General features: G+C 39.9%; 2 protein-coding genes across 11 annotated transcripts; one reads left to right on the top strand and one right to left on the bottom strand.

The window, feature by feature from the left end:
• Nucleotides 1-13,216: 13,216 nt before the first annotated feature.
• On the bottom strand, nucleotides 13,217-34,543 carry LINS1 (lines homolog 1). Of its 10 annotated transcripts, none has more exons than XM_072737122.1 (9): nucleotides 34,427-34,505; nucleotides 33,663-33,698; nucleotides 24,928-25,133; nucleotides 20,532-21,041; nucleotides 20,332-20,421; nucleotides 19,349-19,490; nucleotides 17,518-18,108; nucleotides 16,021-16,192; nucleotides 13,217-14,195 (listed from the first exon to the last, which is right to left on the bottom strand). In XM_072737122.1, exons 4-9 carry the CDS (start codon nucleotides 20,961-20,963, stop codon nucleotides 13,322-13,324), a joined length of 2,301 nt encoding a protein of 766 aa, XP_072593223.1. In that variant the 5' UTR covers nucleotides 20,964-21,041; nucleotides 24,928-25,133; nucleotides 33,663-33,698; nucleotides 34,427-34,505; the 3' UTR covers nucleotides 13,217-13,321. The 10 variants fall into 10 exon arrangements, with proteins under 10 accessions (XP_072593223.1, XP_072593227.1, XP_072593225.1 ...); XM_072737126.1 differs by having other exon boundaries at nucleotides 20,532-20,905; XM_072737124.1 differs by having other exon boundaries at nucleotides 24,928-25,037; nucleotides 34,427-34,502.
• On the top strand, nucleotides 34,470-84,339 carry ASB7 (ankyrin repeat and SOCS box containing 7). The gene is made up of 6 exons (XM_026001836.2): nucleotides 34,470-35,347; nucleotides 35,499-35,593; nucleotides 42,272-42,393; nucleotides 44,268-44,529; nucleotides 64,953-65,558; nucleotides 80,931-84,339. Exons 4-6 carry the CDS (start codon nucleotides 44,319-44,321, stop codon nucleotides 81,068-81,070), a joined length of 957 nt encoding a protein of 318 aa, XP_025857621.1. The 5' UTR covers nucleotides 34,470-35,347; nucleotides 35,499-35,593; nucleotides 42,272-42,393; nucleotides 44,268-44,318; the 3' UTR covers nucleotides 81,071-84,339.
• Nucleotides 84,340-132,093: the final 47,754 nt, after the last annotated feature.

Below are 132,093 nucleotides of genomic sequence, written 5' to 3'. Positions count from 1 at the left end.
CACCGAATGTTTACATGAAAAATTTATAATGTTCATCCATTCGCATGTTTATGGAGCTCCTATCATAGCAGTTATGACACCAGTAAGCAGGGTCACAACAAAAATAGTTTCCTTGACCATATTAAACTGTCTGCAGGGCCCATTTGCAAAACAGAATACTAGCAATTTATAATTAAATATATGGCATGAACTTTAGAGGATAAATTGTACACAGGGAAATTATCCGCAACAACTCTAGTCCAAACTTTTCATTACTTAAATCCTTAAAATCAAAATCAACCAACCAACCAACCATTCAACAAACAAATGCAAATACAAAATATGAAAATAATTATCCTAATAAGCATGAAGGGCTTCAGATTTCAGTTAAAATACTATGTTTTCAAAGTTGAAAAGAAAACCATCTAACTGTCAGTAGCAATCAATACCCCGGTAGCCTCAGATATGCATCAGGTAGGACCTTTCTGTATCAAGGTCCTAAGTTTTCAGAGACAGTAGCAGAGTAAGTAGAACAGACCAGAAAACTCTTGGACTGTTGAACTTCATTACTGCGTTTCAGCAGGGACAATGTAAAGCAAAGATCCTCATATGGTCACATGTGTAATAGAAGAATGTATAAATCATGCATAATTTCATAGTAACAATGATGGCTTGTGGCTGCCATAATCGGTGACCACCAGAGGGACTGATCCCATATACTGAAGCAATTTAGCTGTTCCATTCCTTACATATCAGCAATGATCTATACTAATGATCAGATACCCAGGTACATGCCATGCTAATACCATGTAAAGTAAACATAAAACACAGAGCTAATTAGGACAGAAATACCATATGACTCTTCTACAATTCCAATCATTGTTATTAAGATAGGTTATGACTACTGCAGGGGTACTTTCTGTATATGTAACATATTTATCCTGATCTAAACCAGTAACTCAATTTTTAAAATATAATCCACAATACATACCTTTTATATTATGACCTAATATATATATATACATACAAATATATATAACTGAAACCAAAGTTTCACAAAACAATACTTATCCATATCATTTGTGATGTACTCTATTGTCTATTCTAGTCTAATCTTGACTCTTCAAAAAATTCCAGTCTGGACCTATTCAACTGGTTTACTGACCCATTAATGGATGATGGAGCACAATTTATAGGGTTCAAATAAACTAATTGGATTGCTTTACCCTTCCTATAATTCAATATACGACTTTTTTTCTCATTCCAGTTAAAGACACTTTCTGATGAGATAAAAGAAAAACTGGCATGTGCATCAAATTTCAGAGGTGATTTCAGACTCCAAACTATGAGTACACAGAAGAGGGTTCTTTTACAGAGTCTAAGCAAATGCTGGGAATCTTGATAAATTTTCTTGAATTTTAGAGTAAGTAAAAGCATATTTTCAGTATTTTTTTAAAGTAGGGATAATAACTTTTACCCGACAAAAAGAGAGTCTACTCAAAGAGGTTTCCTGGCCAGTGGTACAAAGGCCATAGCAGCTTGTGAATCGAGTCTAGGCTCTCAAATCCATTTCTGGACAGTCTCTGGGACTCCCTGCTGAGCCCCCTACCACAGAGAACTACAGTAATCTGGGCTAGATCTCTCTTCACCTGGGTGGGGTTAATATCCAGAAAAGATGGGGCCTACCCAGCGATTCACAAAGACCCACAAAGGCAAAGATGGGAAACAGCTTGATACTCTAGCTCTGGGATGTGCCTGACTTTGCAAGGCCCAGTACCTGTGGGTTATGGCAAAGGGGAGGCAGCTCAGCCCAGGATACCGCCTCAGTCTGTGCGGGGACAGGAACAGGGCCTCACCCTGTGAGGGGACAGGCACCCAAGTCACGGCTTTGCTGCAGGGTGACAGGGTCAGACCTTCGCCTGATGGGAATAGAGACAAGGCCTTGGTCTAGGTGGGCACCGGGACACAGCTTCAGTCTGCATGGGGATATGGACCTGGGACAAAGCCTGGGTGGACTCAGGGACCCAGGGAACCACCTCAGCCTGCAGGGGTTGGGGGGTGGGACAGGGACAGGGGCAGGGCTTCAGGCTGCACGGGACAGAGACATGGGCCTTAGCCTGCAGGGGGACAGGGACAGAGTCTCTGCCTGCGGGAGTACAGGGACCCAGGGCACAACCTTGGCCTGTGGGGGGATGGGAACAGGGGCAGGGCCTTAGCCTTCATGGGGACAGGGACAGGGCCTCAGCCTGTGGGGGCACGGGGACCCAGGGCATGGCCTCGGCCTGCGTGGGGACAGGGGCCGGGCTAGGCCTGAGCGGAGACAGGGACCGAGATACCCCCTCGGCCTGCGGGGGCACAGGGACCGGGGACGAGGCCGAGGCGGGCCAGGGACGCCGGCACCGGGGGTCTGCGGGTCCCGCGCACACCCCCACCCGCACGGCCTGGCAGCCTCATCCTTCCCCCGCACCTTTCTCCTCTGCTCAGAGGCCGAGACTTGAGTGCGCCCAGCCGGGCCGGGGCAGCGCAGCGGTGCATCCTGGGACGAGGACCCCTGCAGGCCTGGGGGCGGGGCGGGGCGGGGAGCCCCAGCGCAGGCCACCCAAAGAGTGCACGGGAATGACAGCAGCTTCCTTTTTTAGTGTGTATATATATATATATTTTTATTGGAGTTGGATTTGCGAACATACAGTATAACACCCAGGGCTCATCCCGTCAAGCTTCCTGTGCAGGTGCAGTTGCAGGTGCAGGTGCTGGGGTCACGGCAGGCACTATCCCTGACCTTGTAACACAGACTGTAACACGGGCTGAGGAACTGGCCCGAGCTGCCGCGCTAGTACATAGCAGGGCTGGGATTCCAACCTGGCTTTTTTATAATTCCAAACACTACAACCTCCCCAGAGGGTAAGTAACATTGTAATTGGTCTATAGACTCCTCACAACTTCCCAGCGCGGGGAGAGGCAGCTGGAAGCAGTTCTAGAATAATTCTTAAGTCTAGGTAGGCAGTGATCTCATTACAAGGATGATTGAACAGAGATAGATCAATACAAAGACTATAGCTAAAAAGGAGCAATGAAAAACTCCAACAAAAGAAGAAGAATATTATTTCTTTGAATATTTCATTAAAATATAAATGTGTGAAATCATTTATAGAGGAGATAGTATAGTGTAGTAGTTAGGAAAACAAGCTTTGGAACCAGACAGCCCGGATTCAAATTCTTGACTCTTCAATTTAATGACTTTGGGGTATATGACCTCAGGCTTTTTAATGCTTCTTATAGCTTTTTAAAATGCTAATTTCCTCATAAGTAAAATGAGGATAATAATTCCTCCTTGCAGGTGTCCTAAGGATTGTGTGATATAAAGTCTACAAAATGTTTAGTATAATATCTGGTAAAAATAAGTATTCAGAAAATGATAGCTATTTTTGCTATTTCTCTGCACAAAAAAATTAAGTGATGTATGTTCTTAGCAATAAGCAACTTTATTATTAGGTTTTATTAAGTTTTAAGTCTTAATATGTTTTCCATGACATAAAAGTGAAAAAGGCATCAAAGAGAGCTCAGGAAGAGATAAAATTGCAAGCAAGGAGTTGAGATATGAGCAGAGATGGGATGAAAGATTTCAAGGAAATAGAAAAATAATCACAGATTTAACACCTGCTTTGGAGGTGATAATGGGTTGAACTGACGTTGGAGAAAAGCAAATCAGATATAAAGAAGTAAAGAGTTCAGACATTCTCCCAGAGTACACAGAAGAACAAAGATCAAAGTGCTAAGAGAGGAAGATAAGCATGAGGGAAAAAGCAGAAACTCCATCTACAAATGATTACTTAAAGAACATCTGAGATGGTATAAACGACTCATGTTCTAGGTAAGAGTACTCAAAAGAGAACCACATCTAGATATAATTTCACGACATTTTTGCATTTCAAGGACAAGAAATTATTTGGGATGCACCATTTGAAAATCACAGTTAACCTAAAAATAACCCGTTGAGGATGGTCTCACCTGTCTCCTCCAGAACAACAGGAATAGGAAATAATGGATCATTAAATTCTGTCCCTGAAACTAATAATACAGTATGCTAACTAAATTGAATTTAAATAAAAAATTAAAATAAACTCTTTGAAACTAAAATATAAAAAAATAAACAGTGGAGCAAAATGGCAACCATTTAAGAAAAAATTGCAACACAAAAACTGTTCCCAAACAAGTTGTCATTTAGTCAACAAAGGAATGGCGACTGAAAGACACATTTTGATATATAAGCTTTCAGAAAATATACCCCTCATCCTAGGAAGGTTGCTGAGAGGCACACTCCCAGTCATGCTTTCTGGAAACTTTACCAGAGAGGAATCAAAATTAAGATTAGCTCATTGGATACACTGTGAATCAAGAGGAAAGAAGAGTTAAGACTAAGTTATCAATATAATAATAGTGATAGATATAATAATAATAAAATGGAATGGAAAAAGCAAAATTAAAATTTGGAGAAGATACATAATGTACAAATTTATTGGGAATAGTGATGTGGTTTATGAATTCAGATAACATTAGCAACAGCTGGAGAGGTGAAGGGGGCAGGGAAATGAACATTAATGAAATGTTGCATGAATGAAATCTATACTTTTGGCTTCTGTATTGGCATTGATGACTAGAAAAAGGAATTTTCAAACATGTTTTTGGAAAGCATAAAAAGATAATGTTTTGTATAGTTAAAAAAAAGTAGGTATGTTTTCTAAATAACTACAAGACATAAATACAAATTAACAATCCATATGCAACCCAAGAGAAAACAAAGAAAACATCAAGAAAGGATAAACTAAAATGGCAACTATGTAAGTTATGACATGAAAAATCACCTGGAAGGTTAAAACTAAAAAGAAGTGTGTATGTTATACTTCAATAAAAAGGAGTAACTTTGATTATTAAAAAGGAAAAACTTTTTGATTATGTTTTTATTATAAAATCTATTATCTGTTGCTTATATAGTTGACTCTTGAAAAATGTGGGGGCTGAGGTGCTGACTTCTATGCCGTGGAAAATCCATGTATAACTTTTGGCGCCCCCAAAACTTAACTACGAGTAGCCTACTGTTGACCAGAAGCCTCACTGATATCATAAACAGCTAGCTAACACATATTTTGTATGTTCTGTGTATTATAGATTGTATTCTTATAATAAAGTAGGCTAGAGAAAGGAAATGTTACTAAGAAAACTGTACAGATGAGAAAATATATTCACAGGACTGTATTTATAAAAAAAATCCAACTATAAGTGGACTTGTGCAGTTCAAACCTGTATTGTTCAAGGGTCAACAGTATGTGATCAGACCAAAGAAATCATTCCAAAAGTTTTTTTTAAAGATTTTATTTATTTATTCATGAGAGACATGGAGAAATAGGTAGATAGAGGGAGAAGTAGGCTTCTGGTTGGGGACTCATGTAGAACTTGATCTTAGGACCCCAGGATCACGAGCTGAGCCAAAGGCAGATGCTCAATCACTGAGCCACCCAGATGCCGCACATTCCAAAAGATTTACTTTAGAAGTCACAAAATAAAGGTGGGAACCTCAGACCTTAGTCTTGAATGGTCCTGATGCACTTTTCTTTAGATATCACAGTGATTTTTCTTACAGCTGGTTCATAGCTCAAGTAGCACAGTCCAGGTAGACAGTGTAGACTGCATCAGAGTTCCAGCATCATCTGTTCCACATATCACTCTTCCAAATAGCACACTACTGTATTTGTGAGTCCAGCCTCCCACAGAGGATATGTCACCACTGACCTATAACTGCAGTGACACATCTTCACTGAAGATGGGCCTTTGCCATACCCCACAAGACTATTAAAGAATAAAATAAACAGTGCTATTAATTTGCATTTTACAATGCTATTAAAAGAACTGCTTCTGATGGAATCCCAATGGCTTCTTCTTTCTCCATACCAATCTAGGAAGTACAGAGTACTGTTCAAGATCCATTTCCAGGGGATCCCTGGGTGGCTTAGCAGTTTGGCACCTGCCTTTGGCCCAGGGCGCGATCCTGGAGTCCTGGGATCAAGTTCCGCATCGGGCTCCCTGCATGGAGCCTGCTTCTCTCTCTGCCTGTGTCTCTGCCTCCGCCTCTGTCTCTCTCTCTGTGTCTATCATAAATAAATAAATCTTTAAAAAAAAAGAGAGATCCATTTCCAAATCTCCATCTGAAGGTGTGCTGACATTCTTTTTTTGCCCATATGGATCTTTGAGAGAATCGGGTTATTTATGATTACTCTCAAATGTTACTTTGATTCTACTCTTAGTTTGTAACAAAACTCACCCATAGGGTAGAAAAGCTGTTGCCAATTAATTTTATTTTCCAGTTACACACTTACCTTCCCATCCATGTCATCATTCAAATCATTCCTATGCATATCAAAAGTGACACACAATTAAGAGGGCATAAGCCATATTCGAGCAAAAGATGCCATATGACATCAAAAGTGGTTTATTTGTCCACAATCTAGTAAGGAAAATATCCTTATTTCACCAAAAAAAAAAAAAAAAAGAGCAAAATCAGGAAGGATTTTGTAAGACAATTTACAAGAAAACTGACAGTCAAAATTCCAATTGTATTTTACACAAGAAAGCTATACTACTCTTTTGTGTTCAGAAATGAACAAACAGAAACACCCAGCAATTTAGTGAAAGAAAACATACTTTTCTCTTCTTAGCAAATAAAAATAGTTTAGCTTTCAGGAAACTGGCCAGACCTTATTACAATTTATTGAACACCTTTTAAAAAAGGCATAGGCAATAATAAATGTGCTGCTGGTGTGTCCATTTTATGGGACTCAAGAGAGAAATGTGTCTGACAGAAGGCCTAAAACATTTAAAAAACACAAGTGCTGACATGATGCCACAGACAATCCCAAGCGCCAGTCCTAGGAGACATCTTCAAAGTAAATGCATGTTTGAAACGATGGCTTGGGATGCCTGGGTGGCTCAGTGGTTGAGCATCTGCCTTTGGTTCAGGTCATGATCAGTCCAGGGATCGAGTCCCACAACAGTCTTCCTGTGAGGAGCCTGCTTCTCCTTCTGCCTGTGTCTCTGCCTCTCTCTGTGTGTCTCTCATGAATAAATAAATAAAATCTTAAAAAAAAAAAAAACAACCAAAAACAACTCTATGGCTTTCAGTGATTAGGTAGACTCTTGTCTTAAACCAAACTAAAAATACCTGAACCTTTCTCACCAGGAAGGAAATAATACCTTGGTCACATGCCATTTCTCAGTTCTTTTACATACCAAAAGATTGTATTTTCTTTTAAAACAAAGCAAAAGTTCCCAAAATGAAAAATGCAAGCAATAACTGGCTGTACACAAACATGTCTTTTACCCAGTGTCGGAAGTAACTGTAATATAGTTTGGTCAGACTACTTGGTAAAGCTCAATGTCAATAGAAAATTTAGAAAAGGATCACTGCTTTTCCCAAATCTTAAAAAAATATCCTAGGGAATTTTGTAATTAGGAGCAGATACATGGTGTTAGCTGTAAAGGCTGCATTGTTCAGCTCTATCATCCTTATAATAATCAGAAAAACTTAAAATTGGTTTGCTAGTCTGGGTTATGATAATAACCAGGAAAGGCATTTTATCAAACAGTTTTCAAGGAGCCATTACAATAGAGCAATACAACTCTACAGACTGTCATCAGTGACAAGACCAATTAAAGTTCAGTATTTAGGTCAAGTTTCCCAACGCCAGAAGCAGTTGAAGCCCGAGAAGAGGTGGGAGGAGTAGCAGCAGGTCAGACCAGAGCCTGAGGAGGCGCTTGGTGACTAGAACAGGACTTTTGGGGATGGTGTTCAAATTATTGTTGACTTGGGATGGTGTGCTTTTCAGCCTATCACTTCAAAGATGCCATGAAAAAAATCCCACTGTTCAGATGGTATAGAGAACACAAATATGTTGAACCACTGTCCTTGGGGTTTCTCCTCCCTCCTCTCCTGCGCATACTTGGTTCGACCAAGATTGCTCTCTCAGACTTAACCAACAGCCTCCTAAGGAAGAGTCAAAGCACCCAGTGGCTTCTTCTCAGAAATACTCAACTGCATATGCATTGTCCATCTCAAAGCCCTGCCTAACACCACAGGGGTTCCTAGGAGTATTTCTTGCTCTCTTGTCCTTGTCCTTTCACTTTCCTTCTTCTGTCAAGCCTTTTCTTCCTCCTCTCTCTAGTCTCAGGATGATCATGTCTTGCTCCATGACTCCCATCAGACCTCTATGCAACTGCCTCCCGTGTTTGCTAAAGCACCCATGGGCAGCAGCAGCTTTAGCCACATGAATGAAAAAATGGCACCTGTTTCAGGCTGATCCTCTGTTCCCTTTTCAAAATTTATATATATATATTTCTTTTCAGTTATATATGCATACATTAAGACGCAAAGTCTTTTAGTTCTGAAAATTTTTCTTGTACTTGTCCTGTTGCTGTACTTTCTAGATTGCTTCAACTTAGTCTACATTTCCATTGTTTTTCATTTCTGCTATCATGTTGTTTATTTGTACACTTTTTTATGTAATATGTTTTACAATCATTTATCTCTGGGAATGTTCATGGATTAACTTCCTCCCCTATGTATCTAGTTTGTTTTGGCCTCTCCTTCATGTTAGAAACTTTCCACAAATGCCTGATGATCCTTGGCTATTTACTCATACTTGAGTTGGGCATTTAAATGTCCATCAGGGGATCCCTGGGTGGCGCAGCAGTTTAGCGCCTGCCTTTGGCTCAGGGCGCGATCCTGGAGACCCGGGATCGAATCCCACGTCGGGCTCCCGGTGCATGGAGCCTGCTTCTCCCTCTGCCTATGTCTCTGCCTCTCTCTCTCTCTGTGACTATCATAAAAAAAAAAAAAATTGTCCATCAGAAGGTCTATGCACATGGGTGTGGTTTGTGACTGTGGGCTTCAGAGTGGGTGACTCGGTGAGAAATTTCTTTGGGGAAGCTTCCAATGCATCTTTGGATCTTTTTTCTTGAGTTGATCAGATTCCTTAGAAAAGAGATATCTGTTCTCTTGGGGGAGAAGGCTGGGGACAGAGTGGATCTCAATATGCAGTGTCTAATTAATCTCCTTTTCAGTGTGATATGCCTATACTCAGATATGCCTGGTGTTCCCCAAGTCCCAAGGCCCTGTTTTACTCTCTCTGGGAAGTAAGCCTCTCATGTACCTGAGTACCCTTGGTTCACAGTGTAGTATTTGATACTCCTTCAGGGGGATCCACCTGGTAACCAGGATGCTTCTCAACTTTTTTCCATTGCAGCTAAGAATTTAGTTTTCCTAGATCTACTGAGTCAGTCCTTGTATCTTATTGCTCCTAATTTTGGCCCCTTTATTCTTGTCGTAGTGAGTCTCTGTAGGAAGAGAGCTGGATGCAGGTGCTTAGCCAGGACCATACTGCCTCTTCTCCATCTCCACTGCCCTTCACTCTAGTGGGCTTCTGCAGAACTCTTTTCAATCTTGCTGCTTGTCTCCCTAGCCACTATATTGCTACCAAAATCACTTTTTTCCAAACAGAAAACCAGTCATTTACTCAAAAACCTCATTAGCTCTCCATTGTCTATAAAACAGTCAAAACTGCTTAGCAAAGCACCAAGCGTCCTGGATGATCTGACCCCCACATCCCTTTCTGGCATGACTTATCATGAAGAAGAGGATGAAAAGACATTGGAACCAGACTGCCTGGATCCATTCTCTGGGCTCTGCTGCTTTGCCAGGTGAGTGATCTTGGTCAAGTTACTTAATTTCATCTGTGAAATAGGTATTATAATAGTACCTGCCTTCCAACATTATGGTGAGGATTATTAGAGCACTTACCACAGTGGCTGGCACACAGCAAGTATCATGGGAGAGTTAAAGGTAAGCCTCTGCACACCTGTCTCCTCTGGGAGATGATCAAGTCCTTGGAAAGGGCTCTATCCCATTTAGTCAACATCTGTGGGATGCTTATAATGGGACAGACATGATACTATCCACTAGGAATTACATAAAAAGAGCTTGGCCCGTGAAAACTGATTAACGATTAAAATATAAAGTGACAAATGCTACAGTACAGGAAAGAGCACAGTGAAGAGAATACGAAGCATGTAAGACCTAATGGTTCAGAACAGTGTGGGGGAGGCTTCACAGGCCCAACATTTAAGATGGGGTTTGAGGAATGAATATGTAAGACAAGAGGTTGTGATGCTGACAGTGGGTGGGGGCGGGGGGAGCAAAACGACAGATGAGGCTGGAGAAGCCGGTTGGGGCCAAATTGCACAAGGCCCTGCATAACCCGTTTAAGTCTGTATTTTGTTTCAACCGGTTTGTCAATTTCACCATCCTTGCATGCTGGGAGTGCCAAAGACAATTTGGAGGTGTTAAAAGTATTTTGTTACTAATAATACTTGAAGGCCAGCTATCTGGCAATTATTTAAAAAATAAATTCGAACCCAATCCCTCAAAATGATCAAGAAGCCAGAAATAGAAGAACACATATCCTATGATTCCATCTATATAAAGATAAAACCAGGCAGAATCAGTCTATGGTGTCTATGGTTTGGAATAATTTCCTTTACAGTCGATAGTGGTCAGAAGGGGATCCAGGCAGGACTTCTTGGGTGTCAGTGGTTTCTTGATGTGGTTATTGGTTCCAAAGGTATGTTCTTTATGAAAATCCACCAAGCTGTATACTTCTACGCATACTTTGTTTTAATCTATTCTTAGTTAAAACAATAAATTAGATTCACTTGGGATACATGGAGGTGTTTGCCTGAAGAAGAGGTGAAGCTACAGGCTGGGATTTATCCTGCAAGTATCACTAGCTTGGTGTTCCTTTACGGACTAACTCAAAAGAGCTCTTCGATATTCTGAATGGCCAAGGATAGCCATCAGTCACCTTCACCACTAGTAGGGCTTCATGAGTGTGTGACAAATTGACTTATACCCGAGGGTCAGAGACTGAAATGCCAGCACTCATACGTTTACCTATGGCCCTTGCCCTCATTTTCAATATAACAAAGGATTGATGGTTCCTATGAACCTTATGGAGAAACATAGCTCAAAACCACATCTGTAAAAGCATGGCTTTTAAGGCATTCAACATGTATGTACCCTTAGGAGCATAAAGAATCATGTTTTTTGTTTTTTGTTTTTTTCTTAAAAGAACTTATTTTCACTACATTTTAAAAAATGTATGTAACCAGTTAAAAACAAATAAATAAAAGGGTAAAAAACAATATATAAGGTCAAATTTTCTACTTTAGATCTGTTTCCCAAGGCAACCACTGTTAGGACTCTCTGTATATACCTGTCCTCCTTTTCTTAAACAAATGGGAGCCCGTAATATTCACTTTTGCCTTCTACTGTAGATGTAAACATGGATACAACTCATTCTTTCCATGAGTATATAGTATTCTGAAGTATTCTATTAAGTATATATATTATCTTATTTAACCAGATATTTGTCTTTTGCTTTTACAATGTGCATTGAATATCCCTGAAAATAACCTCTTTAATGTGTTTCTTGAATTATGTAGAAACTGCCCCAATGTATACCAACTCTATTACCAAACTTTTTGAGCTCTGCATTTCTATTTGGTTAATGATAGCATCATTACTTAGTTAGCAATTCTCTATTTAGTTTCATTTCCACCTGAATGAGTACTGACCTGTCCTTTTGTTTTATATTATTTTAAAGATTATTTATTTATTCATGAGAGACATAGAGAGAGGCAGAGTCACAGGCAGAGGGAGAAGAAGGCTCCCTGCAGGGAGCCTGATGTGGGACTTGATCCCAGGATCTAGGGATCATTCCCTGAGCTTAAGGCAGAGGCTCGACCACTGAACCACGCAGGCATCCCAGTACTGACTTGTTCTTATGACCACAGCCTTACTGCCTCCCCTCAAAAAGAATAGAATTATTATATATTAGGCATGGAGCCTACTTATGCAGGGCTTAAACTCACAACCTGAGATCAAGACCTGAGCTCAGATCAAGAGTTAGATGCTTAAGTGACCAAGCCACCCAGGTGCCCATTACAACAATTTTAAATATGAAAATTACCTGGTGATTAAAATTTTGTTTTAAAGAACAGACGCATGAGGGTAACTGGGTGGCTTGGTCAAGTGTCTGCCTTTGGCTCAGGTCATGATCCCACGGTCCTGGGATGGAGCCCTGCATTGGGCTCCCTGCTCAGCAGGGAGTTTGCTTCTCCCTCTCCCTCTGCCACTCTCCCTAGTTGTGCTCTCAAATAAATAAAATCTTTTTTTTTTTTAAAGATTTTATTTATTCATTCATGATAGTCACACAGAGAGAGACAGAGAGGCAGAGACACAGGCAGAGGGAGAAGCAGGCTCCATGCAGGGAGCCTGACATGGGACTCGATCCCAGGCCTCCAGGATCATGCCCCGGGCCAAAGGCAGGCGCCAAACCGCTGCGCCATCCAGGGATCCCTTTTTTTTTTTTTTAAAGATTTTATTTATTAAATAAATAAAATCTTAAAAAAAAAGACTCATGTTCACAGAATAGACCATACACCTACATATATACAGAGAGCTAATCACCTCTCAAGAAAAAAAAACCTAAGATTTTACGTTTGTTACATATCCCATCACATGTAAATACCTCAGAGGGAAATAATAAGCATACTGGATTAAATAGTGTCCCTTCCCAAATTCACATCTACCCAAAACTTGTGAATGTGACTTTATTTGGAAGTAGGGTCTAGGCTGATATAATCAAATTAGGATGAGGACACAGTGGATAAGAGTGGACCTTAATCCAACGGCTGGTGTCGCCAGGAGGGAAACCAGATACAGACACACCAAGAAAACCTCATGTGACAACAGAGGAAGAGACTGTCCTGGCACAGCTCCAAGCTACAGGACACTAAGGATGGCCAACAATTGCCAAAGGACAGGAATGGGTGGGGAAGGATTCTTCCCTAGAGCCTTGAGAGAAAGCATGGCCTAGCTGGCACCTTAATTATAGACTTTTAGCCTCCAGAACTACGAGAGAATAGATTTCTGTTGTTTTAAGCTGCCAAATTTTGGTGATTTGTTACAGCAGCTCAAGTGGACTCATATAATATCCCAAATCTGCATTAAGTTTGAAATTTTGAAAGTCTGTAAATTTCAAATGATGTACAACTGTATCAGACAAGGTGTCTTATTCAGTCACTAGGTTACTTTGAAAAGGTAAAAAGATACACTTGATTTAGAGAGTGCTTTTATTTATTTATTTATTTATTTATTTTATTTACTAACTATTATCTCATTAAGGCACAATTTATAGCAGGAAAAAACAGTTCCTGGTAACAAAATGCTACTGTTTTACAAAGAGTTCATGCTCTCATTATATATTGACTCAGTATGTTTTAACAACTTCAAAAGTGCTGTGGCATTATAGGGGAAAAGATTTTTTTTCTGCAAACGGTAAATGGCACCCTGTAGCTCCTGAAAGCACTTCAGTGTCCTGTAAGATATTCCTACTTTGGAGATGTCACAGTCAACAGAGAAGGGAATATTAATATTAGATTGTTCTGGAACCAGAGGCCTTGATTGAGGCTCCATGCTAAGTTCTTTTTCATCTGTACCTGTTCTAACTGTGTCCTGAAATTTCTTCTTTGCTTCTTGCTGTAAAGATGTCTGTTTACTGTTTGTTGAGTGCTGGTCTGTGACTTCTACTTCAGAATCATCAGAGCTGTCATAATCTACCAGACTTTGAGAAGCTTGTGGGGGAGACAGACCAGCAGCAGCCTGGAGCGTGATGTGGGGCTCCTTGGACATCACAGGCTGGTTCAGAGGTCCAGAAGCATCGGAAGCCCAGGGGACCGAAGCGTGGGCATTTCTGTGACTACCAAGAGCAGCCCAAAGGCTAAGTTCAGTTTGGTTGCTGCTTCGGTCTTGGACAAGTGAGGAGCTACAACCACAAATATTTATGCTATCTTTAAGTTCGGTTACATCAAAATATTTGCAAATTGTGAAAAAACTAGCCCCATCTTTTTGCAGTAATTTTAAATATCTAACAAAATATTCAAGGAAACAGGTTTCTGATGAAATCAAAAAGTCAAGAAGAACTGAAGAATCAAATCCTATATTTTTCAATAAGAATAAGAAAATACAGTGTGGATTGTAGCCATATTTATGTGTGTGATGGTTCCACATTTCTTTTTCTTGGGTCAAGCCTTCAGTAGTTTTACACTGTCTGAAAATGAAGGTGAGAAGACCCAAGATTAATGACTTTTTACAAAAGTAACAGTTTTAACATATAATTCACATACCACAGATTCCCCTATCAGATTACTTTTAATCCATGCATTCTTTTAAAAGAAAAAAAATGTAAAACAATCTCTTCCTCTACAAACTCTATATAAATCTAGCTCAATAAAATAAATAAAATCCACTGAATTTGGTAGTTCTGGTCATTGTCTGCTGAACAAAAGTCCTCTGTCTTCCTGTGTCTTAACATCCTCATTGCTACAAGTAACTAATTACACAGGGTAACATGGGGCTGGAGACTGACCTCCTTTCTTTCCTTCCATGCTCTCCTCAGTAGGGCTGGGAATGGGACCCAGACTGACCAGTCAGAGTGCCTCATGCACCTGGCTACAATGATTGCTTCCAACATGGATCTGTGACCCAAGCAGGCTAATCAGATCCCCCCACCCTGGGACTTCTGCTGGAGCTATTAGAGATGCTAACTATAAGCTAGGCATTGCTGGAAGCCCTGAGAATGAATTCAGAGTTGCAAGAGAGAGAAAAAGAGCAATGATCAATGATGTGACTGAATCCCATTATACAGTGATGTCTGATGCCAACATGCCAACATGCCCCCTTGGAATGAATTTCCAATTGTGAGCTAATAAATTCTACTTTTTTTGTTTTGTTTTTTTGCTTAGACTAGTAGTTTGTGTTCATTTCTATCCTTTTCAATAAAACTATTTTAACTACTATAGTTACATTTAAAAAAAAATTACATATGGCATGAGCACATGCCTCTCTGGCCACACTGAGGTGAAAAAAGTTCTAGATTTAATTCTGAGGCTTTCTCTTTCCTAAGCAGTAAGAAGTCTGTTTTGAGTACAACAGGCTCATAGGCATGTGCTTTTCCAGACTGAATTTTTATCTCACTGTTTAGGAGCCTAATTCAAATCACATGCAGGAGTTTTGTGTTCTTGATTAGAACCTTTTGAAAATTGGCCTCAAACACTTACAATCTGAAAGCAGCCACTGCCAATAGTGCCATAATATAAGAACTGGCAGCAGAGCTTTGCACCATCGGTCATTAGTAAGAAATCCCTTTCTCTGAAGCCAAGAAAGGATGGAAATAAAGCAAATACTTTAGGGTTTTAATAAAGCAGAGGGGAAGTAGTGTAAAAGGTCATCAGTTATGAGCTTCATAACCAATTACAGACATTTGCCATGGGATGACATGACCCTGTGTACAGTGGCTTTCATAAAGCAGAAATAGGGTGAGCATACAGTGTCTTCAGTGACATAGCTTCATAACCAACCTCAGTATCTGCCTCGAGTTGCTATCAGCCCTAGTTCAGCTGTATAATAACATGAAAATTTTGAGTTGTTGCTTTGGTTACTTACAAGTTTATAGTCACCTTTTTAAAAAGATAAAAATGACCACATGGAAGCTCATTTGGAAGAGTGAGTCTTGGGGGTGAAAAGCATTTTTAAACATAAATTAAAGTTCAGACAATGATACTAGCTTACTCCTGATTGCACAGGTAAAATGGAAGCTAAACCAGAATCCATGCTTTCTAGCTTCCTAGTCTAGTTCTACTACCCTAGATCTGCCTACCCAGCCAAGTTTTCATAATGAGAACACAAATGTAATCTCATTTTTATGTAGGGCAGGGGTAACGCAAGGAATTGGAACTTATAAGGAAACCACAAGATTGTTAGGGATTTTTTTCCCCCTTAATGATGGAAAGTAAATAGTATGTCTAGCACATTATTAAAAATGTTTTCTGCTTTGCTGGCATGTAGTTAGCAAAATTACTTTAAAATATACTAACCTGGTCAACTTTAGGTAGATGCCCAGTGATGCTTTGGCGGCCTCCAGCATGTCATCATCTTGTTCTATGAAGACCCTGGAGATCCACTCACATGGATTGTGTGACTGAAGAGAGGGCTGAAGATGAGGCTTTAAGAATGTCAATAACTCAGACATGAAACTCTGTAAATCAACTTCAAAAAAAAAAGATGCAAATTTCAAAGAGTGGACAACTGCTGATGAACGCATTAATGTGTTGCCTATATATAAAATTATTGCATTTCAAGTAATCCAACATGCATGATCATTAATTCACTTTCAAAAAGCTTGTGAGTGAGGAATTGTCTCTACTTTGCAAATAAGGAAACAATGTCAGAGGAAAAAAGTGAGTCACTCAAAAGAATACAATCAAAATGTACAACCAGGGGCACCTGGGTTGCTCAGTGGTTGAATGTCTGCCTTCAGCTCAGGTCCTGGGATGAAGTCCCTCATCAGGATCCCTGCAGGGAGCCTGCTTTTCCCTCTGCCTATGTCTCTGCCTGTCTTTGCGTATCTCTCATGAACAAATAAATAAAATCTTAAAAAAAAAAAAAAAAAAGTACAACCAGTTCATCCACTTGCCACAAATGCCAGATAATTATTTAGGAGAAATTAGAGTTACATGAATTCTTGCTAACAGCATATAAATGAATGAGTAGTAGGCAAGACAGCACTTCACTGGATGCTGCAGCTGTTACTAGAGGCAACAACGCAACCAAGCAAAACTCATTTGCCTTCAAAATAAGAGGAAAAAAACATTTTTTTTTGAAGTGTTAAAAGAAAGTACCATTAAGCACAAAAGCCAAAAAGGATTTGAGGAGTTTTAACTGTAACTTAAAACTCTGAATTATAGAACATATGCCACCTAGTGTTGTAAATTATAACCACAGATAATGAGATCTAACACATAGTAATTACAAGTTCGAGGACATCCAAAGCAGTTTAAGGAAGTCGCTGCTTACAATTCAAACCTTTCACTAAAACTATATACTGCTTGTTTAGAGATATCTACTATTCCTTTTTAGCAGATGAAATGGAGGACATGTGGAGTTAAGATCCTGGAAGTTATATGTAATAATTTCTTAATAGATGTAACCTCTCACATGTTAATTTCAATTCATTTTCTAGTGTTGATAATCTACATTGGTAGTTACCCAATTTTAGGAAGGAAATACTAATGAAATACTACAAATATCTGAATTGAACTGGCTACTATCACTTGCTTTGAGGTAACTCAATAGCACCTCTGTTTTTAGTCATTAAAAATGCCATACAAATTCAGTTCACCCCACAAAATGTTGATATGTTTCTTAATGTAATCCTAATCCTTTTTTAAAAGAAAATTTGATAAATTATAATTATGATAAAATGTAGATTAAATTAGTGGGGTTATAGTCCTGAGATTTGATAATTATGTACTATTTCATATGAATAAGCAATTCCTCATTACTTTGCATATAAAAGGAGTTCAGAGAATTACCTTTTATTTCATTTGCTGAAGCACAACTTTGAAACTTGATTTCTAAGGATTTAATGATAAGTAGGCTTGCTGCTCTAAGAATCACGTGATCTGGACCATGGACACACTCACATGCAGGTTGAACTTCATCTCCACCAAAGCAGGGAGGTTTTCCACGGACAGACAACGTCTTCAATAAACCCAAATCCACAGCTTGCAAAACAGCATCTGCTAAAGCCAACATGTCTACATCTAAATACTGGTCTGGTGGCATCAGGGCAGGGCCAGATCCCCAACAAAGGTCTTCACCCACTTTCCAGAGAAGGCACTTTTTGATGAATATGATGAACTTCCTTTTGACAAAAGCCTCAACAGGCCAGGTAATGACATCTAGCACACAAGAAGGTTTCAAAAATAAAATCCTCTGGCAAGTGAAATGTAGTTTCAGATGGATTCTGGAAGCTATAAGAAGCTCAAGCAATTCCAGGGAACATATCATGCTGTTTATTATTTTAGAGGTGTCTTGACAGCTCTTGAAATGCAGTGAAAATAAGGAATTGTAAAAAACTTGAAAAATAGTATCAAAAGGAGTCAGGAACTGCTTTAAAATTTCTGTAATGATAAAAACAGTAATTATAAATGAGGAAAAATAAACGCTTCTTAAAACAATTTGCAATTCAGTTTTTATGAATATTATCACTTTATAAGATGAAAAAATGGATTTGGTTTATTTAATGTGAACACAGAATAACAGATAGTAAGATGTGGTATACATACACAATTATTACTCAGCCATAAAAAAGAATGAAATCTTGACATAAGAAATGATGTGGATAGAGCTAGATAGAGTGCCTTATGCTACATAAAATAAATCAGTCAGAGAAAGACAATTACTATATGACTTCACTTACATATGAATTTAAGAAACAAGACAGATGAACATGGAAGAGAAAAAAAAAAGAGGCAAACCAGAATATATACTCTTAACTACAGAGAACAAACTGAGGGTTGTGGAGGGAAGGTATGGGAGGGGGATGGCTAATTGGGTGATAGGCATTAAGGAGTGCACTTGTGTTGAGTACTGGGTGTTATATGTTAAGTGATGAATCACTAAATTCTGCACCTGAAACCAGTATTACAGTATATGTTAACTAATTAGAATTTAAATAAAAACTTGAGGGGCACCTGGGTGACTCAGTTGGTTAAGCATCTGCCTTTGGCTCCGGTCATGATCCCAGGGTCCTAGGATCAAGCCCTGCATTGGGCTCCCTGCTCAGTGGGGAGCCTGCTTCTCCCTCTCCCTCTGTTCTTCCCTCTACTTCTGCTTGCTTGCTAACTGTCATTTGCTCTAAGAAATAAAATCTTAAAAATAAAAACTTGAAACAAACAAAAGAATAACAGCTAATAACCATGGTTAATTACCCATTTTACAAATATCAAAAGTGATATAGAAGAATAGCTTTAATTTTTGCCTTATGATGTTTTATTTTTAAAAAGGTATCTTCATGAATTTTTTTTTAAGATTTTATTTATTTATTCATGAGAGACAGAGAGAGAGAGAGAGACAGAGACACAGGCAGAGGGAGAAGCAGGCTCCACGCAGGGAGCCTGATGCGGTACTCAAAACCGGGACTCCAGGATCACGCCCTGAGCCGAAGACAAGCGCTAAAGCGCTGAGCCACCCAGGGATCCCCAAAAAGGTATCTTCAGTCAAAAAATTTGGAATGAGATTCTTTAGTTTTTCATACTTTGGGACAGATCAGATGCTGTAAATTAAGTTTTAATCCTCAATATAAACATAATGCTCCTTGGAAGCAAAAGAATGACATTCATAGGGAATCATAATCTGTACCTGTTTTTTGTGAACATGTATCTTTAAAGATTTCTTTTATTATAACAGTAAGGGTCCAGAGGCAATATACCACCTTCTCATTTTCAGGGTATTCAGAGAGATTTTTTTGGCAAAAAGCAACCCAGGAATTACTCAATGTTATCTACAAGTGAGAAAACAAAAAGAAGCAAGTTGTAATAGAAAATTTTCTTTATAATTGCAAATTATCTATTATATACAGTACAACTCTATATAACATTGTTTACGCTTGCAAAACAAAACAAAACAAAAGTACAGTTTTTGGTAAAACAAATATCCTAATATCCTTTAAGTAAAAAAACTCAGTGTGCCATAGAAATAAAGGCTCAACTGGGAACATAAAAACATTAGTGGTGATTATTTCTAGGTGGTAGAATGATGTGTGCTTTTTATTTTGTTCTTTATACATTCTCTCATTTCTCAAATTTTTTACTACAAATACCACCTTTTTGTATTTTAAAAAAATGTTATTTTGAGAAAGGAACAAGTAATTATAGCTGAAATAAATCAGTAAATGCTTACATTTATTAACTAATGCAGAGATAAGAGAAAAATCTGATGCTCAATTTGTTTTTTTTTTTCATCATGCTCATTCTTAGAACTTATTGATATTAAACCTTTCCAAATGGCCTTGGTCTCCAGCAGAGGTTCCTAATCTTTTTAAATGTTTTTTTGAGAAAAGGAAGGAGGCCTACCTGTTCCTTTGAGAAACTGAAAGAAGTTATGGACTGACTTGAAACCCATCCTTTGGGTGAAGAATTTAATTTATAATGATTTATGACATATTTAAGACTAATTTTTGGTACAGGTCACTATTATAGTATTCTTACACTTTTGTGGATTTATATATTATTAAATGAGCAAACATTTTATTGATACAACCACTTGAAGGGTAAGATCAGGTGCTAAAGAACAATTTTAAAGAAACTGTAAAAGAAATAACATAATTTGATTACTTATCTTACCTTTTCCCTCAGTTGGAAATACAGAAGTAGCGCAAGGCACTTTGCAGCCATGTGACATAACAATTTATCCGAGTTTTGGAACATACAGGTCTACAGGAAAACAAATAAATTTACCCACGATTTGCAGAATGTTCTAAAAACTTTTGTTTTAAAAAGATGGATCTAAACAAACAAAAACCCCCAAAAGACAAATGGCTTACTAATTTAGAATCGATGTCAGATGATTTTAGAAGAATTTTAATTACATCTCTGTATTTCTCCTTTGCATGGGAGTCAGTTTCAGCAGACAATATTCTGGTTATCATCACTTTGATTACTGTTAACTGAAGGAGCGTTATTTCTCGGGCACTGTATATTGGCGAGTGTTTCTTCAAACGCACAGGCACTACAGAAATGGAAGCCAAATTGGCAGAGGATGGCTGATGCCTGCCCTGGACATCATGGTGGTTTGAGCATTCTGAAGAGGTCGTTGTAAAGCAATCTAGATCTAAAGATGCTGGGTTGAGATAAAAGATGTAATCATGGCTCTCATTTTCAAGTGTGGCTCCCAGAAGTACCTTCTTGTATAATTGTTCTAAAATGTCAAAGAAAGCTTTCATTGGGACCATTGGGACTGCCAAAACATATCTCATGAGAAAGCTGACAACTCCAAACTGTAAATATTAATCTCAGAAATGCGACAAATCTGTAAGATGTTTCTTCAGTAACACCTAAAATAGGAACAATAATTTTAAAATTACAAACGTTATATGCATCATATTACAGGGGAAAGGAATCTGTTTCCACTTAATCACTTAGTCTCTCAAGTTAACGCTAACGCTGATTGCTTAATTTCTAAAATGGAAAACTGGTAATAAGATTATTTTAAGACCATAAAAATGAAATGTATGCTTTCCATACAGATTTAAGACTGTAAAATTATTTTTAATTTTATCAGAGCAGAAACTTTGCCTTTCCTTTAACATTTTTCAGCGGCCCATGAGGGCCCCTCAACCTTGGCACTGCTGACATTAGGGACTGGATAGTTTTGTTGTGGGGAGCTGGCCCGTGCAGTGTATGAAGTTTAGCAGCATTCCTGGCCTCTATCCACTGGATGCCAGTAGTATGTCCCTTGGAAGGGCATAACCACCCAGGCTGACACTCACAGGGCCACCTCCAATTCATTAACTTCCACCTTTAACTTAACAGATTGAAAGCCTAGCTGGAACGCTATGTGGTCAAGCTATTGTGGTTATTGAGGATTAATTCCCAACTTAAAATTAAATGGTAATAGGAAGATCCTTGTTCAGTACTTTCAACAGTGAAGAGAAAAATGAAAAATGCCATGCCAAGAAAAAGATAAGATGTTAAGCAAACGTAATCTAAACGTGAACACACTGTCCTTGTAGCTGGATAGAGCTTTTGACACTCCTGTTGTCTCAGACTCTGTCATGATGGAGATCAGTAAGAGTGGAGAAAAGGGAAAGGACACTGATGGTCAGACATGGCTAATAAAGCAAGGAATATGGACAATCATTGATAGATGACCGTTAGAGGAAATACTATGAGCAATAGGAGTATTAATGTAGTTACTTACAGACCAAGCATGGCTGGGAAAAATTTAAGACTTTGGCAGAAGCTAGAGATTCCTGAATATACTTCCAGTGGAATGCTGAGCCTCTGGGAATTACATGATCCTTTGGGGCTCAGTCCTTTCATTACCTTTGAACTATTTCACACCTTTGTAAATTGTAGATTGCTGATGGGAATGCAAATAATTCTTGTCTACAGACAGGCAAATAATTGTCTGCTGGAGGGGCAACCCTTCCCTCAGCAGGGGGGTAGGGGGGAGCTAGTTGCACTTCTGTTTGTAAACTCAGTTCAACATTCCTTTACTCCATATAAATTATGGTTCTTTAACTTTTCCTTTAAAATCGTTGTGACATTTGCCCAGTTCTTTCATTAGTTAATGAGTTAAATAAAATTGCTGATACAAGTTGATTTTGTATGGGTCATGACTTTGTCCGCTTCCAATTTATCCTTTAATAAAGTCCAAGGACTTCCCTCATCTACTCCAGCTCATTTATGAATGCCCAGCCCATCTTTACCCTCTGTCCTCCCTGGAAGAGTCCTAGGGGACTGTCACTAACATTGGGTCTTACTTCGACAATGTGACCCACTGACCTGCCCCTGGTCTTGACACCTTCCTCTCCACCGGTTTCTCCCCTTGCTTATTAGCTTCTAAGGAGTTTCATCTCCTGATCACCCCCACAAGACAAAACTACATTGTTTTTGTCCTATAGTGTAGAAATAAGTATTAAGAAGCCTATAGATTTTAACTTAAATTATGAATGAGACTTTGGTTTCTTTGAATCCTCTTTTCAAACTGTGGTGAACATGCCACATGACTTGGAAACATAACTAATTATCAGCAACCTTGTTCCATCTGTTAGGGATCAATGTTCTCTATTACCAGAATACTGCTCCCAGAAAGCAAAAATGGTTAATGTTCCAAGAAAGGGCTCACCATATTCCTAATAGGTCTCACTTCTACACTTCCTCTTTGACTCATCTCATTTCATAAGTCCCCACATTTTCTTCTTTGAGAGAAGTCCCATTTTAATGGACATTCTCCCTGTTGCAAGAGCCTGAATAAAATTATCTTCTTAATCATCTGGTAAGTTTTTTCTGCCACAAATCAGAAACTAGCTTTCATAATCTACTTCAGAGTCTACTTTCATTGTATTTATTTCACCTTATATTTTAGTTATGACAATAACATTTTTTCCCAAAGAAACTGCTGGCATCTTTTATTGAAGTTGACATAAACTACTGACATTTTAATATGTCAAACATTCTGTGACAATAAACTATTTTAAGGTTTTAACTAATATCAGATGTGCAAGTCCATTATTGTAATTTTTAGCCACAAATGGAATGCGTTTTATTTCAATGCTATAGCAGTAACAATACTTCCAGTAAGGGGCACCTGGGCGGCTCAGTCAGTTAGATATCTGACTCTTGGTATTGGCTCACGTCAGGATCTTAGGGTTGTGGGATTGAGCCCCACACTAGGCTGTGTGCTTGGCGTGAAGTTTGCTTGGGTTTCTCTCCCTCTGCCCCTCCCCCTGCGCTCTCTCTCAAATAAATAAATCAATCTTAAAAAAAAAAAAAACCACTTTCAATAATATTTCTACAAATCTTAAGTTCTTAAATTTTACCACAAATAAGATTGTAGTTACTCAGTTATTTTTGATGTACATAAAGGGGCCTTGATTTCGAGTGGTTCAAACATTTCAGCATGCAAAACCAGTGAATACCAGTAAATAAATAGATACATAGACAAAGTAAGCAACCATTTCAAGGGGAAATGGGCTGTTCTCTATCATTGTGGGACCCAGTTCCTTTGATAAGAGTGGTTGTGAGTAATCAGACTGAAAAGCATGAACTGGGGGCCAACAAATGCCAGGCAGGTGTAGGGGTGCCAAGGACAGGCTGCCCCAAATGTGTCACTCTGGCTCATTATTTTAAATAAAAGTTGCTTCAGAGACAGCCTGTGCAGGAAAGATACTGAGACCCTATGTTATGCAGGAAATAAATCTCCCATGGGAGATGTGTCCTCTGAGTATCAGAGGAGGTAGAGACATTCTGATGTCCAGAGATAGGACATTGAGAACCAGGAAGGCTAATATAAACAACCCTTTTTACTTTTTTACTATTTTACTAGCACAATCCAAATTCTCTTAAGAATTCCTTACTTAATTAGAGCCCCCAAAGTTAAGTTTTCTCTGTCCTGTCAATTCCTCACAGATTTACTGTCTCTTTGTCTAGAAAGTATAAAAACTGCCTGTCTTGGTCATATCTTTAGATGTCAATGTCATTCCATGGCCTCTGCGCCCAGGTAATAAAACTCTGTTTTTTTTTTCTGTTAATTTGTCTCTTGTAAATTTAATTCTTAGTCCAACTAGAAGATGTTGAAGGGTAGAGGGTGAATTTTTCCTTCCCTTTACAGGTACAAAGAGGATAGGTGCTAGGCTGGTTCCACTATGACTAAGCATCAATCCTTCTTCATTACAATGTCTTTTAAAATATTGATGCTGGCCAAAGAAATCTGCATTGAAACAAATGTCTGTGTGTAGCCTATTGAGAATTGTAGTTTTTTTTTTTTTTTTAAGGAATTAATAGTATTAAAGGAAAGGACAAATCCTGAAAAAATGAACTAGGGTATTTGACCAACCACACTTTTTTTCCTGAAGAGTCTGTTACAAGGGTAGTACATTTCAAGCTCATTTCCATGCTGGTCTGGAGGAAGGTGTACCTACCAGACAAGCTTTTAAACCAGCTATACTGGATATATGTGAAAGATCTGTCTAGCCTGAAAAGGAAACAAATATTAGGAAAGGTCTAATTAGGACAAGGAATGGGTAGTGTTTCAAAGAGTTTTTTCAGAAAATACCTCTTGGCAGAGAATGAATACCAGGTGGCCAAAGAGGATAAAAGCATAAAATTTGCCTCAAGTCTTTTACTGTTTAAGTGCTATAAATTATTTGAATTGTGTATTCTATTCCTAACTGAACCATACGTGTCTTAATATAAAAGTAATATATTCCCACTTACCTTCACACAAAATCGATGCTTCAGGAATAAGAATTGCTAAAGTTTAGGGGCACCTGGGTGGCTCAGTTGGTTAAGTGGCTGCCTTCGGCTCAGGTCATGATCTTGGGGTCCTGGAATGGAGCCCCCTGTCAAGGTCCCTGCTCAGCAGGGAGTCTGCTTTTCCCTCTGCCCCTCCCCCAACTTGTGCTCTCTCAAATAAATAAAATCTGAAAAAAGGAAAAGGAAAAGAATTGCTACAATTTATTGACTGCATACTATGTACCAAACACTGTTTTAAATAACAGCTTCACAATAGCTTTATGAGGTAGATAATTATCACATCCATTTTAAAATAAGGAAATTAAGGCAAGGAGAGACTAAGTTACAGGGCTAGTTAAGTGGCAGAGCCAGGCTTTGGACACACAAAGTCTAACTAATATCAAAGCCTGTGGTCTTCCTCAAATTTCCTCTGACGCTCCAACTCTCAGGACAATGGAAAAATAAAGGGTCTCTACTAAGCTTCCTAAGTGAAAACGGTAATTCACACAGTCTAATTTTTAACACTTTCTAGATTTTCTCCCGTAATACTATAAATCGGCATACTCCTCCTTAGACATTTGCACATGCTGCAGAATATCTAAGCTCAAGGTGAATTACTATAAAACTTTCGAGTGCAAACCAAGATCAATTTTTTCAAAAGACACTCAGCAACTAAAGGTTAAAACATTAATCAAGCCATCCATTTGATTGAATTTTTATATTAAATTACTTTTAGAAGATACATCAAACCCAGGATGAAAAGCCAAACTATCCACAGATCATATTTTATCAGCCCATCAACAGTTTAAAGGCAGTACAGGGACGCCTGAGTGGCTTAGTGGTTTAGTGTCTATCTTTGACTCGGGGTGTGATCCCGGGGTCCCGGGATTGAGTCCCACGTCCAGTCCCACGTCGGGCTCCCTGCGTGGAGGCTACTTCTCCCTTTGCCTGTGTCTCTGCCTCTCTCTCTGTGTCTCTTATGAATAAATAAATAAAATCTTTAAGAAGAAAATAAAGGCAGTATAAATATAGGTGACTAAGACCTTGGTTTTTCCTCATTTAAAATAATTTCAAACTTTTACAAAAATTAACTCAAAACAGATCACAGGCTTAAAACTTAAAAACAAGATTTTAGGATAAAAGAAAAAAGCAGGAGAAAAATCTTTAGGATTCAAGGCTAGGCAAAAAAAGTCTTAAATGTGACCTCAAAGCAGAACTCTATAAAGTAAAAATTGATAAACTGGACCTCAAGAAAATTAAAAACATTTGCTCTGTGAAGGACTCTATTAAGAGCATGAAAAGACAAGCTATAGACTAAGAAAGATATTTGCTACTCACATATCCAACAAAGGGCTAGTACCTACAATATATAAAGAATTCTCAAAACTCAGTATTTCAAAAGATAGTAATAAATAGAAACAGGCAAGAGACATAAACAGACCTTTCTCTGAAGAGAATATACAGATGGCAAAAAAGTGCACAGAAAGATGTTCAACCACATTAGTCACTGGGGAAATGTAAATTAAAATCACAGTAAATACCACTATCACTGTAACTGAAATAAAAATTAATGACGCCAAATTCTGGAGAGGATATGGAGAACCAGACTACTCTTACATTGCTGTTGAGATTATAAAATGATATAGTTAGTCACTCTGGAAAACAGTCTGGTAGTTACTTTAAAAAACTAAACATACTCTAAACCATATGTTCCAGCAATAGCGCTCCCTGGTATTTACTTGAAGGAGTTGGAAATTTATGTCAACACAAAAACCTGCACAGATGTACAGAGCAGCTTTACTCATAATTTCCAAAACTTGGAGGCAGTGAAGATGTCCTTCACTGTGTGAATGGATAAACTGTGGTATATTCAGACAAAGGAATATTATTCAGTGCTAAAAATGAAACGCTATCGAGTTATGAAAGGACATGAAGGAACCGTAAATGTGTAGTACTAAGTAAAAATAAGCCAATCTGAAAAGGCTATATATTCTATGATTCCAACTATACATCATTCTGGAAAAGGTGAAAGTATGGAGACAGTAAAAAGATCAGTGGTTGCCAGGGGCTGGGGTGCTGGAAAGAGATGAACAGGTGAAGCACAGATTTTTAGGGCAGGGAAAAGACTGTATGATCCTATTATGATGGATGTGTACCACTGTATGTTTGTTCAAACTCAGAGAATGTACATCACCAAGAGTAAACCCTAGCACGCACTATGGGCTTTGGGTAATAATGACGTGTCAACGTAGGTTCATCAATTATAACAAACATATCACTCTGGTGGGGGGGGGTGTTGATAATGCAGGGGAGGGGTGAAATTTCGGTACTTTCTGGTCAATTTTGCAAGGCAGTAGTTGCATCTAACATATAACCTAGTAATTACATACCTGGGCAGTGTGTAATTACTTAATTATTACTTAATTTATTCCAGCAAAATTAAGACTTATATTCACACAAAAACCTGTACATGAGAGTTCACAGCAGGTTCAAAAATAGCAAAAAACTGGAGATAACCCAAATGTCCTTCAATGCATGAATGGTTATACTGTGGTACATCCATACCATACTGGAATACTACTCAGCAACAAGGAAAGAACTATTGATGCATGCAATAATTTGGATAGTTTTTAGGGAATTATAACCTAAGAGAAAAAAAGGCAATCACAGAAGGTTGCATATTGTGTGGTTCTATTCTTTTCTTTTTTTAAGATTTTATTTATTCATGAGAGACAGAGACAGAGAGAGAGAGAGAGGCAGAGACATGGGCAAAGGGAGAAGCAAGCTCCCTGCAGGGAGCCTGATGTGGGACTCGATTCCAAGACCCCAGGATCACTATTTGAGCCAAAGGCAGATGCTCAACCACTGGGCCACCCAGGTGCCCCATGTGGTCACATTCTTGAAATGACAAAATTAGAGAGATGGAGATTAGTGGTTGTCAGAGGTTAGGCAGGCCCCCATCCACTTAGTGGGTAGGGTTATAAAGGCCACCACAAGGATCCTTGTAATCATGGAACTGGTGAAGACAACACTAACCGATGTATGTGATTAAAACTGCATAGAACTAAAAAAAACAAACAAAAACAAAACAAAACAAAAACTGCATAGAACTGAATATACACATAGATAAATGATTAGAGGTAAAATAGGAAATCTGAACAGGATTAGTGGATTATACTAATGTCAATATCTTGGTTTTGATACGACAGTTATGAAAGATGCTGCCATTGGAGAAACTCATCACAGGGTCCACAGGATCTCTCTGTATAATTTCTTACATCTGCACGTGAATCTACAATTTCTCAAATTAACAATTCAATTAGAAATATAATAATTTCAGGGCAGCCCTAAGTGGCTCAGCGGTTTAGCGCTGCCTTCAGCCCAGGGCGTGATCCTAGAGTCCCGGAATCGAGTCCCACGTCAGGCTCCCTGCATGGAGCCTGCTTTTCCCTCTGCCTGTGTCTCCGCCTCTCTCTCTCTCTGTCTCTAATGAATAAATAGATAAAATCTTTAAATATATATATATATATATATATACACACACACACACACACATATATAAAATAATTTTCAGAGGTCGATTAAGCATCTGACTCTTGACTTTGGCTCAGGTCATGATCTAAGGATTGTGGGATCGAGCCCCATGGCAGCTCCATGCTTGGCAAGGAAGTCTGCTTGTCCCTCTTGCTCTGTTCCTGCCCCTGCTTGCTCTCTACTTCTAAAATAAATAAGTAAAATCTTAAAAATATATATATAATAATTGCAGCTATGGACATCAGCCTTCTGATCCGAAGCATTAATATGCATAGGATTTCACTAATACCAACTAAATATAAATGTATTCGAACTTTATTTTTAGAACATTAATTTTAAAAATTTCTAGACCAAAAACTGAGCATAATGGTATTTTAAATAATGTTACAAAATATTTTCTTAAAAAATATTCCTACGGAAAACTAGGTAGATTTTAAGGGCATAGTCTATTCATTAAAAGACATTTTGCCATCACTCAATTTCAAAATTATCAAAAAACAAGCTGCTAGTGATTTAATCCTTCTTTGCAGAAAACAATAACAATAAAAATATGTCACTATTTTTTTAGGAGATTTTCTTAGGCAACCTACATTAAATTTGGAAAAGTAATTACTTTCATGGTCAATGTTTCAATAAAAAAATGCTTTTCTTTATATGAAAAACTATTATAGTTTGTCAATCAACTCTGCCCAATTCAAAATTGGGCTTTGGCCTAGTGCAACAATAGGTTCAAATGTAATCACAGCCCAACTGGTCATACTGTATATTGCCCCGTTAATGACGATGCTGTGATTCTAGAGGCAGAAGCTGAGGCACTCTGAACAAAAGCTATCTTTTAGGATTCTGGTTCCTGTCTCAAATAAGATAGCAATCATTTTATCCAAATAAATAAATGAGTGGTTAGAATCTACCTAGCCTGTTCAGACCACTCGAGGGTAGTGCCAACATTAGGGGAGGCTGATGAGGGTGGCTAAGGCACTGAGAAGGCCTGGAAGACAAAAAGGATAGAGGTTTCCATCATCCCTGTCTACCATCAGAGCCATTACAGCTGGTCCACAAGAGGACCTCCCTCTCCTAGAAAGATAGAGGGGGAAGGGATATCTTGCAAGAGCATCTTACATCTCCCTTTGCCCTCCTACTTCTATTCTTCACCTTTCTTCATGCCCTAGCATGCTCCAATATTGGAATTCTTTGGGAGAACAATCAGGCAAGAAAATGAAATAAAGGGTATCAAAATTGGAAAGGAAGAAGTAAAATTGTCTCTATTTGGGGATGACATGATTCCATATAAAGAAAATCCTAAAGACTCAACCAAAAAAAATGTTAGATCTAATATCAATAAATTCAGTTGAAGTTTCAGGATACAAAGTTAAGTATGAAAATCAGTAGTATTTCCATGCACGAATGACAAATTTTCTGGAAAAAAAAAGAAATTGATCCCATTTATAATAGCATCAAAAATAATAAAACACCTAGGAACAAATGTAATTAAGGAGGGGAAAGATCTCTGAAAAATCACAAGACACCGATGAAAGAATTCTAAGGCACAGGGATCCCTGGGTGGCGCAGCGGTTTGGCACCTGCCTTTGGCCCAGGGCGCGATCCTGGAGACCCGGGATCGAATTCCACGTCAAGCTCCCGGTGCATGGAGCCTGCTTCTCCCTCTGCCTATGTCTCTGCGTCTCTCTCTCTCTCTCTCTCTCTCTCTGTGACTATCATAAATAAATAAAAAATTTTAAAAATATATTAAAAAAAAGAATTCTAAGGCACAAATAAATGGAAAAGTAACCTATGTTCTTGGATTGGAAGAATTAATATTGTTAAAATGTCAATACTACCAAAAACCATGTATAGATTCAATGTCATCCCTCCTAAGAGTCCAATAGTATTTTTTACAGAAGTAGAAAAAATACTCCTAATATTTATATGGAGCCACAAAAGACCCAAGTAGCCAAAAAAAAAAAAAAAAAAAAAAAAAAAAAAAAAAAAAAAAATTCCTGAGAAAGAACAAAGAACAAAGACATCACAGTTCCTGATTTCAAGCTACACTATAATGCTATAGTCACCAAAACAGTATGGTACTGGCATAAAAACAGACCAACAGAACAGATTTGAGAGCCCAGAAATAAATCCCCACATATGGAGCTAATTAATATCTGATGGGAGAGCCAAGAATATTCAATGCAGAAAAGAGTATTTTCAATAAATGGTGCTGAGATAATTGGATATTTGCATGTAAAAGAATTAAATTGGACCCGTATCTACACCCAACAAAAATTAACTCAAAATGGATGAAAGACTTAGATATAAGACCTGAAACTATGAAAATCCTAGAAGAAAACATAGGAATAAAGCTCCTTGACATGGGTGTTGGTAATGAGTTTTTTGGATGACACCTAAAGCACAAGCAACAAAATACATAAGCGAGTAGAACTATATCCAACTAAAAAGCTTCTGCATAGTTGAATAAATCATCAGCAAAATTAAAAGAAAACCTGCGGAATAGAAAAAAAGGTTTGCAAAGTATACATCTAATAAGGGGTTAATACCCAGAATATATAAAGAATTCATACAACTCAGTAACAAAATACCACAAATAATCCAATTTAAAAATGGTCAAAGGAGCTAACCAGACCTTTTTCCGTGTAAGATATATAAAAGGCCAACAAGGTACATGAAAAGTTGCTCAATATCACCATTCATTAGGGAAATGCAAATTAAAACTACAATGAGATATCACCTCACTGCTGTTAAGAATGGCCATCATCAAAAGAGGACAACAAATGCTGGCAAGATGTGGAGAAAAGGGAATCTTTGTGCACTGCTGGTGGCAATGTAAATTTGTGCAGCCACTAGGGAAAAGCAGTATGGAGGGAGGGTCCTTAAAAAATTAATAATGAAACTACCATATGATATGGCAATTTCAAATCTGAGACTATATCCAAAAGAATCAAAAACACTAACTTAAAAACATATCTGCACCCCCATGTTCCTAACAGCATATTTGTAATAGCCAAGATACGGAAGTGAGCTAAGTGGATGAAAAAACTTGATACACACACACACACACACACACACACACACACACACAATGGGAGTATTATCTAGCCATAAAAAATGAGAAAATAGTTTCATTTGCAATAACACAGATGGACCTTAAAGGCATTGTGCTAATTCAAATTAGAGAAAGACAAATACTATACAATCTCACTTGTATGTGGAATCTAAACAAACTCATAGAAAAAGAGATCAAACTTGTTATCAAAAGCAGAGGGTGGGCCAGAGGGGGAACTGGAGGAAGGTGGCCAAAAGGTACATACTTCCAACTATAGGTTAAATAAGTGCTAAGAGTGTAAGGTACAATATGATGACTATTGCTTTAAAGCTGCTAAGAGAGCAAATCCTAAGAGTTTTTATCACAATACAATTTTTTTCTCTTTTTCTTTCATTTCTCTTTATTGTATCTATAGTAAAGTGGATGCTAACTGAATCTATCGTGGCAATCATTTCACAATATATGTAAATTGAACCATCATGCTGTATGCCTTATTCTGATATAGTTATGTATGTCAATTATTTCAGGGGAGATTATAAAATCAGGGGGAAAAATGTTGGGATCTTTAAGTGTTCAGTCCCCTGTATCCTCTTTCTTCTTAGAGCAATTTCATGGGTGCTCAATGTATTTAATTATTATCTCCATGCTGACAACTCCAGAATCCATAGTTAGGGTCTAGCTATCTTCTGGGCTCCATACTCAAGTAGCTAAATGCCATCAAAGTTCCACTTGGAGGTCCCACAGGTACCTTTGGCACAAGTTCAACTCAACTTCTATGTCCCCTCAAACTTGTTTTCTCCTACCTCTCAGTTTATGGTGTCTGTATCTCCTAGGCATCCAAGCTAGAAATCTGGACCTCTTTCTTTCTGGACCCTTCCTCACTCCACTTCTCTTCACTCTCACTGAGAAATCTGGATCTCTTTCTGAAGCCTTCCTCTCCTCCATCCTCTCTCACCCTCCACACCACTTCTACCCCAGACAACCAACAGATTTCTTGCTAAGTGCAAGAGAAATTAGCCCACCCTGCACCCCTTTCTTCTGAAAAACCTCTGCAAAGTCCAAAACCCTGGACACAGTTTGGCAAGTCCTTTAAGATCTGCTTCTTGGAATCCTCTTACCAATCCCACCCCATAAACTAAACTACAGGCTTCCTCTAAGGCCCTCAAAACCGTGCATTTTAAGTGTTCCCAAGTTTTGTTTGGCACATTCTTTCTGACTAAGCCATAGTCAACCTTCTCCCTCACTTCCAACCTTTAATTTGGAAATCCTCGGTCCTGGGAAACTTTTTACATATCCAACTCAGTATTAGGGGGGCCCTGCCAAGTGCTCCCTCTGCCTATACTACCTATACTCAGTATTTACCTCGTTGCATTGTTTATAATTATTTTCTAGTTTGCTTTCCCCACACTTGGGACTATGAGCTTCCCTGGGCAGGACTGAGCTTTTTGCTCACATAAGCCAATAGGTAGCTCATGAGGAAAGCACCAAAACGTGTACTCTTGAATGAATGATAGTGTAAAAGAAAACATCAGGGGACAAATTCAAAGTGTTTGCAGTGACTCCTATCTGTCACATAACATCTTAATATACCTCATTACATGACAGCAATTGTATATTAAATTCCTTCCTTTATATAATTAAGTAGGCCTTTTTTAAAAAAATTTTATTTATTTATGATAGTCACACACACACACACACACACACAGAGAGGCAGAGACACAGGCAGAGGGAGAAGCAGGCTCCATGCACCGGGAGCCCGACGTGGGATTCGATCCCCGGTCTCCAGGATCGCGCCCTGGGCCAAAGGCAGGCGCCAAACCGCTGCGCCACCCAGGAATCCCCTAAGTAGGCCTTTCTATGTGGACATTGGTGTTAGCCAAATGTCCGGTGTGTTAGGTGACTTAGCTTAAAATAATGTCAACGCTTATTTGGATTACTATGTGGCCTTCCACATTTGCAGTAACCCTGCTCCAGCTAGTCTTTTTCCAGTGAGCAGCCAGCCAGTGATCTTTTCAAAATATAAATACGATACTGTCACTTCCCTACCACGGCTTACGAGGTCCTGCAAAGATCTGCGGCCTGTCCCACACCCCCAACCTTATTACCAATCATTCTCCCTCTTACTCACTCTGCTTGACTACGCTGATCTTCTTTCTTGCAGTTTCTGTTAAACAGCAAAGGTTAATCCAGCATCAGAGGCTTTGCACTGTTGATTCTACCTGCCTGCAAAATTCTTCCCCACGCCCCCACCTCCTCCCAGATGGTGCCAAGGTTGGCTCCTCCTCATTCAGATCGCTGCTCCAGTGTCACTTCCTCAGAGACCTTTCCTGACTACCTCTCTAACCAGCAGGTCCTAGTCAAACTCGATCCTATTGTTCTCTTCGACTTCCTTTGTATGAGTTATCCCTATCTGATAATTTTGTGTTTATCTGTCTCCCTGGTTAAAGCGAGAGCTCCACGGGGACAAGTGATTCCATCTACCTTGTTCCCTCTTGTCTCCCTAACGGCTGAAACAGCTCCCGGCCAACAAACGCTTGCTAAATGAATCCATGCACTCAACAAACAGGTGCATCTCGCGTATTGTCCGGTCTCCTGTCCCCTCCATTGTCAGAAATCCGTTAGGGTGCCTGTCCTTGCAGGAAGGCTCTTGCAGCGTCACCGCCATCCCAAAGAGAGTCTTCTTTTCCTCGCCGGGCGAGGCAAGCCCAGCCTGGTAGCTAAAGGGGCCTCAGGGACCGAAGGACGAGCTGCGGACCCGGCACCCGCGCCTGAAAAGCGCTGCGGAGGGGCGGCGGCACACGGCGTCCCTCTCTCCTCGCTTCCTGGGGACTGCCGCCTCCCCAACCTTAGACTCCTGCACCAGCCTCTCAGTCGGCCGCCGCTCCCAGTTACCTGCCGGGGATCTGGCGTGGGAGACTCAGCCTTCGCACCGCCATTCGAAGGACCAGGGGCACCCTCCGGGCCACCGTAGTTCACGGAAAGCGCAAGCCGACCTCCCCTCCCGCATGCGCAGAGGGCCCGTTCGGCGGACGGCGTCTCTTAGCAACCGCGTCGAGTCCCTCCGCCAGGGGCGGAGCGTCGGAAGCCTCAGGGGGGAAGCCGAGGGGGAAGTGAGCGAGACCAATCCGAAACGAGTCCCAGCCTCGGTCGGCACGCCTCTTCTAACTGTCGCGAATGCGCAGACGGCTTTACGGCAGGCAAGGGGTGGGGGCTGCCGTGGGTAAGGAGGAGAGAAGGAAGCAACCAACCAACCAAGTCGCCCCCACCCCCCACCCCCACCCACCCCAGACCTGGTTTACGGCTCCGGGCTCAGGCTCCTATGCGGCCGCTGATTGGCTGCTGAAGGCTTGGTCCCATCCCAGTGACCCCAAAGTGCTGGAGGGAGGGGGCGGGGGTGGCCCAGTGCAAAGTGCATCCCGAAAGCCCCCTGCCTGGAGCCCCCGCGGCTGGCACTTCGGACCCTGTATGACCTGGGACTTCGCTGCCCGGAGACCTCCCGTGTGCCCCCGTAGCTGGGAGCCTCCGGCCCGGAGCGCGGCAGCCCCTGCTCCGAGCCCTCAGACCGGGGCTGCCCCCCCCACCCGAGCCGGGACTTCCTCCCTGCACCCCTGCCCCGAGGCTGCCCGGCGCTCAGGACCGTCGCCTCCGTTCCGCTCGGCTGTCCGGATGCTCGCCGGGCTCTCGGGCCGTGAGGCACCGAGAAGGATCAGGAACACCCGTGTCCGGCCCTGCCTGGAGTGTTTGTTCAATGGAGAAGTTGGTGAGTGTGGAGAAGCCTGAAAGGAGGAAGAGAAGCAGCAGCTGAGGAGACAGGTAAAGTCAGTTACCTCCGCCGAGGGGCCGGGCGCTGGCTGGGGAGGGAGAATCCCTGCTCCTTCCCTCCTGCCCTTACCACTCTTCCTTGGCTAACCCCTTCCTCACAGCCCCTGGGTCCCTGCACCACTCACAGGTCTCTGCGTTCCAGGTTTGAGCTGGCTGGAGGAGACGAGAGAGCACGAAGGGGTCAAGCCGCCCACCGGAGAAGCCGCAGAGAGCCTCTGCTCAGCATCCTCTATAAAGGTAATAAGCCAGACCTCCCCTCCCCCATTGTTTATTCCTGGCCCCTACCTCATTAGGCACTGCTTTCTTTTCAGCCTGGTTACCTGGAAATGCAGCTCTTTCCTGGCACCCAGTTTCCCCAGCAAGAACGAAACACTGCCTGTGCCTGATCCTTAAGATTTTAATTAATAACTTCTCTCTCAGAAGCGTATTTCCCTCTTTTCCTGTGTACCTTGTGTTTCCGTTCTTTGCATTATCCTTTCCGTGCACTGTACCATTTACTCTGCTCTGAGACTTTGAGACCTTTTTGTAGCCCCCCCCCCTTACTCTCTTAGGAATTCCTCAATTCCTTGTTAATTGCTTGTTAATTCTGAATGATTCTGCTTTTTAACTAAACCACAATTTTCTGTGTTCCCCTTATGTCTTCCTATCACCTTTCCTCCACTCCATCAGAAAATCTTTTCAGTTAACTGACAAGGGTTTAGCAGAGGAAGGCATAGTAGTGGCTTGAAATTTATGAGTTTCGAAAGATAATGTGACTTTTTTCTCGTGAAAAGTGAATCTGTGTACCTGGATAGTGTGGATAGTTGAAACCAGTTATTTGCCCCTGAAGCACTTGAGCATAATTAACTCTTGCAGCTTTTATGTGTGTTTCTGTGTGACAGATGTGGATGGGTCTTGAAACCGTTATATTTGTTACACCATAGATTTTCTAGAAGAACTTCCAAAACTTTATACAATATTTTGTTAATCAGTTGACACTCAAGAGTTTGAAAACACGGGAATGGTTTGGTGTTTTTAGAATCTAGGGCTTTGTTTCTGCACTCTTCATAGATAAGATCTCTTCAAAACCCTTACAGATAATTTGTTAGATTGAAATGTAAGCATCTCATTCGTGTGATCACATTTCTGCCGCTGTATTTTGTTGCTGCCTCTGAAAATGCATTAAAGGTAAGTGTAGGACATCCATGTAATTCCTAAGGAGGGAATATGATCAGGGAAATTATGTAAGAGTTAGTTCAGAAATTAGTCAAGTGAAGGACTTCTTTGCCATCCGGTAACAGGGGTATAAAGGGACTTGTTAATCTCAGAGTTATTTTAATATCTAAGATTGTTTAGGGAATACAAAGAAGTACTTAAAATAACAAGTTGTTAGGAAATTTTTGATTTACTCTGTTCCACTGGACTTTCTGCCTTTTACAAAAATAAATTAATGCCTTTCCTGATTATTTTTAATTGTGAAGACGTCACTCAAGATACTTTTACGTTCTCTGAGGATTTGTGTTCTTGAGACCTGGAACTGGTCACCAAAGGGAGAGTGTATGCTACTGAATGAGATTGAAAATAAGTACCTAGCAGTGATTAGATGTTCACCGTGAACATTTAGGATAGCCTTTATGTGTATATGGGATCCACTTCAATTCAGTAAAAGCTAGGCAGAAGTCTGTCAAGTTAAAGGGAATTTTCATTATTTAAATGTGCAAATTACCAGAGAAATGCCTAATGATGGCTTTAGGAATTGTTTTTTTTTTTAATATGCAAACATACTTGAAGTATGTTTTTAAGGTACAAATGAATTATGTGTTTTCTATTCAGACCTTCTCACATAAATATTTTTTTTTCTACTTTAGATATAGAACTCTAGCATATTTTCACTTACAAGGGGTGTTATCACCTGAGATTTTAAGAGAGTGGGTCTGTGGCAAGTCAAGTATGCAAGGTATAGAGACGACACTCCTTTATCCTGGTTGCTAGGCAGGTCATTCTCATTGCTTAAATAATATTTCATCGATCCTCTCAGCTTTTAACAGTTTTTCTAAGATTAGGGAATATATATGTAAATGTAAATTGTTGACATCTGTTTCTAATATTAGCATGATTGAGAGTGTTTGGTCTAGGTTATGCTGAACATTTGAAATGTTTAATTTGGGTCATTATTTACCAACATGGACAGTTTATTTTTTTCAACCTGGTAGTTAATTTTGTGTTAATTCTCTTGCCAGGTACATGGGTTTTTAAGGGAAAGAAAGGTCCAGAACCTGATTTATTTGATAACCAAGTCTAGATTTATAGTCATATAGGGAAAATAACTGATTTTAATTGAAGATCTCAGTGATGCATCTTGAGGATCCTGTGGCCCTATACTTAATTGTCTTTATACCAGAAGTGATACCGTTCACAATTGCTTAATATTATGCTATACATAATATCTATTTTCTTTGCATGTGACTTTGGTAACATAGAAATTTCATACTATTCCTAAAAAGTCTGAAGTCAGATAAAGTTTATATAAGCATACCTAATATCTGACTTACAGACTTTCACTTCATTCCCAACTGAATACACTCCTTCAGTAGAGACTGATTGTCTCCCTTCTTGCAAACTTCCTCGGCACTGACATGATCATGCAAGACATGAGTTACTAAGATAATATTGACAAGACCTCCTCCGTTACAGTTCTTGTGGTTAAAGTCTTGAGTTGAGCCTGGATAAGTGAGTTATACAAATTCCTCTCTTGCCTCCTCCACATTCCACGAAAATGGTTGGTTTTTCTGCTGGAACGTATAAGAATTGTAGATAAGTTATGCATGATAATACACCCTTGTGTTACACGGAGGCCCAGCACTTTGGAGGAAATATGAATGCCCTTACTTGTTTTAGAACATAAACACCATGCTGACCATGTAGAGTGATACTAAAAAACACTTCTACTTTATTTTGGGTTCCAGGCTCTTGAATTCTACAAATAGTGCTGGTCAGTATAGACCTCAGCCATGTGGCACACTTTGGGCCTTATGATGTTGCTGCAGCCATCTATCTTTCCTCTTAGGACCTGTGAGCCAATGGTGGTTTTTGTTCCTCAGAGCCAATATCTTGGGTTGCTGATTTTGTTTTCATACCAGCCTGATCTCTGTTTGCTCTACAAAGAATTGCTTATTTCCTTTTTTGAGTAGCAAGCTGTTATCTTGTTTCTAGTTTGTGTGAAATCTGAAAGCACAGTTCTAAATTGTATCACTTAATCCAAAAAATGTGTGGACTTTTAGTGAAAATAATATGCAAAAAGCCATTAGTGACTAATCATTTATGCTGAAGGAAACTGGGGACATGTGGCAGATCTGGTAGAAGTTTTATACAATTTTAGACAGGTCTTAAATATATTTTGTTTTGTAGTTATTTTACACTTCACTCTGTTCCATGAATATGAACTTCTTTTAATTATGTGAAGCAAGGAATTTGGTTTCACCTTAATGCAGTTCACTTGGCATCTTTTTGGAATTTACTGGTAAGAGCTTAATTCCTAAATTTATAGTTTCTAGAATGGTCAACAGCGTAAAAGCTCAGAGGCCTGGATGGTTTTCTTTTGACCTCCACGTAAAGTAGAAAAGATGGACTCGTAAAAGTTAAACACACAATTCAACACACTACCAGGCAATGAAACCTCACATAAAAACGATATACGTGGGGGAAGTGGCTCCTTTTGATAAATAATTCTGAAGTCTTCCTTGTTTGTGTATTTTTTTTTTTCTCTTTTCTGACTGGAACCTGAAATGGCATTCCTAAGATTGCACCCTCAGAATTTTAGTCATTCTGAGTCATTAGTTTAAAACAACTCACATTTACATATATTTCTTTAGAAAATTGCCTCCTTGGCCATATTCTTTTGTTTTATAGGTGACTTCCAGGAGCACTCAGATTTTCAACCTTCTCCTTGAAGGGAAATAGACTGTTTTCCTATCTCATCTGTAGACTTCTTCTGTAATTTTTAATAGACACCCTTAGCACTGGATGGTGTATTAACTCTTTCTGTTCAATAGTCTTTTTTAAAAAATTTACTAATAAGTGGATAGTTCTACCCTGTTCAGTGCAAACTCGTACAATACCAAGATCAAATGTATTACTTGTCTGGTGCCTTGGACTATTGTAGTGGATATTTTGGTAATAAGTCATTGCCCTTCATAATTTAAGGGATGCAGCTGACAGGAATTATGTGTGCGTGGTACATGGATGTTTGTTTCTTCTGGCAAAGACTGATGCATGTACAAGAGTGCTTTTTTGGTTTAAACCTATGGTTATTATTTATAGCACTTTGGTGTTGTTAGAAGAGAGAAAATGATCTTAACGTTTCTAGGGGTAATTAAGTATGCAGAACTCTCTATTAAAAGTTCTACCAAGAGGTAACACCAGTGGCCAAGGCCCATCCGTGTGCCAAACACATGTCAGGCACTCAGTGGACTTCCATTTGTGTGACCAAAGAGCCCAGACAGCATTATCACAAGTTGCTGTGGTTTGTGCACCTTTCTTGTGGAGAGAAACAGTCCCTTCATCTTTTATCACAGCCTTTTCTTGATACTACTAATAAATTAATACCATTTCATATTTTCCTCCATCCCCACTCCCACTTTGCTTGTCTTCCTCCCTGTGCACCCCCCATCTTCCTCCATGGGTAGATGGAAGGCAGTAAGAGAACAAGGATTCTTAGAGGCTTGAAACCATGGAGGGCCAGCTCCGCTTCTCTTGGGAGGCAGGGGATACCAAGACACCCTTAGAAACAAGGCACCCAGTGGTATTGATACCTGAAATGTAGAAAACAATCACCTGTTCATTTGTGGAAAATGCTGGAGGCTCATCACTGGATATCTCAGTAGGCTTTCTTTAAACAAATCTTTAGTATAGTTTTAGATTCATAGAAAAAACATGCACAGATAGTACAGGATTCCCGTATACTCCACACCCAGTTTCCGCTAACATCTTGTATTAATAGATGCATTTCTCACAGTTAATGAACCAACAGTGAACATTATTATTAATTAAAATCCATATCCAGATTTCCTTAGTTTTATCTAATGCCTTTTTCTGTTCCAGGTTACCATCTAGGACACCATATTACATTTAGTCATGTAAGCTCTTTTGGGCCATGACGTTTCTCAGCCTTCCTTGTGTTTTGATGACCTTGATATTTTGAAGAGTAATGGTCAGGTATCTTGTAGATGTCCCTCAATTAGAATTTGTCTGGTATTTTTCTCAAGATTAGACTGAGGTAAAAAAAAAAAAAAAAAAAAAAAAAAAAGATTAGACTGAGGTTATGGGCTTTGGAGGGAAAGATCACCAAGTTAAAATTGCTGTTCTCTTCATATTGTACTCATAACACAACTTGGCACTGCTGCTGTTAATCATGATCACTGGGCTAGGATGGTGTCTTTCAGGTTTCTCACCATAAAATTGCTCTTTCCGTTCCTTTCCATGCTATCCTCCTTGGAAGGAGGTCGCTATGCATGGCCTACACTAAAGGGGAGGGAAGTTATGCCCTACTCTTTGAGTAGGGAGCATCTATACAAATCTTTGGAATTACGCACAGGAGATTTTGGTTCTCCTCCCTTCCTTTATTCAACCAGTTATAGCAATATGGGCATATCGATATTTATTCTGTACTTTGAGTTAGAATCCAACTTGATTATCTTGTTCAAATTGTTCTGTCTTGGCTGATGAGAGCTCTCTTTAGTTGGCTCCTGTGCTCCAGTAACATACCCCCATCACTGCATTTTTCTTTGAGCACTTCCTTTTTGGCACAATGAGATGCCCCAGGCTCACCTTACATGTGTATTTTCTTGCCCCACTCTCCGAATTGGGCATTTCTGTAAGGATGGTTCTGTATTTTTTTTTTTTTTTTTTTTTTGCAGCTGGCCCTGTGGTAGGAGCTGTTCTGTTATGTCTAATTCAGTTTTTTAGAAACACTAGGCAGTTTGTAAGTCAAATATTATTTCCAAGCGCCTCTTGGCCAACTCTCTGGCCTTCCTTGAAAAGTTTGATGAGGGAAAAAAAAATGTATGGAAAAAGGAAAGAGTCAAAGTGGACTGTACTGATTTGGTTTGGTTGAAAATTCTGGTGTGCACCCAGCAGCCCCTGTGACTGCCACTCTTCGCTAGAGCCTGTCGAGTTGCCAGGTGGTCCGACCTTTCCTGTTTAAGTGACATAGGGTGTAGCACACGCCACCCCATGGGGAAGGCGGTGGCAGTTCTGGTGAGTAATTCTTAGAGTGATTCTAGTGTACTGTGTGCAAGTCACTTAGCATGTGCTCTTAACCTTAGTGGAATTCACAGACCTAAGATTTAATTTACATGGAGAAATTAAACCTTTTCCTTAAACCTGTGGAGAATTTTTTCAAAATTCATGTGGGGAAGTTGACAAGAAATGTTAATCTTTTACCTAGTTTGATGTATATGTAAAGGAATAAAATTTCAAGATGATTGACATAGTGCTTTTTGGGCATACGAAGAACCAGCATTTAAAGACATAATATCCTTTTTAGTTGTCATAGATTCCATTTTGGTGCTGTCCACTTACTATATTGAATCAACACATGCTTTTGTTTTTTGTCATGTTTAGAAAGATCACGTGCCTAACAGCATCAGTTAAAAAGTAATTCAGATGTGCAAGTCTGAAAATATGCTCTGAATAGAGCAAAAAATAATAGGAACATGTGTTTGCATCCAAGTTCCAAATGTGTTATTTTTTCTTTACCAGTTTGGAGATTAATGTAGGTACCAGGATCCTTTTCTCTAAGAATTGATCTGAGTTTTTGCTCTGTAAGTTTGTTATAAAGTGCTAAAATTTAAATTCATCCAAAGGTAGACTGTGTAGGCAGTTGTAAGATTTTTTACTGTTTTTAGGAGTCTTCCCATAATTGATATTTGTTTTTAGGTTAAGAAAGGTCATTCATGCTGCAATTTGGATACCCTCTGAGCCTCTTCCTCACAATGCTGTATGTGCACAATGGTTATTAGGCAAACCACATATCAGGAGAAGGGACATTCTTCTATAAGGTAAGTGACTGATCATCATGGGTCATTTGGGCAGTTCTGGGTGAAAAATCCACTTAGCCTTTGTTTTTCCTTCAAATCAGCTAACATATACTAAACACAACACTTGCTCAAACAAAATCCAGGTTTGCTCCAAAATTGATTGGATCTTGCATAATAGACCTCATTTAAGTGCAAAGATAATCGTCTCATTTTTAAGGAAACAAAATGTTAAAGTTGATTGGTTTGAGCACATAGTAGTAGTTTTCATTAGTTTGTAATGGTCTTCAACATCTTCTCGTATAATTCTAAAAATAAGCAAAAACGTATTCCAAAAGGATTTTCGGTTTCAAAATTTCTGAAACAAAAGACTTAATTTTATAGTTTTGATTGAAAAAGGAGTTAAGTGAGGAGATAAGGGGGAAATCCTGTTTATTAAGAAAACAAATTGTGAGGAAATTTCTCATTTTAACTTCTGTTACTTAACAGTAATACTCATGAGTTTGAAATAACCATTTTCAATGTACAAAACAACAGGATATTTGATTACACTCTTAAGCTGTGACAGTTTGGCCTAGGTCAGGCTTAAGTTTACCTTTATGCAATCTATAACTAGAAGTTTTACAAGATAAATTATTATTGGTAACAGGATTATCCCAAGATGTCTAACCTACATAGGAGACCAAAATGTCTTTAAAGGACTTTATCACATAATTTTTTATTTTTAGAAATGGAAGCCTGCTAATTAGGAGATGAGTCTAATCTATTCCTTAAAATTAGTCCAGATGGAATGGCTTCTTAGAAGTGTGTTAGTTTAAGTTTCTGTAAGCTGTGTAACTTAAAAATGCACTGGAAAAGTGTTTATGCACACGTGTAAGATGCCGCTTTTTACCAATTCAATTTGGATTTTCTTCACAGGAAGGAGATCTTCTATTACATTGAATCTGAGTGCATACCTCTTTTGTGACCTAATAGAGGGTGTAGAAATTCGATATACTACTTTTTCTTTAAAGTAGTTTTTTCATGTGGTGAATCAACAGGTTGTTTCATGTTGGAAAAAGAAGTAAAAAACTTTAAGTAGGTCTCCTAATATTTCATATGATCTTGGTATTCTGCATGCTTATAGAGTAAAACTTCTGGAAAACTGAAATTAGGAAAGTGGAAAAGATGTGGTAGAAAACAAGGGGTGGCATATCATGTATCAAATAGCAAAGTGGGGAGGACAGAAAGAGACAAAGAAATAAACAAAAGGAGAATATGTGTTATCCGTGTCTTTTACTTTAATTCACCCCATGCATTTCCCCCTCCTCCCCAAACCTTTCACCCTTTGGGGCTAAAAATAAGATATTGTTGAAATACTTTAGGGGACTCACTTAAAGTTTTTTACTTTTTTTTTTTTTTTTTTTTTTTTAACCTGTCTCTCATAGTTAAAGGTCTGTAGTCTTTATAACCTGTGAATTGCCCATTTGATACTCCGTATTTCATTCAGTGATCTGCTATATATCCTGATTGGTTTATAACTCTGCGTTAGGGTAATCAAACTCCTCTGACTCCTCTGTTGTCTTGAATTTTCTAGCTGCCCAGCATCGCCTTCTGTTATACCTGAAATAGGGCTACTGTGTTCCTAGCATATTTGCTTTGAGCTTTCAAAAGACTACAGAAGAAATGTCTTGTTTCAGCAATTTAAAGCTTTATGCCTGGCTTTTTGTTTGGAATCTTGTATAATCTTAATCTTGGAAGTTTTGGTTATAACAGGTACTTGTTAATTAGTTGTAGGGGGATGAACTGTCATTACTAAGATTTACATGATTTGACAATGGAAAATTCTGTACTATTTAACAGACACATCATGAGGAGCCCTGTATTCTAAATTTCATGTATTCTGTTTCCCCTTAAAGCCTATTCCCTGTGACCTAATGAATCCTTTGTAAAAAGTGGACTCAGCTAGGATGTTACACCACCATTGTCGAAGGAACCCTGAACTCCAGGAAGAATTGCAGATTCAGGCTGCAGTTGCTGCTGGGGATGTTCACACAGTACGAAAGATGTTAGAACAAGGCTATTCTCCAAATGGCCGGGATGCTAATGGCTGGACCCTGCTTCATTTCTCTGCAGCAAGAGGGAAGGAAAGATGTGTTCGAGTATTTCTAGAACATGGAGGTGAGTTTACCAGCAGTAAACCTTTTTTGCCAGAGAGAAACTTAAAGTATATTTAGTTTAAAATATATGTGCACATGTATGTAACATTTATGCTTCACTTTGGTTAACACCCAACTTCCTGTTCTTTCCCTTGTGAAGATTTGTTGGAATTATGTGGAGTTTTGTTCAAGAACAGATTGTTTAAAAGAGTAGTTTCATGAATGTGCTTTTTTCCCCTCTGTAACTGTAGTTTATACATAGCCAGGTTTTCCCAGAAGCCCTTCATGTTGTCTGGTTGCTTTTGTTTCAGAAGCAGAAGTGGCTCTGGGACCCACAATTAGAAAGTTACACAAGTTTCCCCTTTGGTAATTGCTCGTGCAAACAAAGACCTAGCACAGGTCCCTTTAAATATCATGGCCTTAATGATGATATCCTGTCTTTTGAATTTACCTCTTTAAAAAAAAAAAAAAAACAACTTTGGATGATTCCTTTTATTGCTGTTTTAGAACACTTGCCTTTACTAGAATTGTACATAGTTTCTAGGTTAGAAGACAGGTTATCTGAGGTCTCATTTTATATAAATACATACCATTGGAAACTACCCCTGACATTTTATTCTTTTGCTTTGAAAAACTGTCCATTCCCAAAGTTAATAATTTCCATAATTAATAACAACTAATAATTGTCCTAAACTAGTTTACTTTTTTTCCAGTTGAATTTCTGCTTGCTTTATTTTCCAGAGATGGGCTATATGTATTTTATCATTTGTACCCAATTTATCTTTGTAAATGCTGGTGTAAAGCAGCCGTATTGAGACTCAGGTTTCACACGTGTGCCTTTTGAGGGCCTGAATTGCTCTTTGCCAGTCAGTTGGTTTTATTTTTAAGGTGTACTATGTTCAAGACTAGTCAAACTTGTAAACCTACTTGAAAGTACAGAAAACTAGAAGTCCTAGGGCTCTTGTGAGGGTCGTGTGAATTATGCAAAGCTAGGACTATGGAGGCTGTGAGCAGGAATTAATTGCGGGGCGCTGCTAAGCCTGAGACTGTCTTCACACAACCCAGGGCCCCGTGCTAGGAACTAAATCCCTGGTACCATTGACAGGACCCATTCATTCACCGTCCCGGGCCTCCTTTGTAAGCTGTCTGCCATCCCTCCTGCTACTCTTGCTCCTGCCTCATTTTACCTTACTCCTTGGAAAGCTCACTTCTGAACTTAATGAAGGGAAGATGGAAGAGGAACAGGAGAGAGATTGGAAAAAATCTGAAAGGTGGATGTGGATCACAACACTTAAAATTTTGGCAGTGCTTACCAAGATCACAGTTTATGGTTTTAATCCAACCTAATCCTGTTATTTCCTGCTGCTGCCAGCCGTGCTTTTAAAATATTAACTAATAAATAAATAAATAAATAAATAAATAAATAAATAAAAGTTCAATTACTCAGGTAATATTGTCTCCTTAAATAAAACAGTTTTCAGATAAACTATAAGTAAAGCCAAAGACCCCTTTGCCCAACTCCCAATCCTTTCTGCCTGCCCCCTCTCAGAAATAACCATATGTATGAGTTTGGGATCATTTCCTGACACTATTACTTGCATTCATAGAAGATATGTCATATTGTCATATTGTGTTGTGTGTGATTTTAGAACATAAGTAATATCCTACTGACGTATTATCCTGCAGTTGCTGTTTTTCATTCAACTATGCAATTTAAGTTTTTTTTAAACTATCAGGGGTTGGCAAACTTTTTCTGTAAAAGGCCAGGTAGAAAATATTGTAGGCTTTGCAAACTCTGATGTCTCTGGCATAATTACCCAACTCTGCCTTTGTAGCATGAAAACAGCTATAGACAGTTTGGAAATGAAGGAATGTGGGTGTGTCCTGATAAAACTTTATAAAAACCAATAGCAGACCAAATTTGGCCTGTGGGCTATAGTTAATTCTGTCTCCTCACTCACCCTCCCTTCCATGTGGCTGTGTGTGTGTGTGTATGTGCTCGCATGTATGTCTATTAATATTCTTTAATAGCTTTTATTGAGGTAGAATTCCTGTGGCTTACAATTCGCCCATTTAAAATGTGCATACAGTTCAATGGCTTTTAGTATATTTATAGAGTTGGCCATCCATCACCACAGGTTATTTTAGAACATTTTCATTACCCTCCAAAAAATCTTGTGCCTGTTTTATATTAATACATATAGATTTGTTCTGTTCTTTTTAGCTGCTAAATATAATATTTATTAATATGGACATACTATCACTTGTTTAAACTATATATTTTTTTTAGAATGGCTGAAATTTTCTCAGCAGGAGATTTTATTTGTTGAGAATGTAATACATACACATACGCAGTTAAAAGCCAAATGAAACATATTCTGGACTGTTCCACTCTTTAGCACCCGTCCTAATTTCCCTTCACAGAGGCAGTCCTTCTAACCGGTTTCTTCTGTGTCCCTGTGGAGATAATCTGTGCATATCAATGTACATAATCATGCTCCACCTTCTAGCATGTTCCTTTTTGTTGTTGTTGTTGTAAATAGTCTATTCTGCATCTTGATTCTTTCACGTGGAAGTTAAGTGATAGATCCTTGTCATTGTATTGACGCTTCCAGATTCCATTGCATGGATGTAATTTCTTTAAACTTATCCCTCACTGTTGGACATTTTGATTTTTCCATTTTTCTGCTACTAGAAACAGTATTACAGAGAATGTCTTTGACTCTTTTTGTTTTGTTTTGTTTTGTTTTTAACATATGTGAGAGTTTATCTCTTGGATAATTCCTAGAAGTGCAAAGGGATGTTAATCAAACGTATGTTAATTTTTTTAAAATAGATTTTTAACAAATTGTCCTCCAAAGGTTAGGAGGGCTCTCTCCTTACTGACCAGGTGGGATAGTGCCTGTTCTCCCACCTTTGCCAGGAGTCTGTCACCAGATGGTTTGCTCTTCCTCTGTATGATTTGCTGGCCTCTGTCTTTCTCTCTCTTTTTTTTCCCCAGGAGTGACATTTGAATAACAAAACATTGCAGGACAGGGCTGATTTGCTGGTCCTTTTTGTATTGATTTGTAGAAAATTGTTTGTATATTCTTGTTTTTTAGAGAGAACGTTGCACCAATTTTCTCTCAGTTTTTAGCTTTTTCAAATTCATGATGTTTGTATGTTGCCAGGCAGAAGTCTGCCTTTTAATGTAGGTGAATTTTATTTTCTTTTTGCGTTACCATTTGTGCTTTTTGTGTCTTGTACATCATACTAAAGGGTCATTATTTGCCTGTATCTTCTTCTGAAAAGTTTTGTGGCACTTAGGTCCTTGATCTATCCAGAATTGGTTGGTGTATAGTAAGAGATGGCCAGGTACAATTTCATATTTTTTCCGCATAAAGGGAGCCTAAGTCATCCTTTCTATCCTCATTGCTATGTTCTTCCAGTTCAGATATAAAATCTTCATCTCTGTGTGGTTCCATGGAGTCTAGTGCCTGTTGGTATAACCCTGAGTCCCTATAATACTATGTAATTAATAGTACTCTATAATAAGTTTTGATTTCCTGAATGACTGGGGGAGAGGGGAGGCTGTCAAATCTCCTCTCCTTGTTCTTTAAGGATATCTTGGCTAGTCTTAGCCCTTTATGTTTTTGTATAACATTTTAAAACAACAGCATGAAATATTTTGGAGAAGCTCCTCATTTGTTTTTGTATAGCATCTTTTATTTGCTCCTGTTACCCTAGAAGAATTAGGTTTGGGATGTATTTTTTCTCTAGCACATTATGTATCAACTTGGGAACGTAAATAGGAGAAGAAACTTCCTTCTCCATCATCCCTTTGGCCTCATGTAATGCTTTGAGGTGCTCTGTGTTGTTAGCATGCCTTCTGACCTCTAGACCAGTGTGTCCAGCTGCCTATTAATATTAAGCCTCTGTATATTCGTAGCTCACAACACAGCACAGGCTGCTGCTTGGACATGTTCCTTTGCAGTGTGGATGGCACCACAGCCTGTTATGCCAGCCATTTACAAACAAACCACCCTTGACATTCTTCCTCCTAAATCATTGCCATATATTCACATTTCTTTGCATTGGAGGCACTGCCCTACTTTGTTCCTCACTAGAAGTGATGCTCTTCCTCTTCATCCTGTTTCCAGGCTTGCCCCCTCCCAGCCAGTCTCCGAACAGAGTGATTGGTGATAAATCTGAAAATTCAAATATTTACCTTTAAAAATCCATCAACTAAAGTTTTCCATTTCTCTCAGGGTAATAGTCAAAGCCCTTTCTGTGACCTACATGGCCCTGCGATGTCTGGCGCCCCTGCAGTATCTTTCCAGGCTCATCTTTGAGTCACAGTCCCTCTGTGTTCAATCAGATTGACTGAGCTCAGATGCCTTTGCGCCGGACCTGCTGAGCCCCCCTGCTCATTCCACTGCTGCCACCCTCAGCTCATTCATCCCCACTTCTCTGTCAACTCTCACCACACCCCTTTCTCAGGGAAATCTCTTACCATCCAGACTTGTTATGGGATTTTATTCTCTGTACCTTTTTATTATAGCTCCTATCACAAGCCTAATGATTTATTCTTGTAGTATTCTATTTAGCTCCTGTTGGTTGGGAGCTTTCTGAGGGTAGAACCCATATCTGGCTTGTTCTCAGAGAACAAGGAGACAAATGTCAGCTATCTAAAAGAATTGCTCCCCAGCCTTAGAGAGACAAGACTAATCCTGTCTTGGAAAATAGTGATTGAAAATGGGCCAGCCTTGTGGTGGGATCAGAAAGATGCTTGACTTCATCATACCTGCTCTTTTCCTGAAACTACGGTTTCTTCCAGAGCTTGAAAATTTATAGTCAGATTGGCCCCCTTCTCTTAATAAGCTTCTTTTGTGATGGATATTAAGGTGAAGTGAAGTCAGATCCTAAAGGGTAAGTGAGCAAAATAACCCACAAGAAACAAAGATTCACTTCCTTTTCCCTTTTGATGCCCTCCCCTACCATGAGAGTAGAGAGAGAGGATTCGTATAAAGTTAAATGAGGTGGCCAGTTGGTCCTCTATAAATCACTTATTCATATATTTATTCAGCAAATATTTATTGAGCACCTACCATATGCCAGGCTCTGGGCCAGGCACTGAGATACAGAAAGCAAACATTGTGCTAGCTGTCTGGCACTTCATAGACTAGTGGGTGGATAGATTTATAGCCAGCATTTATTGAGCACTTAGTACTAGCCTGTTTCTTCACAGCCGTTCTATGAGAGTGAGTAGTAAGTTTTTCCATTAAGAAGACTGAGCCACAGGATTGGAAGTAATTTGCCCAAGGCCATGCACCCCATAAATAGTGGAGCTAGAATGCAAACCCATGGTCTTAACCATGATTCTTTGTGACCTGTAAGGAGATAGTGCGGTTCCAACAGCGTGAGCTAAGTGCCACGTATACAAGTTCCCTACTGTTGCAGGGGTGGAGGTGGGGGCAGTGGCACAGGAGGTTTACTAGAGAAAGCATGGTTTGACTTGAGAGCTTGAAAAGCAAGGCAGGGATGGGGCACAGGAAGGATAGAGATGTGGAATTTTTGGAAACACATAGGACACTGATTGTGAAGGGTAGAAGAAGAAAGGGAGCAAGTTTGGTTTTATGAACTGAGAATAGTTCAGGATGGTTAGAGCATATCCAAGTTTATTCAGCGGACTGTGCTGAGCCACCTGCCAGTAGTGGCAGAGACAGATTTGTGTTTTACTAAGCTCACTGGTGATAGTAGGTGATCTTTTGAAAGAGCCTGAGACCTCAGGCAGCAGGTGGGTGCCTGCTGCTGCCTGATCGGGACTGTGGTTGCACTTCCCTGCACCCCACCCTAAACATGTATATTTATTGAGTACCTGCTATGTATCAGGACAGTTCTGAGGCCTGGGAACACAGTGACCCATAGAGTCCCTACTGCCATGGCATTAACTTTTCTAAGAGGAGGAAATTGACAGGGAAATGTACAACTCAGTGTGGTGATGAGCACTGTGAAGAAAGCTGAGGCAGAGAAGGAGTAAGGAGGGACAGGATTTTGTTTTAAATGAGGTATTTAGGGAAGACCTCCAGTATGCCATCGTTGAGCCCTGGAGGAAGCAAAGACCAAACCATGAGGATATCTGGGAGAAGGATGTTATAAAGGTAAAAGGAACAAGCAAGTGCCTACACACAGTCTGGGATGGGAATATGCTTCGCACTTTGAAGAAAAAGCCAGGAGGAAGACAGGAAGAACAGAGCGACGGGAGAGAGGGCCCACCAGGTTAAAGAGACAACTGATGTGATCTGTAGGTTCTTGAAGGCTCAAAAAACTTTGGACTTTGTCCTGACCAAGAATGGAGAACCATTGCAGGCTTCTCAGCTGAAGAATGAGGAGAACTTACTGAAGGGCTCACTCTGGCTTGAGGAAGAAAGGATTATAGAGGAGCAGAGGATAAATGGAAGGTGTGTCAGGTAGCTTTGGAATAGCTTAGGCGAGAGATGCTAGTGGTTCAGTCTAGACAGCAGCAGCCCTATGCTGAGAAGTGGTCAGATTCTGGATAAATTTTGAAAGGGGAGCCAGCAGGCTTTGCTGATTGATTGGGCATGCAGTGGCAGTGAAAAGGAATCAAGGGAACAGACATATGGGGCCTCAGGACCTGGTTGCCATTGGTTGAAAGAGCAGGGGAAAGTTAACCAAATGCCATTGAAAAAAAAAAAAAAAGAGTAGGACATAGATGTTCAGTAAGACCAGTCACTCACTACTGTTAAATCTGTTCATCTGCACAGTAAAACCATCAATAAATGAGTGAGCACACAATGTTAACAAAATTCAGAGCAAACAGGCGGTCTGGTCTTTGACCATGCTGTGGTCTCCTCTATGTGACCACCTTGGTGCCTGGTTAGGGAGCAGCTGTGCAAAGCCACACCGGTTGCCACTATGGCAGGAATCCAGTTTCAGTGAGAAAATGAGTGAGTTTCATTTGGTTAGCTGATACTGTCCATATTTCAAAAGGGGATATGGAAGGTTCTCTTTCTTGTTTAAACCTGGACAGTCTGTAGTAGCTATTTACATTGAAATGAAATGTAAAAATTCAGCTCTGCATTCAAGAGTAGTCATGTTTCAAGTGCTCAGTAGCTGAGTGAGTAGCTACCATGTTAGACCTCACAGATGTCAAACAAGCTTGTGCAGATAAATTACATTTTGCTGGTTTGCAGGCCTACCTTGGGGGATGCAGCAGGTTCTATTCCAGACTACAGCAATAAAGTGAATTTCACAGTAAAGCAAGTGAATGAATTTTTGGTTTCCCAGTACATATAAGAATTATGTTTACCTATATTATAGTCTGTTGAGGGTTCAGTAGCCTTATATTTAAAAGTATACACAGACCTTTCCTTTTAAAAATTTACTTACTTATTTTAGAGAGAGAATGTGTATCAGCAGGGGCAGGGCAGAGAGAGGGAGAGAATCTCCAGACTCCCTGCTGAGCACAGAGCCCAACACAAGCCTGAGATCATGACCTGAGCCAAAATCAAGAGTCAGACACAGCCCAACTGAGCTACCCCAGGCACCCCTAAAAATAAATAAATAAAAATACATATATACATACATATACATATATGTATACACACATATGTATATATATGTGTGTGTATGTACACACATGTACATATACATATATCAGTTAGAACAGACTTTATTGCTAAATGCTAACCATCATCTGAGCTTTCAACCCCTCCTAATCTTTTTGCTGGTGGAGGGTCTTGCCTTGATGTTGATGACTGCTGACTGATCTGGGTGGTGGTGTTGAAAGCTGTCATGGCTGTGGGTGTTTCTTAAGACAACAATAAAGTTTGCCACATCGATTGCCTCTTCCTTTAACAAACCATTTCTCTGTATCATGTGATGTTGTTTGATAGCATTTGCCCACAACTTCTTTCAAAATTAATGTCAATCCTCTCAAACCCTGCCACTGCTTTATCAACTAAGTTTATGTCACATTCTAAATCCTTGGTCATCATTTCAACAGTCTTCACAGCATCTTCACTGGGAATAGATTCCATCTTAGGAAACCACTTTATTTGCTCATCCGTAAGAAGCAGTTTCTCACCATGTAAGTTTGATGATGAGATGGCAGCAGCTCAGTCCCACCTTCAGGCTCTTACTCTAGTTCTCCTGGTGTTTCCACACCTCTAGTTACTTCCTCCACTGAGGTCTTGAACCCCTTGGAGTCATCCATGACGGTTGGAATCAACTTGTTCCAAACTTCTGTTCATGTTGGTATTTTGACCTTTTCCTGTGAATCATAAGTGTCCTTAATGGCAATTAGAATGGTGAATTGTTTCCAGAAGGTTTCCAATTTTCTTTGCCTAGATCCAGCAGAGGAATCACTGTATGGCAGCTGTAGCCTTACAAAATATATTTCTTAAATAATAAGACTTTAAAATCTTAATTACTTCTTGATCCATCGGCTGCGGAATGGCTGTTATGTTAGCAGGCATGAAAATGACGTTGATCTCATTGCACATCTCCCATTAGAGCTCTTGGGTGGCCAGGTACATTGTCAACCTACAGTAGCATTTTGAAAGGAATCTTTTTTTCTGAGCAGTAAGTAAGTGTCAATAGTAGGCTTAAAATAGTCTGTAAACCATGCTGGAAACAGATGTGCTGTCATCTAGGCTTTGTTGTTCTCTTTATAGAATATAGGCAGAGTAGATTTAGCATGATTTTTAAGGGCCCTAGGATTTTTGAAGTGGTAAATGAACATTGGCTTCAACTTAAAGTCACTAGCTGTATTGTCCCCTAATGAGAGTTGGCCTGTCTTTTGAAGCCAGGCATTGACTTCCCCTCTCTAGCTATGTAAGTCCTGGATGGCATCTCCTTTCAATAGAAGACAGTTTTGTTTACATTGACAATCTAATGCTTTCCTCTTTATTAACTATCTTAGCTAGATCTTCTGGATGACTGGCTACAGCTCCTATACCAGCACTTGCTGCTTCCCCTTTCACTTTGATATTATGCAGTGACTTCTTTCCTTAAACCCCATGAGCCCTCCTCCGCTGGTTTCAAGCTTTCCACTTCCAGCTTATGCAGCTCCCTCAGTCTCACAGAATAGAAGAGAGTTAGGGCCTGACTCTGGACTAGGCTTTGGCTTAAGGGAATGTTGTGGTTGGTTTGATCTTCTATCCAGACCTCTGAAATGTTCTCCATATCAGCAATAAGGCTGTTGTGCTTTCTGATCATTCTTGTGTTCACTAGAGTAGCATTTTTAATTTCCTTCAAGAACTTTTCCTTTGTATTCACAGCTTGGCTAACTATTTGGCAGCAGAGACCTAGCTTTCAGCCCATCTTGACTTTCAGCCTTCCTCACTAAGCTTAATCATTTCTAGCTTTTGATTTAAAGTCAGAGTCACATGGTTCTTCCTTTCACGTGAACACTTGCAGGCGATTGTAAGATTATTGATTGGCCTAATTTCAGTATTGTTATGTCTCAAGAAATAAGGAGCTTGAGGAAAAGGGAGAGATGGGATAGTGGTCTGTCATTGTTGATTTAGTTTCACTTCTTATGTAGGTACAGTTCATTGTGCCCCAAAACCATTACGGTAGTAACATCAAAGATCATTGGTAATGATCACCAGAACAAATAGAACAATAATGAAAAGGTTTGAAATTTATGAGAGTTACCCAAATATGGTACAGAGGCATGAAGTGAGCAAACACTGTTGGTGAAATGGTGCCAGTAGACTTGCTTAATGATGCAGGTTACCACACACCTTCCATTTGTAAAGAGTTTGATAAAGCAAAGCACAGTAAAACAAGGTATATCTGTGCTTTCAAACATCTTGCTTCAAAATGAACACTTAGGGTTTTATAATGTCCAAAAATATTAGGTTAGTTTCTAAACACAAATGTGATGTTATATAATAGTACCTTAATATAAATCCTGATAATCTTTCTGACCAGATTAGTGTGCTGTTATGCAGAAGTCTCTATTATAATAGTGGGTATTATAAGAAATCCATTATTATTATCATCTTCATTTTTCCATTTGGAATCTCTCTAAAAATTCTGAGATCATTTGTTGGACATCTTAAGAAAATAGCATAAAGAGACCCTATCTTAGGTGTGTTTATTTAGCTTTAGATTCAGTTTTCATGTAACTGACCTGGAGGGAAGTCAGCTGGAGCTCTAGAAGTTAAGTCCATAGAGCAAATCCTCATAGGAACCTGAGGAAAGCATTTCAGGGCTCCTCTTGATACAGTAGGTAAAATCCTTTTGCCAAATAAGTTAGGGAAATAAGTGATAAATCCATATAGTGTGGTGAAAAATTATTTTTAGGTTTTCAAAAATGAAAGATTTTGCAAATGATTATCCCAAATGTGATAAAAACAGGTTAATGGTAGGAATTTATGAAAGTACTTGTAGAAACCAGGTTTTTTTTTGTTTTGTTTTGTTTTTGTTTTTTTAAGATTTTATTTACTTGAGAGAGAGAGCATGCGCCTACAAGAGCATGAGCAGCAGGGAGGCGCAGAGGAAGAGGGAGAAGCAAACTCCCTGCTGCAGGGAGTCTGATATGGGACTTGGTCTCTGCCTGGGATCATGACCTGAGCTGAGGACAGATGGTTAACCAACTAAGCCACCCAGGCACCCTAGAAAGCAGTTTAGAAGTATATATTAGATCCTTAGAATTGGGAGATCTTATTGTCCAATAAATTTTCTTCTAATTAATTTATTCCAAGAAATCCATCTTAAATGAAGGGATTTTTTTTCTGTCTGAAAACTTCATCCATCATTTCACATAATTTTTTAAAAGGTACAAAAGAAAAGCTGCAAGTCTACCATCAGTGTTGAGAGGGTTATCAGGGAATACTGGGGTTTTTTTTGCACTGTTGCTTTTCTAAATTTACAGTGTTTCATTAATGAAAAAAAAATGTGTCTGGATGAAATCCTGTTTGGAGACATTATACCATCTGACTTTTGAACTTTTCATTCTGTGGTGAATTATTAGTGAAGTTTTAGGTATTTGTCTAGATTGCTTTCCTCCATTAATGTTGCCTCTCTTTCCTGTGTTAATACTTACGGCACAATGCATAACTGTGTTTCAGACCTCCAAGCAATGTCTCTTCCTCTGTAACTCAGCTAGTTGCATTTAGTGCTTCCCAAAACTTTTTAAAGGGTAATGACATGTGTAATGAACTAGGGTATGGTGTTTATATGTATATTTTCCTGATTTTAGGATTTTGCTTTTAAATACAAAGGGAATGCATATAATATAATAGTACATCTGTACAAATTCTGGTTATGATTTTGACCAGGTTAGTGTATATTTCAGTCCTTAAACAAGTAAAATTTAAAAAAAACCTAATAATTCATAGATGTATAGCTAAAAGGTCAATAGAGACATTAAAACAGAATGCTAAAAAATGGTCTAATAGTGCAAAAAAAGGCAGTAAAGGGAAGAAGGGGAACAACAGGAGAAACAAAGGGAAAACAAATAAACAAATCTAAACTCAACTGTAGCAATAATAATATTAAACATTAATGGACTAAACACTCCAGTTAAAAGCTGGAAATTATCTTAAAGGAGTAGACAAGACTGAAGTCTATGCTGTCTACAAGAGATATTCTTTAAGTATAGAGAGGTTGAAAGTAGATAAATGGATAAAGATATCCCATGCAAATGGTAATTAAGTGAAAGCCAGAGTGGTTATGTTAATAACACATAAAATCTATTTTAAGATGTAAATGTTACCAGAACTGAAGAAAGACAATGACAGATGGGACAGTTCATCAGGAGGAAAACGAATCATAGGATGTGTACACAGTAAGAGACCCCAGTTTGAGGCAAAAAAATTGATAAAGGGAATAGTGGGCAGTTTCACAATCATTGTTGAAAATTTTAACATCTCTCAGCAATTGATAGAACAACTAAATAAATCAATAACTGAGAAAATCCGAAAAAATATCAGTCTCACTGACTTCATTGATATTTTTGAAAGTTGCATCCAGCACCATCAGAATATACACTTTTTCCTTGTGTACATGATAGGACACCAGGATAAGCTATGTGCTGGCAATAAAGTCTCAGTAAATTTTATGAAGTTATAAGAATATGTTCTCTGACTACAATGGAATTTTATTAGAAATCAACAATAGGATATCTAGGACAGCCTCACATATTTGGAAATTTAGCTGTATTTTGAACTGAACACTAATGAAAATACAATATATCAAAATTTGTGGGATGTATTAGAGGGTGTTCAGAGGGAAACTTACAATGTATGCTTATAGTAGAAAAGAATGATCTTAAATCAGTATCTAAATTTTACCATAAGAAGCTTGAATATGAAGAAATTGAACCCAGAGTGGCTGCCCCCATCTGCCCTACCTGTCCCCCAACATCTCTACAGTACATTATCATGAGAGCCAGCAGTCTCCTTGCTGCCAGTGGTCTGACTGTGTGGAGCTCAGTGGAAATGCCCCATGCCTGGAGCATTGTTGAAAATAACAGTGGTCTCAGTTTAGGTGGCAAACAATCTGGGAAGGCCAACAACACAGCTGCCTGAGACTGATTCCTGGTTGGGGCAAGCAACACAGTACGTTCACATTAAACAGGAGACCTAAAGAAGGAAACCCCTGTTTGGGCTTTCTTAAGCTTCTATATATTCCTGGGAATTTGGAAGGCTACATGCATGCTTATGTAAGACCAGCAAGGACCCCAGTTATCTACTCATTCCTGGCTGGAACTGAAACCAAGAAATGAGAGCTGGGACACACTCATAAATTTCCTGATGATTGAATGTGCGCCTCAACCTGTATACATACAAACTTGGCAGAGTGTGGGAATCTTGTTGGTTCAAGATGTTTAAGCACAACCTCTGATCAGCTATTGGTCATAAATAGTTATTTTGGCCAAACAAATCATTCTTAGAAGTGACACCTACAAGCCAGAACTTAATATTAACAACTAAGCAGAGATCTAAGTGGCTACATACTGGCGAGGAGACAGATTTTGTGTAGCTAGTCTGGGCATTTCACTAAAAGAGCAAGAGCATCCCACCTGGAGGGGGTGAGGATCACAATCCAGGTTTGCTACAATATCCTCTAAAATCTTCAGTTTTCAGTGAAATTGTGAGACATGACTAAGAAACAGGAATGTATTACTCATGCACAGGAAATAAAATTAGCCAAGAGAAGGTGTCTCTGAAGGGGCCCAGCTGCTATACTTAGTTAACAAAATCTCAGCAGGGCAGCCTGGGTGGCTCAGCAGTTTAGCGCCACCTTCAGCCCAGGTCGTGATCCTAGAGTCCTGGGATCGAGTCCCATGTCAGGCTCCCTGATGGAGCCTGCTTCTCCCTCTGCCTGTATCTCTGCCTCTCTCTGTCTCTCTCTCTGTGTCTCTCATGAATAAATAAATAAAATCATAAAAAAAAACACCTCAAAGCAGCTATTATGTGTTCAAAGAACTAAAGATAGATACCATGTCCAAAGAATTAAAGGAAAACATGACAACAGTGACTCATTATAGAAATTAACAATAAAGAGAATTTACATACATGTGAATATATGTGTGTGTGTCTCTAAGTAGAAATTCTCCAGTTGAAAGTACAATACCTAAAATGAAGAGTTCATTACAGTAATTAACAGATTTGAACTGACAGAAGAAGGAATTGGTGACCTTGAAAATTGATAAACAGAGCTTAGTCTAAAGAACTATAGAAAAAACTAAAAAAAAAAAAAAAAAAAAAAAAAAATAGAGCCCATAGACCTGTGGGACATTATCAAGAATACTAACATATGCATGAGTCCTAATGGGAGAGCCAGAAAAGAGGAAAGAGGCAGAAAAAAAATATTTGAAGAAATAATGGCCAGAACTTCCCATATTGGATGAAAAATACTAAACTGCTCATCTGAAAAATTCAGCGAATTCTGAGTAGGATGAACTCATCTGTACACATTATAGTCAGACTATGGAAAGCCAAAAACAAAGAGAAAATCTTGAAAGCACCTAGAGAAGTAACTCATTATATGTAAGAACTCCTTGATAAGATTAACAACTAATTTCTCATAAGAAACATCAGTGGCCAGAAGGCAATGGGATGACATATTCTAATTGCTTAAAACAGTCAATCAAGAAATTTATATCTAGCAAAACTATCCTTTGTTTTTCATACAAAAAATTAAGATCATTGGTAAAACTGTGCAGGTACATCTAAAAACAGTGTATTTGTTTATATTGCTGTGTGACAAATTACACAAACAAAATGTGTGGCTTTATACAACACACATTTATTACACTATAGTTTTAAGGTGTTGGCCAGAATGTTCTCATCTGTATGCTAAATTAGAGAAAAATTTGCTTCCAAGGTCACTCAGGTTGAGCTTACCAGGTTATTTTCCTTGCGCTTATAGTACTAAAGGCCTCAGCTTCTTGCAGGCTATTGGCTGGAGGTTCCTGTGGTTTCTAGAGATTATCTGCAGATTCTTTCCTGTGGACTTTCCCACCAGTGTGCCTTACCTCTTCGAGTCAGCAAGGAGAGTTGCTGTAGCAAGTCTGCCAGCAAGGTGGAACCTCAGATAACACAGTCACAGTAGTGACAGTTCATCACCTTTGCCAAATTCTCATGTTAGAAGGAAGTTATAGGTCCTGCTTACGACTCAAGGGGAGAGGTACAAAGAGGCATGGGCATGAAGAGGCGGGGATTATGAGAGGGGCCACCTTAGAATCATTCTGCTGTAGACAGTATAAATATATTTTCCCTGTTTTCATCTCGTAAAGACAACAACATAAAACAAGTATAAAACTGTTGTTAGGCTTATATAGAGATGTATGTGACAGTAGTGGCACAAAGAAGGGGAGAGGACAGGGGGCTGTATTGGAACAGCTTCAATGTACTGCTGGAAGTAAACCCAAAGTAAAAATAGGAATGAATGATAAAAGAAATCAGTGGGATTGAGAGTGGGCAAATGATGGAGAAAAGTGATGAAATGAAAAAAAAAAAACAAACAAAAATTGGCTCTTTGAAAAGATCAATAAAATTGATAAATCTCCAGCCAGACTGATGAAGAAAATAAGCAAAAAGACACATAACCAGTGCTAAGTAAGAGAAAACTACTTTACATATCCTACAGACATTAAAAGGGTAATAGGAATATAACAAATACCTTTATAACATTTAGAAGAAATTGACCACTTCTTGGAAAGACACAAGTTGCCAAAACTGACCCAAGGAGATATAAAACAATTGAACAGCCCTATATCAAAGAAATGCAGTTCATAATTAAAACTTACAACTAAGAAAAGTTTAGGCCCACCTACCTTCACTGTTGAATTATTTCAAATGTTGAAAGAATAAATAGTGACAGCGCTACCCAAACTCTTTGAGGTAACACTTCCAAACTTCTTGCACAAGGCTTGCAGTGCCCTGATACAAAACCAGATAGACATTGAAAGAAATGAAAATTACATACAGGGATCATTTGTGACGATAGATACAAAAATCCTTGGCAAAATACCAGCAAATCTAATCCATCAATATACAAAAAAAAAAAAATTACTTCATGGCTGAGTACTGTTTACTGTAGGAATGGAAGGCTTAAGATCTGAAAATGAACATGGTAATTTACACTACTAATGGAATAAAAATATAACTACCAAGTGATCATTTCAGTAGATGCAGAAAACACATGTGACGGTATAAAATGCCCATTGATCATAAAGACTCGGCAAACCAGAAGGAAAAGATAACTTAAAAAACTAAAGAAAGGCACTGAGGCAAAACTACAACATGCATCATAGTAAATGGTGAACTGCTGAATGCTTTTCCTCTGAGGTCAGGAACAAGGAAAGAATGTGTGTTTTTACCACTTTTATTCAACACTTGTTTAAATAAGAGTCCTATGATTAGAAAGGAAGAAGTGAAGCTGTCACTAATTGCAGAGAACATAATTATGTACATAGACTAGCATAAGAATTCTACAAAAATGTGCTTTAACTAAAATGTGAATTTAGCTAGGTAACAATAGCCCAGTATGCAGTGAACTTTATTTCTCTATATCAGCAGTTAACAAATGGAAATAAAATTTTAAAACAATTCATTATTAGAGCAACAAAACTTAAAATATTTAGTAATGTTCAAGACTATATACATTGAAAAGTACAAAACCTTGCCAAGGGACATTAAAGAAGACCTAAATAAATAGATACTCTTTGTTAATGTTTGGAAGAATCAGTATTATTTTTAAAGACTTTTTTTTTAAAGACCTTATTTATTTATGAGAGACATGAGAGAGGCAGATACATTGGCAGGGGGGAAGCAGGCTCACTGTGGGGACCCCAGGATCATGACCTGAGCCAAAAGCAGACGCTCAACCACTGAGCCACCAGGCATCCCAAGGCTTTATTTAGAGAGAGAGTGAGAGAGAGAGAGAGAGAGAGAGAGCACATGAGGAAGGAGGGTCATAGGGAGAAGCGCACTCCCTGCAGAGCAGGGAGCCCAACATGGGGCTCAGTCTGGGACTCAGATCATGACCTGAGCCAAAGGCAGATGCTTAACCAACCAAGCCACCCAGGTGCCCAAGAATCAATGTTATTTAAAGTATTGGGGGATAGTTTCCATTTTTAGAGTCGATGGAGTACCATTCAAAATCCTGCAGGCTTGTTTGAAGAAACTGACAAGTTGATTCTAAAATTTATTGACCAAGATAGTTTTTAAAAAGGTTTGAGGATATATATTCTATCTGTATCAAGACTTACAGACAATGTCTTACTTGTAGCTGTAAAGCTACAGTAGTCAGGACAATCCAGTATTGATGTATGGATACACTTTTCAGTCAATAGAGCAGAACAGAGTTTGGAAATAGGTTCACACTTATATAGTAAATTGATTTTTGAGAGCAGAAGGATAAATCATTGGGAAAAAAAATAGTCTTTGTAGCAAATTGTACTGGACAACTGGATATCTGTATGAAATAATGACCCTTGATCTGATCTCACCATACACAGAAATCAACTAGCAATAAGTCATTATCCTAAATATGAAAGTTAAAAATCTAAAACTTCTGGAAGAAAACATTGAAATTCTGTGTGACATTATGCTGGGTAAAGATTTCTTAAATGGGATACAAAAAGCACAAGCAATTAAATACAAAAACAGGTTGACTTCATCAAAATTTCAAAATCTTGCTCTTCCAAAAGAAAAAAATAGAGAAAATTTAAAGGCCATCAGGAGACTAGGAGAAAATATTTACAAAACATGTCTGACAAAGACTTGTATCCAGAATATATACACAATTGGATTGTAAACTCAGTAATGAGAAAATAGTCTAGTAAAAATGAGTAAGCAATTTCAACAGAGACTTGACAAAAGAAAAATGTATGAATAAACCCAATATCACTAGTCATCAGGGTAATATAAATTAAAACCTCAATAAGTTACTACTTTATACTTTCTGGAACAAGTAAAATTAAAATTACTAATGATGCCAGGTATTAGTGAAGATGTAGAACAGCTGGACTCTCATAATGTTGCTGGTGAGAGAATGTAATATTGTATTGCCACTTTAAAAAACAGGGTGGCAGTTTCTTGGGAAGTTAAATGTACACTTAACATGTGGCCTGGCAGTTCATTCCTAGCTATTTACTCAAGTGAAATGAAAAATACAAACTTGTATGTGAATATTCACAGCAGCCGTATATAGCCTCAAATTGGAAGTAATGCAGTTGTCCATCTCCTGGTGAATTGATAAATTAATCTATATCCATATTATGGAATACTATTCAGCAATACAAAGGATTGAACTTTTGATACATGCCAACAACATGGGTGAATTTCAGAAATGCCACGCCAAGTAAAACAAGTCAAACACAAAAGTCTACATACCATATAATTTCAGGTATATGAAATACTAGAAGGGCAAAAACTGTAGTGGTTGCCTGGGACCAACAGTCTGGGCAAGGAATTGACTGTAAAGAGGCAGGAAGGAATTTTTTGAGATGATGGGAATATTTTGATCATGGTGGTTACATGGCTGTCTACATTTTGTCAAAGTTCATCACCCCACTCAAAATGGATGAACTTTATTGTACCTTAATAAAGCTGGAGGTTGGAAAGAAAGAAATCATATTGATAAATATTTCTTTTTATTTATATATAGTTTAACAATTTTTAGTAGATTTAAATGGATTCTCATGAGACTACTATAACTTGTTTAAAATAAGTTGCACCTGCAAGTGGGGGCAGCATGCTAAAGAGACAAAGGAGTGAGGTGGCTGGGGCTGCTGTTAGTGTTCAAGGCAAGCTTTTCTGATGAAGGGACATTTGAGCAGATACACATGAAGTGAATTCAGTTCAATCAGAGACATGTCTTCATGTGTGCCTTGGGAGTCTCTTAGTTATATCTAGGAGTTTTGTAGTTTATGGTACTAATTGCAAATGAGATCTTTTTCTTATCAGTTGCATTGGCTAATAATAATCCTTAAATTAATCTTTGCATCTTCATTTGTCTGCTGTCTCCCATTTGTTAATTCCTTGAGGACAGTAAGTATACAGATTTGTATGTGTTGTTAACTTACAGCTCTTCCTTCTGTGCTGTGTTTCCAGCATGTGCTTAGTTAATACATTTTCATGGTTTTTACTGAGACTAAGCAGATCCTTGTTGTATCTGTTAAATCTTTGTTTTTCCCAGCTCAGTATAGCACCAAAATGCAAGTAGCACCTATAAAAGTCCCTAAAGTGGAAAACCAAATTTCAGTCTAATATCAAAAGGAGTGAGTATACGATGTGTATAAAACTGTTTGCTGGCACCTTTAAAGACACCCCTGATGGCCTCAAAGGTGGGAGAAATGAAAGAAGTTATTCTTAAATCTGACAGATTAAGAAAGAAACAGCTGATTGGTCAGGCATAGATTAGAAATGGAAATCTTGGCAAGATTCATTGTTTCATTTGAATAGAAGGGGTTCTTTTAGATTTCATGCCTGTGTTAGTCTCTGTACATAAGGGAGGTAGGTATCCCAGACTTGAGAGCTCAGCATAAGCTGTCAAAATGAAAACATTTGTCGCTCAAGTTCATGCCTTACCAGTAGATGGCAGCAAATTGCTTTGTTTAAACCTTCCTTTCTTTCTTTCTTTCTTTTTTTTTTTTTTTTTTTAAGTCACTTAGTAAATAGGTACTATATCTTTTTATTTTAGAGAAGGCCAAGGAAGTTAGAATAGTCTTATTTTCTTTAAATGGTAATATGGCCACTGGGTAGTGTCAGTTTAAATGATTTTAGCAATTCAACTAATACAGCTTCCTTAAAAATAACTTTCTACAGGTTTTGTTAGCAACTACCTCTTCCTTGTATTTTTTATTCTCGATAGCACTATTAATATTTTATATGTAGTTTTCTGCCTCATAGATTTTTCTAAAGAATCCAGCTATAGTTTAGAACTAAATAACATTTTAGTAAACAGTACATGAATGTTTTAAATATTTACCTTTGGAAGCTATTTTTGTTTGGAAATTTATTTTCACATGAAATTGCTGCCCCAACCTTGCCCCCAGAAGTGACCTACATAATAGGAGGGAGCACTTCTTGCCTCTTTTCTACCTACTTCCTGGGAAGGCCAGTGGGACAAGAGCCACACAGAACTTCTCTTGGCTTCAGGGAAGATTGGGGGCAGGTGACAAAAGTCTATGTCTTGAAGAGTCACACAGCAGATTATCACTTTTCTTTCTTTTTTTCTTTCTTTCTCCTTTTCTTCCTTTCCAGAAATCAGTCCATTTAAGGAGAGAGTTTTGGAACTGTTATACAAAATATTTATACAGTCCTGAGGTTTCTCCCAATTTTTTACATGACATGCTGCTTAATTCTTAGAAACTCCAAAATCTTGTAAAACTAAGAATCCAGAATAGTCTTTTATCTTATGAAAACATGATTTATCAAGATCACTTAACATATATCCTACATGCTTTGGAATTTTTACAGACCACAGAAGATTTTTTTTTTAACCTAATACACCCTAAAACAACACAGTCTGCCAGACCACAGTACATCCGTACTTTAGAGCAGCAGATGTTGCTACACATGCTTCTCTTTAAGACCAAGAAGCACAAGAGAAAATAAAACAAAAAGTTCAAAACAGAAGAGAAACATGAAACAATACAGAGATGAGAGAGTTGAGTAGCCGAAAGCAGTTGGTTAAATTAGCACAGAGAGGGCCTATGGAGATCTGAACTCTCTGTTTTTGCTTATCTATCTTGTAAATACTCTGTAAGTCAGTTTCATTTTGTTAACCCAGGTTTGATAACTTTCTATCAAAATTTATTTTTCATGAAAACTATGCTTCAATTAAACTGAGGAAAGAAGTACTTGATGTTCATTATAATCTTTAATCATTTCACATTTTTTATAGGAATGGGCCATGGTAGAGTTCATTGTTTTGTCTTCGAGTCTGCTAATGTTTTCATTTTGGTTTTAACCCTAGCTGATCCGACAGTTAAGGACTTGATCGGAGGCTTCACTGCTCTTCATTATGCAGCCATGCATGGCCGGGCCCGGATTGCACGCCTGATGCTAGAATCTGAATATAGGAGTGACATTATTAATGCCAAAAGCAATGATGGCTGGACTCCCCTCCATGTGGCTGCTCACTATGGTAGGGACTCCTTTGTCCGACTCCTACTGGAGTTCAAGGCTGAGGTTGACCCACTTAGTGATAAAGGCACAACTCCACTTCAGCTCGCCATCATCCGAGAAAGGTCAAGCTGCGTGAAGATCCTCCTGGACCACAATGCCAACATTGACATCCAGAACGGTTTCCTGTTGCGCTACGCTGTGATCAAAAGCAATCACTCTTATTGCCGAATGTTCCTTCAGAGAGGAGCAGACACAAACTTGGGTCGCTTAGAAGATGGACAGACTCCTTTACATTTGTCTGCCCTTAGGGATGATGTGCTTTGTGCACGGATGTTATATAACTATGGAGCAGACACAAACACAAGGAACTATGAAGGACAGACCCCATTGGCTGTTTCCATAAGTATTTCTGGAAGTAGTCGACCATGTTTGGATTTCTTACAAGAAGTCACAAGTATGTAATTTAATTATTACTATTACTGAATTCTTAAAAATTTTTCATCTTCTGGGGGGCTTCAGATAATTTTACAGCTTAAAATGAGCAGACACTAATGATTCCTATCAACCCTGCTTATTAAGTTATTAATAATATGACTTATATCTCATTCACCTGAAATAAAAGGAAAGCTCTGATATATCATAAGATTTCATATAAATTCAGTCCTGTTGGGCTGAGAGAAGAACAGATGGGAGGGACAAAGAGGAGAAATTGTCAGATTCTCAAAGACTTCTGTTAGAACAAGGCAGTTCTTACCGGACATACAAGTAGTCATTCAGGCTTTCATGGACTTCTGATTGAAGAATTATGAGAGCCTTGGACTCTAGGTTTCATCACTGTGGAAGTGTCCTAGAATTTATGCTTTATTGCTAAGCTCTTCCCCGTTTTTTTGTTGATTTTCTGGCTTCCTGTGATGTGAACCCACCTGAGAGGAATAAGTGTTACTGAGTGAGGGAGCCTAGTAATGCAGGTTAAGGATGCCAGGAGTTGTAAGAAAAGACTTGTCATCAGTGGAAAATCTGGTGCCACTGTCCCTGGCCCACCTGTCTTCCACTTCTGACCTATTTGGGTATGGGCACTTCTTACAGCCTGGAAATGTGTGACCACCTTGCGTTGTGTTGGACACGTTTGCATTGTTTTTCTGGCAGGGATATTAGTCTGTGTGAATATAGTTACCCTCTCTTGTCCAGCTTCCTCCACAGCTAGTCAAGCGTGTGTCTCAGAGCTCAACATCCAACCCAAAGCTGAAGTTTATAAACAAAATGTTTGATTTTGCCCTCCTCTGTACTCTTTAAATGAATTCCCTTTTTCTCACCTGATTTTTCCCCTTTCAGTCATCATCATGGAAGGACAAATACACTGTTCTGGGTACTGAGGAATAAGGGATTTGGATCTTGTGAATAATCTGCTCTCCTGCTTAGAACTGAACGTGGGAGGAGAAATCTTATGAACAGATGAAGTGTAATTTGAATTTTGTGTGTTTATGAAAAGGAAGAAATGACATTATTACCACTGTGTGTCTGCAGACCTAAAAAGAAATCACTCAGGATGTAACTTGTGCTGTCCAGTAGGACTGTCTGTGGTGATGGAAATGGTCTCTGAGTGCTGTCCAGTATGGTAGCCATTAGCTCTACCTCCATGTGGCTATTGTATACAAGTTATGTGGTTAATGCTACTCAGGGACTGAATTTTTAATTTAACTGTATTAATTGAAATTTAGCTATGAGTGCTAGCAGCTCCCGTGTTCTACAGCACAGATCTCTCTGCCTTGGGAGTGGAGTTTTGGGCTGACTGGTAGGTGGTCCCTTGGAGAAAGTTTTTGAGGCACATGGCATACTGAGAGATGGGAGATGTTGTCTGTGGTGATTCCTCACCAGCTTACTCTGACTCTTCAGGTTCTAGCCACATTTTACAAAAAGTTTGCCTTGAAATTTCAAGTGCTGGTTCTCTCAGCAAATTTTCTAGCAGTCTTCATTCACAGACTGGGAGAGATGTTGGTATTATGAGAGAGAATACTACTCTTGAACTGTAAGTTAGGATTCTGTCATGGAAAAAGCTATGAAGTATCTCTTATTCTTTATACATTCTGAATAGTTTTGTTGTTGCTATTGTTTCTGTTTTAACTTCTCACTAGAGACCCGTGGTTAAATTAACATGACTGCCTCAGCACCTTTTGTTAAATATTTTGCTCAGCAGTTAACGGCATCGACTAGAGTTAGGCTGCCAAGCTCAAGCCCTAACTCTGTCACCTGTCATCTGTGACCTTGGGCAGGTTACCTAACTCCTCTGTGCCCCAGTGTCCTCATGTTAGCATTAGGATAATTATATCTACCTTATAAGCTTGTTGTGTGGATTAAATGAGTTAATGTTTATAATCTGCTTAAAACACTGGCACATTTTAAGTACTATATGTGTTTTTTACAATAGAATAATTAAACTACAGTGGATGAACAGCAAAGCCTGGCTTGCTACCAATAGAGTGAATCCCTTAGATTCTTATTCTCCCCCAGCCTCCTGTTTTTCACCTTGGTGGACTTGGTGGTGTAGTCAGCATATGGAGACACAAAGAGGGTTGGTAGGGAGCCACCACTTTATCACCAGCCTCAGAGCAGCTGATTTCTAACACACAGTACAGCTGGGGAGCAAGACTGTTGAGTTAAAAAAAAAAAAAAAAAGACTTGCAGATACCTCTAAAATTAGAGGTGGATGAAAGAGGGACAGGGCTGCCTGTTTGTGTTTGAGCTCTCCCACTGCACATGGAGTGGGGCTGTGTACCTAGTAGGTCCTCAGGAAATGTGGGTCAGCTAGTTGACCACACCAACAGGGTAGATGGTGGCTGAGCATGTGGTAGTTTTTCAGAAGTGAAAGGCCATCAGTCTTATGAAGGCTGCAATATCCTTTATGTTCAGGTGCCTTGGCATAATCCATTCCTTGTTGACTTGCTAGTGGTGTTTCCAGTCAAAAGCAAAGGAAACATTTCTGCTTCACCTGTATATCATTTATTAGATTTTCTTTCCAGGGGAATAATTGTCCGCTAGAAGGACCAACTGTAGCCCATGGTTTTGGGAGCTCTCCACTGAGCTCTCTTGAAAACCAGAGTTGAAAGAAGGTTGCGTAGTTCTGGGAGCATCAAGTCAAATCCACAAGCTCCTTCCAGCTTCTGCAGGGCCCATTGAGCACCGAGCTGTTGGCTTCTAATCTGAGAAGTCAGACTGAGGATGGCAGAAATGCCACTTGGTGGTTTTTATTCAGGTCCATTCTACTGTTTGTTGCACCATTGTGACCAGAAGCAGTTTATTTAAATTAGAAGAGCTCAAGACAGAATTCTAGTACCTAAAAGGTACTGTGATTTTTTTTTTTTTAGAAAAAATGCCATAAAAACTCCCATGTACACTGCATACAAACAGAGCTGATCAAGTGGTGTAGGTATGGAGTAGTATCTGCTGGTGCCTTGTTGATCACGGGGTGAGGGAGAAGCCATGGAGAGCTGCTGGTACTGTTCACCTGCAGCCAGACTTCCAGAAAAGTCTGTTTTCTAGAAGGCCTGGAATTCACATCGTCTCCTCCAGAAAGGCAGTCAAGTGAAGGCGCAGCTTTTTAAACACAGCTCAGAAGAGCCAAAGATCATACCTGAAGAAGACAGATCACCTTGCCAAAGGGGAGATGTTTACAGCCTGGAGAAGCCAGTTTTTGTCCTTATAGTTCTTTTACTTGAAACAATAAATGAAATAAATGGAACAACAGAGAAAATCAGGAAGATGTGACTGATCACGGGCAGAAATGGCTGTGCAGTGTTTGTAGCAGAAGTTCCAGTAGGGGTACATTTGGGCTGAGGCCCCGGATAAGGAGCTAAATACCTTGCACTGGGGCTGAGACTCAGGCAAGTGAGGTGCCTGGGGCACAAAACTTAAGGAAAGCCTCATTCTCAGGGTCATGCAAATGCACAGAGTTAATTCAAATAGGATAATTTGTACATAGCGTTAAACACCCTTATAGAGCTGAAGGATCAGGGAAGCTCTGGTGTATGGGAATGGGCTAAAATTATCTATCTAGGTGAAGGTAAAGAGCAGAATGTTGTAGGAACATCTGCCCAATTCAAAAGAGAAAGTAAACATTTATGTACAAGAAAAAGGCAAGCCCAAGAAAATGTTAAACGAAGTATACAATATTAAAATGTCGATAAAGACTGTTTCATCAGTAAAACTTACCCCGAGGACATGGTTAAATGATAACTCATCCTGAGCAACTGGATTGTAATCTAGTGCTCCTCTTCCCCTGTCTTCTCCCTGTACCGTGATGGAAATTCCCCTACTCACCATAGGGACGAAGGAATTATTCAGAATGTAAAATCCTTTAAGAGAGAAGTAACACAAGAAAACTGAACCTCAGGCATTGACTGGAAAAAACTTCTAAACTTATGGGGTCTAAAGAAAAAAAAAAAAAGAGGGATTTTAATTACCTGCATGCCTGGAATTTTGTTCACAGAAGTAGTGAAGAGCTCAGTTTGGAGGGAAGCCCACTTCTGAACATACAGGCACAAATTATGCATGTGGTAGGTATGGACTTTTTTTTTTTTAAGATTTTCTTTAATTCATGAGAGACAGAGAGGCACAGAGATATAAACAGAGGGAGAAGCAGGCTCCCTGTGGGGAGCCTGATGCAGGACTCGATCCCAGCACCCCGGATCACTACCTGAGCTGAAGGCAGATGCTTAACCACTGAGCCACCCTGGTGCCCCCAGGTACAGACTTCCTTGAGCCAGCCACCTCTGCAGGAAAAGGCCTTGGGCCTGAAAAGATCTGGTACTTGCAGTTTCTTGTGCCCAAGGGTCTGGAAATCAGAGAAAGGTTTTAGAGAACACAGTCATGTCAGAGTAGCAGAGGCAGTAAATGAGATGGTTCCCCGCTGGAGAGTGCCACTTGGAAGTAGGCTGCTTCCACATCTGATTGGCCTGGCAATTAGCAGAACAGGTGCCCTGTTGTGCTGTCTGCCTAGGAGAGCCTTCGATTATAAGCTTACCCTTTCTGCACAAGAAGGAAATGTTCAGAAGGCAAAGTGGAATTCAAGACTTGCGCATGCAGCAAGGTCAAAGGCTGTTGGAGGCGTCAGCCAGTCACCCATTTCTCCCTTTGCCAGGGACCCTATGTCTATACTTACTGTATAGAATCCATCTCTGCAGGGATGCTGTTTCATTAAGGAGCTAGAGGAGCAAGATTTGACTATTACCATTGACGGTTTTTGTTAGTTTTAACAGAGCAATCATAGTTAAATTGCCTGTCTGATAATTCCAACATCTGTGTCATAGCTGAATCTGTTCTGATGCTTGCTTTGTCTCTTCCGATGGTTGTTTTTTCTTGCCTCTCTTAGCCTGTCTTATAATTTTTTATTGAAGCCAGACATGATGGATCAGGTAATAGGAATGGAGGTAAATAGGCCTTTAAATGTCAGGTTCTCTGTGAACCTGGCTGGGAGCTGGGCTATGTGCCATGTCTGCTGTAGCTGTAGGTGCCAGAGGCTTCAGACCCTCCTGCCTCCTCGGTCTTGTCTCCCCTCTTGGCTTTGGCTTCTCTCAGTACTCCTCAGAAGTATCTGCATTTTGGGGCTCTTTCATCTGAAGACCATGGTCATCCCACTGGGGCCCTGTTGCTGTTGTGGTAGGGTATGGGGGAGGCCAGCAGCCTATAAACTTCAGATGAATTCTCAGTCTCTCAGTGGGCCTGTGTGTCCCTGGGCTGTGGCCTTTGTAAGTGTTTCTTAGTTTACCCACTCGTCTGCCCTTCCTGATTTTTCCTCCCCACTCATATACCTTGATAAGACAGGAAGACTATGGGGAATGGGGTCAGAGAACTGTTCTTTGTCCAGGTGGGATAAGACTATGGTAAAGTCTTTCCATTAGAGAATAGGCCTTTGTTATGAAGAAAGTTCTGGGCCTAGGTCACATGGTTATTCTTACCTTCCTCCCTTGCCAGAGCCACACGGGGTTTTTATTAGCTGTTCACTGTGACAGCCTGGTGAGGTTCCTGGAGATAAAACTGAGAGAATGTGGGGACCTCCTAAGACAGTGGCCCCCACTGTCAGGCCAGTCCACAGACAGCCTCAGGTAATTCGTCAAAATTACCATTTAAGTGTTCCTACCAGTTTATGACTCTAGCAGCTTCTGCTCCAGGTATGCAGAACTCAGCAGTGACTCTGGATCTGTTTCTCTCTCTTGACTTTGTGGTGGTTTGACCTGTGACATCTGTTCCACGGGTGGGCTAGTTTAAGAGAAGTCATTGATTTTGGGTTTGTTCAACTTTTTTTTTTCCTGCAAGGGCAGGAGTAATGACTTCCAAACTCCTTACGTGTTCAGGAGCTAAAACTGGAAGTCTGTTGACTGGTTTTATTGTTTTTACATAAAAAGTGAAAAATATCCTATCCCTGGTCATTTGGACTGAGTAGTGTTCCACCCCCCCCCACCCCCACCGCCCCAGAATTCAGAGGCATAGCTCTCCCGTATATCATCCTCAAGATGTGTTAGTTCTGCCTGTGTCAAAGATGCTATTAAATTAGCTCTGTGTAGTGGTGGAGAGAGCAGCTAATGGGCTCTTGACCCCATGTCTGACTTGCCTAAAAACCTTGGGCAAGCCACTTAGCCTCCCAGCTCCCCTCCTCTGAAACATGGGGGAATTAGACTGCAGTCCCTGGGGTCTCTCCATTTTTTAAAATTCTTGCCAGTAACCACTGTTAAATGGGATGATTTCCTGCTGCTTGTGATTATATTTTATGATTTATGTAGGACAGTGGTTTTCTTGGGGGGTTCCTCAAGACCATTTTAGGTACCCATGAGGTCAAAACTGATTTCATAGCAATGCTGAGATGTTATTCACCTCTTTCATTCCACTGTCATTTGACTGATGGTGTAAGAGCAATGGTGGGTCATACTGCCAGCTCCTCAGTGTTAATCGAGGCAGTGGCCCCAAAGGGTCCAAGTAGTCCTTATGTTCTTCACCACCAGGCAATCTCTAAAGAAGATTCCAGTTCCATTTAGGGATGTCTTTACAAAGCAGTAAAATTAATCCCATTAAATATGATCCCTCTGAGTATGTGCCTTTTTAATACTCTGTGAAATGGCAGTGTATTCTTATTGCATACCAAAGTGCTGTGATTGAATCGAGAAGAAGCACCTCTTCTGTTTGAGCTGAACCAGCAGCTTTTTTTGTGGAACACCCATTTTTTACCTGGAAGATTGACTGACAGCCAAACGATAGCTGTTTAGTCTGGGAGATTTGACAGACTTTTCTTGTCATGTTAAGAGAAACAATTGAGAGCACCTGGGTGGCTTAGCAGTTGGGCACCAGCCTTCAGCTTAGGTCCTGATCCTGGGATCAAGTCCCACATCAGGCTCCCCACAGGGAGCCTGCTTCTCCTTCTGCCTGTGTCTCTGCCTTTCTCTCTGTGTCTCTCATGATAAATAAAATCTTTAAAAAAAGAGAGAGAGAGAGAGAAACAATTGACAATATTTACGACGAGTCATAAAAGTTGAGCTTTCAGGTGAAATTTAGAATTTTGAAAAGCTTACACTTCCTACTATGACATCGACAGTTTCTCAATATGCAAAGGCTTTTTTGAGATCAGTGGCAATACTAACAAAAGGGATTTAAAAAATATTTTCTAATGAAATGGGTCAACATTTGGAAGATCTCCATAACCTGGTGAGCCAATGTTTTCCAAAGGACTAATGCATAATGTGACAAAAAAAAAAAAAAAAAAAAATGCCTGAGTTAAAAATATCCTTTCAAAGAGCAAAGTAGAGCAACAGATTTTATTTTTTTATTATTTTTTTAAGATTATTTATTTATTTATTCATGAGAGAGAGAGAGAGAGAGAGAGAGAGAGGCAGAGACATAGGCAGAGGCAGAGGGAGAAGCAGGCTCCATGCAGGGAGCCTGATGTGGGACTTGATCCCGGGTCTCCAGGATCACGCCCTGGGCTAAAGGCAGGCATTAAACCACTGAGCCACCCAGGCATCCCTAGAGCAACAGATTTTAATGTGAAAGAATACAAAAGTTTTTGACTTGGTTTCAGATTTCATATTTCAACTAACCTTTAAAAAAATACCACTCGCCGAGTTTTGGTGAAGCATCAAAGAGGGTAGCAATCATCTATAAAAAAGTGATGAAAATATTCCTTCCTTTTCCAACTATGTGAATGAGGCTGGATTTTCTTCAGGTACTTCAATTAAGACAGCATATTAGAACAGAATGCAGGAGCAGATCTGTGAATCCAGCTATCTTGTAATGAAGCCAGACCTTAGGAGATAATTGCACACATGTAAAACAGTGCCACTCTTCTGGTGAAACCTTTTTTGTTTTATAAAACAACTGCTTTTTTCCTATAAAAACTTACTTCAACTGATAATGAATTTATATTACTATTATTTTTAGCTTATTTTTAAGGGATTTTATTTTTTAGTAATCTCCACACCCAGTGTGGGTCTTGAGCTCACAACCCCAACATCAAGAGTCACATGCTCTGCTACTAAGCCAACCAGGCACCCCATATTACTGTTATTTTTAAATGAATCAACTAATATGTTTTAAATTTCTCAATGTTCATTTCTAAGTGTGGCAAATACAGATAGAGCCCACATAAACAAAAATTCTAGGAGGTCCGCTGATTTTAAGAATGCGAAGAGGTTATAAAACTAAGAAATTGAGACCCTAGTAATGTACAACTTCCACATTCTAATTTTCAAGGACACATTGTTAGCCTCCTGTTTTCACGTTTGGTGAATTTCTAATATATTTCTGTTTGCAGTTACAGTCTGTATAAAATGAACTACTTTAAATTACTAATTGCCCTCTGCCAGCCTATTTTCAACTTAGGATCTATAGAGATAATGATTCCTGAAGTATGTCTATAAAATTGTGGTTCTATCAGCTGCTGTGAGGATAAACAGATTTGTTATTCAAATTAGTTTGGAAAACTAGTACCCTGGATTTTAGATCCCAGTTTCAGAGAGTAGCATATCCAAGGTGCCAAGAATTTCTTGAGTAAGTTAACCATTAATTCTTGTTCGCTAAACAGCTGACTTTTATTTCTGTGGCAAGCTCTGCTATAGATTATTCTTAAGGCAGAGAATATGCAATTTGGTTTTGTTTACTATCCGAGAGGAGGCCGAGTCATGCAGCCATCTGTGTTTCTAGTAGATGCTGGTTACAGACTTGAAGCAGCCACTCAGTATTCATCAGTGTGTAAAAGGTTGGACTGGGTTGTATTTTGATTTGTATATTTGCAGAAATTAAATGGCTCATATTTCTAAGAGAAAAAGATTAGGTAGATGGGAATTGAATTCAGTAAACAGGGGGAGACTTAATCTGTCAAGTACTTAAGCTTGTTGCTTTCTAGAACAGCATCACAGGTATTTAAAAATATTGTATAAACATTGCTAAAAATATTGTTGTGTAAACTGCGGTAACCTGAAATGTGTTTTTATTTAAATTGTCGACACTGTTTCACTCAGCAGGAGGAGTTAAACTTCAAAAACCATTTCAAACTCTAAAAAGTAAGAATAGAAGTCATGACTTTTTTTTTTTTTTTTTTTTTTTTTTTTTTTTTTTTAAGGAGGTAAAATTTAGGCTCTGGCTTTCTCAGCTAAACCTAGTACAGTGACAGGCATGTGAGCAGATGATCACATGAAACACCACCTGTGCATCAGGTTCCCCTCATTCCCTCAAATGCTTCTTTAATCAATTTGATTTTTTAATTTATTTTTTTTAGGTAGGATGATATCAAAACAGTGTTATTATCTAGAGTAACTCTTTAGAGAAATGATTTGTGCATCTTACAGTGATTTTGATTATTGATTTTTTTTTCTTTTTCTGATCAGTGGAGGATTTGCCAGACATCTACATTGTTGTCTTAATAGGCCTTTGGGTCCCAATTACTAAAATCACTTTTAGAAATAAATAAATAGTACGTCGTTTTAAGTCACATTATACTACATTTTAAGGTTCTTTGATCTAGAAAGCTTTACCTTATTCTGCACTTTTTTCATGATATTTATATTGCTTTCTGTTTTTAATATAGGCTTCTAGAGATTTGTTATTTGTTAGGAACTAGTATATGGTTCTGTTTAGTTTGAGTGCAAATGAAGAGTATAGGTCAAAGCTCATTAGCCTGTGGAAACAAATGTAACCAATGGACAAATATCAAGGTTGATACTGCATATATTTGGATTCTAAGAGTTAAATTATTTTACAGTGCCATGATATTTCTTTTTAAGATGAGCTAGAAACTGCCATTGTCCTATAAAGATTTGTCAAACACTTTTCTTACTGAGTCTCTGTGAAGGAAATTCAGAGACAAAAGCAAAGGAATAAAATGTGTTTATGGTAGGATTTTAAAATGGGAAGCTGAAATAAAACACAGAGGTATTGGGAGACCATTCCAGATGCTGACCTGCAATGGGGAGGTACTTGAAAGGAATAAGTTGGATTGTATACAGCTTTCAAAGGAGGCTAAACCTTTCTTTGTATCTCTTTACACCCTCTCCTCTACTTGCAGCTTCTTTCCCCTCTCCCCCAAAGAAGACAAGTTTGTTTTGCTTTCATTTTTTCTCTGGTTATACAGAAATGTTTTGCTTTTCTACCTTTGCAAATATCTTACCTAAATAAATAAATTTAGCCTATCATGAATGTGATAATGGTGGTAGTAAAAGGAGGTGGTTTAAGATATTTAATTTTCTAAATTATGCTGCTGCCCTGGTTTTGTAATTTATCCTAGACCAGACCCTTCAAAAGCTGATTTCCTATTTTATACCAGCCCAATTATTACTAATGATGGGCTGCTTTTACCAAATGGAGAGACTAATAGCCTTTTGAACTGTTATGCAATCCCATTGTAGTTTGTTGTTATACCTTGTAGTGTTTCTGCATCCCCCAAAATGTTTATGATGCCTGAAATTATACTCTCGTGTGAGATATCCCCCCAGGTCTCTCCTGTAACAATCCCTTGGACAAGGTGGTTGTTATTTAACAGTGTAGGACTAATTTTCTGTGACACCTAGTAAATGTTGTGCACGTGTGTGTTGTTTTTGGTTTCTCTTTATTTTCTTCCTCTGCCGCCTTTTTCTCTGCCTCCTCCTCTCCTCTCACCCCTTTAATCCTTGGGACATAGTAGGCGCTCAGTAAGACTTTTGAGTGATGTGTTGACTAGAAGGTAGGTACTTCTTTGTCAATCATAATCTTCTGTTCCTAAAAGGATATTCCTAGGGGGAAAAAAAAACCAAAAACTTTTTAGTCAGTCTTAGAAATAGTAGTGGTGACAATGAATAGTCCTTCTCGCTCGTTCCTATTTAAGCCTGCTATTTACTCAGTGTTTTGATGTGACAACATGAGTTCATATCTGTATTTGTGGTACAGTAGCACAAATACATCCCTCACCTCATCACCACACAGCCTTTTATACAGTTTAAGTTCTTACATCTCTGCCTGCCCAAAGTCGTGCAGTGATTTCCAGAGTGTCATTTCCATCAGTTTGCCTGGGACAGTTTCCCTGTAACGGATTACCAGTTGCTCCTTTACTATTAAGCTGCCAGCTAGTTGTCTTTCTCTCTTAACACCAGGAAGGTGGAGACTTCAACTTCCAAGAAGCACCCTTTACTTTTCCTGGAAAGGAGAAGCAAATGTTATCCTTAAAATATTTAAAAATCACTATGTTAACACTTATTTACAAACACTTATATAGCCCTTACTATGTACCTGGTGTTGTACCATAAGCACTGTAACAAAATTAACTTTTTTGATGCTTTTAAGGGCTATGATATAGGTGTCATTATCCTTGGTTCACGGATGAGGACTCTGAGGCAGTAGGTTAAGTAGCTTGCCTAAGATCACACAGACTGTAAGTGGTGGAAGCCAAGAATCAAACCCAAGCTGTCTTGCTCCAGAGTTGATGCTTTTAACCACAAAGATATGCCTCTCCCATTAAAGGTCTTTCTGCAGACAGGGATTATAGATGGTCAAGAAATCTTTAAAAGATCAGAGTCTCCCAAAATAGCAAAAGATTGCCACAACACATCACTTAAGGAGAAGAAAAATCGGTAGCAAATCATTAAAACCCTCTGATGTTTAGACATAGAAAGTACATCTGTCCCTGGGAAAGGCCCCTATGGAGGTTGCTTCTGAGGATGATAGGATTTCTGTAGCTACGTCCCTTGGATTACAGATGCTAGTTTATCTTTGCCTTCTTGCATTTTATCATATACCAGGAGGAAAGCCAGTTACCTCTCCAATAGTCTGTCTGCAGAATCTTCTTAACTAGACCATTAGGATATCTTTACTACTTTTCTATGTTACAGCAGGGGACAGTGTTGCCAAACTTGCTGCCACTAATAAAAGGCTCCTCTTTCCTCCAGTTTCTAGTAACTTTTTGTTTTGTTTTTTGGTTTCTAGTAACATTTTAAAACTTTCTTTTAAGCCGGGACAAGACTCCTCACAGCCCTTCCCCACCACATGGTCCCAGTGATAAAGCCACATATTTTAGATTTTTTTTTCTTTTTTTTTTTTTTTTAATTATTTATTTTTGATAGTCAGAGAGAGAGAGAGAGAGGCAGAGACACAGGCAAAGGGAGAAGCAGGCTCCATGCACCGGGAGCCCGACGTGGGATTCGATCCCGGGTCTCCAGGATCGCGCCCTGGGCCAAAGGCAGGCGCCAAACCGCTGCGCCACCCAGGGATCCCAGATTTTTTTTTTTTTAATGGCAACACTCTACTTCCGGGTCCCAGAATCTGTTATCTAATTCTGCAGATTTTAGTGGCTTAACACAGTAATAGTGGATTATTTTGCTTCTCTGCTCCATGCAGTGTCATCTGGAATTACTTGACTAGGGCCTCTCCACTTTCAGAGTGGCGTACTCTGAAGGTTGGCAGTTTGGTGCTGGTGGTTGGGATCTCAGCCAGGGCTGCTGAGCAGTGACCTCAGTTCCTTCTTCTAGACTGCTCAAACCTCTTCATGGCATGGTGGTAGCTGTGCTCACAGAGTAAGTGTCCCAAGAGCTGGATGAAAGTGTGTCCCCTTCTATGACTTAGTCGTAACAGTCACATAGCATACTCTTCAACCATAGTAATAACCGCACTCAATTTCAAGGAAAGGGAACTTTGGCTCCATCTCTTAAACGTGGGAGTATAGGTCACACTGTAAAAAAGAGCATGAGGCATAGATGATGTTGTGGTTATTTTTGGAGAACACAGTCTGGCACAAAATAGGACTATCAGAAGATCCCTCTTACGTAACCCTTTGCCTAGATCCCTTCTTCTTTCCCCTTAGCTAAGCAAATTCCAGTAATACAGGTTTTCTACATCGTTGGACGATATGTTTCCATTTAAGTATGTATGTATACTTCTGCACATCAACTTTATCCTCACCTGTTTTTTGCCTGAATATGTTGTGCTTCTTCTTTTTTATTAATATTACATTTGAAAAGAACCTGCCATCTATTAGGAAAATCAGATTCTTTACTTTGAAAAAAAGAAGGTTTATATCTAATTCATATTCTGGTTTACATTTGCAATCAAATACTGTAAGCATTTAATCAAAAAATGACAATGATAATTTATTCCCTTCCTAATGGTAGCCCATGAAGGGTGGTGAAAAATAATTCAAAACAGGCTAGAAAATGATTTGTTGTTGACATGCGTGGGTTTTGCCGTGAGTTGACTGGTTTGTCCCTTACGAACAAGCCTGGTAAGTATTCATACATTCATCTAGTTTTTACTGAGTATTGTGTCAGGCAGTGGGCTATATTGGCAGCCAGATGTGGTCTTGCCCTCATGGAACATGTTAGATAGTGAAGAAGGTGAGCATTAATAGATAATCATCAAATAAATGTAAAATTGCAGTCTTATTAAGTGCTGGAGCTCTGGAGTATCTGATGGGGAACCTGACTTTGTCACCCTTAAGGAAGTGCCTTTTAGCAGACATCTGGAAAATGGAGAAGACACATCTTGGCGAGAGACACATGAGTGTGTGTGTATCACAGCCTCATACAGATTGGTGTGCAGATACCCGTAGCTGCACATGCTCCAGGTTTACAGGCATTTCTAGGAAAGCAGTAGCTCCTACAATTCTGTTAAAAGAAAACCATGTGTTAAGTAACTCTTAGAAAGCACATGTTCACACAGGCCTTCTAAGAGATTTAAGGAGCCTTTTTCATTTATGAAGAATTACTTAATTTTGAATAATGATGATTACTATAAACAAGGACAGTTCAAGTAAAGGGTGAAGTACTAATTTTGGCAGTGGTTCACCATGTATGGCCTAGGGACTCCTTTCCCCTCTCTGAGGTCAAAATGATTTTCATAATACAGAGACATTATCTGCCTTTTTCACGTTCTTCTTTCGTGAGTGTAAGTGGACTTGTCCAGAGACACGATGATTTTATTACAGCAGATTGAATGTAGAAGCATGTATGAGAACTCAGTTGTCATCTGTTAAGCCATCCTTTTTAAGAACTTTGCAAAAATATGAAAGAACATCATTCTTCTTACTATTTTTTAAGATACTATTGTTTTTATACCAGTGTTATCAATGGCCACGTGTAATGGGCTTATTTTTATTTTTTAAATGAATAAGTATTTCTAAAATTTGCTTTAACTTCTAATATGGTAATTATTGATAGTTATAACCCACAAAAATGGAAGTTCTTTTGGGTCTGTGATAAATTTTTAAAATGCAAAGAGGATTTGAGACCAAGAAGTTTGAGATCGCTGAAGTATGGCATTCTACTTGACTTTGAGCATGTTACTTAATCTCTCTGAGACACAAGGAGTCTGTAAAATGGGGACGATGATCAAAGTACTTCCCTCATAAAAGGATGAAACAAGTTAGTGTATGTGGAGAGCTTAAGGATACATGGCACAGAGTAAGCATTCAACATGTCAGCTTTTGCCGTTCATTAGCATTTAATCTGAAAGGAGAATTTATGTGAGTCCAGATATGACTGAGGCACTGTTGCTTAGAATTCTTGCCTGTGTTTGGGGTCATTTAAGTCGTTTTGGTAAAATACAGTCTTCAAAAGTGAAAAAACTGAATTTTTGTAATTTTTCTTTTGAGTTGAGTTACAGCAGTGGTTTTTATCGGCACATGCTGAGGGTCCGAGATTTGAAGAGACATAGATTCAGAATAGCTTGGGGTGCTTTTTCTACCTCCCCTGCCCCAGTCTCATGCCCAAAGCCAAGAGTCTCCTATGTCCAGAATCATGGCAACCAGGAGGCAGATGTCACTTGGGAAAGTTCCCTGCAGATCATGCTATATGTCTAGGCTCCAGTGTCCTAGACAGTGAGCTGAAAGGAGAGGCCCCATTAGACAGCATCTCATTTGGTCCCTCCACTTTTCAGATGGAGAAACTTTGGCCCAGAGGGATGATTTGCTTACCTAGGTTCACTCAACATATTAGAGGCATCCCAGGATGAAAACCGCCATTCTCTTTTGTAATAAAAAGAATACCAGGCTTAGACTCAGAAGAACTGGTTTTAGTCTCTGTCTAAAAAGCTTTAAATTGGTAACCTGACATTGAGCAATTTGCTCAAATCCCTAATCCTTTGAGTCCTTATTTGTAACATGGAGTTAAAAATATCCATCACCCCAGGGTTGTGAAAAGCATCAGATGAGACCTCACGTGAAGTCTCCCCCAAGTCCTCTCAGTAAGAGTCTGTCTGGTCCTTTGCATGGGAAGTCCACAGAGCGACATGTCCCAGTGAAGCAAACTGTTCTTTTCAGAACCGAAAAAACTGCCTTAAATACTGTGCTGTGTAGCTTTGTAACAGTTTCTTTTTTCTGTCTTTTTAGGACAGCCCAGAAACTTGCAGGACCTGTGCCGAATTAAAATTCGACAGTGTATAGGCCTTCAAAACCTAAAGCTACTTGATGAACTACCAATTGCCAAGGTCATGAAAGACTACTTAAAACACAAATTTGATGATATCTGATGTACACAGAACTGTGAGCAAGATTAGGAGTTATATTCCAGATACTTAAAAGGCTTTTTGCCTTGCACAAAGTATATCCTATGCAATTTCTGATTTGCTGTGAAGTCAGAAAGCAGGTATACACTTTTAGGTTTTTCGTTTGTTTGTTTGGTTGGTTGGTTTTCATGGTAGGGGAGGGACTTTTTTATATATATAAACACACACACACACCACATGCTTGAAGGTCTTAATTTGGTTTCTTGGTCCAGGTTTAAGAGGTCCAAGCTTTCTATACAATATTGCATTTACAAAAATTGTTTTTCCAAAATGACACAAGCAGGGCTGGAGTGGAGAATTTACCCTTTCCAAATTTATGGGTTCATGGGCGTGCACGACATTATAAACCAGCAGAGCACTTGTTAAGGTTTGGAGGCACAGTTTCACCCAGGGGGGTCCTGGGTTCTACTGGAAAATGCCCTAAGAGATTTTTAAAGTAACTCTGTCACCTCATTCATTTTTAATGAGTACAAATTGGCTGTTTCAGACCGTTCCTTTCCTAATTAATGTAGCTCTCGGATGACATAAATCCAGTACCTCTGCTTTCCTGTTGGTGTGCTCTTGTTTTTAACTTATTTTTTTAACAACTGTAGTACACTACCAGAGACATCGGGTCTCAACTTCTGTCTCTCGTTGAATTGTGCTTTTAAAATAATTAATGGGAAAGAAAATAACTTTATAAAGCCAGTGTATTCTGTTTTTAAAACAGTGCCTCCTGTGCAATACTCTTTCTGGTGTATTTTATCCATTATTTCACTCAGTGTTTCTCATTCCACAGCCGGCTTTGACATGCCCATGAGAATAGGAACCGCCACTTTCATTTTACTTGCAGGACCAGAGTATGTCAATTGCAGTTTTCATTGTAAGCTTTGTCTTTTACTTCACTTTAAGCAGAAAATTTCATATCCTGGTGGTAGAGTCTTCCCTAAAAATAGCCCAAAATATTGTTAAACCGTTTGGCTTTACTGGTTAAATAATTTGGGGTGGTTTAATGGTGGTTTTTTTTCCCCCCTTTTCTTCCCAGTTTAAAAAAAATTTTTTTTCTAAAGGGTACAATTTCTAATGGGTACACACTTGTAAGTCTGGTTAATTCCTGATATGCTAATTCAACATTTCCTATCTGTTTTAAAGTTATGCACAGTGAAGCTCTTCGGGATGGTTATTTTATTTTCTGGGTTGATTTGGCATATGTTTGCAGTGTAAACACAGTTATGATAAAGTGTCAGAAACAATAAGAAAGGTTCCAGAGACACTGGGGACCTGTGCTGATACCCTTGGAAATGTGTTCTGTGCTTTATCTGTCATCATCTTAGTTTCAGAAGAACCTTTTCAAATATCCCAGTATTGTTCTTAGTGCTTTGGGCAATTTCAAAATATTTACACACTAGTAATAAATTTGTTATCAGAAGTTTACAAGATGAAGGGCTTCTCTTGTCTGAATTTTTAGTTTTGAGTCACAAGTATAAAACTATTTCACCTGGAAAGTATAAACTAAGAATTAAGAGTCTACTCTGGCTTTACCTTTTTTAAAGAGCCAGCAGTAAATATTTTCTCAAGCACAAAGTCTGTTCTCTTGGATTCGGAGTAGCTTTGGCATTGGTGAATATGATCTGCTTGTGCCTGGGCAGCACACAGGTTCCTGAAGAACATGCAGCTTCAGAAAAAGAATGACCTGGGGGGAATCGCTGATGGGGTACATTGACTGTTTTTGTAGGGAGCCAACAAGAGTGTGGACAGTTTTGTTACCATTCTAAAACTAACTGAACCCCTGATGGATATGGATAGAAATGGGTGATCTCCATCTCCAGAAAGTTATCTTCTGAGAGAGATTGCCTTGTACAGCTGAGCTGTGTTCTCATCCTTTCAACCAGCACCCAAGTCAGAATTGAGACATACCTGCAGTGTCGGGAACATGGCATGGCCAGAAATGAATTGAGTGTTACTTCCCCCTCAAACCCTAGTCCCAGGGAGACAAGGAGCTGGGGAGGGCACCCGGGACCCTGCACTCTGAGCAGTGATAGTAATGTTACCTTCACACAGGGCTTATTTCCCCAAACGTGTATTAATTTATTCAGGTAGATGAAAATGATTTTCTTTCCCCAACCATTCAGAGGTCTTCAAACCATGTTAGCCACTGAGTTTGAGTCAGGGAATTCCAAGTAAAAAGATCAGATTAAGGTAAATTCTTCATTCTGCATTGCTGCTGCGACTTCGGGGAAAAAAAAAATTATGAGAGCTCTTCCTGGAATTGAAATTTCTATTTAATGAAGAAGTGTATAATTCCATTATTTATTGTTTGAGGTTTGATTTACCTGGAAACTTAAAAAAAATCTTTTATTTTTATTAGTAAAATCCCAATCACATATCCTCTTTAACCATAACTAAAATTTTAGTCTCAAAGGTGGTAACCGGTAGAAGAATATGGGGATGAACATGCAGGTCCACATTTGAATTTAATTGGCATTCACTGGTCACGGAATGAGTAGAGAGAGCAAGTATTTTCAGAAGATTGACCGATTGTTTTTTCCAGAATCTTCACTGAAATGTTCCAAACATTACTAGATTTGTCACGGACCCTTCTATGTTCTTTTTGAAATTTATTGTTTAAGCCTATTACTAAACCTTTATAAAAAATATATTTGGCAATTACACCAAAGAAACCAGCTTATAAAAGATTATGATCATTAATGAACTGCAAACCTCATCTTTTGAAAACAGAAGATTTTTTTGTGTGTAAATATTTGTGTTTATAAATGTACAGCAGAGTTAAGAGTGTTTTTTTTTAGATAATTTAATTCCCATATTTCTAAACTATTTACTACAGAATAATCCACGCTTGTTAGTTTGGAGGACTTGACTGTTTTGTTTTTTTTTAATTCATTATCCGTCATGCTTGGAACAGCATTTCCGCTAGAGAATTCAGTGTTCTGGCAGTAGCAAGAGTACACATCTGGAGCATGAGGAGTCTAGAGTGATTTGTCAGATGCACACCCTAAGAGACAAGAATGTATAGTTTCATTACCAGAGTGGACCATACACAAATGGAGATTCTAACTTTTCCTGCAGAATTGCCATTAGCCCAGAATGTGATTGGGATGAGGCCCTTTGCCCACAAATTTAGCTTTCATGTAACTCCTAGTGTGTTATATCATAATGTATTTTGTTCTTCCTTTGTAATGTAAGTTTTGCTTTGGGTCAATTTGAATTAAAAAAAACTTAAATCTGGTTTAAAACCTATTGTGTTTTATTTCTAGTTTGCCTTAGGTTTTTAATATTTCAGGCTGTTCAGTGAAAAAAAGCGAAGCTCTATCTTTCATTCGTCGGCATTTTAGATCATTTGGGGATTTTGTTGAGAGTATGATACAGAAAGCAGCACCATCTTGGATCAGATAAGGCAAGTCTTGCCCACTCCCCATTCATGGTTGTCGCTGCATTCCGCAGATACCACAACAAAAGACTATGGCATCCTCATCCTCTAGTGTGTTGAGTGAGCACTGAGCGTTTTGGAGCTGATTGCAGCTCTGCCTCATGCCCACCACACCTTGGCCAAGCTCAGAGTTTGGGCCGCAATGTTTCTAAGCACAGAACAGTAGAGCGATGAATTGGAGGTAGTTTATTAGCCTGCAGGAGATAGAACCAAGACAACTCTGATTTCACACTTCCTTTAGGTTAGTGTAAACACAGCTTGATTCAGGAGAGACTTCACACTGCCGTGATGATGGTATACTAAGGAAAGGGGAGGCCAGACGATTGAGATTGAGCACCCCATGCAGAAATATTCAGTATTTTGCAACTAACTTTGTTACGGACTTATCCAGGGTTTGGCACAACCAAAGGCCAAGAATGGGACGTTTGAAATTATTCTTAACGATCAGCAGGGGAGTTCAGATGTGAAAAATAGCTGTGTTGCTTGGAAATCTTGAGGTTATTCCTTTTCCAATATGATGTAAGTAGTGTATTGTTTTTTCAGCTGACAGATAATTTACAAAAAAAATGGCTTCCTAGCTATTGATAAAACAGATTATCTTCTTGATTAAAAAAAAAACAAAAAACAAACAAAAAAACTTCACATCCTCTGGAGCTGGGTTTCAGGGAAGAAAAAACATGGATTTGTATCATCTGCCTGTATTTATGTCACATAATGTAACTGTGTTCTCTTAACGTCTTACAGATTTTGATACTAGTTTATACAGGCTTCGAGACCAGTAAGGATTTTAGATATCCACTGCTAGACTGCTAGACACTGATCTGTAGGCCTGAGTTGCTATAGATTCTTAAGATTTAGAAGTCGTTTGTCTTGGTGTCTTACATCTTAGATAACCAAAACACAGTGTCAGGCTGGCATATGGCACTGCTGGACCTCATGACTTTTCTTGAATGCTGATGGTAAATAGTGTTCAGACATTCGTAATCTATTTCTCACAGATCATATGCCTCTTTATGTTCCAGAAGAACTCTGATTTCTGAGTGACCGTTAACATTCTGAATCCCATTTGAAAAGACTGAGGTGATTTGCAGAAGGTCCTATAACAGATTGTCGATGTGGCAATGGAACCCAAGCTCGTGCTCTTGGCCACTATGCTCTGTCTTGTCTTGAGGAACGCCACACTCCATAGTGAGATGTGCTCTTTCATTCATTCACTGATGCCCAGTGTGCCTTGTGCTAGGTCTCCATTGTGTACCCCCAAACTAAGTGATTTAGCAATTCTGAAGCCCCATTAGGAGTAAAGGATCAAATTCCAGGGGATGACTCTCTTCTGTTACAGATAAGACCTTAAAAAAATTCATATAACCATATTTGTGGTTATTATAAACATATTCTGAGTCTCAGTTCTGGCATCTTAAAGATCATACTTAGAACACTTTCTTATGTTTCTTTTTAATTAGGAAATTGTTTTACATTAGCTAAGAGTAACTTCTTTTACATTACACTAAGTAGTGACGAAGTGATTCACTTTTCTGTGAAATGGTTATTTTATGAATCAGAAAAGAGATGGCTTAATTTGGACAATGGGACTTAGTGGAAGTGGAGAGCCTCAGTCACATGATGAGTAGACTGACCCTTTGTGACTGATACAGAGGTAATCCAGCTGCAGATACTTCCTATTTTATCTGGCAAACGGAGTCATATTTTTCTTGCTGCTCAGGCTTGAGCTAATGTTGCTTTTCTTCCTCTGATAGTTTTGGGTCAGGTCACTGCTCAGTTTTTCTTTTTCTTTTTACACACACACACACACACACACACAAGAACAAACATTGGTAGGGCATGGGCTTACTGTCCATGACCATTATGTATTTCTCTAGAGGTGTTGTAGGTTTTCTGTCTTAGTTCTGGCCACTTAACCCTTTAGTGAAGTACATCCACGTGCACAGAGTATGGTCTTGGCCTCACCGAGTTGCTTTTGTGTGCTGGTTTTAGAGTTCCCAGGTTGCTTGTTTTCCCTGCCTTACCTGGGTGGAACGGTCACTGAATATCATTTAGGAAGAATGCTTAGTAAACTAGTCAGGGCTATATCCATCTACCATCTTGGGTACTGCCAGAGAGGAACAGATTGTATTTCCTCCTGGTTTATTACCGGTACTTTTTTAAAAGATTTTATTTATTTATTCATGAGAAACACACAGAAAGAGGCAGAGACATAGGCAGAGGGAGAAGCAGGCTCCCTCCAGGGAGCCCAATGGAGGACTCAGTCCCAGGACCCCGGGACAATGACCTGAGCCAAAGGCAGATGTTCACTCCCTGAGCCACCCAGGCATCCTTATTACTGATGTTCTTAAGAAATCATTTGCTATTAGTCTACTGTACAACGAGCTGGAGGACTGACCCCAGGTCTGACTTGCCTGAATCTCAGATAGTTCCTGGAAGCTTCTAAAAAGACCAGGGCCAAGGGGATGACAGAATTAGCATTTCTCAGCACCAAATCTCAGGTAAGTGGAGTCCTAATTCCTGCCAGTGTTGCCTTTTGCTGTTCCTTCTTCTTAACATCTGTCCCCATCCCTCTGCCTCTCACACCTGTCAGCACTGGGCAGTGGACTCGTGATCAACCAGGCGTGGCACTGTGATGGCAAGTTTCCAAAGAGAGACCTCTAGACTTGGGCTTCAGGGAATTTTGTCAATCAGGAGACAGCCTATGCCTGAGCTGGCACAGCGCGTTGAGTTTCTGAAGAATTACAGTTCCTGTTGGGGCAGCAGAGACTCCATGCATGTCCAATTCAGAACAGAACATTTGCACAGGGATCCCCAAGTCACTGTGTGTCTCTTTAGGCCACAGCCATGCTTGAGCAGAGCTCACCTCACTTCTTGGGACAGGTAGGTGGAGAGCAAAGCCGAGCCCCTAGCCCATCACCATGCCCACGCTCTTCTCCACTTTGCCACGTCCAGCACAAATCGGATCACTTTCTATGTAGCAGGAAAACATGGCCCTTATGTTCTTAACCTCTTCTGAGTGCCAACCTGTGGGCACTGTGTGTCACATGGTATTATACAATCAATATTTTTCAAATGGCTTAATCTTGTCCAAACCCTTCCTTTTACAGATAGGAAAGCCAGGCAATTGAGAATGGAAGCAATTTGGGAGCTGTGGCCATGTACCTAGTGACTGGCAGTGAGGCGCAGAAGCCAGGTATTCTCAATCCATGTTCCCTGGCTCTCCCAGGCCTTGCTCTCTCCGCTCTTGCTGGTCCCAATGGTTACCCATGAACAGAAATGGACTCAGAGCAGTAAAGGGATGAGCTACACTTTGGCAAGAGTTGGCAGTGCTTAGGATTTACTACACCTACTTCCTCGATTTAAAGCCAATGCATCCTTACACTGCCTGCAATTGCCTACAGAACGTTTTCTGAGAGTTCCATTTTAGCCTTCACTGTGACTTTTTGAATAATCTGAACTGAAGAGAAACAGCTAAGGTTCTGGGGACGCCCTTAGGAAGTGCACAGCCACCCTGGTGAGGGTGGCAATAGGAATTCTCGGGCCCACCCTGTTTCTGTTTTGCGCTGTGTTTACAAGACAGTTTCCATAACAGAGCCTGCATGGGGAAGCCCATAGTGGTCATACCCAGCTTTTTCTTTTTCCCCTTTCAAAAGCTTTCATATGGGCAGCTAAGAGAATGCTGTATCAACATCTTTCCGTCACATTCTGTGATCCCTTACCTTCATAATAATACATTTACATTGAGAGTTAAGGAGGCCTGTCAAGGAGTAGAGGGAGGAATGTGGATATATCATCTTAGAAATAAGGTTGAGTTGAAATAAATATCTTTGTATCAGCAGCTAATTGTGTACACTCTAAAATAGATGTTTCTTTAAAAAATAATAAAATATATGTTTCTTATCTAGAGGCTTCTGAAGTTTTTATGTAAGATGCTGATAAATTTTCTTAGAGCTTTATAGCATTCCCTTTAGCAATTAAAAAGCAAAACTTGCAGATTTAGATCACTGCTAACATGGAAGGTGTCATATTAGTTTACTCTAATTCATCAGCCCTGAGACTTACGCCTTATTCTAAAAAGTACTGACAACTCGAATACCATCCATAGAACATTTGGAGGTCCTGTGGTTAAAATCACAGTGGACATGTCAATTAAGCGGTCATTTCTCTTCCAACTTCCTGTCAATACCTTTTCGGGGTAGACCTGAAAGTCACCACCACCACCTCCCCACCCTTGGAGCCCATAAAAGAATCAGGGACTGCCTTGCCTGAGCCACAGGAGCTGTGGGCCTGGGAGGCAGCAGGTTTGCTGCACCTGTTCACACTTGCCTTTACTCTTCAATTCAATCTGTCCTCAAGTGTATCTGTCCTGTAATGTGTAAGTGACAAATGTGTGTTCCCATCCACCGCCAAAGGAGTCTCTGTGTGTGTGTGTGTGTGTGTGTGTGTGAGTATTAAAGCCTTAGATGACCAGGGATGAGGTTTTGATCAAAGAACTGTGTTGGACAGGGAACTGGGAAGTAGGGCAGGCCTGTGGTGTCTCAGATCACTTGTGATTATGTATTGTGAGCAGGGCTTCCGTGGCAAGGGCCTGAGGATTTATAGTCACAGAGTCTCAGTACCTCTGAAAGGGAATAAGAAACTAAAGCAAGGAGGCAGTGGAGGGGCTGGTGCTCAGGAGTGAGCATTAGCTGGGAATTCTGCAGTTAGGGGCGGGGGGCACAGTTAGGTGTCCTGCTGGACACCTGGCCTGAACCCAAGGCCGTAGATGGGGCTGCCTCTTGGGATGGCTTTTCCAATACATTCCTGTTCTAGTCGTGAGGATGCCCTTCCCCACCCCCCCTCCCCTGCTCCCATCCCTTGGCCGTGTCCATGTCCTTTGGAAAGTCTGAATTGGAAGGATTGTCCTCTAGTTCCTCTTCCTAAGGGGGAAACTAGTTTTTAAGTTTGTCTCTACTTGCCATGTCAGAAGCCTCTGGAAGGCAGGGATCTGGCCTTAGGCCTTGTGGCCCAACAACTACACCAATGCTTGCCTGTGGTCACGAGGCTTGTAGATGGCAAGTGAGGGAGTGGGTATAATAGCCCTTTGAAGGCTCTGGTACCAGGTAAGAACAGGAAGGGAGTCAACATTCAACTTGCGTGCAGTCGATTCTGAGCTACCATCGATTGTCCCTCACTTCTCATCAGAACCCTGCTAGTTAGTACTTTGATCATTTTCACAGATGGAGAAGCTAAGCCTGGGTCTTTCCCCTTCTGGTTTGCCTATCAAGCTCTGCCCGGCCCTGGCCCACCCACCCACCCACCCACCCCCCCACCCCCCCACCCCCCTGTCCTTTCATGCCTCCTCATTGGGGATGCTTGCCAGGCCTCCAAAAGGGGCTTATCCCCCACTTTCCTGGGCTCCCCCACACATCCTTATGCCTCTAATCATATGTATCACCCGCTGTCTTGTTCTTTGTGTGTGCCAGTCTTGTACAACCTACATCCCTCTAAGTGTGCAAAATATTGCCTGGGTGCACATGTGACTTTTGCAGGGAAGAGGGTCTGGGGTGCTGTCAAATTGTCCAAACTCCCCTAGAGTCAAGAAGCAACATGTTGACTAACCCCATGGTAGTTCCTGAGCATGCCTCCCTGCCAGCCCAGTACCAAGGGCAGCTCCCCGAGCACCTCTGGGGTCTGCCCATGTACCCATGTATAATGCTGCCTAAGTCCACATGCGCCCCACTGAGCCAGGTGATAGAACACATCTCCTCCTGCCTCCTGGGCCCGGAGTCCCCACCTGGCCCTGCCTGGGCTGGGGTCTGAGTCGGCTGCCCTGGTCTCCCTTCCTCCCCTTTCTTTTCATTTCCTTACTTAACTATTACCACATGGGTCCTGAAACTCTGTCAATGACAAGGTCTTAGGGAGCAGAGAGTTTTCAAGTGAGAAGGGACCCAGGGTATCCTGCATTGCAGTTTGGGGAGAGGAGAGGACATCCCCACTAGAAGAGGCTGGAGGGCCTGCCCGTGACCTCACAACAGATGATGATGCCAGCCAGGTGCCGGGCCCTTCATGCTGTCCATCTCCTGTGCTTTCTTCCTCCACCCGACATCTGTAGGCTCCTGTTACTCAGAGAGAAACTCAGAGCCACAAGGGGAACATCAGCAGTGCTGACTATCCTGGATGATGAGCCATGATGTTACTGCCCCGAAGAGGCTCCCTTGCCCTGCAAGGCCCCTGGATGGCCACTGTGGCCAGAGCAGGCCCTGCTGTGGCCTATGACGAGCAGGGTGAGGGTGCTGGCCCCTTGGATCACAGCCTTCAGTTGCTTGCCTCATCCTTGAGCCAGACTGGCTCCCCAAGGTATGTAACCCCATGTTGCATCCACTTCTGGGCATCTTTGTGCCTTAAGATAAAAGGGCTAGTATATAGGCTCCAGTGCAGAACATCTAAACCCTATATTATACGAGGATCCTGGCGATCCCTTTGAGAATTCTGTAGAAGCACTTACTCACCAAGCCTATAATTAAGTAACTGTCTAGCTTCATGGAAATGCTTGATGTTTAGGAACTTATTAGAGAGGTTAAAAAAAGAAAAAAGAAAAAGAAAAGAACAACCTGACCTGAGATTAACTGATACTATTATTTCCTTCCCCATTTAATAATTTTTAAAATTAAGAAGTGCTTTAATCAACCTTGTGTTCTAGTGCATAATAATAAAATGCCTGCTTAGTAGCTCATCTTCTCACGATACCTAAGTTGACATATTTCTCCAGCCAGACCGGACCCCTGGAAACAATATGAAACAGCTCCTTCCTGAGAGGAGTCCCTTGGTATTCCTACCAAAGGAACCCAGTTGAGTTCTACATGGGAGATCCCTTATATAGGGTTCACAAACTCCAACCCCATGGTCTTTACTGAGCATGTTCACAAAGTCCTCGGAACGTTTAGAAATGATCCAGTTTAGAGGACTGCTTGCTCATTTAATACATATCTATGGGGAAAAAGAAGCAGGGCTGCTGTGGGGAAGCCAGGAGGTGTGGAAATCAGGTAGAGCCGTGCCTGGCCAAGGACTTCCATGTTCTAAATTCAAACTATACACTGTTTTCGGAGTGTGGAATTATGGTACTCCACTGTATACCTTAGTCCAAGTGGGTCTCAAATTTGAGTGAGAATCAGAATCCTCCAGACGACTTATTAAAATATTGCCAAGCCCCACTCCCAGAGTATCTGATGCAGCAGGTCTGGGGTGGAGCCCAAGCATCTTCATTTCCAGCAAGTGATGCCAATGCTGCTGGTCGAGGGACACACTGAGACCCCCTTTAGACGGGTATCCAGGCTTCCTGCATGGTGAAAGAGTGAAGAGAAAAATCCAACAGTTACCATGAGATGTTACAGAAACCACTTACCTACTTGTCTAGGAGTTGTGAAGACAGTATTCTAGTGAGTCTCAGAAACCATGTGTGCAAGTCACCTTATTTTATGAGCCAGCCTGAATGGTTCTGTGTGCTGCCCTAACAAAGAATACAGATCCCTCACCCCCACCCCCGCCGCATTATGAGTTGACTCGACGTCTGGGCCTGTATGTCTCCAATTATCTCTTGCAACTACTTAATTTAAGTTGGGCACAGACAAAACCAGTAGCCCGTAGTTCTGTGATCCTCCTGTCACTGTTGTTCAATCTAGTTCAGCAGCCTGTAAATAATATGTCTGCCAAACATTGATAATGTCAGTTCTAGCCTGCTCTGGGGACACAGTGACTCCAGCATGTGCCTTGGCACTATCCACCATATATAAACCTTGGTACTACCCACGAGGTAGCCTGCCAGTGACATGTCCCGAAGATGGAAAGAAGCATTGGCAGGGTTGCCCCAAGTGCTGATGGCAGATGCCAGGTCTGATGGGCTGCAGCTTAAGATCCCCGGCAGGAGCCCAAGCCAACCATAGCACCCACAAATCCTTTCCTAGCCCTGGGAGGCAATATGGGTTTCTTGGGGACTAAGCTGGTGGTACCTGCTTTAAGAAACAAAACAAAACAAAACAAAAGTCATCAGATTATTAACACAGAGATGAGTGTAGCTTTGTATGGGATACTACTGGTCAAGGAGCCACCCCGAGAGCCACCAAAATGGAGTCATTTCTGTCTGGCATTTACCTACTAAAACGAAGAATCCGTGTTGATCCTTCCCCACCATGTTTCTGGAACAGTTTAGTTGAATTTATAATATTACACAAAAAACTGCACATATGTACTGTGTACAACCTGATAGATTTGATTGTTCCCATCAGAAGGTAGAAAAACAGACAACTTGTAGGAAAGGCAGTATCCAAAGTTGGTCCTCATGGTACCATAAGCTGCTACACACAACCCAGGACTTGGCAAGTCTTAAGGAACAGATGGCCTTGGGGGTGGTGAGGGCGCAGGTTGGGACACATGTGGCAAGCATAATAGTGGTGTTCTGAGGGAACTTCTGGAGGGAGGCTCAGCCCACCCCTTGCTTCAAAGTCTGGTGACAGTGGGTCCTGGGATAGAGTCTGCAGGCCTCTTGCCCTGTCCATCAGCTACATAGCCCCCTTGTGGCAATGGTACAGCCTGTGTAAATGTAAGGTAGAGGGGGGCTGGAAGTCCTTCGTCAGGCAGAGAACTAAAGGATATTTAATAAAATATTCAGGGTCTTCAAACCCTTGGAAGGATTGCAGCAATATGCTTCTCCAGCCCCTGTATCTCCCAAGTATTTTTCTAAAGGAAAGTGCCACTGAATCTCTTGCCTACTGGCGCAGGAACACAGACAGTCCTGTCCTGCTGTTATATCAGTTTTATGTGTCTGGTTTGGGTTGGAGAACCAAGTGAACAGGACAAAATTTAGACATGCAAAAATTCAGAGTTGTGAGTGCATGAGTCTCGAGTCTTTGTGCTAGTATTTCCCCCAAAAAACAAAATAAAAATTATCTTCTTGCCAGCTGGGTCATCAGTCCTTTGTGGGCTGGCTCTTGTTTTTCCTCAGTTCTTGGATTCCAACACGGAGCTTGGCACACTGCAAACATGCACTCACATTTTCATCCATCGAGTTGAGGAAACACTCCTATGGACCATCAGTTAGTGTGATTAACATGGAGAGGTTTCTTTCTTTCACACAGTTGTACCCAGTGCCTCTTCCAGGCGGTGCACGGCAGTCAGCCCTCCAGTAAGAGTCTGAGAGAAATGGGATCGTGGCCCATCTTCCAAAACTTTAGGCCCTTGGAGAGAAGAGGCAGTGAACGAAAATCACTAACACGGTGGAAAACAGGAAGGATCCAGAAGAACGACAGACATATAAAGGGCTGCTGCACAACACCCTTAATTTTGGCTCCCAAGATCCAGCTCCCCATTCTTTCTGATCAGCTTGTTAGAGACAGAAGGATCCATGACTTGGGGTTCACGTGCCTGGGTGTATCTGGCTTTGCAGGTAGCCAACAGTGTGACTTAGGACAAGTCATTTGCCACGGATTAGAGGAGATGAGCTAAGGACTCCCCGACCTGCCATACTGTATGATCCTAAAGTGACAGAGGAGACAGGAGGGGAAAGCATGGGTACCCAGGGCAGCAGACAAGCTGTGAGCCCCAGCCGGGCTGTTTGTTTAATAGAGTCCCCTCCCCACCCGTCCTATTACCGCAGCTTATTAGAGGGGGTTTATGAAAAGACTGGAATCCATGCTCCGGGGTCCATACTGCTCTGGCGGAGGGTTTAGCACCATAAAACTCACTTTGTAAAAGTGCAGCAGCTGTGATAAATAAGCTTAAGCCTCAGTAATCACTTTTTCACTTTTACCAATTACGCTAGGCTGCTTTGTGACAGAAGTTAATGCCAAGTAAGAATTTTAAAGAAGCCTCATTTTCCTTGTCTAATTAAATTAAGTACTTGAAAGGTGATTCACGTGTTGATTCCCCCCCCTCCCCACATTAGTCAACTGAAAATTACAGGGTCTTTTAGAAGTCGGGGCCACGTGACCCGCCTGCTCAGCCTCTAAGGGTCAGGGAGCCCTCACCCCTGGACGCTCTCCTGCTGGCCTCCCACCTAACCCATGTTTTGTGTGTGGCTGCCCATGGTGGGGCTCTCGGGCCAACACCACCCAGGAGAATTTAGGGAGGGCATGCTTGTTTGTTCCCTAATCCTTGCACAATAATCTGCACGACACGCCTTTGTTCCTAAGGTTTGGATATTCCCAACGTGCAGCAGGTCTCTCCAGAGTGAGAAGCAAGGACAACTTCCTGTTTTCCTTGTTCTTTTCCTTGTAAACCAGCGGTGGAATTCACCTGGATTGAGAGCTCACCTGGGGTCAGCATTACTGAACTTCCTCTGAGGTGACATCTTGGATTGTTTAAATGCCAGTAGCTCCTGACTTCCATTTCAGCAAAGCCACCACGGGGATGCTGTCCTTTGAAACTCAAGATACTTTTTCTTCTTTATGTTCTGCTCTTACTCATTCTGCCTTTTGTTTCTGCTGTAGCACACAGGTGCTTTAGAAACTGTAACATATTTTATGCCTGTATTTCCTTGGGTACGGAGAGGCCCTGGGAAGCATCAGGGAGCTGGCTGATGGCCATGAGTGTGAGTGAATGAGATTCTTACAAACATTAGAAGGATCATCACCTGTAAAGTGACTGTGTCTGATGTAGGTTTCATGATTGGATCAAATTATTCACCAATGTTCATGCTCATCCCAGGTCACCCCTCTGATATGCAGAATCATTGTGTGCATTCTTTGAAGAGTCTTTGTTTCTTCAAAATGAGTACATTCTCTTAAATGCAAACAGTAAACCAACATATTAAGTAAAAAGTGAAAGTCCCTTCTCTTTCCCTCTCAGTGTGGATCGTGTAGTGTGGATTCCTCCAAGTTTTTGTGCATCTCTGAGTGCATTTAGTTTTACAAAGTAGCCTCTCTGCAGCTTCCTTCTCTCTATAAGCAGTGACCCTTTCATGTTGCCATGGGTAGCTATGCCTAATTCTTGTTAATGGCTAAATAAATTCCACATTCTTTTTTTTTTCTTGCAACCAGTGTATTTCAGGCAACTTCACATACCGAGTAGTTCTCTAGGAGTTGGGGAGATAGCAGGAACTAATTCTTTTATGTTCTCTTTCTTACTCATTTCTTTCTTGACTCTGAAGGATCCCACCTGCTTCCCAACCACTATATCCTCAAAGCTTTTATTTTCTCAGGCTGAAATTTGCTTGACATGTATTTGTTTATTGTCTGTCTACATTAAAATATAAACCGTGAGATTGATGACATTGCCTGTCTTGTTCGCTGATAGATCCCAGCACAAAGACAGTATTTGGCATATACCAGTAGTTCAAAAACTACAGATTCTGTGCATAGCTGGATGGACAGATGGATGGATGATTCTTATATTTACCATGGATAAAGGGAAGTAGATCTGTTCATTGATGACCTTGATTGGTTTTCTTTAAGCTTCCAACTCATTGTACCTTTATACAAGTATGTATTTACCCATTCTTCTGTTAAAGTATTGACTACTTCCCTGCAGATGGTAAAAACAGGCATTCTTCTGGCTCTCTAATATCCTCCTTCTCAACCTTGAAGACCTCACCCAGATCCAGCAGCTCCAGGCATGGCCACCTGGCTAGCAGGGCCTCTCCAGCATCTGGCTCTTTTGCCAGGACCAGTGTCCATTCTGATTGGTCAGCAGAGTTATAAATTGCTTGGTGTTTTGAATATCACTCCGACTTTCATGGACATTCTACTCTTCTGGTTCACTTGTTCAAGGGAATCACTCAGCTATAACCTTTAAAAACACAGATCAGGGATGCATTGGATGGCTCAGTAGTTGAGCATTTGCCTTCGGCTCAGGTCATGATCCCAGGGTCCTGGGATCAAGTCCCGCATCAGGCTCCCCATAGGGAGCCTGCTTCTCCCTCTGCCTATGTCTCTGCCTCTCTCTCTGTGTGTCTCTGATGAATAAATAAATAAATCTTTAAAAAATATAAAATAAAATAAAAACACAGATCAGATAGATCACTTCCCTGCTCAAAACCCATTGATTGCTTCCAACACAACTCTGAGGTGTTTACCATGGCTTCCCAACCTTCTCTGATCCATATCACTTCACTGGAGCTGCTCTGATCTCGTGTTTCCTGATACACAGAGCACACTCCTGCCCTAGAACCTTTCTTTGCACTTACTGTTTCTCTTCGAGGAATACACCTCCCCCTAGAACACAGGGCAGTTTGTTCAGTCATTCCAGGCCTGGCTGAAGGACACCTTCTCAGAGAGCTCGCCCCCAGTCCCTTGGCCAAAAGGTCAGGCTCCTTGCTCACAAGCCCCTTTTTATGCCTCACGTTTTTCTTCATAGCACTTGACCTACGAATATGCTTAGAATGTAGCAGACCCTTAAGTAAATATATACCAGATATTTGTATATATCATATCTGTGCGTACTATACTATATACCAAGAATATAGCAAATATATTCTCAATAAATTATATATAAATATATAATATGCAATACCATATTTATATATAAGTATATTATATGTAATTTTATATATGTAAATATAGAATATGTTATACTATATATAAAATATATAATATGTAATACTCTATATAAATTATATGTGGTAAATATATATATACACATATATACTTATAAATATGTGAAATGTTTTTATATATACTAAATACACATACTATATACCTGAAATACAGCAGACCCTCAATAAATTATATGTAAAGATAAAATATGTAATACTGTACTTACATATCTAAATACATAATATGTAATAATATATTTGTATATAAATATATAATATGTAATGCTATATTTATATATAAATTATAAATGATAAATATATGTACATTTATATATATATAAATACATCAAATACATTTTTACAGGTAGTAAATACACACACATGCTATATACCTGGAATATAGCATACTGTCGATGTGTATATATATGTATACACACACACACACACACACACACGTTATACAGCATACATATTTACACATGCAAAGATATCTATATCTGATATAGAATAGATCCCAGAACTCTGGGATCACTACCTGAGCCAAAGGCAGATGCTCAACCTGAGCCACACAGGTGCCCTTATGTATATATTTTTCTATGTATATTTCTTTATTCATTATACACTCCATATAGCTGGACAAATATGTAGATAAATGGAAACATCACTTAATGAGTATAATTATTTTGCTTCAGTGACCAGAGGACCAGAGACTCCATGATGAGAGCATTTTCTTACTGTTCCCAGACATTGGAAAATATTTTATATTATTTGATATTTGAGCTGTCATCATCAATCTGTGCATTGCCCACTCCCATTTAATTTATTCATTTATTAATAGTATGTTACAGTCATCAAGCCTCCATGCAACCCAAGAACTGGAGTACCAACATGACCTTGCAGTGGCATCTGTGCTCCTCTGTCCCCGTAAGAAATTGCCATGAGCCTACACTGGGATTTTGCTCCTGTTTCCTTGCCTTGTTGGTGGGAGTTTTATTGTGCATACATACATGCCTGCAATAGTCTTCCCCTGTGCTTTTCAGAAGACAAGGAGTGGAATGCATGACTTCCAATTACAGTGAATTTTTCCCCGGCTGTAAAAAAATTTTTTTTCTAGTTTTTAAAATAGTTCTCATTTCATTTATTTTTATTTTCTCCACCTTCTCTTTATTTTTCTTTTGCTTGCTTTTTTTCTTCCCCCAGTCTTTAAATATGAAATTTTCAAACAGAAAAGTTGAGAAAGTATATAATGAATACCTCCATAGTAGATCCAAAACTTGTGAAGATTAGAGCATCATTGCTTTGTCTCTATGTGGACATACATTCATGTCTTTTCACTCCATTTAAGTTGTAGACATCATGACAACTTTACCCTGTATCCAAAATAAAGACATTCTTCAAGATAAACATGCTGCCAGTATCATTCCTCAGAAAACAATGGTTATTCCATAATCTAATGTAATATCCAGTCCATATTCAGATTTCCCCAATTGCCACAAGAACGTCCATTATAACTCCTTCAGTATTGTTTTTTAATCAGGATCTAATCTAGGTTTACACATAGCATTTGGTCATGTCCCTGCAGTCTCTTTTGGTCTAGAACAGTACCCCTTACCTTCTTATTTATTTATTTTTGATCTCATGACATTGAAGAGTCTATAGAGTTGCTGAGGAGAATGTCCTATAATCTCGATTTGCGTGACTGTTTATTCCCAGTGTCATTTAGATTGCTCATCTACTTTTGGAATTTCCTGTAAGCTGAAAACTAGCCTGGCAGCGAGGTTAGATTCAGGGTAAACATTCTTGGGAAATGTGTTGCATCGATGATGCTGTGTACTAGCACACATTTAGAAAGTTTCATCTCTGAAGGCGGCTGAAAGTAGACAGTTCCCAGGCCTTGCAGAAAGACTGCTAATCTACTTGAGCATTAAACAGGCAAGAATCATTTCTACCCTCGGAAAGCCTTAATGAGGAAAACATCTGGCCACTCGGCAGAGTCTGGGAAATGCTGGAGGCCCTTCCAGGAACTAGCCAGTATTTGGTGATGCAGGAGATTCTAACCAACTTGTATTTCTTTGCCTGTATGTTTCTATCAGTTGAAGTGAGATGAGGCTACCTGCCCACCCGATGGAAGGCAAGGCCTGGCCAGCCCTGTTTGTCTTCATTCACAGGAAGGATTTTGTTCTTTGTGTCATGACAACATGGTGGTTCTTTCTTTTTTTGCCCCTTGCTGTCTCTAATCCCATATTTCATCTCTCAAGCCAACAGCTGAATAACATAGTAAATGGATGGCCCAAGTTGGTTGGTTGGTCCCACGGAGTTGGAACTAAGGAAACTTTCTTGAAAATTCCCCTGCTTAAGTTTTTAAATCCTGTGACTCAGACTTGTTTGCATTTAGACACACATGCACACCCTCTCAGAAATGCAGGTGGGAAAGGGGGGGATGAAGGATCATTATGTGTCTATGCTTCCACCTCATCTAAGTAGCCATTTCTAGATGCCATTTTTAAATTATTTTCTTCCTTTTCTCATGTATTAAAGAAAACTGACATTCCTGACACTGAGAACTATTGGGGTCTACTAAAGAAAGAGCATGAAGATGTATACTATCCCACCTCCTTGTGAGGGTGCAGAGGTCCCTGAGTCGGAAGAAGGAGGCTCAGGGCTGGCATCTGCTTTGCCTGAGCTCTCAAAGTATGGCCTTTCCCTCAGAAAAGCCTTTGGAAGCTGTCAATGGCTTGAAAGCTATGGCTACTGAAAGCTGTTTGTGATCCTAGTGCATAGATACATGCATGTGTGTCTTTGTATCCTCTTTATTTCACTTAACCCTTCATCTGACTCTATCAGGTAGGTACTTTAGTACCACAGGGTAAAGATGAAGAAACTGAGGCATGGAGACACTAAATGACTTACCCAAATTCACATGGTGAGAAAGTGGTGGAGGTGGGGTGGTGGCCTCCATCTGTCCATCTTAGACACTCTGAGAGTCTCCTCTCTGGACCAAATAGCACTGTGTTTGACCCCCTGAGCCCTTGACTGGCGTTATCGTGGTACTTTGAAACTGTTCACACAGAGCCCAGGTGATAGACCTGAAAAGACAGGCCACTGTGGGTTTGGTTTTGATGGAAGCCATCCTGGCTCATTTCACTGTGAGTCATTTTCTCCACTCAGACCAGGGGCACTAAAGCTTCCAGTGGGCTCTTTAGTATTGTTGACGATGCAGGGGTGTTGGGTTTCTTGTCAGCCTGTCCAGTGAAGGGCAGGAATAGTTGGGAGAGTCCTGCTTCCAAACCTAAACCAAATAGCACCACCCAACCAAAAATCCATGGCCTTCTGGCTCTAGAAACTTCACGGTGCATAAAAGCAGAATTTCAGTTTTCCAGAAATGTCCTTCCCACACCTCCAAAGAAAACTAGTTGTTGGTTTTATTAGAACGATCCTAGTTGTGCCACTGTGGTAGATTGAATCACTACGCAAGACTGAGATGTGTTCAAGCACAAATAGGCAGTGACACATGATAAGGAGCCGGTCCAGAGATCTGAAGGCTCTGGTCTATTGCACAGCTGCCCCCTCACGCCCCCCACCCACCCCCAAAAGTCAGGAGGATCACATATGCATGCTGGCTCACTCCAGCGGGGCTTCAAGGCTTCTGTCCAAGAAGAGATGGCCGAGTCTCAGGGTGCCACAAGGATTTGCTTGGCCTTTCCACTGGGTAGGCCCAGCCCCAGTATTAGCATGTGTGTTTGGAAAGCAAGAGAAAGCATGGCTGCTTCCCTGCCTAGGTAAGGTGTGTCCCGATGACGGAGGCTTTGGGGGATGGAACCACACAGGTGGTGAAACATTTTCTGAACTCTAAATCAAGACTTACGGTCCCTTAATGGGTTTTTACACTGTGTGAGAGTCCAAGAAGTAGCTTGGGAAAGAATTTTTCTAGCTGAAATTTGAATTTCCGGAACATTTAGACAGCTTTTGAGCTCTGGGGTTTAGAATGTTTGGAATTGTGACCTTTCTGAAGAATCTGGGATGTTGGTCATTGTATGAGTTTGCTAGAGCTGTCATAACAAAGTACCACAAAGTAGGTGGCAAAAATGACTGAAGATATTGTCTCACTCTCCTGGAGGCTGGAAGTCTGGGATCAAAGTGTCAGCACAGTTGGTTCCTTCTGGCACCTGTAGGAGAGCATCTGTTCCAGGCCTTTCTCTCATCTTCTGGTGGTTTGCTGGCAATCTTTGGTTTTCCTTATCTTGGTGAAGCATCACTCTGATCTCTGTCTTCACCTACACCTGCCATTCTCCCTGTTTGTGTGTCCTTGTGCATCCAAATATCCCTGTCGTTTAAGGACACCAGTCGAATTAGGGCGCATCCTAATGACCTCATCCTGACTTGGTTAAATCTGCAAAGACCCTGTTTCCTAATAAGGTCACCTTCTGGGGTCCTGGGGGTTAAGGCCTTCAGTGTGATTTAGGGTTAGCGTGGGGCACAGTTCAGCCCATTGTAGTGATCATATTCATGTCACCTGTCTGTGGCCTCCCTGCATAGTCAAGCTTCACGGTGTCTTTGGACACTGGATTTAGGTGGAAAGGTGAGGGCTCACCTTGCCAAGTTTGCTCATCAAAGTCGGAGGCCGTGAGAAAGTACTAGCTGTGGACCTTAGCTGCGGCTTCAAGTTAGGAGAAGTAAGCTACTGCACAGGGAACGTGAGCTCTGCTGTTAAAGAGGGGGTGCTCCCTAGCTACCTAGCTCATCACCTCCAGGAAAGAGCAGGAAGGCAGGAGGGAAGGTTCGAGGGGCAGCCGTCATCTTTTGCCCACCCCAGCCAAGTGAAGGAGTTGGGTACTGGATATTCCTCCTGGAGTCCAGGGTGCCCGGGTGAAGGGACCTGCATCTGTCTGCTCAGCTGGCTCTTTGCTAAGCCATAGGACCACCAGCCCACATGGCACAATATGGTGTTGTGGGAACACCGGACCCAGATCTCAGAGTCTATTCCCACCTGAGATTCATATGCGGACTTACAGGCTTGTGGACCACCCCTATCCCATTCTGGGTCCTTGAATGGGATAGAAGCAGAGCAAACCAGAGTTTGGTCCTGACATGTCCCTGATCGTTGCCCCGGCCCCAGCCTCATGGACCAGAGAAGGGGAACAGATGGGGGTGGGGGGATGAAGGGAAAACAGCTCCTGGTCTCTCCACCTCCAAGGGAAGAAGCATTGGTTGGGCTGGGCCCAGGCGAGCCAGACAGGAGGAGGCTGATGTTTCAGCCTGGACCTCCACCGTTTTAGTATCTGGAGGGCTCCAGAAAGTGATGAGCTCTGCCACGGGGCAGTTCCCAGCACACACAGTTGGGGGCAGAGATGGAAAGAAAGAAAAGTCTCATGATCTGACCCCCTCACCCAGGGACCCCTCTTGAATCCAGAAGTGCTGTGCAGCCAGGAAGTGAATCCTGTGGAAGGGCCCAGAGCAGACTGTCCCAAAATGTGCCACAGCGGCATATTGATTCTTTTGAATTGAAGCTACTTGGAAAACAGCCGGCTGGAGGACACTCAGACCGTCCTCTGTCCCCCTGAAAGCAGGCAAGAAATCCCCCATATAAAAAGTGCTTCTTGTTCTATGAAGTAAAAAGACATCCTTATGGCCAGACACAGTGACTTTAAAACCCGGAAAGCTGGAGTAACCAACCTTGTTTTCCTTTTATTTCTAATCTACCACCTCAGCCCAAATTCCGCTTAGAATTCCTTATTAATTAAAGCTCCCAAACATCCGTTTTCTTTATCCCATCAATTCCGCACAAACGTATTGTCTCTTTGTCTAAATTGTGTAAAAATTGCCTGTACTGGTTCTTTCTTTGGGTCTCAATTTTATTATTGCGCCTCCATATGCACATAATAAAACTTTGGGGTTTTTTTCTCCTGTTAATCTGTCTCATGTCAATTTAATTCCTAAACCTGCAAGGAAGAAGGAAGTCTCTTTGTCCCCTGCGCATGCATGCCAGTTTTCCCTGGGAAGGGAGTTAAAGAAAGTTGATTCACTTCATGGTTAAAGCCTTGAGGGTGCTGTGCCCCTTGGGAAGCTCTGTGGCTCTGCGGAATTAGATGCACCCGTATTCCACTCCCAACCATACACATCTGTGCTGTGTGGCCTCAGGTAGCCCCCCTTGATCCCCAGGACTCAGTTTCCACATCTGGACAGTGGTCACAGGTTGCCATGAGGACAACTAAGATGCTGTGTGTCAACAGGCACTGTCAAACGACAGCCAGCAAGCAGAGCAAACCACAACCAGCCAAATGCCCAAGCTTGCTTTGCCGTAGTCATTTCTCACCCTGCAAAAACTGTACCATTAAGTGTGAGTGCAAAGGCACTCCCTAAAATATCCGTCTCCAGTTCTCGTAACCACCCAGATATGCCTCAATTTTGTTTTTCTTTTTAAGAGGAATTACCCAATAGAGGTTAGAGTTTGTTTATTAGTGGTTCATTGTGCACATCAGCAAAAATGGGAGACCACTGGAGCCAGCAGTATTTAAAAACAAAAAAGCACAAGTGCCCTCTTTTTTTAAAGTAAACCACACAGTTGCTATGGCATGATCTGTGGGGCCCTTGGATTACTGAATATTTTAGAGTCTAAGGCTCTAGATCGTAAGCGATCATGAGATGCGCCATTGATTTAATGGCTTTTAAGGGGGTGGGGAAAGCACCGTCACCTTCAAAGTACACATCCATTGTAAGAGCCATCATGTTCAGAGACATTAAAATCTGGGTAAAATGCCAACAGGGAAATATGGTGTGTGCATGCTTAGTATCCAGGGTGCTTGGGTTGCTTTGAACTGACATTATTTTCACTTCATGCAATGGACCTAATTTCCTCTTCTCATATTTCTAATATGTACATTTTTTTTCATATTTTAACATTTCTGAATGGATTGTGGTTTAAAGCTGATAGCATCTTAGAATCTATGGTAACCAGAGCTGACCCACCTGGCACTGACATGCCAAATTTGTGTCCTGGTATTGCCCCTGGGGTGAAGTTCAAATTCATTGTTGGCCTGTGCTTAGCCTCCTCTCCATGTGGCTGCAGCACGGGGTGGCCTGGGTGTCCACCCCACTTCAGACTCTCTGTCCCCATCCAATGCTGGACATTCTACAAGCCTCAAAGAAACCCCTCAGCCCACCTAAAGCGTCCTCTGACCCCTAGATGCAGTGGGGTCTCTTTATCCCTGCTTACGGGACTCTACCACCCTCAGACTGCGCACTTCATGGTCACAGGCCCTATATGTCATGTTCATCCAGCACCTGGTGCTCAACACAAAGTTCTGTTAAAAAAAAAGAAAGAAAGAAAAAGAAAAAAGAAACCAATGAAATTCAACCAAGTACATTGTAAGATCTAACTGGCTTTATTAACGGATTTATGGATCTGGCCCCATCCCCTCTAGCAACCAGGGAGATATTCCCAGGAGTTATGTGAAATGGAAGGCAAGGAGTTTTTAGCAAAAGATAAGAAAGGGTTGTTCTGGACCAGATCATTATCTTCTGGGGGAGAAGGCAGCAGCAAGATTTTTTTTTAATTTTATTTTTTTATCATGCATTTGACCTCATTATTGCTGATCGCGGAAACTTTTAACAGATTGACTGTTAAAAGGTCACATTCCTGGGATCAGTCAAAACTGTAATTAAATCTCCTTTGCTGTTGTAGAGTGGCAAATGGCTCCATTTGGGGCTTGCCCTTTCTTTTTTTAGCAGTCCTTAAGAGAATGGATGAATAATGAGGATCCTGTTGCAACACTTGGTGAGTACGTGATGATTTAAATGTTGCAAAGGCAGCTGGCAGCACCATAATCCAGCCTCTGAAAGCCCTCGCACAACATCATCAGATTCCCACTGCAGGGATAGAGATGCTGCCCAGAAGTGGGGGCGAGGATGATGTCACGGGTACAAAGGATTGCACCCACTTCCCTTGCCACTACTGAGCCTTATAGAGTATGGGTGCCCACAGGATCCTCGTCCCCACCTTCCCCAAACCGCGTGGCATGTCTTCTCAGAATGTCGCCTCTGGGTCAGTTGCATATGAAGAAATTTTAGGCAGGAGTCCAGACCTTGCACACAGAGGGACACTGAGAGCTGTCCAGGGTGGAAGTTCCTACCCCTGGCTGGAGGCATTTTCCAATTCAGTGTCTTGCCTTCAAGGGTGGACACGAACCCCCAGGGAGAAGGAGCAGCCAGGAGCCTTGGGGAATCCCCCGGCAAGAGATCCGCTTGCTCAAGTTCAGTCCTTGCTCTTCCCCTGCTATTTGGTAAAGAAGCAGTTGGTGCTGTTGAATTAACCAGGGACCACCTGACAATCTTGCCTTTGTCAAATGACTCTGAAGTCTGATGACTTTGCAGCATCAACAAATCAAGAGCACTTTAAACCCTCCACAGCTTTTTTTTTTTTTTTATCGTCCGGGTGGTGGGGGGTAGGATATTGTGATGAAGGACTGAGTCTAGAAGCAATTGCCATTTCCAGACTAAGAATTGCATTAGCCTCAAACCTCAAATCTTATTTCTTTGCTTAATCTTTTACTGTGGATGCTATGAGAATCTAAATGTGGAAGTCACTTGGGGCGGGGCAGCGGGGCGGCCAGCTGGGCCAGCAGGGTCAGATTCCTGTGAACCTTGGTGTAGGTGACATATTACTGAGGGGTCCTGGGGGAGCAGGTCTCCTGGTCCCATTCCTGGCGGCTCTTTTTGTCCATGCTCTCCTCTTCCTTTCCCCCGATTAAAATACAACCTAATTTGGGGGACCTCGCTGGGGAGTGGGCAACTTTGGGGGTGTTGGGACTCCAGTGACAGTGCCTCTATCTGCAGAGAAGAAAGGACAGGAAGGGTTTCCCCTATCCACAGATAACACATGCTCATGACTTTGCCATGTGGATCCAAAAGAGAATCTAGGCTCATCATTCCAGAAAGGAGGCAGTCAGCCCCTGCCATCAGAAGTTAGCTTCTCCCTTTTATTTCTAGAAGCTGGCCTCAGGAGGTTCTCAGGGCCTGGCCACAGAGGGGGTCCCCCACCTGTCAGTCTTTTGGGGGAAGAGCTGCTGCAGAGCAAAGCATCTATATAGAGCAAAAATGGAAGTCTTTAGGTCTCCTGTCACTCCTAGACCCCAACTCACCCTGTCAGGAAGGGAGGGGTGACAGCTATCTTGAGCTCTCCAAGTACCCTGTACATAAAGAAAGGGTGACTCCACTTGTGGGTGCTTTCCCCCAACCGTGGGGCGCTTTATCAGCTTTCCCCAAACCCTGCTACCCTTGGCTGACATTCCACATTTGGTGGAGGGTAGAGGTCCAATGTAATCGTACAGTATCTGATTCCATTTTCTTTTTTCTTCTTCTTCTTTTTTAAGATTTTATTTATTTATTCATGAGAGACACACAGAGAGAGAGGCAGAAATATAGGCAGAGGGAGAAGCAGGCTCCCCGAGCGGAACCTGATGTGGGATTTTATCCCAGGACTCCAGGATCACATCCTGAGCAGAAGGCAGATGCTCAACCACGGAGCCACCCAGGCATCCCTCTGAGTCCCTTTTCAGTGAGGGGTTCTGAATCACTCTTCATTGGCAACAGGATCATCCGGTGGACTTTGGTTCCTTGGCAGTGTCTCCCTGACAGCTGACCCTTCTGGAAGAGTGGCCAGACTTACAGAAAGCAGCGTTCAGGCAGGAGGATTCCCACAAAGGCCACAGGCCTGAAAAGATGACAGATGACAAATAGGCATCGGTGCCTGGGCTCTGGTGGACAATCTTACTGAGTTCAGGGCATGCGGTGTCCTTCCTGGGGCACCCCAGCTGGGCTGTCCAGGTGCTCAAAGAGTTTTAGGAGAGCCTGGAGGATAGGAGAGCCAGCACCTATCCAGGAAAAGAGCCAGTGTGTTCCTTCTTTGTCAGACAGTGGGTGGGAAAGTGGCTGTGGGGTTTCCAGAGCAGAGCCATGGACTCCATCCACATCAACAGACAATCGGTACTGATTCTGCATCTAAGATATGAGGTAGGCACAGGCTCTGGAGGGGCTTTTTTTTTTTAAGTTTTAAAATTTTAATTCCGATACCATTAACATACAGCGTTATCATAATTTCAGGTATATGATGTAGTGATTCAACACTCAGTGCTCATCACAAATGCCCTCCTTAATCCCCATCACCTATTTGACCTAAGCCCCCACCCACCTTCCTGCTGATCGCCATCAGCCTGTTCTCTGTAGTTAAGGGTGTTTCTTGGTTTCTCTCTCTCTCTCTCTCTCTCTCTCTCTCTGCTCGTTTGTTTCTTAAATTCCATATATGAGTGAAATCATATGATATTTGTCTTTCCCTTATTGACTTACTTCACTTAGCATGATACCCTCTAGCTCCATCCATGCCATTGCAAATGGCAGGATGTCATTCTTTTCTATGGCTGAGTAATATTCCGTTGTAGATATATACCACCTTTCCTTTATCCATTCATCTATCAATGGACATTTGGGCTGCTTCCATAATTTGGCTATTGCAGATAATTCTGCTTTAAACATAGGGGTGCATCTATCCCTTTGAATTAGTGTTTTTGTGTTCTTTGGGCAAATACCCAGCAGTGCTGAAATTCTATAGAAATACAAAATGGGAGAAAATTAAGATGGACACACTAATGCTTCAGCAAGTCTTGACTTTAGACTGAATAAACCTCTTCCTCATTCTTAAAGCCTCCCCTTTCCCTTCATTTGCTTGTCTGTATAATCCTTTGTCCCAAGAATCCAGTATCGAGGTAGATACTTAATAACGAGACTCAGATCCAGAGCCAGCACTAGTCATGAGACCCCCTTGAAGATATAAGAACATGGCTGGCAGCACATAGCAGATTCCTGTTGAAACTGCCCAGATCCTGTAATTTTCCTATAAAACTCCACAGCCTTGTACCCTGGGCAGGCTTGAAGTCATTAGCCTGCTGCAGCCTCCTTTGCCTAGCAAAGTAGGAAACTGTTTTTCTTCCTTATGACCAAACTCTCTTTGACCTACATATTTCAGCTCCAGAGCACAGAGGTTAGTTTTTGACTATAGCGATCACTGGATGGTGGGGTAGTTTTATTTTTATTTTAAGATTGTATTTATTTATTCATGAGAGAGACAGAGAGAGAGAGGCAGAGACACAGGCAGAGAGAGAAGCAGGCTCCCTGCAGGGAGCCCGATGCGGGACTCGATCCAGGAACCCTGGGATCACGACCTGAGCGGAAGGCAGACGCTCAACCACCGAGCCACCCAGGCACCCTGAGTAGTTCTATTTTTAACTCTTTGAGGAATTTTCCTGCTCTTTTCCACAGGAGCTGCACTAATGTGCATACCCACCAACAGCGAAGGAGGCTTCCTTCCTCATTGTGGGGCTGTTTTAAAGAGCCCTCTGGACCACTTCCTTCTTGTTACAGGTCGGCCTGAGTATGATGTGAAGGGGTCCCCCGGCCTATTGCGTAGCACCGACAGCCCCTTCTGAGGCTCCTGACGTGGTGTGGTAGTTTGATGAGGAGTCATGAAGGGCCTGGGATGGTCTTCCTGAGAAGGCACAGGCCGTTTGGACCACTGGCCCTGACAGCTCACTTCCCTGGAATGCTACATGGCTTGCTGAGCTCACTCCCAAGCAGGAAGGGTGCAGCCAGAAGTGACCTACCCTATCTGGCTTGGCTCTCTTGGGTTCTTAGGGATTTTCCCCTCTTTGCCTCCCTAGGTGATTTTCAGCCACGCAGTTAGTTTTGTGTCTGAATTTCCTCCTCGGGAAAGAGGAATAAGGGTGGTGGAAGGGAGCTAACATTTTTGGAGCCCTCCCTCTGCTCCATGTGGGGGAGTTTATCCTGTGAAAGCCTCAAGTTTGTCCGTGGGGTAGACCTCATTATGCCTTGTAGCAGGTGGAAGAACTCAAGTAGAGATAGGCTAGCGAACTGTGGGCCAGGGTGCACATTTGCACCTGGGAAATTAACCCGAAGAGAGACTCACCTCACCCCTAGTGAGGAATGAGCCCCAGCCTCCTCACAGCACCCAGGGAAATACCTTCCAGACATCTCTTAGGGGAAGGCGCAGTGGTTGAGCATCTGCCTTCGGCTCAGGTCATGATTCCGGGGTCCTGGGATCGAGTCCCACATCAGGCTCCCTCCAGGGAGCCTGCTTCTCCCTCTGCCTTTGTCTCTGCCTCTCTCTCTCTCTCTGTGTCTCTCATGAATAAATAAAAATTAAATCTTAAAGAGACATCTCTTAGGGGAGAGAAAAACTGACTGGGGACAACCCCAAAGGCATAGGAGAAGTAACCTTGCCAAAAAACACAGAGGCTCCAAACTGGTTCTACTGCTTGCCCTCAAGGTTCCAGTCTCTCAAGTGTTGTGGGGAAATTAGCCCCTTGGGAAAGTGAGTGGCAGCTCCAGAGGGGAAGGGGCCAAAGCTGGCCACTGTAGAAGTGACGTTTACACCAGTAGCTGTAACAAACGATCCTCTAGGTAGGTCCCAGTAATTTAGCATAATGGGCCCTCATGTCTTGCATGTAACAGTCCAAGGCAGATGCTCTTGGTCAATGGGTGACTTTCTTCTGTATGTGATATCAGGGGCTAGGACCCTTCCACCTTGTATCCAGGCCCTTGACTTGCTGTCTCTGTAGTTGACAAATGGAGCAAAGAGGATGGAGCAGTCACATCTGCTTCTTAGGATCCCAACCTAAGAGTGACTCTATGCAAGGCTCTTACATTCTGTTTGCCAGAACTAGTCACCTGGCTTTGCCTGGATGCCAGGGAGGTTGGAAATGCAGTCCTGATCTGTCTCCTAAGGATCATCCCATACGTGGGCAGCGGGGGCACATGGTTTGGGTGTGCATGTAGCTGTCTCTGTCACAGTAGGGACGAGGCCCAGGAAGAAGTGGGTGGTGGTAGGAAAAGGCTTCTCTCTGAGGACCATTTACTGGAGGAGAAAAAAAAAAGAAGAGACTCTCAGGATCCCAGTCTTGGGGAGACGTGTCAACTGCTGTAGGCACAGACTTGGGGAGAGTGTGGATCCCCTGAGAATTGTGGAGGATCTCTGGCTCCAGCCTCCTGTGCTGAGTCCCACAACCTAGGAGACAGGCTTAGAGCAGGGAACCTTGGTGGGGAATGGCAGTGAGCAAAAGACAGTTAGTTGTTAGCGAATGGGAGTTAGAGCAAATGTGGGGCACCCTGAGGGATCAGAGAGTCCTTGCAATAGCATCATGGATCCCTCTCTCAAGACAGGTGGGTTTGTGGATGAGGCAGGCCTGGGGCTCCGACAAAAGGATCACCCTTAGCTCCTTCATTGTCTGCCAGTGGCTTGGAAATTGTCGCCCACAAATAACACCAAGGAGAAGGTGGCATACATAACAGGTGAAGTTTGAATTATGGTAATTACTGGGACAATGAACACTTTGGAAATCTGAATGAATGATTTGGATTTCAATCCTTCGGGGTGCTTCATGAGTGAATAAATCAGATGACTAAAATTTTATCTCCCAGAGCCCAGAATCAATCGTTCTGCTGTCTGGCTGGCTTCTGGAATATTCAAAAGACATCATTTTAGACGAGTGGTGAAACAAAAACTATCTCTAACCCAAGTAGGAAGTGATTGAGGCATGAGTAAGCCTTGGTGAGGGCAGAGACAATGGAAGGGAAACAGGAAAGAAAAGAAAAATCGGTGTAGGGAAAGAAATATTTGCTTAGTGGCATGAAGAATTCTTAATTATTTATCCTTGGGATAAAATGAAGGTTTAAGTACACAGTGTGATAATCAATAGGAGTAATTGTATCTTTCTACCCTTCCTTAGACCCCCTCCCCCGAGTCATGGACACTCAGCCAAAAATGATATAATATGTAAAGCCAAAAATTTGAGTGGGAGAGAAACTTAATAATGATAATTAAATGGATAAACATATGTTCTGCCAAAAGTTCAGCAATGTTGTAATCAACTGAGTAAGAGTTTTCTCAGAGATACTCAACACAAAGTTTCTCAGTTAGTAAGGAAACACAGTGAGCTTTCAACTGGAGAAAAGCATGAGCCAAATACAAGAATTTGCTGCTCTGGCTTTACTCAGAAAGACTCAGGATGGATTGTAAGGGTGATAGAAAGGGAGAAAGGCAAGGAACAGAATGGAAACTTCTGGTGGGCCCCTGGCTTCAATGTGGCCTGTAAAAGAAATCATTACAGGAATTGGTGGACAGAGAGGCATTCATTACATCACTCGGCCCAGGATTACAAGAGCAGAAGAGCAAATTACAGGAAAAGTGGGTTGTGCAGCCTCTTAATGCTGTTGCAAGGGAAGAAGGTAGCCTATTACAGACAAAAATTTCCAGCTCCTCCCCCATGCCAGCCGGGTTGGCGGGAATGATGGATTTTGCCAGCCATGTTCCCAGAGGCCCCTGTCAGGCACAGTGAGGGAGGGATCACAGGAAAGAGGCTATCAGGGAGATAAGCAATTGCCCCTGGACCAGTGGGGAATGCAAGTCCTCTAACTGTAAACATGTCCTGAGAACAAATCAAGCAAAGCCCTGATCCAGGTGTAAGGGAGAGGTAGTCATCCCTACAAGCCTGGGCAGAGGTTCAGCTCTCAACCCCTCTTAGCAAGGTTCCCCCAACCAGGGTCCTAGCTCAGCCATTGCCACGGACCTCAAATGCTGCTGTGTTATGTGCTCCTGTAGAGACACTGCCCCAGGAACAATCTCTGCTCTGCTTTTTGGTCCAGAGCATGAAAATTGAGTTCAGACCTCACTGCCAGCCATAGACAACACGTTGGGATGAAAGTTCAGGATCTATGCCTAAAATCACCAAATCTCAAAACTAAGGCTAGACTCCCTTCAGTGCCCCCCTTTTACCCCCCTACCCTTCTGACTCCTCCCAGGAAACCATAGGTAAAGGGAGTTACGCATGGTTTGCTTCCCTGGCTCCTGCACAGAGAAGCTCCTGGCTTCCCTGCAACCAGAGAAGATTTGGGCCAGCAGAAAGACATGTCCCAGTAACACCAATGTCACAGAATCTGAATGTTTGATGTGGTCTGAGAATTTGTGACCCTCCCCAGATTCAGATGTTGACACCCTATCCCACAGTGTGAGGCTGTTAGGAGGCGGGCCTTTGAGAGGTAATTAGGTTTAGATGAGGGCCTCTGGGCAAGGCCCAAATGGTATTAGCATCCATATTTGAAGAAGAGACATGCTCTTTTCTCTACCATGTGATTTCTCTTCTGTTGTGGGAAAATCTTACAAAAACGATCTGATTAATTCAAAGTGTTGATTATGCTCTAACTCCTTAACATTTTGGTCTTCTAGAAGAACTTCTGAGTCAAAGACTCCAGAAACATGAAGGCTGGCAGAAGGCATCCAGCAGGCCCCTGGTCTGCAGGAGGAGGGTTTGGAAGGACTCACATTTCTCCACATTGAAGCTGAGACTTCTCCAGCTCCCAGCTCTCCACCTCCTGAGGGAGGCTATGCAAAACTCCTCAGCCTTACTGCTTTGGACAGCTTTCCCAAGAGTGCTCATGATCTTGGTTCCCCATTCATTACTTCTGCTGGGACCCTGCATTGAAAGGGGCACAAACGTATGCTGCACAATCCTCTGTTCCAGCTCTGTTCAGGATGATCATAGAACCTTCCCTCTGAAATTAAGAACCCAAAGTGGTACTTGTCACTCCTCATCTGAGGGTCCTGGCTGAACACTGTCCACTGCTGCTAGTGGATCTTGGGCAATGGATGATCACTACATTTTCTCGGGTCTGGCCTTTGGGTCACAGGCTCCATCTGATCCCTTCCTGCAGCCCAGAGCCCCACTGGAGCTTACTCTGCCCCCCACCAGGACTGGGGGCACAATCAGTGGACACATAAAGAAAGGGCAGTCCAGGAGGTTCAATGACAGATGACTGGTATCAGGAGCAGAGCTTGAGCCAGGGCTCAAAGCCAGGAACATTATAACCTGGTCAGATGGAGGCCCCTCAGGTGGACCTGGGTGACCTTCTAAAGGTATATCCTCAAGGTGCCTTTATGGGTGATGGGTGGGAAGTCCTCTGTGGGAAGAGTCAACAGCCAAATAAACAATGTGGTCATTCCAACTACTTACCAACCCCTTGGGTAGAAATGTCAATTGCGTGTTTAACTAAATCATCATCATGATAGAAGTAATTTCATAGGTCAGAATATTAACCAGCAGAATATTCTGCTGGAGTAGGTATGGAGACAGACACCCAGAGAAGCTGTATGAGGTGCCCAGAACCTCTAGCCACTTCATGGCAGAGCCAGGCCTCGGTTCCAGTCCTCACTCCTTCCCCAACACAGGAGCGTACAGTGTGCTTCATCACTCCACTGACCTGCATCTTGTTGGGACCACTTCTTTGTCTTCAAATCACAGCAAATTTAATGCCTTGTACCTGAAATATTTCTCTAGGGGGACTGGAATACTCTTGAGGGGTCTTAGAGTTTGAGGGTGTTGCTTTAAAAACAGGAAATCATAAGGAGGAATTAGATAGGGATCTCTGATTTATAATATCGCTCTTAGTCATCTCTTATCAGGAATTCCATCAACTTTCACTTCTTAAGGGATACTGAGTGAGTCATACTCTCAGCTTGCATCATATAGCCCCCAAATACTTGCTAAGAGGCAGTACACAGCTTATGAAGACTCAGACTTCAAATCAGGCCAGAGGGCCTGGACCAGCCTGGCCTCTACCCTCGCACACCTTCCTGGATATCTGTGACACCCGATGTCATTGGGTAACTGCGGTGAAGCTGTTCCCTGACACCATATCTGTCATTCCTTGACTAGGGGACAATGATATTTCTCAGGCCATGAGCAAAGCCAAGCTGGAAAGACTCCAAAGTAACTGTGGGTATTCATAGTGCATAGAACAAGGAGGAAGAGGCCAAGCGACGCTAGGGAGGTGGCTTGGTAGTAGCATTCCATGTCATTTGAAAGACAGCACCATGCTTCCTTTCTGGTGCCCATGACTTATGAGTAGGCACTGCTCTCAGAGAGATTCATGGGCCCCTGTTTCTCCTCTTAGGTCTCTTCTGGACTATGCACATACCTCAGGCAGTAGGCTTCTTTAAGCCTGTGCTTCGGCTCTATACTCAGCATTCACAAAAAGTCAGAATTTAGGGGCTGCTGCCTCTCAAGGATCCCTCTTCCTTTGTCACTTCTCAGTGGCTCATGTTCTAAGGCACTTTACATGGCTGGTTAAAAAATAAGTCTCTGCCTAAACAGGTCCTTTCTAGAATGATGGGACGTACTGCTATAACTCCACAGATAGTCTTAGGGGTAAATGTCAACTCCACATGGGTTTAATAAATATTTATATTGTGTTGAAAAAAATTAAAAATTATGTAGCATCAGTGGGGTTACTACTACATGCCAGGTGGTGCTGAGCACTTGACCCTGTCATGTAGCATCTCATCCTCATAAAACCTTTTAAGATAGATGCTATTATCACCTCTACTTTGAACAGGAGGAAACTAGATTTGCAAGGAGCAGTGACCTGCCCCAGGCTACATAGATAAAGTGACAGAAGGAGACCAAACTCAGGTCTGTGTGATTCCAGAGTTTACATCCTTCACATGGTTTTGTTAGCCTCTCAGTGGTAGATGATGGTTACTTTAAGGGTTCAGAAGGTGTGATGGCTTCAGGGGGGTATCCAAGTAAGCCAGGCCTTACAAATAAAACTCTCAATAAGCCAAGAGGAAAGGAGGGAAATTCCAGGTGAGATGGAACAGCAGGGACAAACACACATAACTGGGTTGAAGGATGCAGAATGAACAAGTTTGGCGAGAATCAAACAGGGTTTCTCAACAGGGGCACTGCTGGCATCAGGTTGGGATAATTGTTCACTGTGTGGGACTGTTAGAGTCCCATTAGAGGACAGTTTGCATGTATGGACCCTGCCTACTAAATGCTAGTCACCGCCCTCATCCTTGTAGCAACCGTGTTGTCTCCATACATTTCCAAACACCCTCAAGGGCACCCCTTATTAAGAACCACTAGAACAAACAAGAATTGACAACCAGGGTGGGATGTGGAGTCAGACTGAGGAAGGCCTTGAAAATCAAAGAAAGAAATTTGGCCTTGATCCTTAAGACAATGAGAAATCATCAAAAGTTTATGAGCAAAGAGTGTGTGGGGAAATACAGGGAGCTGGAGTGAAGAAGCTGGGGAACAGGAGATCCCAGATTCAAATGAGAGAAGACTGTTAAGGCAGCTAAGAATACCTGTAAGGTCATCCTCTGCCTATCCTACTGTGGTCAGTCTTGTGTGCCCATGAGAGAGGGTCCAGCACCACAATCCGCAGAAGTGATAATGAGACAGAAGTGTAGGGTGCTCCTTTATCCATCTCCAGAAGAATCAGGGAGCTCTGTGTTCAGGGCATGTAGGGATCAAAACTATGTAATAAAGAGACACATTATCTTGATATTAACAGTAAGGGAAACTTGAAAAACCGATGACTAGGAGACTTGCTAATGATTATTTCTTTTCTGTTTTGGCCTGATTTATTTAAACTATCTCTGAGCCCACATCCCTTCATCCAAGAGGTCATCAAACTCTATCCCAGAATTAATTTACAAACAAGAAACATGCTGTACCAACCATGGATATTTGATCCAGAGATCTTAAAGAACTCATATTCACACTAATAGGTCCTTGGAAACTTTAGCCCTTATCTCCAGGCAGAGAAAAGCATGGGCTCTGTGGGGGTATAGGAGGAAGGATCTCTGAGGTCCATGTATGAGATGTCTGGGACAAGACTGAGGATATCTGGGGGTGCCTCTCCACATGTGTCCCAAATGGGGGTAGCTCTGCTGGGGAATGAAGAATGAGACATAAACTCCCGGTTTATGGGAGCCACTGGGTATCATTCTTTGGCCTGAAAAAAGATGCCGCAATTGCTTGCATTCCACTTATCAGACAGTTTCAAGAGTGATGTGTAGTTTTGTTTATAAGGAAAAACGCCAAGCCCTGAGAAAATTCCCAGAACAATGATTGTAACTCATGACAAGACGGCATGTGAAGTTTTTCTGGCGCCTTGGCGTAGGTTGTTGATGTAGAACCTTGTGGGATTTTCTTTTTCATCCTCTGAGGAAGTTATGCTTTTTCACCAACAATACTGACTTTTTAAAAAAAATTAAATGTCATGGCTCTTTGGGGAGATTTCAAAGGGATCTAACCTGAGATCAGTGTTCTAAAGAACTTCCTTTGCTCCATTTCAGCTGGGCTGGAAATCAAGGCTGCCTTTGCAGTGCATTATCACACTGACACTGGATTTTAGCTCAGGGGGGTGGGGGGATATGATCCCAGTTCAATAAAACTTAAAAATTTCCCAAGTTCTTCTAACACCCACAACAATATAACAGCAGAGCAAATTTTATTATGTATTTATCAAGGAACACCACCCAGAAACACATTCCAAACTTTCATCAGTTCTGAAAGTGTTTGGCCATTAGCTTTATAAATATTGACTTTGCTTTGTTCTCTTTGTACTTTCCTCTGATTAATTAAATGCCTGTTTATCTTCTAATGCCATGTTTCATGTCTCTTAAAGTTTCTTTTGTATTTCGCATTTTTTATGTGTCTCAGTGCTCCAATCTGAATGATTTCTACAAACTTAATTTCCAGTTCCCAAATTCTCTCTTTAGCTTTTTTCTAACCTTTTATTAAAAGGTCTGAGTTTAGAGGAGGATTCTGGGAAGATGGCAGGTAGAAAACACCAAAAATCTGTCTCCCTACAACCATTGTACTGGCAGGATATATTTGATGTAACTATTTTGGAACTCGGGAGTCTACTGAAGGCTTATGACTTCTAGGGGAAGACTTGAGCAGTAAAAATGTGGTTAATATTGGTCAATTTCAGCTCTTAGTACAGTAGCAGCTACCCATCTCCCATTTCTAGCAATGTGGCAGACAGCTGTTCATGTGTTCCTGGAGCAGCTTGCACACAGCTTACAGGAACCAGGGTGGGCAAAAAGACTCTCTCCTCCTGTTCTCCAAATACTAGGAATCTGCTCTCCATATGTGATCACTGATGGCTACGTCTGATCACAGATATGAAGTCAAAGAGGCAGGCAGCCATTGTTGTTATACCTCTCCACTTTATTGAAGGCTCCTCCCCATTTGGCTAAAGTGACATTCAGGAACTTAAAGGCCTCTGTCCTTTTTCCCCTCTGCCCATTTTTTGCTTTTTCCCCTTTTGGGGGCCAGACATTTAAAGACTAGGACATTCAAAAAACAACTGGATATATGAGGAAAATGAGAAAATGACCATACATGCCCAGGGAGAGGCTCAGAAAAGACCTGAGATCTTAAGTTTATAACTCAATCTGATAATAGAGAAACAGCTTACAGCAATAAAACAAAAATACAAAAACAATAAACAAAAACAGTAATTAAAAAAAAAACAGCAAACCCTGTGAAAGGAGGAAAATATGCTTTTCAAAGCTTAATTAAGACAATGGGAAATCATCAAAGGTTTATGAGCAAAGAGTGTGTGGGGAAATACAGGGAGCTGGAGTGAAGAAGCTGGGGAACAGGAGATCCCAGATTCAAATGAGAGAAGACTGTTAAGGCAGCTAAGAATACCTGTAAGGTCATCCTCTACCTATCCTATCAATGAAATGAGAAAGTAATTTATACATTTCACTTATGTCTTATTAGATTCAAATGTCTAGTGTTCAACAAAAAGTTTTAAGACACACAGAAACACAAGAAAGTATGGCCCATTCAAAGGAAAAACAAAATTCAACAGAATCTGTCCCTGAAAAAGGCTTAACAGCAGATATATTAGACAAAGACTTTATTTCTCTTAAGATTATTTTTCTATCTTTTTTTTAAAGATTTTATTGTTCGGTAATCTCTACACTTAACATGGGACTTAAACTTACAACCCTGAGATCAAGAGTCAAACACTCTACTGACTGGCCAACCAGACACTCCTAGACAAAAACTTTAAAATACATATGCCTTAATGATGTTCAGAGAGCTAAAGAAAGATGTGAGAAAAAATCAAGGAAATAAATGTGTGAACAAAATGGAAATATTAATAAAGATATAGAAATGTTCAAGAAATAGAAAACTAAAAAAAGAAATTCTGGAGCTGAAAAGCACAATAACTGAAATGAAAAATTCACTAGAGAGATTCACAGGCAGATTTAAATAGGCAGAAGAAAGAATCTGCAAACTTCATGGAATAATTGAAACTATTGAATTTGAGGAACCTGAAGAAAAGAGATTGAAGAAAAATGAACAGAGCTTAAGGGTCTGTGGAACACTATAAAGTGGACTAAGATAAGCCTTGTAGAAGTCCCAAAGGGGAAGAAAGAGAATATTTTTAAAACTAATGCCTGAAAACTTCCCAAATGTAATCAAATCATGGATATAAACATCCAAGAAGCCTACCAAACCCCAAGTAAGATGAACTCAAAGAGAAACACACTGAGACATATTATAATCAATCTTTCAAAAGTCAAAGACAAACAGAGAATCTTAAAAGCAGCAGGAAAGATGTGAATTGTCATATATGAGGGATCCTCAATAATATTGTCAGCAAATTTCTCATCAGAAATACTGAAGCACAGAAGAGATTAAGCTAATACATTCAACATGCTAAAAGAAAAAAAAAGTCAGCCAAAAATATTATATCCAGCAAAATTGTCCTTCAAAAGTGAAGGAGAAATTAAGACGTTCCTAGATAAACAAAAGCCAAGGGCATTTGTGAGCATTAGATCTGCACTGCAAGATATGTTCAAGGAATTCCTGCAAGGTGAAATGGAAGGGCACTGGATAGTAACTTGAGCAGTATGGAGAAATAAAGATCTCAATAAAGGAAAATGCACCTGGAATTACAAAAGCAAATATTATTGTAACACTGGTTTGTAACTGAACTTTTTGTTTTCTATGTGATTGAAGAGTCTAATATATTTAAAGAAAAAAATATTGGTGTAAAAATGAGTACTACTGTAACCTTTGCTTGTAATTTCAAATCTTATTTTCTACATAATTTAAAAGGCTAATGCATTTAAGATTATTAGTTTATGTTTGGGGACATGCATGTATAAAGATGTAGTTTGTGACATCAACAACCAAAAGAAGTGGGGACACAGCTGTAAAGGAACAGAATTTTTCTGTATTATTGAAATTAAGCTGATATAAATTCAAATTGGAGTGTTATAACTTCAGAAGGTTAAATGCACTCTCCATGGTAACCACAAAGAAAATAGCTATAGAATATACACAAAAGGAAATAGAACGTAATTTATACATTTCACTACTAAAAAAAACAAAAACGAACAAACAAACAAAAAGCTAAACACAATAAGAGAGTAATGCATGAAATGGAGACAAAAATCTATACAGCATACAGGAAACAAATAGCACATAATGGAAGTAAATTCCTCCTTATCTGAAATTACTCTAAATGTAGATTGATTAAACTCTTTGGTCAAAAGACAGAAATTGCAAAATGTATAAAAACACATGATCAAAGTTTATTCTATTTATAAGAGACTCACTTGAGATCCAAAGATACAAGCAGATTTAAAGTGAAAGGAAAAGGTATTCCATATTCCATATAAATATTAACTTAAAAAAAGAGGAAGCGTGGCTACACTAATAGATAAAGTAGAATTTAAATTAAAAAAAATTTATAAGACACAAAGAAGGACACTATATGTTAGTAAAAGCTCAATACAAAAGTAGATATAACAACTATAAACATCTATGCACCTAATGATGGACCATCAAAATAGTTAAAACAAGAATTGACAGAATAAAGGAAGAAGTAGATATTTCTACAGTAGTAGTTGGAGACATCAATGCTGCATTCACAATAACATATAGAAAACCTGGGCTGAAGATAAGTAAAGAAATAGAGAATTTAAACAACACATTAACCAAATTTATCTGATAGATATATATAGAACACTCTACCCAATAACAGCAGTATATATATTCTTCTCAAGTGCACAGAGGACATTTTCAGGATAGACCATATGTTAGGTCACAAATTAAGTCTCAATAAATTCTTAAAAAGACTGTAATTTTAAGTATGCAATGTATCTTCTCTGAATCACAATGAGATGAAACAACTATTAAAGATGTGAAATTAACCACAAAATGAAAACTGGAAAATTCACAAAGGTTTAGAAATTTAACAGCACACTGTTAAGCAACTAACGGATTGAAGATAAATTAAAAGGAAAATACAACATAATAAAATGGATGGGAGGATGTAAAAGTTGCTAAGGGATAAATCTATAGCTATAAACACATGAAACACAAGAACGATCTCAAATTAACAACTTAACTTTACAATTTAAGGAACTGGAAAAAGAAGAAAAATAAAGATAAAGCTAGTGGAAAGAAAGAAATAATAAAAATTAGAGAAGAAATAAATGAAATGGAGAATAGAACAATAGAGAAAAATTGATGAAAACAAAAGTTCGTTCTTAAAAAGAGATCAACAAAACTAACTGACAAAGCTTTGGCTATATGGACTAATTTAAAAAGAGACAAGGCTCAAATTACTAAAATCAGAAATGAACATGGCCATGTTCACTCAAATTACTTGTAATTCTATAGAAATTAAGAAAATACCATGAATAACTTTATGCCAACAAATTGGATAACCTAAATGCAATGGACATATTCCTAGAAACATCAAACATTCCAAGACTAAAGCAGGAAGAACTAGGAAATCTGAATAGATCTAGCTAGTAAGGATATTGGATCAGTAATAAAAAATCTCCCAACAAAGAAAAGCCATGGATCTGGTAACTTCATTTGTGGATTCTACCAAACATTCAAAGAAAAACTAATACCAATCCTTCTCAAACCTTTACAATAAATTTTGAGAGGAAGGAATACTTCCAAACCAATTCTGTGAGGCCAGCATTATTTGGTACCAAAGCCAGACAAAGATACTGCAAGAAAACTACAGACCAACATCCTTATGAACAATGATGCAAAAACCCACAACAAAATACTAGTAAACAGAATTCAGCAGTATATTAAAAGAATTATACACCATGACCAAGTGGGTCATGATTCTGGAATGCAAGGATGGTTAGACACACAAAAATTGATCAGTGTAATATGTCATCTCAATAGAATGAAGGAAAAAACCCATATAATTATCTCAATTGATGTAGTAAAAGCATTTGATAGAATTCAACATGCTTTCATCTTAAAACCACTCAGCAAAACTAGGAATAGAAGGACACTATTTTCACATTATAAAAGCCATATATGAAAAATCCACAGCAAACATAATACTCAATGGTGAAAGACTGAAAACTTTCATTCTAAGATCAAGAATAAAGCAAGGATTCTTGCTGTCACTACTTCATTTCAGCATTGTACTGGAAGTTCTAGCCAGAACTATTAGGCAAAAAAGAAGGAAAAAGGGCATCCAAATTGGAATAGTAAAAGTAAAATTATCTCTGTTTGCAAGTGATATGATTTTACATGTAGAAAACACTAAAGATTCCAGCCACATAAAAATTGTTAGAAATAATAATTGAATTCAATGAAGTAGCAGGACACAAAATCAATACACAAAAGTCAGTTACATTTCCATACATGAACAATGAGTAATCTGAAAGAGAAGTCATAAAAATAATTCCATTTACAATTGTATCAAAAAGAAGAAAATACTCAGGAATTTACCAAGGAGTTGAAAAACTTGTACAGTAAAAACTACAAAGCATTGCTGAAAGAAATCAAAGATACATAAATGGAAACGCATCATGAATGAGAAGATTAATATTGCTAAAATGTCAATACTATAATCTACAGATTCAATGTTATCCCTACCAAATTCCCAATGATTCTTTGCAAAAACACAAACACCCATCCTAAAATTCATGTGGATTCTCAAGGGACCCTGAATAGCCAAAACAATTTTTGAAAAGTAGAACAAAACCAAAGGATTCACATTTCCTAATTTCAAAAATTACTGCAAATCTCCAGTAATCAAAACAGTGTGGAATTGGCATAAAGACAGACATAGACCAATAGAATAAAATATAGAGCCCAGAAATAAATCCTTGCACATATCGTTAAATAATTTTTTGACAAGATTGTCAAGATTATTCAATGGTAAAATGAAAGTCTTTTTAACAAATTGTGGTGGGAAAACTGGATATGCACATGCAAAAATAATGAAGATCCTAGATCCTTACCTAACACCATATACAAATATTATCTCAAAATGGATGAAGGACCTAAGTGTCAGGTTGAAAGCAATAAAACTCTTAGAAGAAAATAAAGGACAAAAGGTTCAGGCCATTGAATCTGTCAGTGATTTCTTGGATATGATAACAAAGACGTAGGCAACAAAAGAAAAATTGGACAGATTGGACTTAATGAAAATTTTAATGCATTTGTGCATCAAATGACACTCTCATTAGTGGCAAAGGGCAACCACTGGCTGGGAGAAAATGTTTGCAAACCATATATCTAAGTGACAAGTGATTAATATCCATATATAAAATTCTTAAAACTCAAAACAAAAAATAACTTGATTCAAAAATGGGCAAGAGTTAAATAGACAATTCATCAAAGATACACTAATGTATACAATATAGTGATTCAACCCTTCCATGCAACACCCTGCACTCATCACAATAAGTGCCCTCCTTTTTAAGGAAAAAAAAAAAGATTTTATTTATTTATTCATGAGAGACACAGAGAGGCAGAGGGAAAAGCAGGCTCCATGCAGGGAGCCTGAATGCAGGACTTGATCCTGGTACCCAGGAACATGCCCTGAGCCGAAGGCAGGTGCTTAACCACTGAGCCACCCAGGTGTCCCAATAAGTGCCCTCCTTAATCCCCGTCACCTATTTAATCTATGCCTTCCCCAACTCCTCTTTGGTAACCATCAGTTTGTTCTCTATAGCTAAGAGTCTGTTTTTTGGTTTGCCTCTCTCTCTCTTTTCTTCCTCTTTGCTCATTTTTTTAAAGGTTTTATTTATTCATTCATGAAAGACAAAGAGAGAGAGACGCAGAGACACAGGCAGAGGGAGAAGCAGGCTCCATGCAGGGAGCCTGACGTGGGACTCAATCCCAGGTCTCCAGGATCACGCCCTGGGCTGAAGGTGGCGCTAAACTGCCGAGCCACCGGGCTGCCCGTGTTTTGTTTCTTAAATATCACAAATGAGTGAAATCATATAGTATTTGTCTTTCTCTGGCTGACTTATTTTGCTTAGCATAATACTCTATAGCTCCAACCATGTCTTTGCAAATGGCAAGTTTTCATTCTTTTTTATGGTCTGGTAATATTCCATTGTGTGTGTGTGTGTGTGTGTGTGTGTGTGTGTGTGTGTGTATTTATCACATCTTCTTTATCCATTTATTACTAATATTATACTTTATGTTAGCTAACTGGAATTTAAATGAAAACTTAATTTAAAAATAAGGGATGGGAACAAAGGAGTATGCCTGTTTTGATGAGCACCCAGTGTTGTATAAGTGCTGAATCACTGTATTGTACACCTGAAATTAATATTATGATGTATGCCAAACAACTGGAATTTAAATAAAAACTTAAAAAATACGTAAATGGCCAACAAGCACATGAAAAGATATTCAATATCACCAATCATTAGGGAAATGCAAATTGAAACTATAATGAGCTATCACTCATTAGGAAGGCTATTAGTAAAAGAACAGAAAACAAGTGTTGGTGTTTACAGCCGGTAGAGTTCCTGTGGCAAACAGTATAGCAGCTCCTCAAAAACCAAAAATAGGGGCAACCTGGGTGGCTCAGCGGTTTAGCACTGCCTTCAGCCCAGGTTGTGATCCTGGAGACCCAGAATCAAATCCCACGTAGGGCTCCCTGCATGGAGCCTGCTTCTCCCTCTGCCTATGTCTCTGCCTCTCTCTCTCTCTCTCTCTCTGTGTCTCTCATGAATGAATAAATAAAATCTTTAAAAAAAAAACAACCCTAAAAATAGAATTACCATATGATTTAGCAATTCCACTACTAGGTATATACCTAAAAGAGTTGAAAGTGGGGTTTCAAGAAGCTATTCATATATCCATGTTCATAGCAGCATTGTTCACAATTGCTAAAGTGTTGACGCAATACAGGTGTCCATAGACAGATAGTAAGCAAACTGTGGTATATAAATACAATAAAATACTATCTGGCCTCAGAAAAGAAGGACATTTTTGTAATGTGACAGCATGGATGATCTTGAGGATAGTATCCTAAGTGAAATATGTCAGTCACTGACAAAAAAAGACAAATACTATATGATTCCACTTGTATGAGGTACTTAGTTAAATTAATGAAGACAGAGGCAGAATGGTAGTTACTAAGAGATAGGGGAATAGGAGAATGGGGAGTTGTTTCTATATTGCAAAACTAAATACAGAGCTTTGGTTTTGTGATATAGAAAGAAATATTGAGATGGATGGTGGTAGTGGTTACACAAGAATGTGCATCTATTTAATATCCCTAAACTATAGACTTAAAAATAGTTAAGATGGTAAATTTTATGTTATGTGTAGATACCAAAATAATTTTCTAAAAAAGAAATGAAATGCTGATACACACTATAACACAGATGAAACGAAATCATTATGTTAAGTGAAAAAAGCCATACACAAAATGGAAAATACTGTATGATATCATCTGTATGACCTCATATAGTTGAATGGATGGATATAGAGTTGCCAAAATCATAGATACAGAGAGTAGCATGATGGCTGCCAGGGTCTGGGGGAGGAGAGATGGGGAGTAAGTACTTAGTTAGAGTGTTTAGAACTTTAGTCTGGGAAGATGAAAATGTTCTGGAGATGGCTGGTGGTGACAGCTACACAGCAATATGAATGTTCTTAATGCCACTGAATTATATACTTAAAATTCGTTAAAATGGTAAATATTATGTTATGTTTTACCACATTAAAAAATAGAAGTAAAAAAATCTGTTTTGAATTTTGATTATTCTTTTAAAATTATTCCTAGAGGTTCTAGTTGGTTCTATTTCAAATCTTCAATGTCATTTTTATACTTTCCTATTCTCTGTAGATATTTTTCAAGCTTTAAATATCTTGTAACATCCTAAGTGTCGTTATTTTGTAACCTGTGTCTTATAAATTAATATCTGCTCCTTTTTCCAGGTCTGTTTCTGCTACCCATTGTTTCTACTAGATCTCACTTGTGGTGCTTTTTTTCTTATAGTCTTGGCTATTTTTTATTGTATGCTTATCATGGTTCTTGAAAAAGTATTTGTGGGATAAAGTGGGGAATATTATCCTATTATACTGCTCACTTTTGATATTTGCCCCCTCACCACCAAGAGAATAATTAGAATTCAAGTTTGCCTGGTTTGCCTGCTTCAGAGCGAAAGCAACTCCAGTACTGCTCTTAACTTCTCTGGGGTATCCTCTTTCCCTTAGATATTTGTCCTGTTTATTCTTACCCTGAAGATCAAAACTTATGAAATTATTACTAGTTGATCTCTTTCGACTGTCAAAAAGCAAATATAACAAATCTAATATTTAGCCAGGCTTTGGATGCTTAAAAAATGCTTCCTCTATTATATCCAGCATTTTTAATTTTTCTCAATGAGAGGGTAGGCTCAAATAATGTAGTGCCAAATTTCCAGAAATGGAGTCTATCTTTCGATTCTTCCTGCTGATGGTTGTGGGAAGACTTCCCTCTCCAAACTCAGCTCATCCACTTGTACTTTCTGGGAACATCCTCCTACATATTATCTCCTTCTCTCAGGTGACACAATTTTTCTCTTTTTCAGGTTACTCCTTGTCTTCTGCTTCTTTCTTTCTCTCTTTCTTTCTTTCCTTCTTTCTTTCTTTCTTTTTTCTTTCTTCTTTTTCTTCTTTCTTTCTTTCTTTCTTTTCATGTTTCATGTTTCTCTCTTCACTGGAAAACTTCTCCAGCGCGTGAGAATGAACTCTTTATCAGAATCTATCTTCTATTTGGCTTTGGGGGTAAAGCAGGAAGGAGAAGACAATGAAAAACCTGAAATAAATGAAGCACAGGAAACACAGTTGTGAGGCAAAGGGCTGTTGTGAAAAGCTAATGTGAGCGTAGTCCAGAATTATGGCTGTGTTGTTGGCTATCAGAGCAGCTGGTCCCCTTCAAAGCAAGAAGGCAGAGGGCCACAAAAAAGAGATCTCCAAAAAAGAAACAAAATCAGTAGATCATTGGATATGTTCAAATGTATTGAGAGAATGTGTCTAGAGCAATGCTAGTGAGTAACTAAGCAAAACAAAATAGTAACAATACACATGCACACACATGCAAAACAAAGAAACATATAAAAAAAAAAACCAAAAGCCATTAGTAACTTCAGGGAAAAGAAAAGTTGTATAGTAAAGGAAAGATAGTCATAACCATTATGTTAGATGATATTTACTATTATATATTATAAATAATATTTACTATAGATAATATGACTGTATGAATATGAAAAAAAATGGCTTATTGTGGCAAAACTGTACTAGGATGATGGGAAATATACTTTGGGTGAGGGGTTGTGTAGGATATCCAAATTCTTATTTTCCTTTATATGAAGTTAAAAGATAGTATCTAAACCAAAAAATAAAAATAAAAAGATACTAATATAAGCATGACATTTGGAAGTATAAATATTATGAAAATGTTAGAAGAAACAACTATAAGAAATAAAAGCAATTGCATCTGAGGATTTGAAATCAAAAGTGAATGTGGCAAGGAACTGCTGTTTTTAATTATAAGTCTTCTAATATATTATTTTACTTTTTAAACTATGTGCTTTTATTACTGTGATAAAAATAAAAATTGATTTAAAAATATAAACATCAGAAATAAAGATAAAATTATCTTAATATGCAGTTGTAATGGATTGGATATTTTGAAAACCCAAAAGACTAATTGCAAAATTAGTATTGATAAGAATATCTAATGCACTTCCTGGATACAAAGTAAATCTATAAAAATTGATAGCCTTTCTCTGTATTAACAAATTTAGTTAGAAATTAAAATGGAAAGATCCTACTTATGTTAGTGACAAAAATTCAAAATATTCATAGGAAGAAATCTAGCAAAAATGAAATAATGCCTATCGAAGAAAAGTTTATATCTTTTTTAAATGAATTAAAACAACATTGCAACATTGGAAAGACACACCATCTTTCTAGATATAAACACAAAATTGTGTAGGAACAAAAATAAAATGCAGTTCTAAATGAAATTTCAATGGAATTCTTGGAATGAAAAAATATATTTTATAGGTAACATGGACAAGGATAAAGTCTAAGAATACCCCAGAATGTTTTATTTTTTAAAAAATGGTATGGGATGAGTGTTTTGCCTCACCAGATTATTACAATTTACTTTAAAACTGCTTTAAAAGTTGGCATAAAGATGACATAAATCAGAAACAAATGAAATGAAATAAAGTCCAGAAATATTAACATTTTCCTTATTGTCTTTGGCTTCTTTCACTTATTAAAGACATGTATTACTTCATAATTTTTAAAAAATCTAATAAAGACAATTTAAAAACAATCTAATGAAATCTTTCTATTTATATACACTTTCCATATCTTTTTAGAAAAGCAATGGTATTTTTGTCAGATGACTTTGTATTTTTCTGCATGTGTTTTTCTTCAAGATTCCAAGGATCATTGTCAAGTATTCAATAACCCAGAAGTATATTGAGAAAAATATGTCAGTCCCTCTTCAAGACCCATTTGTAGTCTCCAGAGGAAGTTTAGAGTATATCTTCTCCATTGATTCTTAAGATCCCTTTGCGTGGTTTCAGATTACACATTTTTATGGTCCCACATTATCGTGCAAAATGAGGAATCTTGTATATGTGTTTAGGTATTTGCCTTTTAAAAACTGAAATGGAATAAGTTTGGATTTATTGTTCTTTAGTTTTTTAAATATAATCTTCTAAAAATGTCAAATCTAACAGAACCATAGATTATTAGAAGTTTTTTGTTGCAGAGCCGGTCTGCCTATCTCAACCCCAATTTCATTTCTCTTGCCAGAATAATAGATTGGTGAGGATCATTCTAGTTCTTTATTTTATAATATGCCTATATGTTTTGCTCTTGCTCAAATGGGTCATAATGAATGTTTGCATTTAAGAATAGATCTTTGGTCTCTTTCTCCTTCTGCACATGTAGAACCACATCATTATTGTAAAGGGCTGCATGACATTTCACAGTAGAAATACACTATTATTTATTTTTACAGTCTTATCCCACCAGACATTTAAATTTCTCCAATTTTAGCTATTGCCAGTAATGCTGCAGGGAATATTCCTGAACATGTGGCCTTGTACAAGGATTTGGATCAACTACGTTTTTAACTGTGAGATTGTTGAGTCAGAGGGTGATCAACTGATAGGCACCACTTAATGTCCTGCCCAACATGGTGCCTGTGCCACACTTCCACCAACAGTATGTGATGAGTCTCTTTTTTCCACATTCTAACCTACACAGGATATGATTAATCTTTTAAATTTTTTAAAGGTTTTATTTATTTATTTATTTATTTATTTATTTATTCATTCATTCATTCATTCATTCATGAGAGATACACACAGAGAGGCAGAGAGATAGGCAGAGAGAGAATCAGGCTCTCCATGGGGGAGCCTGATGCGGGACTTGATCCCAGGACCTCGGGATCACCATCTGACCCAAAGTCAGATGCTCAACCACTGAGCCACCCAGGTGCTCCTCCATCTTTTTAAGTTATTGCCAATCTGATAGATTCTAAAATGTCATCTCATTGTTTGAATTTGCCTTTTCATGCACAGTACTTCAGTTTACCAACCATTTGTATTTCTTCTGTGAATCGTTTTTATTTTTTTGTGAATTGTTTTTAGATACTATTTGCCTATTTATTCTTAGGCTGTTCTTTTTTCTTTGATCAATTTTGAGAAATTTGTTACAATTTGTAACTTGAACATAGTCTTGTGTACATATTATGAATATTTTCTCTCTAAGTCTTCCTGGTCATTAAATATTGCAGGTGATGTTATGAATATATAGAAGTTTTAAAAAGTATAGATAGTTAAATCTGTTAAGTGTTTTTCTTATAGGCATTGGATTTGGTGTTCTGCTTAGAAAGGCTTTTTGCATATCAAACATGAAGTTATGTCCCTACATTTTTAAATACTATTATAATTTTATTTTTCTGCATTTGATTCTTTAATGCAGTTGCATTTTATTTCTGTATATAGTGGTGTTTTAGGAATCTAAGTATATTACTTTTTAGTAGTAGTTAGTCATCCTACCTACATTTATTGAACATTCCAGTCTCTGTGGGTGATGATCCTCTAGCATGTAATAAATTCCCAAATAATCATGAGACTGTTCCAAGACTTATCCTTTTCCATTCATCTATTTGTCTATTCTGGTACCAACACTACAATATTTTAATTACTGTAAATTTATACAATATCTTGATATCTAGTACATCAAGAACCTGTCATTCTTCTAATTTTTCAAACACTTCTGGCTACTCTATATTTTAAATAAAATCCATTTTACACATTCCATTGGAATCCTTTAGGATTTTGCTTGGGATTTTATTCAGTTTGTGCATCGTTTGGGGCAGACTCTACCCCTTTATAAAATTGAACATTTCCAGTGAGGCTCATGGAGTTACTCAGGCTTTTTAAATATTGCTCAGTAAATTGGTGTGTATTTTTTCATCTGGGATTTATACCTTTTTCCTATAGGAGTTTTAAAATATTTCATTTGTTGTTTTGAATGTCATATTCCCCCATTACAATTATAAATGGTGATTGCTCCTGTATGGGAAGTCAATGCTTTTGTGTGTGGAAGGGTAGGGAGAGTAAGGTGCTAGCAGAAGAAAGGAATGGTTAAACATTATTTCCTCATTTGCTTTTACAAGCATTTAGACCTCATCTTCATCACCATTTTTTTTCCCCCGCAAACTCTGGTGCATCATGGGTACCACTGATAATTCTTAAGTTCTCTTGTTTTATTATCATTTATTAATTGATTTATAACTGAAGATGCAGTGGATATAACTAAACAGGAGGATATCTAATATACCTCATGGGCTTTAAAATGGATTAGGAAATATTTCACACAAAGAATATGTATAATGTCTATATAAAGAATAAAAAAATAATATAATGAACTCTCCTCTATCCACCACTCAGCTTAATGAATAAAATATCTCAAGTCTTTGAAGGCCCTTTGAAGATCTTTCTGATCTCATTCTCTTTCTTCTCTTGAAGAAATAAGAAATATCTTGAGCTGTTGATTGCTTTCTTGCCTTTCATCATCACTTTACTACACATATATATATTGGGGTAATTTTCCAAATTCACACACAGACATTTTAACATGGCTTTCCTTCCACCTTGGGCCTTCCCAATAAAATTTTTTTCCATCAAGAACTACTGTTACCCTGGGAGTGTGTGGAGTGCTCCAGAGATTGGAAGTTTGAAAATCATTAAACCCTTGTCACTTATTGCTTTGAATTTTATATTATATTACTGAGGCACTTGGGTTTCTTGGTATATTTTTTTAATCCCATTTCATAGGTATGTTTGTTTCTCCACCAGTATCACACTCTCTTTATGATGGTAGCTTTAAGATAGGCTTTGTTTTAATATCTGGCAATGCATTATACTTTTTTGTTTCAAAATTTTTTCGTTACTATTAGCTTTACATTCTTCAGGAGGAATTTTATATTAATGTCAAGTCATTCAGAAGTTCATCTTGAGACTTCACTGAAAATACATTCCACTTGTAAATTAATTTGGGAAGAGAGTTCATCTTTACAATACTGAATTTTTCCAGTCAAGAACTTAATATCTTTCTCCATTTGTTAAAATTTTATTATTTCCCTTATTAGAATTCATAGCTTGCATGCTTGCTTCAGCAGTATACTAGAATTTATAGTTTTCTCAACAGATCCTGCTTTTTCTTGGTAAGTTTGATCCTATCTGTATGTTATTTTTTTCAGAATCTAAAAATATTACTTCTCTGAGAGTCTGTAAAAAGGAATCTCTGTACATCAAAATAAAAAGCTTTTGCACAATGAAGGAAACAATCAACAAAATTAAAAGACAACCTACTGAATGGGAAAAGATATTTGCAAGTGACGTATCTGATAAAGGGTTAGTATCCAAAATACATAAAGAACTTATAGAAATCAACATCCAAAAATGAAGTAATCCAATTTAAAAAATGGGCAGAAGACATGAACGGACATTTCTCCAAAGAAGATACCCAGAAGGCCAACAGTCACATGAAAAGATGCTGAACATCACTCATCATCAGGGAAATGCAAATAAAAACTACAATGAGATATCACCTCACAGCTGTCAGAATGGCTAAAATAGAAAACACAATGAGTGTTGGTGAGGATGTGGAGAAAAAGGAATGCTCTTGCACTGTTGATAGGAATGCAAACAGGTGCAGCCACTCTGGAAGACAGTGTGGAGGTTCCTCAGAAAGTTAAAAATAGAACTATTCTATAATCCAGTAATTGAGCTACTGGGTATTTACTCCAAAAATACAAAAACATGAATTCAAAGCAATAGATGCAACCTATGTTTATAGCAGCATTGTTTGCAATAGTCAAATTAGGGAAGCAGCCCAAGTGCTCATCAATAGATGAATGGATGAAAATGTGGTACATATATATATATGAATATTAATATATATTATATATAATGGAATATTATTCAGCCGTAAAACATAATGAAATCTTGCCATTTGCAATAATATGAATGGAGCTAGAGAGTATAGTTCTAAGTGAAATGAGTCAGTCAGAAAAAGACAAATATTCTATTATCGCATTCATATGTGGAATTTAAGAAACAAACCAAATGGGCAAATGAAAGAAAAACAAGAAGAGAGAGACAAACCAAGAGAATCCTTTTAATTCTAGAGAACACATTGATGGTTACCATAGGGGATGGGGGTGAAAATATGGGTTAAATAGATGATGGGATCAGGGAGGGCACATGTTGTGATGAGCACAGGATGCTGTATGAAAGTGGAGAATCACTATATTGTACCCCTGAATCTAATATAACACTTTGCGTTAAGTATT

The sequence above is a fragment of the Vulpes vulpes genome, chromosome 14 (genome assembly GCF_048418805.1).
Source record: "Vulpes vulpes isolate BD-2025 chromosome 14, VulVul3, whole genome shotgun sequence".
NCBI lineage: Eukaryota > Metazoa > Chordata > Mammalia > Carnivora > Canidae > Vulpes > Vulpes vulpes.
This window is presented reverse-complemented; position numbering and strand designations above follow the sequence as displayed.

Bases quoted from the DNA above. Each gene is read 5' to 3' on its own strand.
- ASB7 (XM_026001836.2), top strand. From the start codon at position 44,319: ATGTTACACCACCATTGTCGAAGGAACCCTGAACTCCAGGAAGAATTG. The intron at 44,530-64,952 runs GTGAGTTTACCA...TTTTAACCCTAG, and splicing joins AGTATTTCTAGAACATGGAG to CTGATCCGACAGTTAAGGAC. The intron at 65,559-80,930 runs GTATGTAATTTA...CTGTCTTTTTAG, and splicing joins TTTCTTACAAGAAGTCACAA to GACAGCCCAGAAACTTGCAG.
- LINS1 (XM_026001798.2), bottom strand. From the start codon at position 20,963: ATGAGATATGTTTTGGCAGTCCCAATGGTCCCAATGAAAGCTTTCTTT. The intron at 19,491-20,331 runs GTAAGATAAGTA...TCTCACTTGTAG, and splicing joins ATTTCCAACTGAGGGAAAAG to ATAACATTGAGTAATTCCTG. The intron at 18,109-19,348 runs GTACAGATTATG...TTATCATTACAG, and splicing joins TACATGTTCACAAAAAACAG to AAATTTTAAAGCAGTTCCTG.